The 141,406-nt window shown below is 46.2% G+C and overlaps 5 protein-coding genes across 13 annotated transcripts; 4 read left to right on the top strand and 1 right to left on the bottom strand.

The window, feature by feature from the left end:
- The first annotated feature begins 32,751 nt into the window (after positions 1-32,751).
- Positions 32,752-65,924, top strand: EIF4B (eukaryotic translation initiation factor 4B). Of its 6 annotated transcripts, none has more exons than XM_023556840.2 (15): positions 32,752-32,879; positions 42,177-42,314; positions 44,475-44,683; positions 46,825-46,941; positions 48,577-48,631; positions 49,497-49,631; positions 54,657-54,794; positions 54,899-55,072; positions 58,286-58,514; positions 60,049-60,161; positions 61,362-61,575; positions 62,158-62,213; positions 62,802-62,910; positions 63,191-63,293; positions 63,845-65,924. In XM_023556840.2, exons 1-15 carry the CDS (start codon positions 32,867-32,869, stop codon positions 63,923-63,925), a joined length of 1,884 nt encoding a protein of 627 aa, XP_023412608.1. In that variant the 5' UTR covers positions 32,752-32,866; the 3' UTR covers positions 63,926-65,924. The 6 variants fall into 6 exon arrangements, with proteins under 6 accessions (XP_023412608.1, XP_003405091.1, XP_023412618.1 ...); XM_003405043.4 differs by having other exon boundaries at positions 32,753-32,879; positions 60,049-60,146; positions 62,805-62,910; positions 63,191-63,263; XM_023556850.2 differs by having other exon boundaries at positions 32,753-32,879; positions 60,049-60,146.
- A 5,061-nt stretch (positions 65,925-70,985) lies between these two features.
- On the top strand, positions 70,986-87,247 carry TNS2 (tensin 2). Of its 3 annotated transcripts, none has more exons than XM_010596969.3 (29): positions 70,986-73,554; positions 75,185-75,293; positions 75,805-75,842; positions 76,739-76,777; positions 77,088-77,126; positions 77,271-77,320; positions 77,547-77,718; positions 78,639-78,689; positions 79,010-79,132; positions 79,220-79,284; positions 79,692-79,775; positions 80,316-80,428; positions 80,521-80,581; positions 80,858-80,933; positions 81,213-81,342; positions 81,459-81,524; positions 81,653-81,715; positions 81,924-83,135; positions 83,266-83,416; positions 83,545-84,134; positions 84,253-84,342; positions 84,702-84,827; positions 85,003-85,095; positions 85,226-85,303; positions 85,449-85,526; positions 85,945-86,113; positions 86,207-86,275; positions 86,419-86,448; positions 86,618-87,247. In XM_010596969.3, exons 1-29 carry the CDS (start codon positions 73,480-73,482, stop codon positions 86,754-86,756), a joined length of 4,179 nt encoding a protein of 1,392 aa, XP_010595271.2. In that variant the 5' UTR covers positions 70,986-73,479; the 3' UTR covers positions 86,757-87,247. The 3 variants fall into 3 exon arrangements, with proteins under 3 accessions (XP_010595271.2, XP_003405092.2, XP_064140247.1); XM_003405044.4 differs by having other exon boundaries at positions 81,602-81,715; XM_064284177.1 differs by lacking the exon at positions 78,639-78,689 and having other exon boundaries at positions 81,602-81,715.
- Positions 87,248-87,503: 256 nt separating this feature from the next.
- On the bottom strand, positions 87,504-103,759 carry SPRYD3 (SPRY domain containing 3). Of its 2 annotated transcripts, none has more exons than XM_003405045.4 (11): positions 103,649-103,759; positions 101,807-101,953; positions 100,711-100,786; positions 100,075-100,199; positions 99,619-99,754; positions 98,599-98,784; positions 90,840-90,989; positions 90,332-90,389; positions 89,522-89,641; positions 89,255-89,427; positions 87,504-88,895 (listed from the first exon to the last, which is right to left on the bottom strand). In XM_003405045.4, the coding sequence occupies exons 1-11, from the start codon at positions 103,669-103,671 to the stop codon at positions 88,761-88,763; spliced, it is 1,329 nt and encodes a 442-aa protein (XP_003405093.1). In that variant the 5' UTR covers positions 103,672-103,759; the 3' UTR covers positions 87,504-88,760. The 2 variants fall into 2 exon arrangements, with proteins under 2 accessions (XP_003405093.1, XP_064140248.1); XM_064284178.1 differs by lacking the exon at positions 103,649-103,759 and adding an exon at positions 101,085-101,179 and having other exon boundaries at positions 101,807-101,911.
- Positions 103,760-116,486: 12,727 nt separating this feature from the next.
- IGFBP6 (insulin like growth factor binding protein 6) lies at positions 116,487-120,695 on the top strand. Its single transcript, XM_003405046.4, has 4 exons — positions 116,487-117,121; positions 119,261-119,400; positions 119,626-119,745; positions 120,354-120,695. Exons 1-4 carry the CDS (start codon positions 116,800-116,802, stop codon positions 120,474-120,476), a joined length of 705 nt encoding a protein of 234 aa, XP_003405094.1. The 5' UTR covers positions 116,487-116,799; the 3' UTR covers positions 120,477-120,695.
- A 1,255-nt stretch (positions 120,696-121,950) lies between these two features.
- SOAT2 (sterol O-acyltransferase 2) lies at positions 121,951-131,561 on the top strand. The gene is made up of 15 exons (XM_064284176.1): positions 121,951-122,026; positions 122,518-122,573; positions 123,080-123,216; positions 123,590-123,649; positions 123,999-124,106; positions 126,113-126,389; positions 126,798-126,867; positions 127,457-127,541; positions 128,041-128,086; positions 128,300-128,429; positions 129,365-129,462; positions 129,897-129,995; positions 130,506-130,641; positions 131,156-131,301; positions 131,511-131,561. The coding sequence occupies exons 1-15, from the start codon at positions 121,951-121,953 to the stop codon at positions 131,559-131,561; spliced, it is 1,575 nt and encodes a 524-aa protein (XP_064140246.1).
- The last annotated feature ends 9,845 nt before the right edge of the window (positions 131,562-141,406 follow it).

The raw sequence follows: 141,406 nt of genomic DNA, 5'->3' as shown, positions 1-141,406 counted from the left end.
AACCTTCCTAAAGGAGATGAGAGAAAAGCCAGAGCAGGGGTCAAAACTCCCAGCCCGTAACTGAGGTCCCCTCCAAGTTCAGAAACATAGGCCCTGTATAAAATGAGGAAACCACAAAGGATCCAAAGAAAGACCCAAAGGTGGAGGCAAGGATTGAGGAAGGGGGGGATGGGAAGAATTTAGGAGTCAAAGGTTCATCCCCCCAAGGAAGAGGGCAAACTTCAGGGGCTAAAGAGAACAGAAACTAATTCATGGGAAAGAATGTGGTATTCATCCAAGAAGAAAGAGAATGGAAACTTCTTGGGGAGGAAGGGGAGGCCTGTCTTATCTCATGTTTACATTCCAAAGTGCCCGTCCTGTTTCTTCTCATCTTAATTAGAGAATACCTGAGAATTCTAGCACAGTGCTGGGAGAAAGGAATTCAGGCATCTTTCCCCACCGTTACCCGCCCACCAGTCCTGCTCCCCTCACCTCTGACCTCCTGCTGTGTGGGTGGACAGATACGAGCAGGGGTTCTGTCTCCATTTTATGTTTCTTCATCTACATCAGGTTATCCTTTAAGCTGGATTCCTTGGAGGACAATGTGAGAGGGTCAGGGATGTGGCAGGGCTCCACTCCTGCAGAAAAAGAAAAACGGCAGAAATAGCCACTGGAAGAATTCGCCAATTCTCTTAGTCAGTCTGCCAGCTGGGGTACAGGTACTTCTGTGGTGGTCTCTACCCTCAATAATACAGAATAAAAGCTATAATAGATCTGGAAACATGCTGTGAGGGGGCAGAGGCAAAGTTTTGTCTTGGAAGACTAAGCAAGGTCTCCGAGAAGCAGTGACATTTGAGCTAGTCCTTGAAGGATGAGCAGAAGGGGAGTGGGCAATGCAGAAAGGACAGGCATTGAAGGCAGAGGAAAAGCTGGGCATCCCTCCCTTGTACCATCAGTTGTTCGCTCACTCTCTGACATCACTTTCACTCCCTGTCTGCTAGATCCTTCCCATTGGCGTTCAGATGTGTTCCAGTACTAGTACCAGTGGCCACTGAGTTGATTCCAACTGGTGGCGACAACCCTGCATGTGTCAGAGTAGAACTGTGCTCCACAGGGTTTTCAATAGCTGATTTTTCAGAAGTAGATCACCAGGCTTTTCTTTCAAGGAACCTCTGGGTGGACTCAAACCTCCAACCTTTCGGTTAGCAGCCAAGCTGCTGATAATGCTTTGCAAAACCTAGGGACTCTGTTTTAATATTGTTGTTGGGTGCCATTGAGTCAGTTTCGACTCACAGCTCATATGACAGAGTAGAATTGCCCCAAAGGGTTTTCTTGGCTATAATCTTTATGGAAGCAGATTGCCAGGTCTTTTTCCCTTGAAGCTGCTGGGTGTGTTATAACTACCAACCTTTTGGTTAGCAGTCAAGTGCTTAACCATTTCACCACCATGGCTCCTTATTTTAGTATTACCCACCTGAAAACAAACTCCCTATACCACCATCCCCCTAAAACTCCTTTCCTTGCTCTGTTCCCCTTCATAGGTCACATTATTCTTGGAAGAGTTGTCTACACACAACCTGTCTACACATAGGCTCTGCCCTTCCTTACCCGCATTCACTCTCCAGCACACTCCACTGAAGCTGCACTTGCCAAGGTCCCCAGAGACTTCTGCACTGTGAAAATTAGTGACACTTTACATTCTTATATTCCTTGCCTCTTAGCTTTCAGCAGCTGAACAGTCTCTCCTTGAAACACTTTCTTTCCCTGGCTTCCTTGACACCTCACTCTCTTCAAGTTGTTCTCCAACTCCAGGTGTAGCTTCTCAATGTCTTTTTTCCAGCTCACTCTCCTTTACCTGATCTATAAATGTTGACGTTGCTGAGGGCTGGGTCCTAGACTCTCTTCCCTTACCACTATGTACTATTTTCTTGGGTCATCTCATCATTGCCATGGCTTTAACTGCATCTTCCATAAACCAAAGGCTTCCAAATGCAGATGCCCAACCCAGACCTTTCTTCTGAGCTCCAGAACAGTGTATGAGACTTTCTACTTAACACCTCCATTTGTACATCTCTTTGTCGTTGTAACCGTTGTTAGTTGCCGCAGGCTCCAACTCATAGAAACCTTACGTATAACAGAACCAAAGGTTGCCTGGCCCTGGGCCATCTTCTTGATCATTGGTATATTTGAGTTCATTATTGCAGCTACTATGCTCCAAACTAAGGGCTCATCTTCCAGCACCGTACCAGGAAATATTCTGTTGTGATCCATGGGGCTTTTACTGGGTAATTTTTGGAAGTAGATAACCAGGCCTTTCTTCGTAGTCTGTCTTTATTTGGAAGCTCTGTTGAAACCTGTCCACCATGGGCCACCCTGCTGGTATGTGAACTACCAGTGGCATAGCTTCCAGCATCACAGCAACATACAAGCCACCAGAGTACGGCAAACTGACAGACATGTGAGGCACGTCTCTTGGGCATCTCAAATATAACTGGTTCAAAACTGAATGGTTAATTATTGCTCATTTTAGTAAATGACACACCATCCATTCGAGTGTCTGAGCCAGAAACCTGGGAATTTTTGACAACTCCCTCTCGCACCCCTCCCCACATCTAGTGAATTACTGTCTACTTCCAAATATACCCATCTACAGCCCTGTGTCCAGACTGCAGCCATCTCTCATCTGTACTATTGCAACACCTTCCTGAGTGGTTTCCCATGGCCATTAGTGGCCCCCAGCCTTGCTCTACACACCAGCCACCCTGACTTCTTAAAATACAAACCTCATCATGTGCCTCCCCTCCTTAGAACCCTTCAATGGTCTAGGAAAATGTTCAATTTACATACATGGTCAGGTCCCTGATTCTCTCCAGCCTCATCACTTCCAATCTCTCTCGTTGCCCAGCCTTCAGCCACACTGGCCTTCTCTTGGTTCTTTTAACCAGTCACACTTTTGCAGTCCAAGGACCCTGGACTGCGGTCCTGTCTGCCAGTCACACTTCACACATTCACCACACACACACACACACTCCTCCTCACTTAGCTCCTTCCCACCTCATTCTCAGGGCTCTTTCCCTTGCCTTCCCAGGCTCTGGCTAAATGCTCGGCTCCTGGGGCAGTGCCTGGTACCCAGAAGGCTCTCAGTAAATGTGAAGAAGGGAGGATGGAGGACGAGAAGGACAAGACGTGGTAAGTGGGTGAGGCTTAGAACACAAAGAAGTATGGTAGGAATAGGGGAGGGCCAGAGGATGAGGTTGCACAGGTACGCTGAGCTGTCGCTTTAAGCATTTAACTCCAAGATCTGCACCTGTTTGAGTCGTTGTGTTTTGTTCCTAGCACTTCATCATTATAACGATCTGTTTTATTGAATGACAGCTGGTAGCACTGTTGACTGGCGACTCCAGCTGGCCCTGCAGAAGCACTGTGCCTCTAAACCTTCCTCTGTCCCCTGGTGGCTGCTAGGTGCAGAGAACGTTATTCCAGTCTAACAGGGCGCTACTATGCTGGGCTTTGATTTTCTGGCTTATAGCGCCACTGTGTGGCCGAATCTGCTAATAATTTATTCACCACGTCCTCCCCCCAAGACTGGGTTCATAAAATCAGGGTCTCTTGGAGGTCAAGCAACACCAATGGACGTTAAATCCCATTCAGAGCACCATCCATGCTTGAAGTCCATTCTGTAGGGTCACACTAGAGGTGTGGATCGAGTGACAAAATAACCGTGGTCTAGGAGTCAGGGAATTGACAATGTGAATGTCAAGCATGTGGCCCTCAAACGATCTTTGATCTCTGCCCATCTGACTCTCACAAAATTAAAAAAAATAAATTTCGTAGTTTTTCCTTATTCGTTGTAGAAAATACACATTAGCAGAAATCAGATCCTTTTTAAGCCTCCAGAGTATCACCACCTAGAGATAACCAAAACCAAACTCATTGCCATTAAGTCGATTCCAACTCATAGCAACCCTAGAGCACAGTAGTTGTAATCTTTACAGAAGCAGACTGCCGCATCTTTTTCCCGCACAGGGGCTGGTGAGTTCAAACCACAGACCTTTAGGTTAGCAGCTGGGCACTTAACCACGGTGCCACCAAGGCTCCTTCCACCTAGAGATAACCTTATTAATACCTCTGTGTTTTGGGTAGTTATCCTTTGGGGTCTTTTAATATATGCTTTTTTTGCTGTTGCACAAAAGTGAGATTTGAATTGTACACACTGTTTTGTAATCTCCTTTTTACACCTAATATAATGTATACATCCTTCCCTGTCAATAGTCGTCTACATAGATCCTATATTAATTTTTAGGATTGAATAGTATTTCCTTAAGGGATATAGCATAATTTATTTAATCAGTCCCCTAGTTTTGGATGTTCACATTGCTATTACTTTATTTTTTATAATTTTATTGTGATTCAAGTAAAAGTTTACAGCGCAAGTTAGTTTCTCATTCAAAAATTTATATACAAATTGTTCTCTGGTATTGGTTGCAATCCCCACAATGCGACAGCACTTTCCTTCTCTTCACCCCGGGTTCCCTGTGTCCATTTGTCCAGCTTTCCTGTGGCTTCCTGCCTTCTCATCTTGCTTTTGGGCAGGAGTTGCCCATTTGGTCTTGTATACTTGGTTGAAATAAGAAGCAGTTCCTCACGTCTACTATTGTTTTATAGGCCTGTCTAATCTTTGGCTGAAAAGTGGGCTTCCAGAGTGGCTTCAGCTCTAAGTTGGCAGGGCATCCAGGGGCCATAGTCTCAGGGGCTCCTCCAGACTCTGTCAGAGCAGTAAATCCGGTCTTTTTTTGTGAATTTGAATTTTGTTCTACATTTTCCTTCCACTCTGTCCAGGACCTTCTATTGTGATCCGCATCAGAGCAGTTGATGATGGTAGCCAGGCACCATCTAATTCTTCTGGGCTCAGGCTGGTGGAAGCTGTGGTTCATGGGGTCCTTTAGTCCCGTAGGCTAATATATTCCTCGTGTCTTTGGCTTTCTTCATTCCCCTTTACTCCAGACAGGATGAGACCAACAGATGTATCTTAAATGGCCACTCGCAAGCTTTTCAGACCCCAGATGCTATTAACTAAAGTAGGACATAGAACATTTTCTTTATGAACTATGTTATGCCAATTGACCTAAACGTCCTCCGAGACTATGGCCCCAAGCCTCAGCCCCGGCAACTCAGTCCCTCAAGGTGTTTGGATGAGTCTAGGAAGCTTCTACGACTTTTCCTTGGTCAAGTTGTGCTGACTTCCCCAGTATGTGTACTGACTTACCCTTCACCAAAGTTAACACTTGTCTACTACCTACTTAGTGATTACCCCCTCTCCCCCCGCCATCCCCATAACCATCAAAGATTGTTTTTTTCTGTGTGGAAACCTTTTCTTGAGGTTTTACAATAGTGGCCTCATACAATATTTATCCTTTTGTAATTGACTTATTTCACTCAACATAATGCCCTCCAGATTCACCCATGTTTGTAAGATGTTTCGAGGATTCATCATTGTTCTTTATAGTCACATACTACTTCATTGTGTGTATGTACCATAATTTGTTTACCATTCATCTGTTGATAAGACACTTTGGTTATTTCCATCTTTTTGCTATTGTGAATAATGCTTCAATGAACATAGGTGTGCATATATGTTTATTCATGTGACAACTCTTATTTCTCTAGAATATATTCGTAGGAGTGGGATTGCTGGATCGTATGGTGTTTCTAACTTTTTAAGGAGGCACCATATGGTTTTCCATAGTGGTGATACCATTTTACATGTCCACCAGCACTGCATGAGAGTTCCAGTCTCCCTGCAACCTCTCCAACATTTATTATTTTCTGTTTTTTTGATTAATGCCAGTATTGTTGGGGTGTTTACATTGCTTTTAGTTCTCTGCTATCATAAAGTGAACTGGTGAACTGCAACAATCATTTCTCTAGCCATTTTTCAAATGATTTTTCACAGTAAATGTTTCTGTGGTCAACATTCTTACTCCATGTCTCTCGCAGAGCCACACTTGCGGATTCCGTCACTACAGTCAGTGCCCTCCTCTGCCCCTTCCTTGCTCCCCTCCTTTTAAGTACAGGTGCTGGTGGACTTAGACTCACTTCTCATCTAAATCCCACTCATCTTAGCTCTCAACTTCTCCAGGGCTCCCTTGTTTTTTACTCTCTTATTACCTAGGACATAAATCAGTATGCATCTATGTATTAGTTTAAAAAAGTTAGGTGGCATTTTTAACCTGGTGTTCGTGTCCTTTAAAATAACACCTAATATTTGTATATGGATTGACACAGTGGCTGCAACAATGAACTCAAGCATAACACTGATTGTGAGGATGGCACAGGACCAGGCAGTGTTTCATTCCGTTGTGCATAGGGTCGCTATGGGTCAGAACTGACTTGATGGCACCTAATAACAACAACAAAAAATATTTGTACAATGCGTTGCAGTTTATCAGTTATTTTCATTCAGAACAGCCATTCTTGGAGAGCTAACTGTGTGTCAGGTACTGCCCCAGAAATTTGAAATAAATTATCCCTAATCTACCTGCCAAGATATTGTTGTTGTTAGCTGCTGTTGAGTCAACCCCCACTCACGGCGACCCCATGCACAACAGCATGAAACACTGTCCAGTCCTGTGCCATCCCCATGATCAGGTTTTGATTGGACCATTGTGATCCACAGGGTTTCCACTGGTTGATTTTCAGAAGTAGATCGCCAGGCCTTTTGTCCTAGTCCATCTTAGTCTGGAAGCGTCGCTGAAACCTGTTCAGCGTGACAACAACACTTAAGCCTCCACTGACAGACAGGTGGTACCTGCACCCTGAGGTTCACTGGCCGGGAGCTGACTAAAAGGCAAACTTTTTTATTATCACCAGGCGGAGCCAATTCTCAACAACGTCAGCAATGCAATCCTCCCTGAGAAAATCTTTTGTGGGTCTAAGCTCTAAACAATTTCTATGCTTACTGCTGAGTTTAATAATAAATTAACATACTTTTATTACTTATCTTTTAATGAACATTGAATCCTACAAGGAACAGCAGTGTTTTCACTATACCTGTTCATTTCGGGGGTAAGTTTATAACAGTCCAGAATTGTTCATGCACCCTTCTAGCCCTTGTGGTATACACATTTCTGTGTTTAAACAGCAGAAGGCAAATAAACAATGGCAGGACACACAGTGATTGTAAAGACAAAGAAGTAACACTTGAGTTGCTCCAATTCTGCCATTCTGTGTGAACATATAGAATTTTTGTGCTTAAAATTTAAAATTGTGGCACAAGTGTGAACTGCAAGGTTTAATATTTTGTTTGGTAACTGCAAATTTTGGTTCATATAAGAAATATTTCATTGGCTTTGAATAATGTCCTTAAAATTAAATAGTCTTTGCGAAGGACCATAGACCTGGGGGACATCTATGTTAATTGGCATAACATAGTGCATAAAAACAATGTTCTACATCCTACTTTGTTGAGTAGTATCTCGGATCTTAAAAGCTTGCAAGTGGCTGTCTAAGATACAACTATTGGTCTCTTCCCATTCAGAGCAAAGGAAAGTGAAGAAAACCGAAGACTCAAGGGAGCAACTAGTCCAGAGGTTCAACGGACCACATGCACCACAGTCTACACGACCCCAAAGCCAGAAGAACTGGATGGTGCCCAGCTACCACTACTGACTGCTCTGACTGGGATAACAATAGAGGGTCCCAGACAGAATGGGAGAAAAATGTAGAACAAAAAATCAAATTCATAAAAATAAGACCCTCTGTTACCAGACTTACTGGCCTGATAAGAGACTGGAGGAAGCCCTGAAACTATGGCCCTAACACACCCCTCTGACTTGGAACTGCAGCCATTCCTGGAAACAATCTTCCATCCAGCAAAGCAACAGACAGGCTTATAAAATAAACAGTGACACCCAAAAAGAAAATGCCCCATAGAACAGACAGTTATACGAGACCAAAAGGGCAACATTTGCTCAAAAGTAAAGATGAGAAGGCAGGAAGGGGTATGAAAACCCAACGAAAAGAAATGGGGAATCCAGGGCGGAAATGGGGAGAGTGTTGACAGAGTGAAGATTCCAACCAATATCATGGAACACTTTGTGTACAATTTGTTGAATGAGAAACTAATTTGCTTTGTAAACTTTCACCTAGACCACAGTAAAATATTTTTTTTAATTAAATAGTTCTTTAAAGTTGTTAATTGCTTTAAAACTAAAAAATAAATTAAGAAAATAATGATTATTTCTTAAAAATAATTTTGTCCTTTAGAGGAAGAGATATCAAATATTCTAGGTATGCCACTGAAGGAAGATAGTTTTTTTTAGATATGATATTTACTTATTGGTTGATTATAATTATTATCAATTTAAAATGTATTAATTAATCAGTATTATTGTTGAATAATATATGCCCTATAACTGTAAAATTGAATAGTACAAAGGCTATGCAGTGAAAAGTAAGTCTCCCTCCTACCTCAAATGCCCAGTCCCACACCTCACTCCAGTGGAACCATTATTTACAATTTTTTTATGTTAGGTGCTGTTGAGTCGCAACTCACATACACAAAGTAGAATTGTGCTCCAAAGGGTTTTCAAGGCTGTGACCTTTCCAAAGCAGGTTACCAGGCCTATCTTCCAAGGAACCTCTGGGTGGGTTCGAACCACCAATCTTTTGGTGAGTAGTTGAGCACTTAAACATTTGCACTACCCAAGGATTCCTTTTTTACGTGAAGGTAGATATAACTTTAATCTCATTTTACAAATGAGGAAACTGAGGCATAGAGAGGTTGAGTGACTTGCCCGAGATCACACAGGTCCTAGAGCTGACAAGCAGCACTGGTGGCACAGTGGTTAAGCAGTCCACTGCTAATCAGAAAGTCTGCAGTTTCAACCCGTCTGTTGCTCCACAGGACAAAGATGTGGCAGTTTGCATCCTTAAAAATTACAGCCTTGGAAACTCTATGGGGCAGTTCTACTCTGTCCTATAGGGTGGTTACAGGGTCACTATGAGTCGAAATCAACTCAAAGGCAACAGGTAGGGATCTAGAACTGATAGAACTAATCCTAGGTCTTTTCCCTGATACCACACTGCCTCCTTGACATCATCCTTCATTCATGTTGCATGTCCAAGGGGTACATCCTGGACTGAGTGTCCTCAGAGTGAAAAGGCCACACATGGAACCTACTCTGGACAGCACTGGGTCACTGGCTCCAGCTCCAAGATTAAGCTGCTGTGTGATGCTAGGCATATCTCTTAACCTCTCTGGTTAAGATTTACTCACTTGTCCTTACTCACTGGGCTATGGTGGGATTCAAAAACGTCAAGCAGAAAGATGTTTGGAAAGTAAAAGTGTCATAGGAATTCAAGGAAGAGAGGGAGCAGATATTGATGATAGAGTTAGCTTTGTGCTTTAATTGGGGCTCAAGTGTCTTTGTTCAGGTGTTAACTACCTACGAGAACACTGATTGCTCATTGCCTCTCTTCTTTTGAAGAAGGTTGACTTCTACTTTTCTATAAGGTGAACCCCAGGCCCGGTGCAGATAATGAGCCTGTCAAATGGACAGCAGGGACACCTAGAAGGTTTGAGGCCAAACCACATTCCCAAGTAGTGATGCTTCCCTCAGGGAGTAGTTCAGGAGTCCCAGCCAAACTGGGGTGCAGGACAGCAGGGCCAGGATATTCAGTCATGGGGAGTAGCTTTTCTCCCCAAGGAAGAAATGCTCATTCCCACCCAGAGCTGAAATTCTGTGACTGTACAAAATAATACTGTATCAGTTTAGCTATTGTTGCATAACAAACCACCCCAAAACTTAGAGGCTTAAAACAGTAACCATTTATCTGCTCATTACTCTGCAATTTTAGCTGAGTTCGGTTGAACAGTTCATCTGTTGGTCTCACCTGGAGTGGCTCATGTGCCTGTAGTCATCTGAAACGGATTGGCCTGAGATGGCCTTACTCATGTATCTGGCAGTTACCTGGGGCTGTCAGCCAGGGCTTCTCAGTTCTCCTCCAGCAGAATTTCTTACTGGGTTTTTTTACCAGTGTGGACAGGTTCTAAGAGCAAAAGTAGAATCTGCAAGACCTCTTGAGATCTAGGCTCTAGAAGCCACAATTCGTCACTTCTAGTAAACTTTGTTAGCCAAAACAAGTCACAAGGCCACTCCAGATTCAAGGAGTAGGAAAATAGACCCTACCTCTTGATGAAGGTGCTGCAAAAAAATGTTATTGTGTTTTTTAATCTACCATTGCCATCAAGTTGGTTCCAACTCACAGTAACCCTAAAGGACAGAGTAGAACTGCCCCACAGGGTTTCCAAGGAGCAGCTGGTAGATTCGAACTGCTGACCTTCTGGTCAGCAGCTGAGTTCTTAACCACTGTGCCACCAGGGCTCCCACTGACCAACTAGCAAGTACTTCTTAAACACCTAATATGCCCTAGCTATTGTGCTGGATGCCGAAGTATAAAAGATCCAAACTATGCCAGAAAAATTGTAAAAGACTTTGAAATAAGTAAAAGATTATTGGGTGTCTTTTCAATGGAATGCCAGGCTTTGTCTAGGAACCGTTCACAGTTATCCGATTCTGTAGGAGTCTGTGTCTTTGGCTGTTTTTACTAGGCTCTTTTATAGTTCTATGGGTTGGAAAAAACTAATAGTAATAGAAATTATTTTTGTCATAGAAATATAAATGACCTGACAGGGAACACAACAGAGTGTCCCGGACAGAGCAGGAGAAAAATGTAGGACAGAACCCAAATTCACATAGAAAGACCAGCCTTAATGGTCTGACAGAGACTGGAGGAACCCCCAAAACTATGGCCCCCTGATGCATTGTTAACCTAGAAGTGAAATCATTCCCGAACCTCATTCTTCACACAAACATTAGACAGAGCTATAAAACAAAAATAATACACGTGAGGAATGTGCTTCTTAGTTCAATCAGATATCAGTTGCCAAATGGGCAGCTCCAGTCCAAAAGTAGGATGAGAAGGCAGGAAGGGACAGAAAGTGGTCAAATGGACACAGGGAACCCATGGTGGAAAAGGGGAGTGTGCTGTCACATTGTGGCGATTATAGCTAATGTCACAAAACAATATGTGTATAAATTTTTGTATGAGAAATTAACTTCATCTGTAAACTTTCACCTAAAGCACAATAGAAATAAAATAAAGGATGTTACTTAATAGTTAAAAAAAAAAAAAAGGAAATATAAATGAATTTTGCCCAGTAAAGAGAAAATTGGTTTCTGCCCAGTAGGAAAGATAGCTCTAAAGATTACATTTTAGTATCTATGAGATACTAACCAATTTTGCACCCATTAGCAAATTCACTTCATTATTCCTGATTTCCTTTTAAATGTCTGTTCTTTAGATTCTTCTTCAAATTCATTTAACAAATTGGTGGTTTCCTCCTTGATTAACAAGTTAAGTAAAATCTTTGATGCGTATTCACTTTACATTTGTGTGGGAGTCATTATTTTAGCTTTCTGAAAAGTATGCTTTAATGTAGTTTTCTCATGTTCAAAATGGCAATAATAACAGTACCTCCTCATAGGGTTGTTAAGTGGATAAATTAATACAATATCTATAGTTATATTATCACAGTACCCAGTTCATTATAAGTGCTTAGTAAATATAAGCCATTATACTGTTGTTGTTGTTATTATTCAAAGGACTTAGAACTTAGTTAGGAAAACACATAAAACAGCAGCAAGGGATTTAAGAACTTCAATATGCTCTAACCTGTGCAGCAAAGGCTATTAATCCTGGTGTCCAAAACAGGTTAATGGAAGCTAGAGTCAACCAGGAAGTTTTCCTGGAGGAGGAGCGGCCTCAGTTAGGCCTTGAAAGATGAGCAGGGTTTAGATAAAGAAAGAAAATGAGGAGGAAGAGACCATCCCAGGCAAGGCAAGATCAAGGTGGGAAAGAGTATAACTTGACCAGGCTCTGTAATGATTTTTCCATTATTTCTCTTGTCATTCTTCACTTTGACCACAGCATTGTCTTTTTAACAGATGGTGCTGGCAAAACTGGATGCTCATCTGTAAAAAAATGAAAGAGGACCCATACCTCAAACCGTATACAAAAAGTAACTCAAAATGGATCAAAGACCTAAATATAAAATTTTAAATGATAAAGATTATAGAAGAAAAAATAGGAACAACACTAGGAGCCCTAATAAATGGCATAAATACAACACAAGCTGTAACTAACAATACGCGAACGCCAGAAGATAAACTCTGAGCTCCTAAAAATCAAACACTTATGCTCATCAAAAGACTTCACCAAAAGAGTAAAAAGAGAACCTACAGACTGGGAAAAAATTCTGGCCACAACATATCCAACAAGGGTCTAACCTGTAAAATCTATAGACTATTTCAATGCCTCAACAACAAAAAAACAAATAATCCAATTTCTAAAATGGGCAAAGGATATGAACAGACATTTCACCAAAGACATTCAGGAAGCTAAGAGATACATGAGGAAATGTTCATGATCATTAGCCATTAGAGAAATGCAAATCAAAACTACAATGAGATACCACCTCACCCCAACATTACTGACACTAATGAAAAAAAAAACCCAACAGAAAATAACAAACGTTAGAGAGGTTGCGGGGAGATTGGAACTTATGCACTGCTGGTAGAAATGTAAAATGGTACAACCACTATGGAAAATGATAGGCACCTCCTTAAAAACCTAGAAATAGAAATACCGTACAATCCAGCACTCTCACTGGCCTGACAGTAACTGGAGAAACCCCTGAGACTATGGCCTCCAGACATAATCTCAGAACTGAAGCCACTCCTGAAGTCCACCTTTCAACCAAAGATTAGACAGGGCTACGAAACAATAACACACATGATGAATGTGCTTCTTAGTTCAATCACGTACATGAGACCAAATAGGCAACACTTGCCCAAAAGCAAGATGAGAAGGCAGGAAGAGACAGGAAAACTGGATGAATGGACACTGAGAGCCCAGGGTGGAAAGAGAAAGAGGAAGAGTGCTGACACGTTGTGGGGATTGCAACTAACGTCACAAAACAATTTGTGTATAAAATTATTGAATGAAAAACTAATTTGCGCTGTAAACTTTCACCTAAAACACAATAAAATTTTTTAAAAGTAGGGTTTACAGGAATAAAGAAAAAAAGATTTTCTCCTTTAACCTACTTATTCAAAACTGAGAAATATTTGAAAACTAAGTTAAAAACAAAGAAAACAAGCAAATAATTCTAAGCTTGTATTTGGTTCCTGAAGCCTGAATTTCTAATCTAATTTGCTTAACTTAGAATTCGAGGGTCTTACAGCAACTTGACTGAAATTCTCCAAATTTTCATTTGAAAATTATGTTTTTAAAAACTTTTTTTTCTTTTTTACTTGCAAATAATTATACCTGCTAGTTTTTTAAAAAATGAAAATCTCATCTACATTGATTAATAAATTTTAGTTAAAGCATTTCCTTTTCTCTCTCTGGATCTTAGAATTATAATCTGTAAAATGAGGGCATCAAGCTAAATAATTTCAAAAATCTTTTTCAGTATTTTATAAATGTGTGATATTAATTGTGGGTATTATGATACCCCTCCTAGTAAAGCTGGCAAAGACACCCCTGAGATAACCAGGACTAAGATAACTCGTAATATAACAAAATATGGTTCACATACCAGTTCATCTATTTTGTTTAGCTTGGGTAGCTAAAATAATCAAATTATCATTGTTTTCTGCTTTCTCCTCACAACCTAAGCTTTAAAATCACTTTTATCACATTTTGAAAATGTGACCTATTCTCAAGGGACAAGACAATCAATAGATGTTATCCTTGGAATGAAAAATAACCCAGATGTTGAAATTATCAGACAAGGGGTTTAGTTCAGCTATTATAAGTACGCTCACTGAGGTGAAGTAAACTATACTTGCAATGAATGAAAGCAGACGATCTCAGTGGAGAAATAGAAAATATAAAAAGAGAAGCAAATAGAAATTTTACAAGCGAATAATACAGTATCTGAAATCTAAAAAAATTTTTTTGAGATGGCTTTAATAGCAGAATGGAGATGATAGAGGAAAGAGTCTGTGTACTTGAAGGTAGATCAATAGAAATTATCAGATATGAAGAAGAAAGGGGAAAAAAAAGTGAACAGAGCCTGGGACCCATGGGACAATATCAAAAGGTCTAACAGTTATTATTGAAGTCTTAAAAGGAGAGAAAAGAGAAAGAATGGGATAGAATAATATTTGAAGAAATAATGTCCTCCAAATTTCCTACATTAAAAAAAAAAAAATCCTGTATTTGGTTAAGATTCGAGAAGCTTAGCAAACCCCGAACATCCTAAACACGAAGAAAACCACACCGTGGTATATCATAGTCGATGATAATAAGAAAATCCTGAAAGCATTCGGAGAAAAGTGACACATCGCATACAGGAGAACGATAATTCAAATGGCTGTGGACTTCTTATCATAAACTATGGAGGCCAGAAGACAGAGAAGCAACATTTTTGAAGTGCCAGAAGAAAAAAAAAAGGCCTACTTAAAATTCTATACCCAGTGAAAATATCCTTCAAAAATGAAGGCAAAATCACTTCTAGGTAGATACTGAAGAGAAATGAAAACATCTGTCCACAGAAAAACTTGTACACAAATGTTCATGGTGGCCAAAAATGGAAACAATCTAAATGTCCACCAACTGGGCATTTGGTGAAGGAACAAAATGTATTCATACAATAAAATATTATTTTGCAATAAAAAGGAATGAGTACTGATATATGCTATATGAATGAACCTTGAAAACATTATGCTAAGTGAAAGTGAAAAGACCACATATTACCTGACACCATTCATACGAAATGTCCAGAATAGGCAAATCAATAGCAACAGAAAGTACACTAGTGGCTTCCTAGGGCTAGAGTGATGGGAAGTATGTAACAGGACTTCTAAAGGGTATAGGTTTTTTTCTTGGAGTGATAAAAACATTCTAAAATTCATTATGGTGATGGTTGCACAGCTCTGAACATATTAAAACCACTGAATTGTACATTTTAACTAGGTGAATTGTGTGGTATGTGAATTGTATCTCAATCAAGCTGTTAAAAAATGAAGGCAAAACAAACATTTTCACATAAAAGAAAACAGAATTCATCCACAGTTGACCTACATTACAGTAAAAGCTAGGGAAAATTCTTCAAGCTGAAGGGAAACTCAGATCTTGAGGAAGAAATAGAGTGCATCAGAAATAATAAATAGCAAAGTAAACTACAAAACACTATTGCAAGAAATCAAAAGAGACCTATATAAGTGGCAAAACATACCATGCTCATATATAGGAAGATTCAACATCGTAGAAATGTCAATTCTACCCAAAGCAGTCTATAAATACAATGCAATACCAATTCAAATACCAACAGCATTCTTTAATGAGATGGAAAAACTAATCAGTAACTTTATATGAAAAGGAAAGAGGCCCCGGATAACCAAAGCATTACTGAAGAAGAATAAAGTAGGAGACCTCACACTACCTGACCTCAAAACTTACTATACAGCTATGGTAGTCAAAACAGCCTGGTACTGGTATGACGAGACACACATTGACCAATGGAGCAGAATCAAGAACCGAGATGTAAATTCATCCACCTACTGTCACCTGATCTTTGCCAAAGGCCCAAAGTCCATTAAATGGGGAAAAGACATCTTTTTTAAAAAATGGTGCTGGCAAAACTGGATGTCTACCTGTAAAAAAAATGAAACAGGACCCATACCTCACATCATACACTAAAACTAATTCAAAATGGATCAAAGACCTAAATATAAAACCAAAAATTATAAAGATCATGGAAGAAAAAATAGGGGCAATACTAAAAAAAAAAACACTAGGAGCCCTAATATATGGCATAAATAGGATACAAACCATAACTAACAATACAACAATACACAAACACCGGAAGATAAGCTAGATAACTGGGATCCTCTAAAAATTAAATGCTTATGCTCATCAAAAGACTTCACCAAAAGAGTTAAAAGAGAACCTACAAACTGGGAAAAAAAAATTGGCTACGATATATCTAACGAAGATCTGATCTCTAAAATCTATAGGAAAATCCAACACCTCTACAACAAAAAGACAAACAAGCCAACTAAAAAATGGGCAAAGGATATGAACAGACACTTCACCAAAGAAGACATTCTGGCACATAACAGACACATGAAGAAATGCTTACGATCACTAGCCATTAGAGAGATGCATATCAAAACTACAAGGAGATACCATCTCATCCTGACATTACTGGCATGAGCTTTTGGTTAGCAGCTGAGCTCTTAACCACTGTGCCACCAGGGCTCCAGAAGCTTCACAGACACATCCAAACTCCTTGAGAGGCCAAATTACTGGGCTTGAGGGCTGGGTCCATGGTCTCAGGAAACATCTAGTTCAATTGGCATAACATAGTTTATAATGAAAATGTTCTACATCCTACTTTGGTGAGTAGTATCTGGGGTCTTAAAAGCTTGTAAGCAGCCATTACGATACGTCTGCTGGTCTCACCCCATTTGAAGAAATAGAGAATGAAGAACGAAGAAAATGCAAAAAAAAAGATCAGTCCAAAGGACTAATGGACCACCAGCTACCACCACCGACTGCTCTGGCAGGGATCATAATAGAGGGTGCTGGACAGAGTGGGAGAAAAATGTACAACAAAATTCAAACTAACAAAAAAAGACCAGACTTACAGAGAATCCCTGATGGAGCAGGAGAACAGTGGGATGCAGACCTCAAATTCTCATAAAAAGACCAGACTTAACGGTCTGACTGAGACTAGAGAGACGCCAGAGGTCACGGTCCCCAGACCTTCTGTTAGCCCAAAACTGGAACCATTCCCGATGCCAACTCCTCAGACAGGGATTGGGCTAGACCATAAGACAGAAAATGATACTGATGGAAAGTGAGCTTCTTGGCTCAAGAAGACACATGAGACTATGTGGGCCGCTCCTGTCTGGAGGTGAGATGAGAAGACAGAGGGGGACAGGAGCTGGTTGAATGGACATGGGGAATACAGAGTGGAGAGGAGGAGTGTGCTGTCTCATTAGGGGGAGAGCAGCTAGGAGTACATAGCAAGGTGTATGTAAGTTTTTGTACGAGAGACTGACTTGATTTGTAAACTTTCCCTTAAAGCACAATAAATAAAAAATAAATTATATATATATATATATAAAGACCGGATTTACTGCTCTGACAGAGACTGGAGAAACCCCAAGAGTATGGCCCATGGGCACCCTCTTAACTCAGTACTGAAGTCACCCCTGATGTTCACCCTTCAGCCAAAGATTAGACGGGCCTGTAAAACAAACAATAATACATGTAGTTCAACCATGCATATGAGACTAAATGGGCACTCCAGCCCAAAAAAGCAAAGATGAGAAGGCAGGAAGGGACAGGAAAGCTGGATGAATGGAAATGGGGAAGCTGAGGTTGAGAAGGGGAGAGTGTTGACATATCATGGGGTTGGCAACCAATGTCACAAAACAATATGTATTATTGTTCATCAAGAAACTAATCTGCTCTGTAAACTTTCACCTAAAGCATAATAAAGGAAAACAAAGAAAGAAAGAAATAGTAAATGGCTGGGTAAATGTAAGAGTAATATTTCTCCTTAATTTTTTAAAAATACATAAACAACTGTTAAAATATTACAACATTGTCTTGTGAGGCTTGTATTTAGACGTAGTGTATACATTACAACTATAGCCTAAAGGATGGTAGGGAGTAGCTGGTAAATGCACCTATGATAATTTCAAGGTTTGTATGTTCTATATGAAGAGGTACAATGTTAAGTCTAAGTATATTGTGAAAAGTTAAGGAAGTGTATTCTAATCCACAGAGCAACACCTAAAAATATAATAATGCAAAGAGGTACAGCTAAAATCCAGTAGATATATTAATGTGGGAGTCTAATAAAAATATTTAAATAGCCCAAAAAAAAGACAGAAAAAGAGGAACAGATTTTTAAAAAATGAAGAGGGGACAAATAAGATTACATAATGAGTACTTTTAAGGAAAACCACATAAATTGAGTCTTCCCAAATAACATTTGAAAGTAGAACCCAGGAGGTCCAGAGCCTAACTGCCCAGGTTCTCCTCACAGCTCCATTTCTAGTCAATTCTGCAGAGCAAGGCCAGTTAGAGGAAATACAACGTAGACAGAATATAGAAGAGTCTTCTCAACTCTGACGGATTTAAATATGCAAATAGTCACAATACAAGAACGTTCTGAATCTTCATCTCTGGAGAAGCAGGCATCTCCTCAGTGGTGTGACCAGGAGAGTGGGAAAGATAGTCAGGTCACCTCCCAGCTGTGAGTTCTATCACTTACAGCTGCTACCCTAAAGAGGAGAGGGAAAAGCAGGGAGACACCTGTCCAGTGGAGAGTTCTGTTGTGGTAACTACTCCCTGGTAGCCTTCCACAAGTTTCTCTCCTCAATTCTCTTCTCTTTCTGCCCCAAAAGCTACAAATGCAAGTGGTTCCTGGAGCCAGGCAGGTAAGATGAACGGTTAAAGCAGGCTGGTAGGTGCTGTGGCAAAGTGCAAAACACATGCTTCCTGTGGCAGAGACATTTACTGCTCACCCAGTATCCATGTGCTCCCCCACATTTCTCAGCCCCCTTGCAGCCAGGCAGGGCCACGTGACTAGTTCTGACAAATGGGCTGTAAGTGGAAGTAACATTGTCACTTCAGGTCTGAAGTACGTTAAAGACCTTTTAGCAGCCCTCCAGCTCTGTCTTCCCATCTGATATGATCATGGGCAGCTCAAGTTGAAATAGTACAGCCATAAGATATGGGCAGGAGTAGCACAAATGGTTAAGCTCTTGACTGTTGATCCGAAGCTTGGCAGTTCAAACCCACCCAGAGGTGCCTTGGAAGACAGGCCTAGAGACCCACTTCAGACAAGTCACAGCCTTGACTGAAAACCATATGCAGCATAGTTCTACTCTGTAACACATAGGGTTGCCGTGAGTCGAAACTGTATTGACTACGGCAACTAGATTTTTTTTTTAACATATAAGCAGCCTGGATCCCTGAGTCATTGCAAGGAAGAGGTGCGCTGACGAGTTACCTGATGGACACTGGACTTTGCTTGAATAAGAAATAAATCTTGGTGTGTTAAGCTCCTGATATGTTGTTATAGCCCAGCCAACCCTACACACTCTCCTTGAAGGAAGCAGTAACAACTCAGCCCCAGGCTCTCGTTATCAAGTGAAATGTGGGCCCAACATTGTGAGATCTTTCTCAAAATAAGCCAAAAATATGGATTTTTATGTGAAATATCCCAACATTTAAAAGTGGACAGTTAGAAAGAAAAAAATTAAACCCCGTATAGCTTAAGTAAAACACCAAAACAACAACAACAAAACCCAAACCCACTGCTGTTGAGGCGATTCTGACTCAGGGCAACTCACATGTGTTATAGACTAAAGCGCTGCCCCATTGGGTTTTCTTGGCTGTAATCTTTATGGAAGAAGATTGCCAGGCCTTTGTTCCATAGTCACTGGGTGGGTTCGAACCAACAACTTTTAGGTTAGTACTGCAAACCATTTCTGCCACCCAGGAACCTAAGTAAAACACACCTGGGGCCAACTCAGCACATGGGCCTCCAGTTGCAACCTGTGTTCTATATTTTTTCCTTAGTGGCTTATTGATTCCCAAAGATTCTGTTGTCACTGCTACTCGGATGGGGGTAAAGACCACATCTTTGTAACCCAGCTCCCAGGAAGCTCAGGAGATGCCTCCAAGTCTGGGTTTCTAGCTTTAGTCCAAATTCTGGAGTGCTGGTCCTGGCGGCTCCTGCCTGCTCTTGAAGCCATCGGTCCTACCTGGCCCCATACAGCCAGCATCGCATAAACGTAGACTGCTAGGAACCTACTAGTTCTTTCTCCTGGCCTTGACCCTGATCTCCTTTTCCTGATATATTTCATACTTGACCTAGTCATGTCTTTTAATTAGTTTCTGACCCAGTGATTTACTTTCCCCGTTATGGCCTTATATTACCCTTTGGACCTGACACTCACTCAGTCCTGCTCCTCTGGTTAAAATCTTCTTTTCCCTCCTTTTTTTTTTATTTTTTGAAGATTTGGATTCTTCCTTCCACTGCCCCATGGACTAGTCTTGGATTTTCTATTTACCTATTAGACATCTCAAATTCAACATGTCTAAAATTTAACAAACTCATCTTTCTGTCCCAACCTTCCTATTTCTGTTAATGGTACCATGATCTTCCAAGTTAGTCTCAAACATTTGGCATCATATTAATTTCCCTATTGAAAACCAATCCAATTATTCACTGAATCCCCACTATGTGCCCTGTTCTAGGCACCGGGAATACAATGATGAACCAAAAATGTCCGTACCCACACGGAGCTTATACTCTATTGGGTGTGGACAGACAATAAACAAGGAAATACATACTAGATCAGATGGTGACAAGTGCCCTGGGGAAAATTAAAGCAAGGAAAAAGGGATGGAGAGTGTCACAATGCAGGAAGGGTGCCACTGTATTTTATAGTTGTTGGCCAAGAGATGAAGGAAACGAGGGAGTGAGCCTCACAAATACCTAGGAAGAGTGTTGCAAAGGCAAAGACCCCAAGGCAGAGGAATGCCTAGCATGTCTGAGGTCCAATAAGGAGACTGCTGTGGCTAGAATTTGATGAGCAAGAGGGAGAGTAGTAGTTGCTGTTGTTGTGTGCCATAGAGTCGATTCCGACTCACAGAGAATCTATACGACAGAGTAGAGTTGTTCCATAGGGTTTCCTAGGCTATAATCCTTACAAGAGCAGATCCCCTGATCTTTTCTCCCACGGAGCCACTAGTGGGTTGGAACCCACCAACCTTTCCATTAGCAGCCAAGAGCTTAACCATTGTACCACCACAGCTCCTTAGCGTAGTAGTAGTTGTTGCCAAATCTCACCCATCCCTCCCTTCTCAACCGTCACCGCCTCTGCTCTTTTTTCCCCATATAGACTACATCTGGATTTGTCCCACTCCAGTGTATCACCATCCAGTCCACCCAGCACACAGCACCTGGATTAACCTTTCTAAACGGGTGTCTGCCTAGGGCATGTAGAGTCATGGAAGGTTTGTCAGCAGCAGAATGTGTTCAGAACTATGCTTTATGAAAATAAATCTGGCAGCCACATATTACCTAAACTGGAAGCATGGAAAGACTGTAGACAGGGAGACTCTTTAGGAGGCTAATGCTGTGGTCAAGGCGAAGAATGACAAGAAAATAATGGGGAAATGGAGAAAAGGAAATGATATGAGAGACACTGTAAATGTCAAGACTTGGCAAGTCATCTTTAGTAACCAATTTCTGGCCCACAAAAACTGAGATAAGAAATGTTGGTTGTTTTATGCCTCTAAGTTTTAGGATAATTTGTTATGCAGCAATAGGTAACAGTTTATTTCCTCAGGATTTCTTCAGAACAAAGTTACAAAATAGTTGTCATAGATTTATTTTGTGATTTTAACAGTTATCTTATTTTTAAGAAGTCTCTGGGAGACTGGAAAGAATGTGGACCTGATAGACAGCCCTGGGTCTCCAGCTCTGCCACCCGCTGGCTGCTTGTACTTGGACAAAGTACTCATTGTTTCTGAGTCTCAGGGTCACTACCTAAAAACAGAGGTAAATAAGTAATACCAACCTTGTGGGGCTGCTCTGAGGACAAAATGGGCTAGTTAGTGAACCATTTGGTACAGCCCCAGAGCATATCGGGCGCTCAGTAACTGAAGGTCTCCTCCTAATTCCATTCATCCCTATCTTGTTTGGCTGATAAGGCAACAAGGGAGCACATGATTTGACCTTGAGATATTTTTTACCCCCAGATATTTTTCTGATCTTAAGTAGGCACACATGCACCATTGCCTGAAACACACTAACACTGTGAAATATTCTCAAGTGAATCACCTGTCCCTGTTGCCGATTCTACAAAAAAGTTGAGGCAACCCAGAACCAAGTCTGACCTCTGCAGTGAGTTATTAGAGATCCCTCCTCTCATCCCTTTAGACTGACATCAATCCATTAAACAACATTCTGGGTTATTCAAGTCAACCCTGACCCTGATTAGACAGCTCCTTATCTATTTTCGGAACTTTGTAAAATCTACTGCCCCCAATGGTTAATACTTTCTTAATTCTCAGATATCATCCCATTTTTATGGCTGGAACCAGAAGACTGCAGGAAATCAATATCAAGTCTAGAATAAACATTTTTCTCTTTTTGGCTTCTTTCTGAAAACAGTAAGGCACATGTCTGTTCATAGTCTTTGCCCGTTGGCTGATGATTTTTATTTTCTTAAAGACCACCAGCAATGATTCTGAGAGCTCCTCTCCAAGTGTTCTTGAGCTTGGCTAGAAACTGAAAGTCACTCAAACCACTTAGATGATGGCTATTATACCTTTGGCTAGCCTAAAATCTTAACCATAATTGTTCTGATATTCATGATTTGAAGATCACTCTTCACGAGCAAATACAAAAATTGAGAGGTTAGGCTATTTTCCATGACTTTTCAAATCGTACCTTCTTCTCCAACCATTTCTTCTCCATGTTCCTCTTAATCTTAATATAACTAGTACAACCATGTTTGTAAACTTTAGCATATTTTACAAGCTTCTGTTCACTTGACACTTTAGGCCTTCAACACTATGCCTATTTGTTTCTTCCAGTCTTGTATTTATCATTCATTTTATAAAGTTGTTTCCATATTTTGTAACTGTTCTTTAAAAATTCATGTTCCTGGGCCCAAAGTCCATCAAATGGGGAAGAGTCAGTCTTTTTAAGCAATGGTGCTGGCCAAACTGGATGTCCATCCACAAAAAAATGAAACAGGACCCACACCTCACACCATACACAAAAACGAATTCAAAATGGATCAAAGACCTAAATATAAAACCAAAAACTATAAAGGTCATAGGAGAAAAAATAAGGTCAACACTAGAGGCCCTAATACATGGCATTAACAGGATAAAACCATAACTAACAACACACAAACTCCAGAAGATAAGCTAGATAACTGGGATCTTCTAAAAATTAAACACTCAAGCTCAACAAAAGACTTCACCAAAAGAGTAAAAAGAACCTACAGACTGGGAAAGAATCTTTGGCTATTACAAATCCGACAAAGGTCTAATCTCTAAAATCCACGGGAAAATTCAACACCTCTACAACAAAAAGACAATCCAATTAACAAATGGGCAAAGGAAATGAACAAACACTTCACCAAAGAAGACTTCAAGTAGCTAACAGACACAGGAGGAAATGCTTGCGATCACTAGCCATTAGAGAAACGCAAATCGAAAGCACAAAGACACATCTCACCCCAGTATTACTGGCACGAATAAAAAAAAACAGAAAATAGCCAATGTTGGAGAGGCTGTAGGGAGACTGGAACTCTTTTGCACTGCTGATGGGAATGCAAAATGGTACAACCATTTTGGAAAACAATATGGTGCTTCCTTAGAAAGCTAGAAATAGAATATGATCCAGCAATCCCACTCCTAGGAATATACCCTAGAGAAATAAGAGCCGTCACACAGACATATGCATACCCGTGTTCACTGCAGCATTGTTCACAATAACAAAAAGATGGAAACAACCTAGATGCCCATTAACAGATGAATGGATAAACAAACCATGATACATACACACAATAAAGAACAACGATGAATGCACAAAGCATCTCATAACATGGATGAATCTGGAGGGCATTATGCTGAGTGAAATAAGTCAATCACAAAAGGACAAATATTGCATGAGACCACTACTGTAAAAACTCATGAAAAGGTTTACATACAAAAAGAAACAATCTTTGATGGCTGTGAGGGTGGAAAGGGGTGAGGATGGAAAAACACTTAAGAAACAATAGATAAGCGGTACCTTTGGTGAAGGGTAAGACAGTACACAATACTGGGGAAGCCAGCACAACCTGTACAAGGCAGGGCCATGGGAGAGCCATAGACACAACCAAACTCCCTGAGGGACCGAACTGCTGGGCTGAGGGCTGTGGGGACCATGGTCTCAGGGAACATCTAGCTCAATTGGCATAACAGGGTTTATGGAGAAAATGTTCTACATTCTACTTTGGTGAGTAAAGTGTGGGGTCTTAAAAGCCTGTGAGCGGCCATCTAGTACACTCCATTGGTCTCATCCCTTAGGGAGCAAGGAAGAATAAAGAAAACTAAAGACACAAGGGAAAGATGAGTCCAAAGGACTAATAGACCACATTTACCATGGCCTCCACCAGACTGAGCCCAGTACAACAAGATGGTGCCCGGCCACCACCAATGACTGCTCTGACACGGATCACAATAGAGGGTCCTGGACAGAGCTGGAGAAAAATATAGAACAAAACCCTAACTCGAAAAGAAAGACCAGACTTGCTGCCCTGACAGAGACTGGAGAAACCCTGAGAGTATGGCCCTTGGACACCCTTTCAGCTCAGTAATGAGGCCACTCATGATGTTCACCCTTCAGCTAAAGATTGAACAGTCCCATGGAACAAAACAAGATTAAAGGGGTGTACCAGCCCTGGGGCAGGGACTGGAAAGTAGGAGAGAACAGGAAAGCTGGTAACAGGGAACCCAGGGTTGAGAAGGGAGAGTGCTGACATGTCATGGGGTTGTTAACCAATGTCATACAACAATGTGTGTACTAACTATTTGATGAGAAACTAGTTTGTTCTGTAAAGCATCTAAAGTTCACTAAAAAAAAAAGGTTTACACATAAAAAGAAAAAATCTTTGATGGTTACGAGGGAGGGGAAGGGCGGGGATGGAAAAACACTATATAATAGACAAGTGGTAACTTTGGTGAAGGGTAAGGCAGTACACAGTACTGGGGAAGCCAGCACAACCTGTACAAGACAAGGTCACGTAAGCTCTAAAAAAAAAAAAAAAAAAAAAGCTCTATAGACAAATCCAAACTCCCTGAGGGACCAAATTGCTGGGCTGAGGACTATGGGAACCATGGTCTCAGAACATCTAGCTCAATTGGCTTAACGAAGTTTATAAAGAAAATGTTCTACATTCTACTATGGTGAGTAGCATCTGGGGTATTAAAAGCTTGGGAATGGCCATCTAAGATACTCCACTGGTCTCACCCTCATGAGCAAGGGAGAATGAAGAAAACTAAAGACACAAGCAAAAGATTAGTCCAAAGGACTAATGGACTAATTACCACAGCCTCCACCAGGCTGAGTCCAGTACAACAAGATGGTGCCTGGTTACCACCATTGACTGCTCTGGCAGGGATCACAATAGAGGGTCCCAGACAGAGCTGGAGAAAAATGTAGAACAAAACTCTAACTCACAAAAAAAAAGACCAGACTCACTGGTCTGACAGAGACTGGAGAAACCCCAAGAGTATGGCCCCCAGACACACTTTTAGCTCAGAAATGAAGTCACTCCTGAGGTTCATCCTTCAGCCAAAGATTAGACAGGCTTATAAAACAAAACAAAGACTACAGGGGCGCACCAGTGCAGGGGCAAGGACAAGAAGGCATGAGGGGAACCGGAAAGCTGGTAATAAGGAACCCAAGGTTGAGAAGGGAGAGTGTTGACAAGTCATGGGGTTGGTAACCACTGTCACAAAACAATATGTGTACTAACTGTTCAATGAGAAGCTAGTTTGTTCTGTAAACCTTCATCTAAAGCACAATAATAAAAATTCAAGCGCCTACAGGGGTTCCTGCAATTTCTTTAGGTGTCTCCTACACTGCTGCTTTCCGGAGACTATTTGTAATTTTCACTCTCAGGATTTCATTTTTTAGAATCTTCCAACCCCCATGGGTCAACCTCTGCTCATTGCTCTCTCATGGTGATGTTACACTTGTCTTTCCATTAGGCTCTTGGAAATCTAGCTTTTAATGTTTCTGAATGACAACCATGACTATGCTCAGTCCATATCATTTGCTACTAAGTATCAAAGATATATGGTTATCTTCTTTCAAGATTCATATCACTCCAACATTCTGACAATTAGTCAACTTTTCCTTGCTAACAAAGGTAGTATTCCCATGAAGTTAATAAAGTTTAAGCCTCAGAGAGCCTCACTAGCATGGACCCCTTTTAATACCTATACTTGATTGTATATTTGCAATTTCACATTCTTTTCCTTAGAGTGCCCCAACATTGTCTAAGCTTCAGGCTCCACAAAACCTGGATCCACCCCTGCTTTTTGGTAAAGAATTAATTCTTAAGTAGCAGTTCCACTGCATTGTTTCCTCTATCAGTGTTTCTCAGGTAGGTACTACTGGCATTTTGGGAAGGACAAGTCGGCCTCGTGTAGGACTTTTCCTTTCATTACAGGAAATTTAGCATCCTTGGCTCTACCAATTAAACGTCAGTAGCAATCCTTAGTTATTGTAATTATCATGCACTGCCTTCCACATTTCCAAATGGTCCTCCCCTCCGATAGAGAGATGGTATCTTCTGAGAGATGAAACTACCAGCAATGCAAGCCCCAAATTTAGCAGGCACTCACTTTTTAATTGTATTTTAAAGATTCTGAGAAATACAAGAGGGATCTTTAAAAGAAGATTCCATTTTTTAGGACTAAGGCCAATAATTTTCCCTTCATGGATGCGGTTCAATTTCTTTCTTATATCCTCTACTTAGCAGTTGGTATTCTATGATCATGACAATCTTGTATTTGAAGTTGATTTCCTGTACAAAAAATCTTGCAAATACTAACAGGTGCATTATACACTCTATGTATTCAAGCATCTAATTTTTAATCTAACTGGCTCCTGAATGATGATTATAAACTGTTAGAGGGCAAACTCTCTTTCCTATACATGCAATGTTATGAGTTAGGGTTTTATTCCAGTTACTCTTATTAGTATGATTAAAAACTTGAAAGTCGATCATAAAAATATGCAAAAAGAACACAAATATGTACTTTTACCAACATTGTTCATTGTTAGCTGCCATCGAGTCGACTCCAATCATGGTGACCTTACATATATAGAACATTGCTCAGTCCTGCATCATCCTCACAATCACTAGCATGACTGAGTCCATGATTGTGCCTTTTGTGCCAATCCATCTCACTGAAGGTCTCCCACACCCTCATCGGCTGCAGTGCAGTGAATTCCTATTATATGGCCCTTCTAGTCATGGTCTTGTAAACCTGTTGCTGTTGAGTCAATTCCTACTCGTAGTGACCTTATAGAACAGAGTAGAACTGCCTCAAAGGGTTTTCAGGGCTGTAATCTTGCAGGGGTAAGAATGTGGGTGGGACTTGAGGTGCACGAAATCTTTATAGGGGATTGGTCAGTTTTGCAGCTAGGCTTAAAGGGAGCCAATCACAGAAGTTGGAAGGGGATCTCACTACCATCAGGAGCCTGAAGCATGGCATATTTTCTTGGACCGAGGTTCCCTGTGGTAAGAACCTCCTAGACCTGGGAGACAGAGAGAGCTGTAACACCGAAGATGGCACAAGACGGCAGCAGCACGGGACCAGAAGGCTAGGTATGCCGATCCCCAGGGTGAGAGCTGAGCACCTTTGGGTAGGAGACTTGCTGGTGAAGTGGGGTGCCCCTGGGCACTTCTCAGTGGAGCTAAAGGGGCTCACTGATCCATGGAGCAAGAGAGCTGAGAGCCCGGGGGCAGGAGGCTTTCTGGCAGAGTGTGGTGCCTCCAGGAACTTATCAGTAGAACTAAAGAGCTTTGTAACGATTGCCTGAGCAGGGCAGGGGCCCAGGCCGAGAGCATGGGACCAAGGCTGAGGGTGAGGGCCCAGCAGCAGAAGCCCAAAAGAAGCTGTCCTAATCAAAGATCTGTATTCTTAGTTGTTCCTATTACATCCAAGTTGATCCTGTTCCTAAATTGTAACCTGTTGTTGTTAAGTGCCATTGAGTCAGTTCCGATTCATAGTGACCTATGTACAACAAAATGAAACACTGTCTGGTCCTGTACCATCTTTGCAATCATTGCTACGTTTGAGCCCACTGTGCAGCCACTGTGTCAACCCATTTCACTGAGGATCTTCCTCTTTTTTGCTGACCCTCTACTTTACCAACCATGATGTCCTTTTCCAGGGACTGGTCCCTCCTGATAACATGTCCAAAGTATGTGAGACGAAGTCTCACTATCTTTGCTTCCAAGGAGTACTCTGGCTACATTCCCAAGACAGATTTGTTTGTTCTTCTGGCAGTCCATGGTTCTTCACCAACACTATAATTCAAAGGCATCAATTCTTTTTTGGTCTTCCTTATTCATTTTCCAGCTTTTGCATGCGTATGAAGTGATGAAAAATACCATGGCTTAGGTCAGGTGCACCTGAGTCCTCACTGTGACATCTTTGCTTTTCAATACTTTAGAGAGGTCTTTTGCAGCAGATTTCCCACTGCAATAGTCATTTGATTTCTTGACTGCTGCTTGTTGTTGTTGATTGTGGATCCAAGTAAAATGAAATTCTTGACAACTTCAATCTTTTCTCCATTTATCATGATGTTGCTTATTGGTCCAGTTGTGAGGGTTTTTGTTTTTATGTTGAGGTGTAATCCATACTGAAGGCTGTGGTCTTTGATCAAGATCAGTAAGTATTTCAAGTGCTCTTCATTTTCATAAAGCAAGGTTGTGTCATCTGCACATTGCAGGTTGTGAATGACTCTTCCACCAGCCCTAATGCTGCGTTCTTCACACAGTCCAGCTTCTCAAATTATTTTGTATAGGTTATATAGATTGCTTGAAATATCATGCCATTTATATGCTGATGACTCCTATTATGTGTCCTCCCAAAATATGTGTTGTAAATCCTAACCCCTATAGCTGTGGCTGAGGAGCCCTGGTTGAACAGTGGTTAAGCGCTCGGCTGCTAATCAAAAGGTCGGCGGTTTGAACCCACCAGCCCGTCCATGGGAGGAAAATGTGGCAGTCTGCATCCGTAAAGATTATAGTCTTGGACATCATATAGGGCAGTTCTACTCTGTCCTATAGTGTCCCTATGAGTTGGAGGACTAGAGAGCAACGGGTTTGGTTTCTTTTTTATATCTGTGATTATAAGGGGCTGTGTTTTCTTTGCTGTGTTAAGAGGGCATATCAGTTTAGGGTGTGTTTTAAGCCAATCACCTTTGAGATATAAAAAGAACAGATTAGGCACAGAGAAGCAAGCAGAGATGGGGGAAGATAGATGCCCTGCCACATAAAGATCACCACGGAGCCAAGAAACAGAAGTTGAAAAGAGACAAGGACCTTCCCCCATGATGCTCTGAATTCAGACTTCTAGCCTCCTAAACTGTGAGAGAATAAAATTTCTGTTCGTTAAAGTCACCGACTGTGGTATTTCTGTTATAGCAGGACTAGGTAACTGAGATCAAACCAAAATCGAACCCTTTGCCGCTGAGCCAATTCCGACTCATAGTGACTCTACAGGACAGAGCAGAACCGCCCCATTGGGTTTCCAAGGAGCAGCTGGTAGATTCGAACTGCCGACCTTTTGGTTAGCAGCTGAGCTCTTAACCAGTGCATCACCAGGGCTCCAGGTAACTAAGATGGCTCCCGAATTCCTATTTCCAGACTTGGTCTCTTTCAGGAACTCCAGATCACCTACTTGACATCACCACATGGTTGTCCCCAAACCAAAACCCTTTGCCGTCAAGTCTATTCCGACTCATAGCGACCTTATAGGATAGAGCAGAACTGCCCCATAGGGTTTCCAAGGAGCAACTGGTGGATTCAAATTGCCAATCTTTTGGTTAGCAGCCGAGCTTTTAACCACTGTGCCACCAGGGCCCCTACGGTTGTCCAGTACTCTGCTATTCAAACTGTGGTCCTCAGACTGGCACCATCTGCATCACCTGGAAGCTTGTTAGAAATATAGAATCTCAGGCCTCATCACCTCAGCCCTGCTGAATTGGAATGTGACTTTTAACACATTCCTCAGGTGATTTATAAGCACATTAAAGTTTGAGCAAACTAGTCGCTGTCCATACAGTTCCAACTTGTCACAACCCCATGTATGTCAGAGTAGAATTGTGCTCCATAGGGTTTTCAATGGCTGTGATGTTTTGGAAGTAGATCACCAGGCCTTTCTTGTGAGGCACTCCTGGGTGGATTTGAACTGCCAACCTTTAGGTTAGTAGCCAAGCACTTAACCATTTGTGCCACCTATTTCAAACTTCACATGGCCAAAATAGAGCCCACATACCCCCTCTAAACCTGCTCCACGCTAGGCTTCACCATGTGAGTAAACAGCATCACCCAGGTTGTTATGGATTGAATTATTTCCCCCCAAAATGTGTGTCAACTTAGCTAGGCTATGATTCCCAGAATAGTGTGATTGACCATAGTTTTGTCACCTGATGTCATTTTCCTATGTGTTGTAAACCTTATCTCTATGATGTTAATGAGGCAGGATTAGCGGCAGTTATGTTAAGGAGACAGGACTCAATCTACAAGATTAGGTTATGTCTTGTGTCAACTTCTTTTGAGATATAAAAGAGAGAATTGAGCAGAGAGAGTGGAGGACCTCAGGCCACCAATAATGAAGAACCAGGAGGGGACAGCATCCTTCAGACCTGGGGTCCCTGCACTGAGAAGCTCCTAGACCAGGGGAAGATTGATGACAAGGACCTTCGCCCAGAGCCGATGGAAAGAGAAAGCCTTTCCCTGGAGCTGGCACCCTGAATTTGGACTTCTAGCTTCACAGACTGTGAGAGAATAAATTTCTCTTTGTTAAAGCCTCCCACTTGTGGTATTTCTGTTAGAGCAGCACCAGATAACTAAGACAGAGTTCATGCCAAAAACTTGGAAGTTAACTTTGATAGCTCCCTCTCCCTTGACTCTCACATCTAATCAATCATCAAGTCTACTTCCGAAATATATCTGCATCCATCCTTTTCCATCTCCACATTCACATCTAAACCACCATCTTCTCTCACAGCAATTTATCCACTAAGGGCCAACTTATTCATTAGGCGTAATGCCTAAGACCCACAATACTTCTAGGGTCTTTCTCTTTCATTATTCCATCTGTCTAATCTACTCTCCATTCAGCAACCTCAGTATTCTCTTTTTTCTTTTTTTAATTAAAGTATGACTTCCATACACTAAGGTCCAAAAATCTTAAGTGTACAATCTGATGCATTTTTACAGTTATACATTCATATAACCGCTACCCATATGAAGGTACTAAATAATCTTTTTTAAAAAATTATTTCAAGTCGTGGCTTTCTCCTGCTTAAAATCATTCCGTGCTTGATAAACAAAACAAACAAAAAGGAATATTATTCAGTTATGAAGAAATGAAGTTCTGATATATGCTACGACATGGATGAATCTTGAAGATATTATGCTAAGTGAAATAAGCCAGGCACAAAAGGACAAATATAAAATAACTAGAATCGACAAATGCATAGAGACAGAAAGTAGATTAGTAGTTGCCAGGGACTGGGGAAGCTGAGGGGTGAAGGAGGAGTTATTGCTTAATGGATACAGAGTTTCTGTTTGGGATGATGAAAAAGCTTTGGAAATAGCAGTGATGGTTGCACAGCATTATGAATATAATTAATGCCACTGAATTGTACTTAAAAATGGTTAAAATGGCAAACTTTATGTTACATGTGTTTTACCTTAATTAAAAAAAAAAAAAATCATCCCATGCTTTCCCAACCACCTCCTGGTTTACAAAGCCTCACTTGACCCAACTCCTGCCTATCTCTCAAACTTCATCTCGTACCACTCTCTTACTGTTTTTGTTAGCTGCCTTCGAGTTGGCTCTGACTCATAACCTTACAGATATCAAAACAAATAGTTGCACGTCCATCTCCATGATCGTTGGGATGCTACTAGCCTTTAAATTCATCAAATTGGCAAGGTGTTCCTACCCTGGCCTTTGATGTAACTGCACATCCTCTCCTTCCCCTAAAACTCTCCCTGAATACGTTCGCAGGGCTAAGCTGCTTGTGATTCAGATCTCTGCTTAAATGTCGCTTCTCAGGAGGTCTTATCTAGCCACATTCTAGAGTTGCACCCACTCAGTCATTTTTATTACATCACTTATTTTAATTACCTCCAGAGTCCTTATCATTTCTAATACTTTATTTATTAATTTGCTTATTGTCTGTCTTTCCCTCTCTGGAATATAACCTACTTGAGGGTAGGGATCTGGTCAGTTTTGTTCTCTCTTGTACCTGCAAATGTCTTTAACAATGCCTGGCACAGAGTAGGTGCTCAACAAAAATTGTCATGGACTGAAATATTAATATATGACAAAATGGAGCATTAGCTAGCGAAAACATGGGTAGCACTCGGCTATGAAATCATAGAAAACCGGGTTTGACTAAACCTAATCAGAAAATTGTGAGGATTAAACAAGGTAAAAATCCATGGCAAATAATGTTCAGTATTTATTAACCTAATTTCTTTTAAGCACGTTTATTTACAGCATTTTTAGGCAGGATTGTGAACTTGTTTCGCTTTTACAAAAAGTATCCGTCCCAGAAAATCAATTACGGCACACCCATTCTAGGTTCTGGCCCGCCTTGATTCTATCCCTATTAGTGCAGCCACCAAATACGAACACGCCTGTTCCGCCTAACGCACCCGGAGGAAGTCTGCGGACCATGAGAACCCGCCTCTCGTCCGCGCGTAGTCCTACGTAAAGCGTAAGGAATTTCGCGACAGCCCAAGCCCCACCCCTCCGGCCTCATGTCGCGCAGGTCTTCCCGTCGGACGCAGCCCCACCTCCTCGCGCTGCTTTACGAACCTGGAGCAGCGCCGCCCCGCCTCCGGTCTCCCTCCTTACCTCCCCGCCCCCTCCCAGTTTCGCGTCTCCTAGGCCGACGCGCCCGCTATAATCACGTGATTGCCTCATCCGGGTCCTTTGCGTTCTCTCTCCCTCTCCCAACATGGCGGCCTCAGGTGAGTGAGCGGCCGAGCGCGGCGAAAGACCGGGCTCCTAAACCACTCTACCAACCTGATCCACTGACTACCTGGAATCGGGAGGTGGGCGGCACTGCTTCCCTTAGGATTTGGGGGCTGCGGCAGGCTGGTGGCTTGGCCATCTTACAGTATTGTCTCGGGATGTTTAGGGGGGAGGGGAAGGGCACCTTCCCCTCCCCCTCACAGCCTTTTCACCCGGTCTGCGCGAGGCTCGAGTCGGGGGTAAAGGTGGGCTCTGGCTTGAGTTGGAGCGAGGAGGCGCAGAAGGATCTGCGAGAGGCGCGAGATGTTTTCATGGACGTGATACACTGTGCCCGCTTGAAGGCGTGGAGGAAGGAAGGAGCGGTTGGCGCGCGGACCGGCGCACACTAGACTAGGTCTCCAAGGCGCGAGGCCGTTGCGGACTGGAGCGGGGGCAGGGGGATAAAGGGGGGGCAGTTAGAACGCGAGCGCGTGTCAGTGGAGGGGCGGGGGTGAGGCAGTGGTGCGCGTGCGCGGTGGGAGGGACGAGGGTAGTGGAGACAGGCGCGCCTCAAAAGCACGCGCGAGTGCCTAAATGGGAAGGCTTTACGCGCCTCTGTTGCCCCCTTTTATGTCCTTCCACTTTCTGCTCTTTTCCTCTAAGAGTGTGGCCCAGCTTTGTACTCTTAAAGGTACATGTGTCAGGTTGGAGGTTGAAGCTACTAAAGTTAGGTGGGGGTAGGGAACTCTGGTGTACCCACGTGTTGGAGCGGAACCAGGGCTAAGGACTTAGATTTTCTTCTGTGCCTTTTTTCTTGTCAAATTTTTACTGAGCGAAAACGTTGTGCAAGGCACCGTGGTAGGCACTGGAGATAGTGGTGAACGAGATTAGGTCCCTGCTCTTACGAAGCTTCTATTCGCGTTGAGTTTTTGATAGTTCCGGTGGTAGAGTTCAGTTTTTTTTTTTATAGATGTAGAACTACTAGGGATACAATTAAAATGAGTTGAGTTGTTTTTTGAGGGGGCGTTATCACTGTCATGCAGATCTTTCTGATAGACTTGGAAGTGCAGCAGTAAGCTGTGCAACATCTTGTAGCATTGATTTTAGTTTGACGAATATAATTTTTTCACCCTGGCATCACCCTGCATTCCACAAAACATTCATTGAGCCCCTGCTATCTCTGGACACTCACTTCTCACCAGGAATTTTACCTTCTTTATTATTTATAAACGAGGCTAAGGGTTATGCTTATCTTTAGAAAATGTCGAGGTAGTTGAGGTGCAGTTGAACATGATATCTTTCATTGCTGTTCATTGGTGTAGACTTGCCAATTGACCAAGCAGTTCTGTGTGTGTTGTCTCGTTTGGTCCTCTGTGAGATAGATGGTGGTATGCCTCAGCCGAGGACAATGAAATGATTTGTTCAAGGTCACACTGCTTGCAGGTGGCAGAGCAAGGCTGAAATCTAAGACTGTTGACTCATTACCATTACCTACTTGGGAGTACCAAGGTTGACTTCCTTTTTTGGTGTGCTGTCCAAAAGCTTCATCTGAAGTTTAAAAAATTGTACTTTTTTTTTTCTCTCTGAACTGGTACAGTCCTAAATTTATTTTAAGCTTATCATTGTGTCAAATACCGATTTGGCCTGGGTTTGCCATCTTGACAGTTAACTGTCTCATAATTTAGTGAAAAGCCAGTATTCTCCTTATCCATAACTTTTGTGAAATTATTACAGGTAGAAGACCTGTTAGCAATTATATAATCTGTGTCCTTCATTTTACACATGAGTTCAGTGAAATCCAGGCTGGTTAAAGGGGTATGCTGAGTGATGTCCCCTTATCCTGTTTTCCATGTTTAGTTTACCCCCTTGGAAACACTTCCTTAATTTAATGGATACTTATTTAGCTTGTTTAGTCTGTGCAAGGGGCACTATGCTGGAATCTGTGCTCAGGGATACATCTGACAGTCTGTCCTCAGGGAGTTTTAGGTTTATCAGATTTCTTTTCCCCTTTAATCTTTTACACTGTAATTGACTGTTGGGTAACCAGTAATACCAGATCTGGCTGTACTAAAGAGGCTGTAAAATTCTCAGTGTATTTTCAGTGTTTCCTGATGGTGACCAGTGTTTTGTTGGAAGTAGATCTTGTATTTCCTCTGTGGAAATACATGATACAACTTCATCAGCCTCTTTTGAGACTGAAAATTCTTCGCAGCAATACACATTTCCAGTGTGACCCGTCGTTGACTTCAAGAACTGGAAGTATTTCAGGGCTTACTATTAAATGGAGGTATCTTGGATTTTTAGGAAACTTGATACATTGAGACAGGCCACTTGATTCCTTGTTTGGCTTCTTAAGAATACTCCCCTGAAACTGAGGTTTTCATTTTGTTTTAACTTTTGTAAATTTGTTACAGACCATTTACCTCTTGGGTCCCAGTTTCCTCATCTATAAAATGAACATAGTTTATCTGCTCACTTTAGGTATAGAGAATCAAACATGTTTGATACATGTTAGCACTTTTTGAAACTAAAGTTGGCAAAAGTGTGTGCATACCTATGTGCAACCCTTTCATTTTGCATAACACTTAAATGCTATTGAATATGGCATTTTGTTTGATTTTTTTTTTTTATGGGGAGAGGATGGTATCCATTGTTTTCATATGGTGCTGACCCTCATAGTTATTTTCCCTTTGATTAACCTATGATATCCTTCATATGTGCATTATCCTGTGATTATCCAAAGAGAAATAGTTTCAGAGATTGCCATTGGATTATGTTTGCATTATTACCTGTTTTCAAATCCCATTCTCTACCATATATTTGTTATTCTGAGGCTAGGATACCTAGATTCAGAAGGCCAAAACTAAAAACGCCTTACGGAAATTCAAAGGCAAATACAGAGAGTAAAAAAAAAAATCTGACTCATAGAGAGTAGAAATGTCGCTTAGGGTTTCCAAGGAGTGGCTGGTGGATTCAAACTGCTGACCTTTTGGTTAGCATTCCAGCTCTTAACCACTGCACCACCAGGGCTCCGAACAGAGAGTGGAGTCAGTTGAAGTAAAACATTGTGTTTCTGAATAATACCATTGAAAAGTGTTTCTGTGTATCTTGAGATAAAATGCCATACTACTTATTATTAGTCTTAAAATATCCTAGAATTTAACTATTCTCTTTTCTTGATGGTGGAGGGAAAGAATTAACTTGTGAGTATTAAAAAACTCAAGTGCTTATTTGTAATTGAGTGTGTATATACATTTGTGAATACGCACACCAAGGTGAGTTTATTAGATTTTGTGGTTGATAGTGCTACAGTCCTTTGCTGTTGCATAGTAGTTAACAGGCTGTGCATTTAAGCATTTATTTTGTTTTATTATGTAAGCAGTCAAATTGAGTGTCTCTGGAAGGGTGAGGAAAAAGCAATATGACATTTTCTTCTGATTGTCAAGAGGAAAAATTTGGGCACAGACAAGAGGTCACGTAACTGAACACCGGGATTGAGATGCTAGAGCTTATAAATCTTGACCAAGTCTTTATTGTCTGCCATACTGAACTGTACAGTGCAGTAAAGGTGTGAGGTCATGATATTGTATGAAACATCTTCATGGCTGTGCTCTAAGCAGCAGTATAATCAGTATTTGGGTGGATTGATCACATTTTTACAATATTGTTTCAGAAAACATGTTGAGCATTGATTTCGTTTTTAATTGTGGAGAATTTGTCAGGTCTATTTTTTTTTTAGGTTTCACTTTTTAACAACAGCTTTATTGAAATAGAATTCACATACCATAAAATTTACTCTCTTAAAGTGTGCAGTTTAGTGGGTTTTTGTATGTTCCCCACAATGTCTAACTATCACCACTATCTAATATCAGAATATTTTCATCACCCCAAATAGATGGCTCATACATATCAGCAGTCACTTCCCATCCCATCACCCATCCCCGCCCCCCCCCACCCCCCGGCCTCTCTCAACCACTAATCTCCTTTCTGTCTCTAAGGATTTATCTGTTCTGGACATTTGTGACTGGCTTGGATAAAAGCTATGGCGAATCCACCAGGTGTTCCTTGGAAACCCTGTGGTGCAGTTGTACTCTGTCCTATGGGGGTCGCAGAGTCAGAATTGACACGACAGCAATGGGTTTTTTGTTTGGTTTGGTTTAGCATAATATTTTCAAGGGTAATCATATTGTAAGATGTATCAGTATACCTTTTTATGGTCAAATAATATTCCATTGTATGAATACACCACATTTTGTTCATCTGTTCATCGGCTGGTAGATATTTGGGCTCCCCCCCCCCCCCCTTGTTGTGGCCATTATGAATACTACTGCTATGGACATTTCTCTACAGATTTCGTGACTCAACCTATAGGTACTAAGACATTCAGAAAGGTTGATAACCTCATGAAATAGTGGTACTTAGCCTGGCTAGATTTAAAAATAAGAAAGTTATTTTTTAACAAACCTCATCAGAATGTTAAGAGCTAGGAGACTCTCCCTTCTAGCTTAGGAAAAATGCAGGTAAGGCTGCATTTTCTGACAAATAGGCTTTATTGCTTCCAGCGCTTTAGCATGTCCTGTTTGGTGGAAATAAAAGAACTAGCAGCCAGTCTATAGATTTTATCACCCAAGGTCTGTCAATTAGTGTTTTTACAACTAATATAAGAGAGTAATAGGAAAACATCCTGAGGAGGAAAATTGAGGAAGCATGTCTATATATGCTATAAACCAAAACCTGTTGCTGTTGCATCGATTCCAACTCATAGCGACCCTGTATATGCGGTATAGCCTAACAATCCTGAAGATTCAAGTGTTTAGTATGTTTATTGTTGTCAGTTTTCTGTTAGTGCATTTGATACATGCATTTCCTTTTGCTTGTCCTTTTATTTATTGAAGTGAAAATGTCACTTAGAACAGTGGTTCTCAGCTGGGGGCAATTTTGTCCCCTCTCCTCCAGGGGACATTTGGCAATGTCTGAAGACATGTTTCAGACAATGTCTGAAGGCATTTGTCACAAGGGGGGGGTTAGAGGCCAGAGATGCAGCTTTTATATCTATCATAACAAACCCTGTTTATTAAAAAGGCCATAAATGTCTATTGTTTAAGGACTTAACCTACTGCCAACCCATTGCCATCAAGTTGATTCTGACACATAGCGACCATATAGGACAGTACAACTGCCCCTTATGATTTCCAGGGAGAGCCTTTTGGATTTGAACCGCAGACCTTTTGGTTAGCAGCCATAGCTCTTAACCACTGTGCTACCAGGATTTCCCACTGATTGTCAGTCACATCAGTTCTGACTCACAGCAACCCTATAGGACAGAGTTGAAATGCCCTATAGGATTTCCAGGGAGCAGCTGGTGGATTCAAACTGCCGATCTTCTTGGTTAGCAGCTGAGCTCTTAACCACTGTGCCACCAGGGCTCCACCTAGTGTATAAGCATTCGATATTCCTTGAAAACCAGTTCTACTGTGCACACATAGGGTCACCATTAGTAGGAGTCAAAACGGCAACTAATCACAATTGTAATTGAGGTAGCAGGCAAATTAGTTAATTTCTGGGATGTGTGTGTGTGTAGTCCACGTGAATTTGGCCTTAAATAATCGGGACACCTTTTATTTATTTTGTGAGGTTTTTAGTTTGTTAGCTTTTTAACCAATTTACATAGGATTTTAAGGAAATTAAGATTTGGACCAGTTCAATCATTGTGGCAAGGAATTGAAACACTTGGAGCATTAAACACCTGTTTACTTACAAAGCAGAGGGAAACACTGTTGAAATCCTAAACTTTGCATTGGGCCTAGGTATTGAAGGTGCAAAGGGCACGAGAATCGTTATTTCTCAGCTATTGGAGTAAAGTGGACTGGGGGAAAAACATTGGCACCCACTCTGGGTTTATTTTGTTTTTTTAAGGATTATAGTTTCTTTTCAGTCTGCTGCTTATATTGTGACTGAGTCAGTGCTACTGCTAAATTTGAAGAAGTGTAAGTTAATTTTAGCTTGTTTTTAAGTGAAGACCACCCCTCACCCAACAATGATTTCTTAACCAGAGGTTGAGGGGTTGCGGGGATAACAGAATCAGAGGGAAAGGGGAAATTATAATTTTAAAAGACAATCTCAAATAGTATTATATTAATTTCAAAAGAGTCAAGGGGTAAAAGTTGTGAGAAACCCACATCTAGGAAGTTGATTTAAGCCAACATCAGACCAAAGTGCAGGTTAACTCCAGCTTCTGCTGTTTTGGTAATAGATTACAATGAGGAGGTAAGAGGTACCTTACTCAATTCATATTGTTCTTATGTTGAACTTGATCTCATTGTATGGGCTGACCAGCAGTTCTCTTTTTAGTCTCCCAGTGACAGGGTAGGTTAATAATTGGATATTAGCTGGTGATACTAGATTGCCCCACGAGGGTAAATGTTATGTGTTTTACCTTACCCCCAGTACTGGCTAGGCCCAGATGCTCTATTTTTGAATGAGAGGATATGAAAGAAACTAAAATAAGCAGTATGCTATAAGCTTCCTGGAAACCCTGGTGGGGTTATATTTTTATAAGCTTCCTACCTCAGAGATATGCTTTTTGTTCAAATTTGCATTATTTAGCTTGTTAAAATTACCCCTAGACTTCTGCATATGAGCTAGGGGCAATATCATTGCTATAGGGCCCAACTTCTGCATAGTTGTTTTCTTTCAAAGTGGGAGAACAAATTCAGTATGACCTGGTTGATCATAAATGATACTTCTGGACCAGAATTAATCTTAAGTCACTTGAAAGAAACATGGAAACTTCACGTTCGAGGCCATCTTTTCTCTGTATTATTGCAACAAAGTCATTTGCTTTGCACACTGAGATCATAGAACTTCAGATTATTTTGTCCCAAAGAGGGTGTATGTAACATTCATAGCAAACAGGTCACTTTTATCTTCTGAAGGCTGAATTTTAAAAGAGGAGGATGATACCAAGTTAGAAAACAACCTTTAGTTAGTCAAATGGTGCATCAAGTTACAGACTCTTAGTCCTATTGGATTGAAAATTAGATGAGAATTGGAACATAGAGGAGGAATTCATGATTTTAAAAGCCATGAAGCTGATTTTTGTTACAGCAAAGCTGCTTGCTTGTTATTAAATCATGTAGTGGCTCCTGTCAGGGGCCAGTTTTAGAACTTGGTCACTTCTCTTCTGAATTAGCTTCTCATTGGTGTCATCTCAGAGAAAGTTCTGAGGACTGAATAGACAGAGCCATTTGGTGAGTCCTAAAAATTACCAAGAAAAACATTTAAATGTGTTGATTGTTAAGGTTTTCTTCTTGTATTTCCCTTTTAGTATCATGTCTCATCTTTGTGTGTGGTATTAAGATAGGGAGGGAGACAGTCTTTTTTCTAGGTATATGAGTATTTTTTTTAAAAAATTGTCATTGACTCCAACTCATGGCAACCATATGTATGTATATGAGAGTAAACTGTGCCATGGGATTTAAACCAAACTCGCTGCTTCCGAGTTGATTACGACTCATAGCGACCCTATAGGACAGAGTAGAACTGCCCCATAGAGTTTCCAAGAAGCGCCTGGTGGATTCAAACTGCCGACCTTTTGGTTGGCACCCATAGCTCTTAACTGCTATGCCACCAGGGTTTCCAGCCTGTCACAGAACTAATACTAAGCTTCTTAGAGACTGAGGACCAGCCCTGGACTTTGTTGAAAAAACTTGGGTTTTAATTGTAGCTCTGCCATCTAATGTCTCTGTAATTTTAGGCTAGTCATTTAACCTCTCTGAGGCTTAGTTTCCTTTTCTGTAAATTGATAGTAATGATTCCTGTTTCACGTGGTTACTTTACAAGTATCATATCAAGCAATCCTTAAATGTGTTATACAGAATATGTGTTATTAAGGATAGGGGTTTTGTTTTATTTATCTTTGCGTCCCAGAAGCAACAAATATAATAACCTGTCTAGGGCTGGGGACCATGGTCTCGGGATGTGTAGCTCAATTGGTATAACATAGTCTATAAAGAAGATCGGAAACGCGGGTAGCGTAGTGGTTAAGTGCTAGGGCTGGTAACCAAAAGGTCAGCAGTTTGAATCCACCAGGCGCTCCTTGGAAACTCTATGGGGCAGTTCTACTCTGTCCAAGTAGGGTCGCTATGAGTCGGAATTGACTCGACGGCAACGGGTTTTTTTTTTTTTTTTAATAAAGAAAATGTTCTACATCCAACTGGTAAACAGCAACTTGGGTCTTAAAAGCCTTCAAGTGGCCATCTAAGATATATTTAATGGCCCCATCCCAGTGGAAGCAAAGAAGAATGAAGAAGACCAAAGACACAAGGGAAAGGTTAGTCCAAAGGACTAATGGACTATAACCTCCACCAGACTGAGCCCAGAGCAACTAGATGGTGCCCAGCTACTACCGCCGACTACTCTAACAGGGATCAGAATAGAGGATCCCGGACAGAATGGGAGAAAAATATAGAACAAAATTCAAACTCACACACACACACAAAAAAAAGACCAGGCTTGCTGGTCTGACAGACTGTAGAGACCCCAAGAGTATGGCCTCTGATGAATACCCTTTTAACTCAGTACTGAAGTCACTCCTGAGGTTCACCTTTTGGCCAAAGATTAGACAGGCCTATAGGGCCAGTGATACCACGTGAGGGATGTGCTTCATAGTTCAGTCATGTATACGAGATGAATGGGCACATCAGCCCAGCAGCAAAGGCAGGAAGGGAGGGACAGGTAAACTGGACAAGTGGAAACGGAACCTGGAGTAGAGAAGCAGATAGTGTTGACACATCACGGGGTTGGCAACCAGTATATTAACTGAGAAACTAATAGGCTCTGTAAACTTTCACCTAAGTCACAATTTTGAAAAATCATAATAAAAAAAAATTTTACACGTTAAAAAAAAGTAGTTGCTAAATCAAACATCTCAGAAGCTATACGAGTGGATATAGTAGGAGTATAAGATTGCTCTCCCCACTTTTACTGTCCAAAAGGGGACTATTGAACATCCTTCTAGACCCTTTTCCATGCATAAATGTATAATGTATGTTTAACCAAAACGGGCTCATGTGGTATGTATTATGCAACTTTTTTTAATTTTTTCATTAACTGTTGGGTTCTTCCTTGCCATTATATCGTGCCTTCTCCTTATTGATATCTGCATAGTATTTCTTCATATCGGTGTGGGATAACCTAATCCCTTATAGCCATTATGTTTTTCCCCTTAAAAATGTATTTAACAGTTTTCATTGTACAGTTCTGTAAATTCCTGAGTATTGGTGAATAATCTTTCTCTTGCTTTTTTAAAACAGCAAAAAAGAAGAATAAGAAGGGGAAGACTATCTCCCTAACAGATTTCCTGGCTGAGGATGGGGGGACTGGTGGAGGAAGCACCTATGTCCCCAAACCAGTCAGCTGGGCTGATGAAACAGATGACCTGGAAGGAGATGGTAATTTTTGTTTTGTTTTCCATCATGCTTGGAATTTTCTTTATCTTCTAGATAAAACTTATTCCATAATAACTTATGAATCACTAAAAATAAGTTTCTTTTCTTACAAGATTCACATTTGTTGTTAAACTGAGTTCTAGATAGTTAAAATGTCAATCATTGGACTTGCCAAAGATTTCAGTTTTTTATAGAACTATAGGCATAGCTTGTCTTAGAGGTATTCAGAAGTTTATAATTTACTCATAGAGCTCAATTCTTAGGTTTATGTTACAGGAATGCGGTAGAGCCTGAAGTGGGGATTCGGAAGAGTTTAGCGCTGATTCTGGCACTTGCATTAATAAGATGTTCCTTTTTTTAAGCTACTTTTCTTTTAGGCCTCATTTCCTTCGTTTGAAAAGTAAGGACTAGATTATCTTTTTTAAAATTCCTTCCAGGTCTAAAATTCTGTTATATCCTCATTTTTTTTTTAAAGCTACCTTGCAGTGTAACCTGTAAGTGGTGTGTACTCAGAGCCAAGGAGTAATTCTAGGAAGTATGTGACGTCACAGTGTCTCTGAGTAATGAACATGGTCTGAGGAAAAGAATGGGTGTACTAATTAAGGTGGGGAAATGTAAGAAGGGTCATTGGGGTGTTATTTGGACAAGCCCTGTGCCTTCAGGGAGTAGCCAGAGATAGGCAGGAACTGCTCTTTATAATTATCCTGTATGACATAAACCTGATTGGCATCGTGTTTTACTAAAAGCTTCTACTACATACTGGAACAATTCTTTTGTGACCTGTTTTCATAATGAAAATAAATATTTCTTACACACCAACTCCTCACTTAGCACCTATCATTATCCAACATTTTGCATTTGCAACAATAGTAAGAAATCTGCTATACAATTATTTTGTGCATTAACGAGGTGGCGAGCATGGTGGCAATGGCTGCAGAGCCTCTCCCTGGAGGAGGGTCTGAGGGAGGGTCTCCAGGATGCTGTGCCTCAGTGCCCTGCTCCCACCTGCCAGTGGCGGCGGTATGTCTGGCTGTTCCCTCTGTGCCCGTCTAACATAGGCAGCACCGAGCCAGGGCACCTGTGGATTCTTACCTCCTGTGCAGCCCGAGGCCCTGCAGCTCAAAATTGCTGTGGGTTGGGAAGGGAGGAAAGAAAGAGGCATTGTAAGAAATGCGTGTGAGTTTAATGGCATCCCAAAGTGAGCTGAACTGAGCTTGAAGCCTCTGTCTTAGTGGGAACGGGTGCGTGGCCAGACCTGGAGGGCAGAGCAGGCTTTGGGGATCATGGACTGGGAGTACAGAGCTTGCCAGGTGTAGGAGTGGAGCCCTGCAGGCATCTCCTCCCTCCACCCCACTCCACCCCACCCCCGTGGAAGCTCTGATGAGCACATCAGTAAATCTTAGCTGTTATTATTCCTGTGAGCATATCTTCCAAAGAAATGGACAAATGGATGGTCTGAAAATGGAGGGAAATCCTCCATTTTTGCATAACGACCTGGTCTTTGGAACCTAACTGTGGATAAGTGAGGAGTGGGTATAGATCTTACTTTCCATAAAGTAGTGAAATTGAAATTGATGAGCAGGGCTGTAGAAAAGGATTTATTTGAATTTTTTTTAAGAGGGAGGATGACAAAAAAATTTTTTTAATTTTCTCCAGCCTAAAGGTAGGAAAATGAGAATTGTCAGTAGTGGTTAAATATATTTGAATTACAGGTTGAATCTTAGCCCTACTGCTTTACCATCTGTGTGACTTTGGGCTAGTGAGTAAGCCTTTCTGAAATCGCAGTTTTTCTTTACTGTAGAGTGGAGAACAACCTCAGAAGATGTTCAAAAGATACGATAGAAAGTACCTGGCATATAGCGTTCCATAAGTTGTAGTGGTTATTACCCTCATTTTTTTGTTGTTGTTGCATAAGGAGTGAGAAGTATAATAATTCTGTTTACAAAAGCCTGAGCCTCTAAAGACCTTGAAATACTTTTGTCTTTTCAAATTGTTATTCTGATTCTACCATCATTTAAGAAGTATTTTCTCTTTGTAAAGTACCCTTATTCCATTTTCTGATAAAGCTTGTTTAATACTTGGCATTTAGCATTGATCCTCTTGTTCTGTGATGCTGGTAAAGGAGGTTTCTTCTAATATCTTCTATCTACTTCTCTGTCCTAGTTTCAACCACTTGGCACAGTAACGACGATGACGTGTATAGGGCACCTCCAATTGACCGTTCTATCCTGCCCACTGCTCCACGGGCTGCTCGGGAACCCAATATCGACCGGAGCCGTCTTCCCAAATCACCACCCTACACTGCTTTTCTAGGGAATCTGCCCTACGATGTGACAGAAGACTCCATCAAGGAATTCTTTAGAGGATTAAATGTAAGTTTTTGCAGTTAACTAGATGTGAGGGGTAGCATATTGATAGTGACTGCCACTGAATTGCTATGTTGAAAAAGATCCTGGGGTTGTGACTAGGTTTGAAAGAAAAGAAATGTGTATGCAGTTGATGAGGTGGTGTTTAGGGCCTTTGGGAATGTTGTGATCCTGCACCAATCAATCAGTCTTATCAGCAGAATTAATAATGCCTTATTGATACAGAGAGGATCTGAGAAACCTACGCCCTTTCTCATTAAGAAATTTAAAGGTGAAGATACCCGATTATGTCAAAACATGGAAAGAAAATTTATCTGAACTTAGCCATTCTGTTACTGACATTCAAGCTTATATCTAAATTACTTCTTGATTCTTTCTATGAGTATATTGAGCAGATGTGTAGTTAGTATTACAGAAGAATTTGCTGAGATGGTTACTAAAGGTTTTGTGAGCTTAGTGCCACATATAACGGTATTGGCAGTGTTCATAGGCTTGCTTTAAAAAGCTGAAGGCAGGATATGTGGAGACAGTAGTGTACGAGATTTCAGAGAGATTAAAAAAGCAAGTATAGAAATGCTCAGAAGTCCCTTTGCCCAGATTTCATTAAAAAGTACTTAGAAAATCAAAATAAAAGTATGAGTAACAAGCAAGCCTATGTCCAGTTCTGTTGGGGTTTTCTCCAGAGTCTTGACCAACGAGAAGACGTTTGAAAGTACCTTTCCCCTCTGAATCTGTTTCCTCCTTTACTCTTGCTGTGCTTTTTGATTCCCTAGATCTTGTTCTCTATAATGGGCCACCGATTTCTGTAGTTGGCTTTTCTGATTCAGTTTTTTGGCTGTTACCTACAAATCTTCTCTATATAATCATATAACTAAAAGGCTGGCCTGTTTTTTATTTCACTCTTGTGGCTTTTTTAATAAAATAGTGACTACCCTCTGGCCTGTTGAGGCTATTCACAGAATTGGTTTCTGTAGCCAGCTCCCCCTTTCATATTTTGCTCCTTTTCCTACTTGAGTCGTGAGTTGAGTTAAACTAGAATTTGAAAGAGTCTATACCAAAATCTATATCTCAGGAGCCAGAGTAAAGTATCAAATCAATAATGCATAAGATGAACTTGAATATATGCAAAATGCTGAAGAAATGAAGACGTAAAATAAAGGAAAAGAAACATGGAGAGTGTCAGAAAGATGGAAAGAATATAAATATAGTGAAAAGTATTTGAAAAACATCTGAAATTGGAAATGGAAAGTGTATACCATATTGTAAATAATAAAGATTAGTACCAGGAAATGTTATATGAAACTTAAGGCTAAGGAAAGACTCCTGCAAGTTGCAATTAGAAAACACAAGTTAGCCTCAAATTAAAACCAGGTTAGTATAAATTTCTTCCTGTACTTCAAAAAGGGTAAGGATTCAATGGTTTTCCATCTTAGAATTTAGCAGAGGGTAGGGGGAGGGGTTACAGCCCTGGTGGCCCAAGGGTTAAGCACGTGACTGCTAACAAAAGGTTGGTGGTTCAAATCCTCCCAGTGGCATCACAGAAGAAAGCCCTGGTGATCTGCTCCCATAAAGATTACAGCCTAGAAAACCCTATGGGGTGGTTGTGCTCCATCACATGGAGTCGCTATGAGTCTAAACAGGTGCCCAACAACAGTAACATTGTTAGTATATAAAGTTCATCAGATACGTAAGTTCTCCGGAAAATAAACTGCCCAGAAAACTTTGGCAAAAAATGGTTCTAATTTCTGAGAGATGAGAATTGGAAATATATACTGAAACCAACTAAAAACATAGATGCATGATGAAGAAGTAACTAAACTAATTCTGGAATGGGCAATTGCTCTTAGTTGGGGGGAGAGGACACAAAAAGCTAGAAGTTGGACTCAAGCAGAGTCAGAGGATACAAGGAGTACACTGAATTCATGTTCAATTTTTTTTCAAGGGTTAAATTAATATGGTTTGATATTCAAAAGGTATAACGGCGTGTACTGAAGTCTCTCTTCTATCCTTTTGTCAGTTTTTCCCTTGAAAACAACCAGGTTCTTATGTATTGAGGGAAATTTATTGTATATACAGCAAAAAAAAAAAAAAAGACAAATGAAAAAGACTATCAAACGGAAACATTTTCTGTTTCTTTACTCTTTCAGATCAGTGCAGTGCGCTTACCACGTGAACCCAGCAACCCAGAGAGATTAAAAGGTTTTGGTTACGCTGAGTTTGAGGACCTGGATTCCCTGCTCAGCGCCTTGAGCCTCAATGAAGAGGTACAGAAAGTAAAGGGAGGGAGGTGGGCGCTAGTGAGATTTCTAGTGTTTACTAATCAAACTGATATTTAGATTGGGTCAATAACTTCCTTTTAAAGATTTTTGTGATATCTACCCCAAAAAGCCTGGATTATTTAATAATGTATCACTAAACATTCAATCCCTAGCAAATTACACCTCACTTCAGCGGTTTCAGCATGCCCCGATAATTCATGGAGGTGCTTAGGTGAAAAATTGTAGAAGAAACTCACCATGCCAAGTCTTTAATAAAAGCTTCATGTTCGTTTATTCACAGCCTTGCTTTGGCTCTCATGGCTTTTATTAATCAGTTTAGTATTAAAAGGCACTGTCTCATTTTTGGAGAAATATTTTTTTATATTTCTCATTAGAGTATCATTTGTAATATATGCCCCTAGAAGTGTTTCACAGGAGAATGACAATGTAGACATGCAGTCTTCTGCTTTTCAGCACTACCCTTAACTGTTTTTCAATCCAGAGACAAGAGAGGTTCAAGAGGGAGAGGAGGTTTAGCTGTTAATACATGAGGCAAATGAGAACTAATTGAATTGTAATGGTTAAGTGATTGGTGTCATCTAGCGATTCTTAGATTGGCCCAAGCAACAAGTGGAAGCATTTAGTTATCTGTTAGTAATGGAAGTTCCTAATCCAGTAGCTGCTTTTTTACCTCTGGTCACTTTAGAAATCAAACTAATTATGTTGGAAAGGAAAAGGCTTTTTTTCCTCCTCTAACTCCGGGAACCCTTCTTTGTTGAGGAGACAGTTTCCTGTGCCATAATTCTGTAGTTGAAATCTGCCTTTTAACATGAAGATTGAAGTCAGTAGTCCTTATAAATATTTTTGCTGTCTCATAATTAAGTACCATCACAATAATTGAAGTAAATGTCAAATGGGTATGAAAAATTGTGTGAATAGTTAAATACATGCAAGGCTGTAGGGTTGTTCCAAGTTCTCAGATCATTTTTATATTTTATTCACATAGCTCATCTTTAACTTGACTTTCCTTAGTCCGGATAAGAAAAGGAATACCACACAATTGTTATTATTTGAAATTTGTTGGATTGACTATTACTTAAAATATTGCCATGGTCTAGATTTAATATAATCCTAGATGTTCGTAACTTAAGCTCATTGTTACCCTTCTTCAACTGGAGACTCTACTACGAAATGAGGAAAAATGAGTAGTAGAATAATGAGGTTCAAAGTATGTAAATAATGATGTGGGAAAGGGAAATCAGAGGGTATCCGTGGAGGAACTGATTTATCCGAAGGTAATAATGTCGAGTGAAAGAACCTGAGATTTTGGACAAGAGACCATGCTTTATGCAACTTCGCTAGTGCATAGTAATGGCTCTATAAATGTTAAGATGGTTAACCTTAAATTCATTTAAAACCAATTTAAACCTTAATCCTTAGGAATTACTAAGGGATTATTTCCATTTTCAAGCCTTTATAAAGGATTCTTTAGCTAACAGGTGGGAGTGTTAGCTAGATTACAGTGTTTTTCCTTTATCTTCCTTCCCCCAGTGCTTCTGCTATGCCCAGACGTTCAAGGTCACTCATGGGATTTGTGCATAATGGGGCAAAAGGTTGGTTAATATGGTCCTATGCTCTCAGTCTCTAGGTAACAGGAGAATTCGAGTGGATGTTGCTGATCAAGCACAGGATAAAGGTAAGAAAGCTGGTAGAAATTTTCCTGTTTTTGTCATGGTCCTAGGATGACAAAGCAGAGGTGTTCTTTCCCAGAAATTTTTAATAGAGATAGACAATGGTGGGCCTACTTGAATCTAGAGTAGTGGTTCTCAACGAGGGAGAGGTTTGCCCTATAGGAAACTGTTGGCAATGTTTGGAGACATTTTTGGTTGTCACGACAGAGGGACATGCTACTGGATCTAATAGGTAGAATCTGGGCATGCTGCTAAACATCTTACAGTGCACAGAATAGCTCCCCCCTAACAAAGAATTGTCCAGGCCAAATGACAAGATGGAGAAGCCCTGATCCGGGTGTTAATGTTATAAATGTGTTAGGTACGGAGCAGTACGCTGGGCACATGAAAGACATAATTCATGGATGTGTCGGGCTCCTGGCCTACACAGAGCATGGGATAGAAAAGGTCCAAACCAGTAGCAGTAAATGTGAGGAAGAGAATCATTCAGTTGAGTTGGGGGCTGGGCAACTTCGTGATGAGGCCGTGATATAAAAGAAACACAGTACAGTAAGGGAGTTTTTTTACACCTGTGAGAGGTATTAAGGAACCCTGGTGGTGCAGTGGTCAGGCGCTCAGCTGTTAATGGAGAGGTCGGCCGTTCAAACCCCCCAGCCACTCTGTGGGAGAAAGATGGGCCAGTCTGCTTCCATAAAGATTTGTACATTTGGAAACCCTATGGGGCAGTTCTACTCTGTCCTGTAGGGTCACTGTGAGTTGAAATTGACTTGACAGCAATGGGTTTTTGTTCTGTTTTGTTTTGTTTTTTGAGAGATATTTGGCAAAAATTTTGTGAGCTAATTTACGTTTTTTTGTTGTTTTAATATATAGACAGGGATGATCGTTCTTTTGGCCGAGATAGAAATCGGGATTCTGACAAAACAGATACAGACTGGAGGGCCCGTCCAACCACAGACAGCTTTGATGACTACCCCCCTAGAAGAGGTGATGATAGCTTTGGAGACAGTAAGTTCATTTTATAAAGTTCATTTCTTTCATGCTTGGGGGTTTAGCAATAGTACAAATGTGTTGATGTAAATGATCACATTAGCAGATAGAAGAGGTAAAAGCAATAGATACAGAAAACATATTGATAATTTGGTAATATCCAAAATAATTGATACAGGCACAGAAAAGAACTAGTAAATTCATAATTTAAAAAGTAAAAACCTTACCAAAGAATAGATGGGACATTTCTTAACTTGATGGTTGGTATATACAGTGAAACCTTAGAAACATTCCCTTTAAAATCAGGAATAAGACAAGGACATCTGCTATTCAACATTGTACTTAAGCTCCTCCTAGCCAGCATAATAAAAGAAAATGTGTAATTATCAGACATAATTGGGGGTGGGCAGGTTGAGACAGTTGTTTATAAAGAAATCCAGCAGATACTATGAAGCAAACTGTTTGAACCTAATAAGCATTGAGCAAAAATTGCCAGGGCAAGAGCAGTATACAAAAATTGGTTGGGATACTGTGTACTAGCAGCAAACAATTAAAATGTAACTTTTTTTAATTTTATTCTTGTCGAAAGTATACACAGCAAAACCTAGTCCCATTCCTCAGTTTCTAGACATAATAATTAATGGCATTGGTTACATTTTTCACGTTGTATCACCATTCTTGTTATTTGTGTTCTAGTTGTTTCACTTCCTTCTCCTTAATCTCCCTGCCCCCCAGTCTTCTCGTCTATTCTTTAAAATAGCCGCTGGCCCTTTGGTCTTACTGATTTTTTTCTTTTTTTAAAGAAACTCAGTACTCGAGGATGACAGTCTTTATTTTGGGGCTAAACTGTAGTTTAGTTTAAAGGTGACTCGAGGGGATAATTTGAATTCAAGGCTTGAAGAGTAACTCAGGGCCATAGTCTCAGGGACTTGTCCAATCTCAGTAGGTCCACTAAGTCTGGATTCGTTAAGAATTTGAAGTTCTGTTCCACGTGTTTTTCCCTTTTTATCAGGATTCATCCATTGTGTTCCTGATGAGGCACCATCTAGTTCTTCTGGTCTCAAAGTGTAGGAAGCAGTGGTTCACGTAGACAGTCCTGTAGTCCAGCCCTTCTCTGATTCTTTTCCTTATTTCTCTTTTGTTCCAGACAAATAAAGATCAATAGTTGTATCTTAGATGACTGCTCCTAAGCTTTTAAGACCCCAGATAGTACTTATCATACTGGAAGGTAGAATATAAACTTTTTAAAACCTGTCAGTTGATTGGATTGTACCACAAGACCATGGCCCTAAGCCTCCAGACTAAAAGAATTGATCCCATGAGATAATTTTTATGTCTGATGAGTATCAGCATCTGTAGGTTCCGCCCTTTTTTCTTGTTGTTTTCATTGTTAAAATATAATTTTTAAGATGTTTTAAAGTAACAGAAGATTCATTCACTTAAAAAGTACTAAATGTCAACCATGTGCCAGATACTGTTCTAGTCTAAGTATACAGCAGTGAACAAAACAGATCAAAAGTCCTACCTTAACTGGGCATACTTTGTAGGAGGGAGAGAGAGACAATGTATAAATGAATAAAATGTATGGTAGTTTGGACAGAGAAGGGGACTAGCAAGTGTCATGGGGAGGAGTTAGGGGTGAGTTACAACTTTTACATACACCACCTAAATCCAGGAAAAGGTTTGTAAAACCTTTATGTAGAAAATTATGCAACTTCGCTAAAATACATCAAAAAAGGCTCAACACTAAAAATAATTTAAAAAAAAAAAAAAAAAGAGAGAGACCTATATGGTGAAGAAAAGGGAGAGAAGTGATTTGTCCAAAAAACGCAGTAGGTTTTGGCATAAGATACATGTAACAAATAGGAATAAAATTAAAAGCCTGTTATGTTGGGGGGGGAGCACATATGTCAGTATTATTATATGCTGTTAATTAATATATAAGTTCTAAAAATTGGAAAGTATGCTTGGTAATATACCCCCCTCCATCATTTTTGCTGATGGGGGTAGTAGGAGTCCTTTAGCTGTATATATATAGCATTACTTTTAAATAACAAAACTGAGGTAAATATGGCAAGTATTGATATCCACTAAACCTGAGAGATGATTTCATAAATTTGTTATAATAACTTCTGTACTTTTCCATATGTTTGGAATATTAAGTAAAAAGAAATGGAAAGAACAACGTAAATTCACAAACATTTTAATTTTGTAAGACACCTAGCGAGTTCTGTACCAAATAATTGAGGAAGCAGTAAGAGATACAGTTCCTGGTTGAGAGTAGTGTTGACAGTCCTCTTTAGTAAGATGTGGGGGAAGAAAGAACGGGGCAGAGTTCAATCAGAGGGAAGCATAAATCCGTAAGTTTATATCTGACTTAAATCTTTGGGACCCAACAAAGCCCTGAGAACTATCTAGAGTACTTCGCTTCAGTACCTATACAAGAGGTGTTCTTTCGTTAACTGGTAGAAATAACTCTTGAAAGAAAAAGCAGACGATCAGAACAAGGGCCCTTTTTATAGTCAAGATGCGTGACCACATTCTCACTTGAAATGTTGAGTTTAGAGCAGGCAGGAGTAGCATCTTGCAGGATGGATAGCGAGAAAGAATGAAGGTGCTGTCATTACCCAAAGCTGCCAGGTATAAGGCCTTAGGTGATGGCCTCAAAGTCAAATTTCTCATAGCCCAACATGAGTTGGAGACCCCAGACTACAGTGAAACCTGTGAAAGCTGGAACTCACCTGGACTGCCTTGTTTTTCTGGGTCTTGCTAGTTTTCTGCCTTTCACAGGGTACAGTCTCCACTTTTCTATCACTGTCTAGTGGAAACTGTTTTAGTTGTCCCTCTCTGACAGGTTTCTGCCTTACACAGGTTCTGGCTTTCGCGGGTTCTTCTACTGTATACCAAGAGGTCGGTCATTCTTTATCAGAAGGATTCTATGGACATGATGTCAGAGACTCCTATCCTAAGTGTTAGGCCAAAAAAAAAAAACCCCTTTGGGAGGCTCTAAATATTACTGTAAAACCTCAGCAAATATTTGTGCCCTGGCTAACTGTCCAGTAACAGCATACTAAGGTGCTTCTTCACCGTGGGTCTGTGTTTTCTCTGTGATTGCAAGCCTGTTAGAATTTTAATATTATGTAAATAATCAAGTACAGAGTTCATTTTCTGCTCCAGAAATTTAAAATATTGTCAAAGGAAATGCATGGCTGTTTTTTGTTTTGTTTTTTGTAACCTATGTTAGATTTTCTTCTGTATATAATTATTTTACTAACAGCATGTCCTTTAATTTATGAAAATTAAAATATTAGGAAATGTTACATCTGGTGACATTGACAAAATGTCGTTTCCAAAATGAAATAAATCATTGTTTAAAAAAGGAAGTAGTCACAAAAATAAGATCCGTGTGTGGCTTGCACACACAAATTATTAGCCCTGAAAATGTTTTTAAGGTTGGGGTTTTTTTGTTAGTTGGTTTTGTTTTTAATTTAGTTGTCCTGTATTACAAACAGATTTTTCATATGAAAATCTGCATTTCCAGCTTCTCTTGGAAAATTGGAAGATCTGGGTGCCGTCAGTTGGAGCTAAATAACAGCTCTCCTTTCTATAACTGGCTTCTACTGCCCATTTTACCATCTGAGCTACTACACTCTTTTAAACAAATTTCTGGTATTTGGGGCATCTGATACTGATATGGAGCCCTGGTAGCGCAGTGGTTAAAAGCTTGGGTACTGACCAAAAGGTCGGCAGTTCGAATCCACCAGCCAACTCCAGGCTGTTCTACTCTGTCCTATAGGGTTGCCGTAAGTCAAAATCAACTTGATGGCAATGGGTTTGGTTTCACTGGTTTTGGATACTAATATACATCTCTGGCGTAAAATACAGAATATAACATGTTTCAAATAATGTGTCATGAACACATTAAATATACCTCTCAATTTTTAATGGCTGCTCTGCATGGTTGCCTCATAATTTAAACTATACCTTGTTAGGTGCTCCACAGTTTTACTATTATAAACAGCATTGCAATGAACATTTTTATACACCTATTCTTTGTTCAGCGTCCAGTTATTTCCTTGGGATAAATTCCTAGAAATTGAATTACTGGCCCAGAGGGAAGGTGTGCCTGATCTGAATTTTTTTTATTAAGCTTTTTAATGCATATTTCTAGGGATCACTGGTAGCTCAGCAGTTAAGCACTTGGCTGCTAATTGAAGGTTTGGTGGTTAGAGCCCACTCAGCAGCTCCATGGGAGAAAGACATGGCAGTCTGTTCCCATAAAATTAAAGCTTTGAAAGCTGTATAGGGGAAGATGTGCTTTGTTACATGGGGTCGCTATGAGTCGAAATCAACTAAACGGCACACAACAATAACTGCATATTTCTAAAACAACTTTCAGAGTGGCTGTACTGTTTTAAGCTCTCATTGACAGTACAGTAATCGACATATTCCCCTAAATTTTGCCAACACTGGGGTACAAAGATTTGTATTAATCTTTGCCCTTTTAGGAATAGGAAAACAATGTCCTATTTTTGTTTCTGTTACTTAAGTAATTAGACAATATATTTCACATACTTTTTTCCCTTTTTTTTCCAGATTTGTGCTATGAGTATTTTCCTGTGCTGAACTTTTTAAAGTGGTCTTTGGTTCTTTGTTATCAAGCATACAAAATTCCGACTATACTTTATTCTAGTATTCTGTGCTTACATTTTTATATTTAAACCTTCGATCCTTCTGGAAATTCATCATGGGATTATATAGAGATTATACTTTTTCCTCCCTTCTGAATTGTTAGTCCAGCAACATTTATTGAATTACGGGGGAAATTTTTCAAAGAGATCAGATAAATTCAAGAAGAGCTTGATTTGATATACATTCTTTCACTTTGGATATAATGTGATTTATTTTAATGAAAACTGAGGCATAGCAGTGAATACAAATTCATGACATCAAATTGACCTAATGGGCTGTCATGTTTCTTTCTGATGATGACACCGAAGAAACAAAGGGGATATTATTACCTGTCATTTTTGTTCTCTCTAGAGTACCGTGATCGTTACGATTCAGACCGGTATCGTGACGGCTATCGTGATGGCTATCGTGACGGCCCACGCCGGGATATGGATCGCTATGGGGGCCGGGATCGATATGATGACCGGGGCAGCAGAGACTATGATAGAGGTAATTATAAAGCACAGTTAGGTTAAATGGCTTTCTTTCAAGAACTCCTTTTTTGCCATTTCTTTGTTCCAGGGTGATGAATGTAATTTGGAACCTATTTACAGGCTATGACTCCAGGATAGGCAGTGGCAGAAGAGCGTTTGGTAGTGGGTACCGAAGGGATGATGACTACAGAGGAGGTGGGGACCGCTATGAAGACCGATACGACAGAAGGGACGATCGGTCGTGGGGCTCCAGAGATGATTACTCTCGGGATGATTATAGGCGTGATGATAGAGGTAATCATTTTCTTTTGCTTACTTATGGAGCAGACCACTGAGAAGACAGATTGGAATGCTCGTTATGTTTCAGATCCCACAAGTAGGCACAAATCTGTTTCATACATTATAAAGGAGGCAGCAGAGTATAGTGGAAAGAGCATTGAATAAGGATGTCATCATGGGAATAAAGCAAAGTCCAGTTCTTTCCGTCTTACATGCCTCAACATATAGGTTTTTCATTTAAAATTGTATTGAATAAACTAAGAAGAAAAGCGAAAAAACATTTGGCAAACATTCTTAAATTGGGTGATCTCATTTAACATGTAAAATCGGTGGTGGTGTTAGCCTCATTTTTCAAGTGAAGAAAATGAGACTCTGATTAAACACACAGTCTTGTAGCCAGTAATAATCAGCAGTTCCAATCCGCCAGCAGCTCCTTGTAAACCCTGTAGGGCAGTTTTGCTCTGTCCTGTAGGGTCACTATGAGTCAGAAGCAACTCAGTGGCAACGGGTTTGGGTTGTTCTAGGGGGTGGTTTTTTTTTTTTGGCTGATTTCAGTACCATTACACCACAGTAATTGATGTTCCATAATTAGTGGTAAGATGGCAGTATATGCATTCTAAAATTAGGCTGCTAATGCTATACTGTTTATATAAAACATATACTGTTACAAATCTGACTTATCAAAAATTATTAATAAATGATCACCACTTGTGTTCTGACTTTAACGATGTCATCAAAAAAGTAAGGTATGTAGCCCAGAGTTTTTCTAACCATAACTTATTCTTAGACCGTAGACATGGCCTTTTAACATCCCTATATTAGTCCTGACCTTTGTGCTAAGTGTTTTATGTACATCATCATCATTTAATTTTCAGTAATGAGCCAGGTGCTCATACAAGGATTATTCAGTCCTAAGAAGTTCTGTGGTATATGTATAATTAGCATTTCTGTTTTACAAGTGAGAAAAGTGGAAGCTTAGGTGTGGGCCTCCCTGACTCCTGACCTTTTCCTCTTTCACCATTCCTTACCTCCCCCCATTAACTGCACACCTATTTTTTCCTGTTGATCTTACCCCCTCACTCCCTCTAAAATCTGCTCCCTCTTCTCCAGAGTTGCGCTGCTACCTTTGTTCAGGTCTCATTGCTGCACCACATTACTGGCAGTTGCTTCCTAAGAGATTTCCCTACCTCGCTCCATTCTCCAGATTGAGCTCAGTTGTCTTGAGAAACAAGATCTAATTAAAGTATTCTTTTCCTTTTAAAAACCTTAGTCTCCCTGTGGCCTGAAAGATACCCCTTTGTCTGTGTCTGTTTGACGTACAAGCACCGTCACCGTTTTGCCTGCCATTCACCTCTTTAGCGTTGTCCCCTACCCCTCTTCCTCTTAGGTGCATGTTCTTTGCTCAAGACTGTGCTCAGGTGTCACCATTTTGAAGCCTGCACAGGCTCCCCCAAACATAATCCCACTCTTGTGTCTTTCATATGTATAAATCTGTTTTGTAGAATTTAGCACACTATATTATTCCTTTTTACACTGACTCTCCCACTAAGTTGGGCTCCTTTGTAGGCAGGAACTAAACTACATAACAGTTATTCCTGGAATAGAATCTAGCCATATAGGTGTTAAATAAATTGTTTATCAAGTTCTCAAAGGAAAAAGAAAGCAACATTGTGTACCATAGTGGAAGGAGCATTTGAGTTGCTTTGATTAATAGGATTTCATTCCCTGGTCCATTAAATATTAGCTGTATGACCTTAAGTGAGTTGTCATGTAAAAGTGAAGGTAATGGCCACTTCCCAAAGTTACACAGCTTTCAAAGGTGTCTCAGAAGCTATATAAACTGCCAACTTAAAACCCTTACAGAAAATTGAAAACTTGAACAGTATACTCTTTTTCTTTTTTTTTTAATTTTTATTGTGCTTTAAGTGAAAGTTTACAAATGTAGTCAGGCTCTCATACAGAAATTCACATACACTTTGCTATATGCTCCTAATTGCTCTCCCCGTAATGAGACAGAAAGCACGCACTTTCCCTCCACTCTCTCTCTTCGTGTCCATTCAGCCAGCTTCTGACCCCCTCTGCCGTCTCATCTCCCCTCCAGACAGGAGATGCCAACATAGTCTGAAGTGTCTACTTGATCCAGGAAGCTCATTCTTCGCCAGTATCATCTTCTATCCCATTGTCCAGTCCAGTCCAGTCCTTGTCTGAAGAGTTGGTTTTGGGAATGGCTCCTGTCTTGGGCTAACAGAAGGTCTGGGGACCATGACCACCGGGGTCCTTCTAGTCTCAGACCATTAAGTCTGGTCTTTTTACCAGAATTTGGGGTCTGCATAAATAGTATGCCCTTTTTTCTTGGAAGCACATAGGTAAGTAGTGAAAGTATGAAGACATTCATGGGAATGATAACATCAAATTCAGTCTGGTTATGGGAAGACAGCTCAGTGAGGCATGTATGATTGGGGAGGAATACTCAGGAGGCTTCAGCTGCTTTTGGGTGTCTGAAATATTTAGGATAAACAGTGATTTTAAGAAACATGATTTCCTTGAAACACTTAAGTATTTAAGTATTCTTGAAGTATTCTGACAACTTGAACTAAGGAAGAAGTCAGACTACCTTAGAATTTAAATTCATATGTTCAGCATTGCATGCTTTGCCCTGTGAATCACCCATCAAATGTATGTTAAAAAGAAGAATGTAAGAACTTTCCTATCGTTGATACTATCGTCTTAAACTGCTGAAGGCACCCATCTTCTAGACCAGATTTTTGAACAAGGTGCTTTCGCCCAGTAGTTTGATCATAGTAGAAAATTTCTACTTAAGTAATAGTAACCATGGTAAATGTTATTTTACCATTTACATTTTTACCATTTTTTAAATCTTTGCCATGGCCTGATATTTCATCACAGATATGGTAGAGGAAAGGTTAGATTCTATTCCAAAAAAAACCCCACTGCTGTCGAGTCGATTCCGATTCATAGCGACCCTGTAGGACAGAGTAGAAGTGCCCCATAGAGTTTCCAAGGAGCGCCTGGCGGATTCCATTAGACTTGGTTATTTAAGTTGCCTGTTTCCTAATGATCTCCCATCTTACCTTTTATGCTGAATTGGCTAGGCCACTAACCTGAAGCCTGGATGGCACCTCACAGTGCTGTATCTGGGAATCTGGCTTTCAGGCATCAGCTTTTGATGATTTGAAAAACTATTACTTAGAGTTTCATTTAACTTAGGTCCCCCCCAAAGACCCAAACTGAATCTAAAGCCTCGGAGTGCTCCTAAGGAAGATGATTCCTCTGCTAGCACCTCCCAGTCCAGTCGAGCGGCATCCATCTTTGGAGGGGCAAAGCCTGTTGACACAGCTGCTAGAGAACGAGAAGTAGAAGAGCGGCTACAGAAGGAACAGGAGAAATTACAGCGTCAGCTGGATGAGCCAAAACTAGAACGACGGCCTCGAGAGAGGTAAAGTTATTTTCAATTACGGTTTCTCGTCGGTCGGTTCAGTCATTCTTAATGGGAGCAGGACACTGTCAGCATTTGGGAAATTTGTGTTGGTCTTGTTGGGTGCAGATGACAGGCATTTAGTGGGCCGGGAATGGAATGCTAGGCTATCTGCTGTATGTGAGACAGTGTCACACGAGGAAGAGTTGTTCCACGCCTCGTGATTTCCAGACGTCCTACCAGACTAGAAAAAAATAAATAAGCCTGCCACAAATGCAAGTTGCTGCCACTTTAATACAGGAGTCGGCAGATATGGCCTGTTGCCTGTGTTTGTAAATAATGTTTTGTATTGGATCACAGCCTTGCCCATTGACGTATGTATATCTGTGGCTGCTTTTGCCTTACAACAACAGGGTTGAGTAGTTGGGACAGAGGTTGTCCAGTCTACAAGCCTGAAATACTTAGTTTCTGGCTTTTTAAGAAAAAGTTTGCCATCCACTGCTTCAACTGTAAAAACCACAACCAGCTCCACTGCTGTTGATTCTGACTCATGGCGAGCCCAGGTGTTAGCAGAATTGCTCCATGGGGCTTTCCTGGCTGTGATCTTTACTGAAGCAGATCGTTCGGCCTTTTTTCTGTGGTGCAGCTGGGTGGGTTTGAACCACCAGCATTTAGGCTAGCAGCGAATCACAGACCACTTGTGTCACCCAGGGACTTTACATCCACCACAGGGTTTTTGTTATTAAGAAGAGGTTGATAAAAATTGTATTTACCTTTCAAGTTACTAGGGGTAGAATAAAGTGTCTTCACTTATTTTATATTAAGTGTGGATGGAGGCTTTGGGTGGTGCAAACAGTTGATGGACTTGGCTGCTAACCAAAAGATTAGAGGTTTGAGTCCACCCAAAGAGTTCCAAAAAATAAGGGTTCGAAAATCTTGTGGAGCAAGTTCTACTCTGACATACATGGGGTCTCCATGAGTTCGAATCAACTCAGTGGCAACTATTTGTTTTTGTTGTTGTTTATTTTAATTGTGTATTTGTTGATAGATTATCTGAGTGTTATTTCAGAATAAAGAAGACATTACAAAAGTTTATTATAAAAGGTGTATCTAATAGGATAGAGCAGTCACCTATAATAAATTAATGTTCTGAAAAACCGGGCCTAGTTTTGAATGACTTGCCAAATTGTGTTACCAATAAGGGAGGGCAGTATTGTAGAAGTATTGGACTAATGGGTATAATCAGAATCATCTGGGGGTTTTCCGGAGAAAAAGGTTATAGTAGTCATAAAATTACCGTTCTTATAGAGAGCCTAAAACTAAATGCAGTGCTTGAAACTTGATTAGATCTGTTCAGACATAAGTGCACACACATACAGGGTCACTGTGAGTCAGAATCAACTCAACGGCATTGGGTTTGGTTTTATACACACATACCCATAGATAAAGCAAGTATGATAAAATATTGATAAGTAATGGTTCTTAAAAGGTCAGCATGCGTCCAAGGTGGCATTCGTTGAACCAGAGATATGTTTCGTTAATCTCTTCGTCACAGACACCCAAGCTGGCGTAGTGAAGAAACTCAGGAGCGGGAACGGTCAAGGACAGGAAGTGAGTCATCGCAGACTGGGACCTCAGCCACATCTGGCAGAAGTAAGTCAGACCAGGGTGGGTATCATATTATTGACATTTTCCATAAGCTATCTGGGGGATATGTGGAGCAAATTATGTAGAGGCTTGGGGTATTAAATTCCGTCAGCTCCACGAACTCTTTATTTGGGTTAACATGGACTGAGTTTCCCATCGCCTGCTCTGAGAAATGGGCACCAGAAGAGACTTAGATGATCTGTTTAATAAATAATCTGCCACTAAAGAGTGTGCTTGACTATCAGATTTGCCTCTTCATTTTATGTCTTGACATCTTAGTGTTTTGTTTATCCAGAGCAGTATAGACCTGGAGTCTCAACCTATGATATTCTAGTCTTGATTCTTCCTCACTTACTTTACTGATTGGTCACAGGCATTTTCGGTGTTTCGGAAACCTAAACTGGTCAGTTATAATACTTCTTCCCTTATCATGATTCAGTGTTTTTAAGGTCTCTCCTCTCACCTCTAAATTGGTATGTACTTGAGCATATCAAAACATGGCTCAAGGCTGAAGTAATTTGGAAATTGATCCAAGTGTTACAGGAGTTTTCTAGAAATTATTCATACTAGGGTAGCCTCTTCGTAGCAGGATGTAATACCTGCTTTTGTAGAGCTTGCTCTTTAAATGTAGAAAGAATCTGACAAAACAAGCTCCTAGTTTTAAGACATTTGGTGTCCTTTAAAAAAAAAAATACATGTGTATATTCTTTTTCATAAAAGTATAAATGTGATTGTAAGTAATCACACCTTGTTTAGTATATTTCACATGTGTGTGTGGTGTTGTGTTTCTCTGAATTGAAATTGAGCAGTGGTTCCTAGAGTTTGGGGTTTCATGATAGGTCTCCTGCACATACACACATACGCATGCCATTCAGTCTCCAAGTCAGAGCATTTTAATACTGAAAATGTAGAAAGGCTAACATTCTGAAATAAAAGATACTCCCTTACACCCAAGAAAGGTAGAACCTTTGAGGTGTATACACAGTCATTATTTTTCTGTGTATCAGTAAAACATTTTTTCTCAAAAATGACATTTGAAAACCACTGGCTTGGGGTTAATTCTATTAGGAGCCAAATTAGAGTCTGTTTAAGAATAACAGTGGAAAAAGGTAAACTTGCATGTGCGGACCATTTTCTTCTCTGTTGAGATCCCATGAAGATGGCTTGTAAAATAAACTTTTTTTTTTCCCTGATAACTTGACCCTCCCACTCTGACTTCAGATGCACGAAGGAGAGAGAGTGAAAAGTCTCTGGAAAATGAAATATTCAGTAAGGAGGAAGATTGTCACTCTCCAACTTCTAAGCCTCCCAAACCTGATCAACCTCTAAAGGTAATGCCAGCCCCTCCACCAAAGGAGAATGCTTGGGTGAAGCGAAGCTCTAATCCTCCTGCTCGATCTCAGAGCTCAGACACAGAGCAGCAATCCCCTACAAGGTGAGTCAGCCTGGAAACGTAGCAGATGATTAGCCAGAATCTTACATGTTGTGGTATCAGATAGAAAATGCCCTATGGGATGTTGACCTTCTGTACCATTTAATTATAAGTTATGCTATCTTTGTTCCCTTAGTTCAGAGTCAGTCAAGTGCTGGAACCGGCTCATGAAAGCCATTGTTCAGTTTTTTGGAGTTTCGATAGATGGTTAACATCACTTAGTAGCTTGAAATCAGCCATGGTAGGAGTATTTATACGACAGAAATCTGCAACTGCTATAAACTAAAGCAAATTCCGTTTCCCCCACTGCCTCATACCTGGCAGTATGGCCTTGAGTCACTTCATATCTCTGAGTTTTAGGAATTCTCATTTGTAAAATAGAGAAGAATAATACCAGCCTTGCATGTGACAACATTTACTGAGTGTTCAAATTACTGCTTTTATTGTCTAAAGTTTTAGTGTTCAAAAAAAGTATATGTATTCTGGGGTCTCTGTAAAGCTTACTGCACTTGGAGAGTGGTTGTTCCTTATCTCTTCCTTCTGTGAGACAACTGATGTGTAGGATTACATGTGTTTTCCTTCTAGTGTTGGGGGGAAAGTAGCTGCAGCTCAACCATCTGAAGAAGGACCATCAAGGAAAGGTGAGACAATACAGAGGGAAATGAGTATTTCACCTAGAATGTGATGTCGCCTGAATAAAATGGCTACAGAGGAGTTAAGAAATTTTGAATTTCAGTATATTTTGAACCTGTTTTTGTGTTAAAGGTTCTTTGGTTGTCTACCTTTCCCTGCCAGTAGAGGGCGGGAGTGGTCTCTTTGGAGAAAGCAGGGAGCCCTGCCCTTTCCTGCTAGAGCATTTCTTTAAAAGGGAAAGAAAAAAAAAAAAAAGAAACAAACAAAAGGGAAGGAAATTAACATGCTTAGTCCAGATTAGAAATGTCACCTCTGGCAAGGCCAAGGTCACTGCAGAGCATCGTAGTTCTTATTTCCAGCTTGCTTTTCACGATGGTATAACAGTGCAGTGGAACTTTTTAGTGAGGTCCTGTTTGGTTGTTTGTGCGTGTGACACAGAGGACATGGGAAGAAAGCCTTAGGAAGGAAGTCTGGGTTTGGGTGAGGCTGAATTTCCTTCACTACATAGGGACACACATTTCTTCAGCTTAAGGGAAACCTAGGAGAAGGGAGAGTATGTCTTTTACCTGCCCTCAATTTATGTTTTCTCTCTCAAGCAGATGAAAATAAAGTAGATGGGTTAAGTGTCCCAAAAGGCCAAAGTGGGAACTCCAGCCGTGGTCCAGGAGATGGAGGGAACAGAGACCACTGGAAGGAGTCTGATAGGTATGTTCTCTTTCTTGTCATTCGTGAATCTTTCATCCCGTGCTAGATACAAGTGTCTTTGTAATTAAGAAGTTCTTGGTTCTCTAATTAACTGCCAGATCTCTCACTGTGGACAAACTAAAGTCAGCCAATAAAGATAGGTACAATTCTGAGAATCTAGAAATAGTAAAATGTCCAGATAGCAAGGACTGGTGATTGGAGGTATCTGTTCAGTGCCTCAGAGTTGCGGGGTCAGGGGGGTCCTCTCCTAAAGATGGGGTTTTATGCTTAATCTCTGCAGGAAAGATGGCAAAAAGGATCAAGACTCTAGATCTGCACCTGAGCCAAAGAAACCTGAAGAAAATCCAGCCTCTGTACGTGTTAAAGGCTTCAATTTCTCTCAGGTCACACTTATTCTGAAATGCCACTTTTAAAGGATCTTGATATTTTCACTTTTGCCATTGGACTCCTTAACATTTGGGACTACAAGTAGAGTGGTTGGAAATGAGACTTTGGTGTTTGTTTGAAATAGTAAATGAAGCCACATGCCTGATTTTAGGCATTTTGTATCTCGGCCACTGGGAGCTGTCAAATGAGGAATTGCTGTTCTTCTAGAGCAGATGGGCTCCTTGATGTCTTTACTCTGACTCCTTCCAAACAGCCATGCCTGTTGCTGTTTCTTTGACCCCTTTTATAGGTCAGAAAACTCTAGAATGAATGGTCTTGGGTGGCGACTGATCGTAGATAAATTGGTTTTCCCCTTTTGTACCTTTGACTGCACTCGCTCCTTCACGGAATGAAGGTAAAAGATGCTGTGTGACTACAGTTATGCCAGTGAGCAAGTGGCTGTAATCTGGGCATTCATTCTCCGTTTGCCAAAGTATCTGTGTTCTTTTTCTTGAGTTTTGATGTGAGAGTTCAAGGCCTTTGTTATTTTCACTCTAATCTGTTACAGAAATTCAGTTCTGCAAGCAAGTATGCTGCTCTCTCAGTTGATGGTGAAGATGAAAACGAGGGAGAAGATTACGCCGAATAGACCTCTATGTCCTGTGCTTTCTCCTAGTCTCTCTCCACCCTGGAACATTCAAGAGCAAATCAAACCTCTGTCCAGACACGACAAAATAAAACTCACCATCTCCTGGAGACCTTTCTTAACTTTTTTTTTTTTTTTTTAATGAAATTCTTTTGCATGCTGCTGCAGCCTTTAAAGTATTGAACTAACTGGAGAATCACCAATGTCGCCAGAGAGAAAAAGACGCAGCTTCCAGAGGAAAAGCTGTGCATTTTATGACACCATGCAGTTGTCTGTGTGATTAGTGTCTAGAGGCCTCCATTTAGCAGAAGTGGTAATGACAGTGATTCAGTGTCTGGAAGCTGGCTGGGCAGTACCCAAACCCAGTGCCGTGGTAGGGCAGGTATAAGGGAGAGCGCGAGAGTTCTACCTTTTAATTCTTATTATTCTATTGTGGCATATATGAATTCTGAAACATTATCTCAATAAATTGTCCATCCTTGGAAGGTAGGTTAAATAGTCTCTGAGGTTGTTTTAGTCTCTGGGAGGCTGCTAGTCCCTGGGGCCAGCCTAGGGGGAATTCTTCCATTTTTACCCCCCAGGGGGGTAGTAGGGAGTGAGTCTACAGGCCTTTGTGAAAGAATAGGACTGCTTGGTGACCAAAAATATGGGAAAATCAAGAAGCTTTGGCAAGTATTTCTTTTGCACCAGGTAATAGGGAAATGGTATGACCTCCGATAAATACATGAATGGTTTTTTTTCCTGGAGAGTAGGAAGCACTTAGGTGTTGTGGGAATTCCTGGGTCATATGTGTCCTGGTTTTGCCCTTTCTAAACACTCTTTTCTGAAACTTCAAGTATATCCACGTTCTGTCAGCCTTGAAGCTTATAAAGGTCTAGACTTGTCATTATCTTAGTGTTCCTTACACTGTTCTTTATTGTTACATCCCAGAAAATCAGCTTCTATGTAAGTCACATACCTGATTTTAGGCATTTTGTATCTCAGCCTCTGGAAGCTGTCAGATGAGGAATCACAGTTTTTCTCAAGCGAATGGGCTCCTTGATGTCTTTATTCTCTCACTCCTTCTCATCAGCCGGGCCTGCTCCTGTTACTTTGACCCCTTTTACAGATCAGAAAACTCAGAATTAATGGTCTTTGGTGGTGAATGAGAGTAGATAAATAGGGACAGTTAAATTGAGAGCCTTAACAACCTTGATTTTTTTTTTTTTTTAACACATTTCCTTCTCTCCACTGATAATCCCACACGAGTGTTTTATAATGTGGCCTAGACACGTGTGTGTGTGTGTGCGTGTGCATGTATGCCTGCGTGTTTAGCTTCACTTGAGAGAATAAATGATGACAGAACTGTTTAACAAGGTCCTGGTTTCTCTTACAACACAGTAGCTTAACTTGCCTGCTTTTATATGCGCCTTTGTACGGGTCACCTTGGTAGATGGTGTCCTTCGAGTGGTACCTGCAGAGAAATGACACCTTGGTCTCTTGTTTGCAAGCCCTTCTGCCATCGGGCCCTAGGTTGGCCACGCAGGGGTGTTGGTTGGTTCGCCGTGGCAGTAAGCATAATGAATCATCTACCCAGTGGGCAGGAAAGCTCTACCAAGTAAATTAACTTTAAGTAATGAGCATGGATTGGTCAGAAACTAGGAAATGGGCTTTTAGAGAGAGAGACACAAGGTTGAAATTTTTTATTTTTAAAACCATTTGCTGTAGATAATGAGAAGTAGGGTTTACCCTCTTCATGCCTACTCTCCTTCCAAATAGTTGTGTCCAAAAGAGCTGTTCTTTCCCGTTCCCTTGCTCTGCCCTCCTGTTAAAGCAGAAACTGATTGATTTATGTCCAGCTCCTGAATACATGTAAAATTTGTACAAAAATATCTTCTATGAAAATGATTTGTAATCTGTAGACTTAATACCTGGGAGATGTAAAATCCCCATCCTTTGGGTTGTGGGTTTTTTTGTTTTCTCCAAATAAATCTGATCTTTAAAGTTCATTTTAATGCAGAAATTCTTTGACATATGCTCCCCACTCCCACTGCTTTTTACTGAACTCACATTGACACCCCAGCCTGCTCCATCCCCACCATCTCTAAAGTTCTCCTTCAGCACTAGATCTGTTTTGTGCAAAACCAGAGGGTAGATTTACAAGAGAAATCTATTTTGATGCTTACTGAAGCCCTAAGACAACTCTCACACCAGCTCCCCTCCAGGTTAACCTTTACTGTATCAGCTGAGCTTGCCTGTAGTATACCTTTCAGGCATGAGATGTCCCGAGGGTAAATCTTCACATGCATGGGTCAGTTCCTCTGCAAACGCTTGCCCTTACTTCAGTCCAGAGGTGTTACTTTGCTGGGTTACCCCGCTCTGGTGGGATGAAGTTCTGGGTGACAGGCTGGCCTGGGCTACCACAACTGAGGCCGCTTAAGATCATCCCTCAGACCTAGCAGGAATTTTCCAAAGAACAGACTGGTCATTGTTGCAAAGCAGAAAAGGGGTTAGGACAGTGGCAGAGAGTCCTTAAGGTCATGAGGGGTGGAGCATAGAAGACCCAGGAAGCTTCAGTCAATTTGGGGGACTTGGAGCCAAGGGATGTGAAGAAGGGGCACACAGTTAAACTGCCTCACAGGGCCAGCTGGAGCAGCTGCTCTTCATGCGCTGATCTTGGTTCTCCAAAGTCAGCAAGTTGAGGGATAAGGCTCAGTGTGCTGTGATGATACAGAAGCCATTCAGTGTGGGTGTAGGTAGGGAGGAAAAGGTGCCCCTGCTCAGGCTGCCTGTGGTGCCTATAAAACAGTGCTTGTTTGCCCAGCTGCGGCACAGGAAGTGGCCTTGGTCACCTTCATTCTCCAAGCCTCCAGTTTAAGTCCCTCCCCTCCTGTGAAATAGTGAGGTCTGGGTAAATAATGATGAAAAGGCAGACAAAAGCAGAAAGGCTGACTTAAAGAGGCTTATGTGGGTTGTGCACAGAAAAGGTACGGAATGAGGCACTCCAAAACTAGTACCACCAGTTGCTGTTGAGTCAATTCATGGCAGCCCGTATGGTTCAGGGTAGAGCTTTGCTCCATGATTTTGATGGCTGTGATCCTTTTGAAGCAGACCATCAGGCCTTCCGAGGTGCCTCTGGGTGGGTGTAAACCACAAGCCTTTCAGGTAACCATTTGTGCTACCCAGGGACTCCTAAGTTCCAGGAAAAGCTATAGGCTTTGCTGTGCCCCACATCCTCAGTTATATCAGGGTGTGTGGGTCCTCTTAGAAGCCCAGCAGCAGAAATGGATCCCAGGACTGGCCAGCTTGCACTCTCAGTTTACTGTAAATCATGAGCAAACAGGAAGGTGGGTGAAGGGTATATGGGTGCAGCATCTCAGCTGTAGGCTGGGCGAGTTCCCTGTGTATTCCAGTCCCCTAAACAATCCAACGCTAACAACTGTGTTCTGCGTTACAAGGCAATGAGGGTCTGGGTGAGTGCTGAGGGCGTCGCCTCAAGTGCTACTCAAGCTCACAGCATCTGGTTTCTCAGGAAATGGAAGAGCTGCACTGCTGCTCCTGGGAAGCTGTATTTGTCACATATCCTTGTTTCTCAGCAACCACTGTAGCCCCTAGGGCCACAAGTGAAGAAGGGGGAACTTGCCTTTCATCACCCACCCCACTCCTCAAAAAGGAGTTTGGAAGGGTCGGGCTGTGCTGCTCCCCGCCCAGCTGCAGCAACCTCCCGGTTGGACAATACACCCTCTGTCCTCAGGGCCAGGAGATCCGCCTCTGGAGTCAGTTCATCCCCTTCCCCCGCTCTTCCTGGTTCCCAGCGCCTAAATCCTCCACCGAAGTTCCCCTGACCCAGTGCTTTTCCAGCCAGGACACCCCCACACCCTCAATGTCCCTCTTCTGTAGCACCCCTACCACTGCAAGGATCTGAGCACACGCAGTCACAGGCATGGGATCACCCCAGACTATGGAAGAAGGGGTTCAGCCTTTGGTGCCAGGATGGGCTGCCTTCTGCATAGTCAAGGTAAGAAAACCTACATGGAGGGAGGGTCAGAGGGTATCCCTAAAATTGTTTCACCCTCATTAACATCCTCCTGGCTTTCCCTTTCCTCTCCCCCTCACTTCTGAAGTTCCCACTGTTCTGAGCTGCTAATCAGAGTGCCTGGCTGGGCTTCATTTACCACCCATTTTTATTTCACTCCCACCAAGCCACCTCCTATAAGATTTTTCACTCCCAACCTTCTCATCAGCTTCTTTCCTGCAGCCTCCTTCCCCCAACCCTTAGTCTCCATGTTGAGAGCAGGATTCAAGTTTGAGTTGGGAGTTCAGCTACCTGTCTTGTGGCCCTCCCCCAACTTCTCAGGACCTCAGAAGTTCCTCTTGTGGGCCCATCAGTCAAGGCAGCAATACCGGCATGTGTGAGGTCCTAGCTCTACCCACCTCTCTGGGATCCAATCCTCTTCTCCGAGTCCCAATCTCTCCCTCAATACCCACATGAAATGCATCCTGGTCTCCAGCCAAAGACGCTAATGAACATTGGGAAGGGCAAGATGTTAAGAGCCAGCTGTAGGTTCCAAAGACATAAGGAAATCATATCATCTGTATCTTGCTTATGTAATCAAATCTTGGCAAAATACACAGCATGACCTTCAGTCCTGCCCTTTCCCCAGTAGCCTCCAATCTCTGCCACTCTTCTCTGTCTTAACTCTGCCTCTCGCCTCCTCCCTGTGTCTCTACCCCTTCCCTCCAAGACCCCACCACATCACCACCCCTAACCCCCAGCCCTTCCTCCAGACCCTGGTGACTCTCACTGATCTAACCTCTGAAACTGCTTACTGGACACCAACTCAGCCAAGAGTGGTAAAATAAAAGCTTCCCAGTCCCAGCCATACCAACCCCATACCAACCCCACCCCACCCCACCCCCCCCCCCAAAAAAAACACTGCTGTCAAGTCGATTCTGACTCATAGAGACCCTACAGGACAAAGTAGAACTGTCCCGTAGGGTTTCCAAGGAGTGGCTGGTGGATTCACACTGCTGACTTTTTGGTTAACAGCTGAGCCACTCCACCACCAGGGCTCCATCCCAGCCACACCAGCCCCCGCCAAAGGCTGGTTTCAGAGGGACCCACATTGTCACCATGCTCTGCTTCAGTCTCCTCCCTGCCGCCAACTTGGACTCAGGTGCTCCACCCCCTTCTAATAGGAACCATATTTCCCAGCCTCTGCCAGAGGCAAGATGAGGACAGAAAGAGACCCAGCTGAAAGATGGGACAGGGAGGGAAAGAGGGTCTTAGCGCTGGGGGCACTGGCTGCTTTGAGCAGGCACTGGGCATTGAGCCCTGGGCACTGAATTCTCAGAATCCAGAATCCACCTTCCCCCCTCCCTGAGCCCCCCCTTACCAGTTTTCATCATGGAAATTCTAGTGGGGAGGGTGAGGGAGAGAGGAAGTTTCAGGAAGTGCTCACTGCTAAAGAACGTTAGGGAATCTGGGCATGGCAGTAGGCTCAGAGCTTTTAGGAAGACATCCCCTCTTTCATCCCTCCCCTCCCACTTCCCCTCCAGGGTGGCACAATTCAAACCACCCTCAGCACCCATTTAGCTCAATTTCAGGAAGCTCCTATTCAATACTAGATCCAGAAACTGCAAAAGAAGGGAATGAGGTTAGATTATAGAAGGAACTTTAATCATCATTGGGGAAGCCTGGGACTTGAGTTAAATATAAGCAAGACTTTCTTGAACAGATGTCTCCTAAGGAGTGGGAATGACCATCCAGCTCCGAAGTAGGGCAATGGTTGGGATGACTGGAGCTGCATGTGGGGAGGCACTGGTTGAGCACAATGTGGGGTCCTCTGGTGTGAGTCCTTTTGCAGGCATAGGTGACATCAAAGTCTCCCGTGAGGCAGAGGACCAGGAAAGGGTGTCAGGCAACTTGGCACACAAGTAACACCAGGTGTCTTCACCTGATTCTGGCGCCCCGTGGGCAGATGGGAGGCCAGGCCGCGGGTGGGTCCCGACTGGGGCTTTGGGGTCAAGCCCAGTGCCAAACAAGCTCCTGTGAAGGGGGCAGGCTGCGAGAGACCGGGCAGTTCTCGGCACTTTTGATTCTACTCCCTACGGGGCCAATGTCCACCTTTCCTTCGGCGTCTGTCTGGCTCGGGTGTTTCTTTTTGCCTGTGTCCCTCCAGGTCAGCCTCTCCTCGACTGTCTGTTGCCATCTCTGGGTTTCTCCCTGTCTCTGAAATTTTCCTGTCCCTGTGTTCTCCATGCCTTTCTCAAAATCTTTTTCCCGATCTCTTAGTCTCTTCCTGTCAGAGTCTCTCCCTGACTCTTCCTCTGACCGTCTCTGCGTTCCTCTTGCTTCTTGTCTCTTTGTGAGTCTGCGTTCGCGGGAGAAGGTGGAGAGAAGACGGAGAAAGGAGAGAGGCCGAGGGGGCGGGGAGCGGGCGGAACGTGGGGATTGGAGCCGGGGCGAAGGAGGGAGGGAGGAAAGGGGCGAGGGAGAGGGCGGCCGTGGCCGCGGGGAGCGGCGGGGTGGGAGGGAGCCCGGCCGGCCGAGCGCGGCGCGCCCGCTCCCCTCCTCCTGCTGGTCCCGCTCGGCAAGGGCCCCGGCGGGATGGGCTGGCCCGGGGGCAACCCCTGCTGCTGCCCCGCCCCGGTGCGCCCCCGCCCCGCCGGGCGCCCCCCGCAGGTGAGTGGCCGAGCCGCGCTAGGCCGGAGGGCGGTGGCCTCTGCGTCACGGCTGAGCGGGCAGTGCCGGGGGCGGGCGCCAGGGGGCGCGCGGAGTGGGGTGGGCTCCCCAGGTTTGGGGGTCCGGGCGGGCCTTGGTGACCCGGGGGTAGTTAGAGGCCAGGAAGGTGACCAGGGTGCAGGACACGGCCCGCGGTCGCACTCTGTCCGAGCCGTCGGGCCGTCAAGCCTTCTCGTCCCGGGAGCACACACTGCCCGGGCCGGCGCAGCATTCTCCCGCCACCATTCGTGCGCGCGCGCCCTCCTCACGAGGCGCGGCTTCTCCAGCGCGCTGGCGCATGTTGCCTCTACACTCACAGGCCCGGAACATGCGCTCGAGCTGGAAACAGCAGTTGGGCCGGGGCCTAGGAGAGAGTGTATGAGTCTTTTCCTCTTCTACTTTACATTTTGGGAAACTGGGGCAAAAAGGCACAAATGGAGCCGGTCCGACTTTCCAGACCCACTTCACTAATGTGCCCGCTTCTGCTTCTCCCTTCAATTCTCCAGCTCCCTCTGGGCACACCCATATACCCTGCCTTCCCTCACCCTCTCCTGGGCCTCACCCCTCCTCCTCGGCTGGGCCTGGGCTCCCAGCCTCTCATCCAACCACAGCTATTTCCAGGAAGTGGGGTGTGTGAGTGGAGGGGGTTTCTCCAAACAAATCCAAGACTTCTGAGTGAGAGGGGGCCAGGCTGGGGGAGCTGCTGACAGGCTCTGGAATGTTCCAGGCTGGAGGAAAGTGAGGGTCCTAGGGGTCTGGCCCTACCTTCCCAATCCTCTCCCAGTGACCTTACTTTCCCCTCAGATACACATTAAGAGACCAGCACTTTTCTGTCCCCATCTTCTTCCCTCAGATGCTCCACAGGGTGGGGAGGCACTCAAAGCCATGCCAGTCCTGGCCCTGGCCCTGGCCAACCAACACAGGGGTTAGTGAGCCTCAGTCACTGCTTGGACACCTTGCTGTGCCTGGGTGGGGAGTGTCTGAGACCAGTGAGGGTCAGAGGATATTTGGGGACCTGTCCCAGGTGAGGGGGCCTGCCACGAGGGAACTGTCCAGCCCATCTGGAGGCAGTAGGAATAGAAAGAAATATGCTAAAGTGGTCCTAGTCAGGAGGGAACTAGGCAGAGGAAAACCCCCCACCACAGTGCTCCTCCTCCCTGAAGCAGGGCTGGGTGCTGGACCCAGCCAGGCCCAGTTGCCCACACTGGCCAGGGGCCTGGAATGTCCTGGGACGCATGCAGCCAGGGCTGGGAGGTTGGGAGTGGGTTGCAGAGCCAGTGCCCATCTTCAGTTACAGGCTGGGGGTCCATGCCTTGCTACACAGATGCCACCCACTGGCCAAGGTACCCCGGGGACAGACTTCCTGGCCTGGAAAACTGGAGCTTCGAGGGAAAGGCCTCAGGCTAGGCCCAGCCCAGGCAGACCCAGGGAAATGTCCTGGGTGGGCCCCCAGCCAGGGGCTCATTCCAGAGACCACAGGATTGGACCAGTCCAGATGGGCATGAGGGAGGGGGAGGTTAGTCAGAAGGGACCCAGTGGGAGAAGCCAGAGCTGGGGGAGTTGGGAGTTGCCTGAGCTGGGACATTCAGTAAATACCATGCAAATGAGGGAGGGGGCATATTTGCACATTCTTGCAAATGACAGCTCCTGCCAGTTTGAGAGGCTGCTGTCCAAGGCTTGGGGCTGTTGACTCCCAGGCCATTAACCCCTTGTGTATTTGGAGATTACTCCCTCCTTCCCAAGGCCTTATCCACCCCCTGCCCTGACTCCCAGGACAGGAAGTTGGCCATGTTCCCAGGAGGGAGGCGGGAGGCCCATTGAGGGGGATGAGTATGTGTTGGGAGGGGGGCCGCCTGTCATCCTTAGGCCCTGGAACAGCAGCTAAGGAAAGAGAACAGAGCTAGGAGAGCCACGAAGGTAGTACTCAGGCTTTGGGGGCATGGTGGAGAGAGAGCCCAGCACTGAGGGCCTGGAACCTGGGGTGGAAGGCCTAAGATGCAGGGTTCGAAGGACAGGTTAGAGTTCTGTGAGGTAGGCCTGAAACAGAGCCATAGGTGAGTGGGGGATGGTGTCCCAAGCAGAGCAGCTAGGGGCTGTCAGGAGAAGGGGCTCAAATGCCTGGGATTGTGACAGGAAAATGGATCATTACTGTGGGCAAAGTGGTCTTTAGGCTGGAACTTGGCCTGGCAGTGGGTATGGCGGGTGGATGGTGCATGTCTTCCTTTTCCTACTTCACAACCAGGGAAACTGAGGCAGGAAGCTGGCCTGCAACTACATTTTCCCTGACCCTAAGAAGCCTCAGGATGCACTCTAGATCCTGGGCGGGCGGGGACAGTGGTTCCCAGCCCCTCCTCCCCACCGGAAGTCCTGAGAGGGCCTGAGAGTTCAGGCTGGGAGGCTGGCGGGGACACAGTGTTCCCCACTGGCCCTTGAGCCCTGCCCTGAGACCTAAATTCCCACCCTGCACCCGTCCCACCCCACAGGGGCTGGATCTCAGGACTCGGGATCCCTGCAGATCCCTGGACAGGGTGGATCCCTGCAACACCTTACGCGAAGACCAGTAGCTCCAAAGCCAGGGGGACCAAAGCATCCTGGGCTGACACTCCCAGCAGGGTAGATCCTGGGAATCTGATCTCCTGGCCTCCCCCACATCCTCCCCCCCCCCACTTCCTGGAGCAGCGACCTGCCCCCTTCCCGCCTGCACTCCCCTCCACTTCCAGGGCCAGGCTTCTCCTCTCACCAGCCAGACAGCCTCCCCTCCGCCCAGGGGAAGCAGCTGCCTCAGCCAGGCCGCTTCCAGGAAGCCCCAGCATTGTTCAGGCCTCTCGGCCAGCACCCAGGCCAGCCAGACACCATGAAGTCCAGCGGCCCCGTGGAGAGGCTGCTCAGAGCCCTGGGGAGGAGGGACAGCAGCCGGGCAGCCAGCAGGGTAGGAGTGCCCCCAGCTGGGCAGAGGAGGGGCAGGGATGGAGGTGTGGGCAGTGGGGGAGGGGGACAGGGCTCAGGCCAGACCCTCTTCCAATTTCAGTTTCCTCAGGCCTCTCTGCTTGGCCTGCATTCCCTCCCTCCTTACTCTGCCCTTTTGGGGTCCTGGGGCCACAGCATGACCAGCAGGGTTAGAGCAGATCCTGATGTCCGATTTGTCTCCTCTGTCACCTCCCTGCCCTAGCCTGGGCCAACTCTGGGGGTCCTGACCCACCAAATTTGCACCCCAGGTACTTCATTGCAGGACCTTGCCTGGTGCCATCCTGGAGCCCTAAAGCAAGGCCAAGAGATCAGGCCCCTTTCCTGACCTGGAATGTTTAGGGGAAATGCGGTGGGGTGATGGCCGAGGAGAAAGAGGCCAGGTCTTAGGGGTGCTTTAGAAACTGGAGGCTTGCTTTCCACTGACATTGTCCGCATACTGTGAATACAAAAATGCACCCATGTTTCCTACTGAGTCCAGCAAGATTGGTCCAGCCCAGAAGGGTTCCAGGTTGGGTTTAATCCAGTTGCTCCAGGGAATGCCAAGAGACCAAAGATGCTGCCTGGGTCCCCGGGCTGGGGGGCCTGGAGACCCCTTCACTCCCTTTCTCCACTTCTCAGCCTTACCCCAAAAGAACCTCAGGGCAGCATGAGACAACTGGAGTAGAGGGCAGAGGGAAAGAGGGGTGGGAGCTTGAACTCCAGAAGAGAAAAATGGGTGGAAGAAAGAGGAAGTAAATTGTCCCCAGAGGATGGGAAGAATGAACCCATTAATGGAAAAGGATGGGACTGAGATAGACCTGGGCAATGGGTGGGGGGGCATCCCAGCCTCCTGTCCACTGCCTTTCTGGGTGAGGAAGGGCTGAAAAGGACAGCTGGTCTACCCTCTCCCCCACTGGCTGCCTGAATCCCACTTGAACCTCCTCAAGAGGCTGTATCCATTGGCAGCAAAGCAGTGAAACACTTCTCCCCTATGTCAGGCTTCTATCAGCCTCTCCTCCCAGCATTACCCTGCTTACACAATTGCTGCTTGCCTGCTTGCCGCCTCAATGCACAGAGAGTAAACATGTTGTTCTGATAGGGAAGTGGTGGGGGGCATGTCAGCTGCCAGGAGCGTGGGGACAACGGGAGCTGACTCCTGCTGGGTCAGTCTGGCTGTTTTGTGACATGTTACACATGACATGTCTGGACCCCCTCCCCGCCCATTCTCCACACAGGCCGCCATCTGGAGATGGCAATATAGTGGAGAAATAGGGAGCCCTCATTGAGGAAAGTCAGAGAGCATACCACTAAGGGCATCACACACCAAAGCCACATATGGGGCCTAAGTGACCGACCCCTTGGGGAGGACTTGACCCAGCTTAGGGTGATGCAAGGGGTCAGATTCCATGCACTGTGTAGGACAGGCTCCATCCCTCCCCTGGAGCAGCTGTGGCCAAGTGAGTCTTCCGTGGAATGGGGGAGGTAGACCATGAGTCTCTGGGGCCTTTATTGGGATGGAGGAAGGAAGAAACCAGTGTGGTGTTAAGGCCCCTGCCTGGTCCTGGAGATGAGCCCCCTGGGAACCAACACTTCTGTCTGTCCCTCCACCCCAGCCTAGGAAAGCTGAGCCACATAGCTTCCGGGAGAAGGTTTTCCGGAAGAAACCACCAGTCTGTGCAGTATGTAAGGTGACCATCGATGGGACAGGTGTCTCGTGCAGAGGTGAGGGGCCCTGTCCCGTGACTCTGAGACCCTCTACCCAGTGCCACTGTACTGCACAACTCCAGGGGGCAGATTCACACCACATAAAATGTACGGTGAATTGACGCCTCTGGATCAGGCAACAAGGTAGCCAGGAAACAGCTGTATCCCCTTTCAGATGGCCCTTGCTCCCCATGACGAACACCTCAGCAAGCCAGGAGACTCGACACTCTTCACCTTCCCACCCTAACCTATGACTGGGGGGCTTTCCTCCCTCTCTTCCTCCTTACCCCAACCCAACTAATTACAGAACATTACTCCTGGCTCCCTCCCTCCCTAGCCTGGCAGGTACCCCACTGCCACCCTCTTCCCTCAGACTCTGCCTCTGCTGCCCACCCAGCCAGCTCAGTACGGCTGGAGTCCTGAAGTTTCAGGGGCTGTTCTGGGGCCTGGGGAGATGGGGGAGGCCCAGCCCTCCTACTGCCCCGACAAGCTCCTAGTAACACCTCTTTCTTCTCCCATCCCACTCCAGTCTGCAAGGTGGCGACACACAGAAAATGTGAAGCAAAGGTGGGTACCTGGTTCTACCTGATGGGGGAGGGGGACGAGATCCCTTCCTTCCTCCCAAGGGGCTTCTCCAGTCACACTGGCATTGACCCTCCACCTCTACCTCTCTCATCAGTGGGGAACCCCTGCTGGATGGGAGGGGATGCTGTAATGGGCCCTTTAAGAATCACCCTATTCCACCCCCTGGCGGGCTGGCCCCTGGCACGGGTGGACAGCGAGACAGCGTTTGTCTTGGTGCTGTGCCCAGGCTGCAGCTGGTGAAAGGATGGGGGGCGGGGAGGAGGAGGAGTAGGAGTAGGAGGAAGGGTGGGGTGGCTGGGGTGGGGGAGCAGCATTTCAGAGACTGGGCAGCCGGATGGGCTGTGCCTTCCCTCTGGGGAAGGGTCCTAAGGATGCCTGGGTGGGTCTTGTCCTGTGCCCTGCAAAGGCTGGGCAGAAGGTACAAGCCGTGGAAAGCACCCCTGCCCATGGGGAACCCGAGACAGGCCCTCTCTGAGGAGGTTCCCTGGTCCTTCTGTAGTATGAGTGGTCCCAGGGCCTTGGAACTGGCTTGAGGGAGTGCTATGCCCAGGGGCGGCGCCTCCCGGTGAAAGAGGCTAGTGTCCCTCCCTGGCCACGGCCTGCATGCATGGCTCTATATATAACTTCCGCCCTGCCCCTGGATGAATGGGGGTCTGTGTGGGCAGGGGGCTGGGAGCCAAGAGCAACAAGTGGGGGGCCTGGGGGTGGGGGACCGAGAGGCCAGAGGGGAGGCTCCCTTAAAAAGAAGAACCTCAGTTGGAGCCCATCCGCTGGCAGCCCCTCCACCTTCTTGCTGAAGCTGAAGGGTGGCACAATCCTCAAGCCCAAGAGAGCCCATTTCACCAGGAGCTCAGCCCCTCACTCAGGTCTCCCTCCAGGTGACTTCATCCTGTCAGGCCTTGCCTCCGGCAGAGCTGGTGAGTGTGCTCTGGGATGGGGTGAGGGAGGCAAGGGACCTGGCTGAGGTGTTCAGAGGTCTGGTGGCCCTGGAGAGGGCCCCCAGGAGGTCACCTTGAACTGACTGCAGTAGGTATTGCGCATCCTGAAGGGGAGGAAAAAAGGTGTCCTCTCCTCTTCCTGTTCTCTGGGGTCTGGTGGGGCTTAGGACGCTCCTCCCCCCCCTCAACTTAGCCCTCACAGGGATGCTGACATGCCCCCCCCCGCCCCACCCTACTATCCCCAGGGCCTTGCCCTAACCACTCCATTTCCTCCCATGTCTCCCTCTAGCGGCGGAACACGGCCCCAGTCAGGCGCATAGAGCACCTGGTAAGGTGATGTAGGAGTGGGCGGGGGCGGAAGCAGATAGCTCTGGGAGTAAGGACCTAGGTTTCTTCTGGGGACAAAAGGGCATGGGATTCTGAAGTGGAGTGCACCCGAAGAGATGTCCAGGCAGGGTTTCTCATCCACCAGGGATCCACCAAGTCTCTGAACCACTCAAGGCAGCGCAGCACTCTGCCCAGGTAAGTAGGGACACCTGGGGTAGTGCCACAGGATCCCTTCCGCCAGCCTCCCAACAGAGCTCCCCGGGACGGCCCCCCTCCCAAGCGGAATTCTCCCTCTGGCCCCACCCACCCTCAGGACCTCTCGGGCCTCACCTGGAGTCTGCCTGACACCCCTCCATCACACTAGCCACCTTCGGGTGCCCACCCCCTCCGTCCCTTTACCTAGGCTCTGCCCCCTCCCCAGGAGCTTCAGTCTGGACCCGCTTATGGAGCGGCGCTGGGACTTGGACCTCACCTACGTGACGGAGCGGATCCTGGCCGCCGCCTTCCCGGCGCGGCCAGACGAGCAGCGACACCGGGGCCACCTGCGCGAGCTAGCCCACGTGCTGCAATCCAAGCACCGCGACAAGTACCTGGTGAGGGGTGGGGCCTACCAGAATCAACCAATGAGAGAGCTGAGATTTCCAGATGGGTGAGGCTACTCACTGACGTCAAACCTGTGGAGGCGAGGCCCCCAGGGGCGGAGCCCGAGTGGTAGGGGCGGGGCCGGGGCCGGGGCCGGGGCCGGGGCGGGGCGCCAGAGCCGCTGTAGACCAGAGAGTCCTGGAACGCAGGCTGCTGGGCCGCCGGAGTTAGATCAGGTCTTAGCAATCTCCGCATTTTAGAGGCTCACTCTTACTTAGGGTCACAGCCAGTGATACCACTTCCACCCGCCAGTGTGCCTCGCTGCCTGAGGTCTCTTTCGTCTAAAACCAAACCCGTTGCCATGGAGTCAACTCATAGTGACCCTATAGCACAGGGTAGAACTGTCCCATAGGGTTTCCAAGGACCGGCTGGTGGATTCGAACTGCTGGCCTTTTAGTTAGCAGCCAGGCGCTTAACCACTGCTCCACCAGGGCTCCCTTCCATCTAAAACCAAAATCCCGGTGCAGTCGAGTCGATTCCGACTCATAGCGACCCTATAGGACAGAGTGGAACTGCCCGATAGTTTCCAAGGCGCACCGGGCGGATTCGAACAGCCGACCTCTTGGTTATCAGGAGTAGCACTTAACCACTACGCCACCAGGGATCTAAGAGCAATTTTCTGAAGATCTCTCCAACTTTGAGCAATATTATGGTATGGAATCTTTCTACTTGTCCTTGTAGTTTTAGGGGAAACCCTGGTGGCGTAGTGGTTAAGTGCTACAGCTGCTAACTAAAGGGTCGGCCGTTCGAATCCGCCAGGCGCTCCTTGGAAACTCTATGGGGCAGCTCTACTCTGTCCTATAGGGTGGCTATGAGTCGGAATCGACTCGACGGCAGTAGGTTTCCCTCTAAAGCCCCCCTTTATTTGCAGCTCTTCAACCTTTCAGAGAAAAGACATGACCTAACCCGCCTAAATCCCAAGGTAGGAGGGCAATGGCCTGCCTAGCCATTAAGCCCAACCATGCCTGCCCCCAAAACCTCCCAGCCTCATCATTATTAATAATTGCAAGTCGCATTTACTTCACTCTTAAGCACTTTCCCATACAACCTATTACTTGAGACACCCCAAAACGTTCATGGTGCAGCAGGTGTCAGCTTATTTTTTGGGTAAGGGAAGTGCTGAGGCTGACAAGGACAGCTATGGTAAAGAGAAGCATCAGGCTCTTGCACCCCATCCCTTTTCCATCCCCACCCATCTCTTTTCTTCCGTGGCCCCCACCCTCATCCATCCTCTTACCCCAGGTCCAGGACTTCGGCTGGCCAGAGCTGCACGCCCCGCCCCTGGACAAGCTGTGCTCAATTTGCAAGGCCATGGAGACATGGCTCAGTGCTGACCCGCAGCATGTGGTAGTACTGTACTGCAAGGTAGGCTGGGTCCTCGGGGTGCAAAGGGCTGGGGTGGCTTCAGCCTGTACCCCAGCAGGCCCTCCACCCTGTCTCTCTGTCCCTCAGGGGAGCAAGGGCAAGCTTGGGGTCATCGTCTCTGCATACATGCACTACAGCAAGATCTCCGCGGGGTGAGGCTCCACTACCACCTGAGTGGCCCCTTCCTCCAGGGTCCTTCCTCCAGCTGGCCCCTAGGAGACCATCTCCCCAGAAGCCCCCTGTTTGTTCTGAGCCCTTGAATGTAAACTTGACATTTCCATCTCCATTTTCTCACTTGCATTTTACCCCAGTCCTGAGCAGATGGTCTTATTGCCCCTTCTTGTAGATGAGGCAACTAAAGCTCAGGGAACAATTGCTGGAGGTCCAACAACTAGTAAAGTGATTATATGTGGGGCTTTTAGTTCGCTTTACCACCACTCTGAGCGTTTTCTAAGACTTGGGGGCATCACACCTCTCCTTCCTCCTCTGGGGCTTAGGGATGGGAGGCCAGAATGGAGACCAGCCCCTAACCCCCCCACAACCACCCTGGTTTCCCCAGGGCAGACCAGGCGCTAGCTACACTTACCATGCGGAAGTTCTGTGAGGACAAGGTGGCTGCGGAACTGCAGCCCTCCCAGCGCAGGTGAGCAGCCTGGGGTTGAGATGGGTGGGAGAAGCAGCTCACTCCACGACTACCAAAGCCACGATTCTCCCATTCATGCAACATGCTTTCACTGAGCACTTCCTGTGTGCCAGGCACTGTGCCAACTGCTAAGAATATAGAACGAACAAGTTCCCTGCACTCATGGAGCTTACGTTCTAGTGGAGTAAAAGGCAATAAACCTGTGAATAAATAGAGAAGATCATTTTGGACAATAAGTACAATGAAGAAAATAAAGCCAAACCGTGTGATACAGTGGGGTTCATGAAACAGTCAGGCAGAGATCTGGGGCAAGAGCATTCTAGGCAGAGGGAGCGGCAAGTACAAAACCTTGAGGCAGCAAGAGGGATTCGAGTTAGGTGCAAGGAAGAACTTTCTGGCAAGCTGGAACATGGAAGGGAAGTTCTGAGAAGGGCAGATCTTCCCATGATGAGTGGAGGTTGTGCATAACTGAAATGATACAAGTGGACTTTCAGGAAAAAGGCTTATGTTCTCTCGTTGACACTTCTTCCCAACCCCCAGATACATCAGCTACTTCAGTGGTCTGCTGTCTGGCTCCATCAGAATGAACAGCAGCCCTCTCTTCCTACACTATGTGCTTGTGCCCATGCTGCCAGCCTTTGAACCCAGCATAGGTGAATCTACCTGAGATGTGCTCCTGGGGAGGGATAACCCCACCCTACTCCACTCAGCACCCCTCATGCACCTTCTCTTCCCTACCCTCCAGGCTTCCAGCCCTTCCTCAAGATTTACCAGTCTATGCAGCTTGTCTACACATCTGGAGTCTAGTGAGTGCCCTGTTCCCAGGGCCCTACACTTTCATGGCCAGGCCAGCTCCCCTGTGCCACCACTTCCTAGATTCCTGCTTCTCCAGCCTCCCTAGACACCTGGGCCTCTAGCTCCAGCCACTGCACCTGAAAATGGAACCCATTTTACCGATGGGGAAGCTGAGGCTCAGCCAAAGCCTCTCACTTGAGACTCTGACTCAGATATCCTGACTGTGCATAGGCCCACCCCTGAGCCCAGGTGCCTCCGATTCAGCCGTGCCTTCTTTCTTCCCACAGCTGCATCGCAGGCCCTGGTCCCCAGCAGCTTTGCATCAGCCTGGAGCCAGCCCTCCTCCTCAAAGGCGACGTCATGGTGTGTGTGTCGGGGGGGGGGGTGGTCCTAGCAACAAGGAGGGCCCAGGGAATGGGATGAGGTTGGGGGGGGTTGTCCTCCCAGCTGCACAGACTTCTGGTGAGTTATCAATTCAAGGCAGATTAGAGAGAACAAAGGGAGTACCCTAGATGGAATAGGGAGTCACCTTGAGGTTGAGGTGGGGCAGAAGCTGTGGTCAGGTTGTCCCCAGGGTAGAGGTACAGAGGAGGCATTAGTAAGCATGAGAGCCTGACTTCTGGCCTCCCTCCCCTCAACCAGGTGACATGCTATCACAAGAGTGGCCGGGGCACTGACCGAACCCTTGTGTTCCGAGTCCAGTTCCACACATGCACCATCCATGGACCACTTCTCACCTTCAGTAAGGACCAACTGGATGAGGCCTGGACTGGTGAGTCAGTGATGAGTGGAGGAGGCTGGAGACCAGCGAGGGGCAGGCAGGTGGAGGCAGGCAGGAGAGGATAGGGGAGGCCAGGTGCCTGGCTCCTCACTGTCCACTCTCCACAGACGAGAGGTTCCCCTTCCAAGCCTCAGTGGAGTTTGTCTTCTCCTCTAGCCCCGAGAAGATCAAAGGTAAGAACAGGGCCTTGGGTCAGTAGCTGAAAGTTGTATATCCCTTGCTCCTCATCACCTGGGTGGCCCTTTCACAGGCAGCACCCCACGGAATGACCCCTCTGTCTCTGTTGACTACAACACTGCAGAGCCCGCCGTCCGTTGGGACTCTTACGAGAACTTCAACCAGCACCACGAGGACAGTGTGGACGGTGTGTGGGGCAGGCCCTAGGGTGGGAGGAGGTGCCAGTTTGATGGAGGGGAAGGGAGCACACGCCTTCTTCCCCAGGCAAATCCCCCTCCCAGGAGTCCCCCTGAGCCCCTCTTAACTGGAGTCCCCAGAGCCGTCTCCTCACATTAACCATCTCTTTCTTCCTCTTCCCTGCTTGTCCTCCCTCCCCAACCCTGTTCCTCACTCAGGCTCCCTGACCCACACCCGGGGTCCCCTGGATGGCAGCCCCTATGCTCAGGTGCAGCGGGCCCCCCGGCAGACCCCACCTGCACCCTCTCCAGAGCCACCTCCACCCCCCATGCTCTCTGTCAGCAGTGACTCTGGCCATTCATCCACACTGACCACAGAACCTGCTGCTGAGTCCCCAGGCCGGCCACCCCCAACGGCTGCTGAGCGGCAGGAGCTGGATCGTCTTTTGGGAGGCTGTGGATTGGCTAGTGGAGGCCGGGGAGCTGGGCGTGAGACAGCCATCCTAGATGACGAGGAGCAGGCCCCCTCGGGCGGAGGCCCCCATCTCGGGATGTTTTCAGGCCACAGGCCTGGCCTCAGCCGCCACTGCTCCTGCCGCCAGGGGTACCGGGAACCCTGTGGGACTTCCAATGGGGGCTACTACCGGCCGGAGGGAACCCTGGAGAGGCGGCGACTGGCCTTTGGGGGCTATGAGGGGCCCCCCCAGGGCTATGCCGAGGCCTCTGTGGAGAAGAGGCGCCTCTGCCGGTCGCTGTCTGAGGGTCCATACCCGTACCAGCCTGAGCTGGGCAAACCAGCCAATTCGGACTTTGGCTACCGTACCCCAGGCTACCGGGAGGTGGTGATCCTGGAGGACCCTGGACTGCCTGTCTTATGCCCATGCCCAGCCTGTGAGGAGAAGCTGGCATTGCCCACAACAGCACTGTATGGGCTGCGGCTGGAGAGGGAAGCTGGAGAGGGGTGGGCGGGTGAGGCTGGCAAGCCTCTCATGCACCCAGTGCGGCCAGGGCACCCCCTGCCCCTGCTAGTGCCTGCCTGTGGGCATCACCATGCCCCAATGCCCGACTACAGCTGCCTGAAGCCTCCCAAGGCAGGTGAAGAGGGGCATGAGAGCTGCTCCTACACCCTGTGCCCAGAAGGCAGGTATGCACATCCAGGGTACCCTGCGCTGGTGGCATATGGCTATGGAGGAGCAGTTCCCAGTTACTGCCCAGCATATGGCCGGGTGCCTCGCAGCTGTGGGTCTCCAGATGAGGGCAGAGGGTATCCCACCCCTGGTGCCCACTCCCCACGGGCTGGCTCCATTTCCCCGGGAAGCCCATCCTACCCACAGTCCAGGAAGCTGAGCTACGAGATCCCTGCAGAGGAGGGAGGGGACAGGTATCCCCTGCCCGGACACCTGGCCCCAGCTGGCCCTTTGGCATCTGCAGGTGAGGGGCTCTAGGTGGGGGGGCCTCGGGGGAGGGGAGGGCTCTGGGAGATGGTGGGGAGTCCAGGGGACATAGGGCATAGGAAAGTTGAGGGTCTACTCCTGGCTCACAGCCTGTGTCCCCACTGCAGAGTCCCCTGAGCCAGTCTCCTGGAGAGACAGCCCGAGTGGGCAGAGCATGCTACCTCGGTCTCCCCGAGATGCCCAGTGCAGTGCCCCCTCAGAGTTGTCTGCTCCCTCCACGCCGCTGCACACCAGCAGCCCAGTCCAGGGCAAGGAAAGGTATGCAGAAGGGTGGCAGTGCTCAAGTACTTGTTTGTCCAATCAGGCACCGAAGGCCTAGGGGTGGGTGGCCAGCTCACAACAGGGGCTCTACAGTCCTGCTGACCATGTGTCCTCTCACCCTGCAGCACTCAATGCCAGGACACCAGGTCCCCCACTTTGGCGCCCACTCAGAGACTGAGTCCTGGTGAGGCCTTACCCCCTGCATCCCAGGAAGGCACTGAAAAGCCTCCTGACCTGCCAGCAAGAAGTGGGCCTGAGCCTCCAGCCCCTGGCCCCTTCTCCCCAACCTCTCCTCCCAGCTCACCCAGTGACTGGCCTCAGGAAAGGAGCCCAGGGGTCCGTACAGACAGTGCCAGTCCACGGGGCCCGGTGCCCACCACACTGCCCGGCCTCCGCCACGCACCCTGGCAGGGTCCTCGAGGCCCCCCAGACAGCCCAGATGGGTCCCCCCTCACCCCTGTGCCTGCCCAGATGCCCTGGCTTATGGCCAGCCCAGAACCGCCTCAGAGTTCACCCACACCTGCCTTCCCCTTGGCTGCAACCTATGACACCAATGGCCCTGCCCAGCCCCCACTTCCTGAGAAACGCCACCTGCTGGGGCCTGGGCAGCAGCCAGGGCCCTGGGGCCCAGAGCGGGCCTCACCACCAGCCAGAGGCACCAGTCACCATGTCACCTTCGCACCTCTGCTCCCGGATAACACCCCCCACCTCACAGGTATAAAGGACTTGAGAGGGGGTAGGGCCACTTTGGGAGAACCCTCTTTCTCCCAGGGAGGGGTAAGGCATGGGCACTGAGGTACTCTGGGCCTGAGTTCAGTCCCTCCCTGTCCTAGAGTCCTCTGCACAAGAGAACCAAAGCAATGTCAAGTTTGTCCAGGATACATCCAAGTTCTGGTACAAACCACACCTCTCCCGCGACCAAGGTGAGAACCCAGCCTTCCCCTATCCCTCCCCACCCTCCAGGGCTTCTGTCTTGGCTTTTGAGTCTCATCCTTTGAGTTGAAGCCCTTGGCTCTCCTGCCTGCCTCCTCCAAGTTTAGCCTTGGCTGAGCCTCACACTAACAGGTGATTCTGGGCTTTGGGCCTGAGGAGGTTAGACTCGATAACTCCAAAGGCCTTGTTAACTCTAAGGTTCCATCCCCAAATTCCCAATATCACCACAGCTGTCAGGGCAAGAGAGGCCTGAGGAGATTGGTTAACAGAAAAGTGGGGCATGGTGGATGTGAGTTGGGATGGGGCTTATTCAGCCACTGCGAAAACTTGTCCTCCCCTCCATCTGCAGCCATCACCCTGCTGAAGGACAAGGAGCCTGGGGCCTTTCTGATCAGGGACAGTCATTCATTCCAAGGGGCTTATGGACTGGCCCTCAAGGTGGCTACACCTCCACCCAGTGCACAGCCTTGGAAAGGTACAGAATACCCCAAAGCCTGAAGAACAGCAGGGAGGAGGCGAGCGGATGCCACTCCACGATGGGGTGGGGAGAGGCAGGAAATGGCCTCCCTCACTCGGGAAAGAAACCTGTCGGGGAGAAGGTAGGGAACTTGGAATCTAATAAAGCTTACTCTTCTCTCCCCTCCTCTCAGGGGACCCCTTGGAACAGCTGGTCCGCCATTTCCTCATTGAGACTGGGCCTAAAGGGGTGAAGATCAAGGGCTGTCCCAGTGAACCCCACTTTGGTGAGGAGAAGGGGCTGGGGGAAGGCTACAATTGGGTTGGTTTCGGGAGAGGCCAAGGAATCTCAAGATGATGGGTGAGAAAACTAGGGGATCTATGGACATCTGAGAACTTTTCTCACTTCCCCTGCAGGTAGCCTGTCCGCCCTGGTCTCCCAACACTCCATCTCCCCCATCTCCCTGCCCTGCTGCCTGCGCATTCCCAGTAAAGGTGGGTGCTTATAATCTGTACTCCAGCCAAAGGCAGAATTAGGGGGTCCTGGCTCCCAGCCTTCCCTGGAGATAGCAAAAGGAGTGCTTCAGCTTCTAGGGAATGGTACTTCCTTCTGACCTTCCCTGGCTCTCACTTCCCCCAGATCCTCTGGAAGAGACAACTGAGGCTCCAGTGCCCACCAATATGAGCACGGCAGCAGACCTCCTGCGTCAGGGCGCTGGTAGGGACCTCTCTCTCCCTCTTTCCCCTTGGGTATCAAGGGAGACACTGCAGATACAGGGCATGGGGCAGTGAAAGGCCTCGAGGTGGGTGGGCCCTAAAGGAAGTATTTGAGCCATTAAGACAGGGGAGCCGGTATGTGGAGCGGGCTGTTGAAGGGGATCCTCAGTCAAGTTCTCAAAGTGTTAGAACATGAGAATCATGGAGAGCTTGTTGAAATGCAGGTATTCAGGCCCCCTCCAGTGTTTCTTGCTCTAGACTGGTAGAGTCATGAAGTCCCCTTTTTACAGGTTACCTGTGTGATTCTAATGCACTTTGAGCAGGACTAGCTGGGGAAAGTGCAAGAGCTGGTGGGTTTGGGAAGTAGAGAGATATGAATCTGTTTCCCCCCGCCCCCACCCCACTTCCTGCCCCTGCAGCCTGCAGTGTGCTTTACCTGACTTCAGTGGAGACGGAGTCACTGACAGGCCCCCAAGCCGTGGCCCGGGCCAGCTCTGCAGCTCTGAGCTGCAGCCCCCGCCCTACGCCAGCCGTTGTCCACTTCAAGGTCTCAGCCCAGGGCATTACGCTGACAGACAACCAAAGGAAGTGAGTCGGTGGGCTAGACCCATAGAGCCCAAAGTTTAGCCCCCTAAGGGCCCTGATTTCTGAGCGTGACCTCCTCCACCCTCCTCCTTGCAGGCTCTTCTTTCGCCGTCATTATCCAGTGAACAGCATCACCTTCTCCAGCACTGACCCTCAGGACCGGAGGTGAACCTCCCTCCAAGCCCTTTCCTCTCACAGCCCCCGCGGTTCCATCAGGCTCCACAGACCGATTAGTCCCCAGCCCCAGGTCCTCCTTTCAGTAGCTGCTAGTCAGGGTATACTCCTTCATAGTTCTTCTCCTTCTGCAGATGGACCAACCCAGATGGGACCACCTCCAGGTAAGCCTCCTCCATGAATCCAGTCTCTTCTCTCTTAGGGATCCAGACATCCCCATCCTGCCCAACCCTGGCATTTCAAACTCTTCCTGAGGCAGCCCACCCAAAGCCAGCTGCATTCCCTTGTGAAAGTGCTGAGGCCACTCCCCACTCTGACTCCTTGTTCCCCTAGGATCTTTGGTTTCGTGGCCAAGAAGCCGGGGAGCCCCTGGGAGAATGTGTGTCACCTCTTCACAGAGCTTGACCCAGATCAGCCTGCAGGCGCCATTGTCACCTTCATCACCAAAGTTCTACTTGGCCAGAGAAAGTGAAGGGAGGCCACAAGCTCAGAGCCCACATCAACACTACATCCCCTTCTGGCACCCCACAGCCCTCACTTCCTCCTGGGTCCCCAGGAGACCCAACAGCCAGCCCCCTCCCTTAGGAATGGGGAGTGGGCATCAGCCTGGCACACTGCTCTCCTTCCCAACCCCAGCCTGCTAAGCTAAGTGACGGGCCCATGAGATGACCTTGCAGGTGAGCAGATGGCAGAGGTGTGCGTGTGAGGGTGAGGAAGCATCAGAAGTTGACCGCTGGCGGAGATCAGGACAGCCAAGAACATCAGCCTTGGAGGGGAAACAGACCCTGCTAGCTCCACACAGCTGCAGGTCCCAGCATGGCAGGGATAGGGGAGAGGGGTAGGGAGAAGTCGCTCCCTCCTCGGCCTCCCCCTCTGAGCAGAGAGACCAGAGTGGGATCACATGAAGAGGGGGGAAAAAAGAGTCTATTTTTGTCTAATAATAAAGAATTTCTATCAATTTTAGTCAGAATTGGAGTCATGCCTTGGTGTTCATGGGAAGGTCAAAGACTCAGGTCTCCTGGGAACATGCCTGTGCTTCTTGGGGGCACCCCAGGGCCCAGGCCCACAGCCAGGCCCATGGTACATATGTGATCCCCATCCCTAGCCTAACATTTGTCTACATCTCTCCCCTGTGAGCAAGTACCCTTGGCTGCCCCTACCCTCCAGCCCTGTCCCTCACCCTCCATCCTGGAAAGGAGTGCCCTCTCACAGCAGTTCTGATAAATATGGAAACTCCATCTTTATTGGCTGTATAAACATCTCTGGTCTGTACATACATTTCATACATCATAGTGCAGGGCCTGAAGGGAGGGCCAAGGGGTGGCCCCAGCAGCACAACAGCTCACCTACTTGCCCCAAAGCCCTACCCACTCTGTGCAAACCAAGGCCAACAGCTCCTGCTCCCTCTTCCTCCCACAGAAGTCATTGTATGGGGTGGGGGCCAGGGGTCAAGGGGGTAGGAAGAAATATGAGGGCTCGGTGGGGGAGGATACATGTAAGTGCTAGAATCAAACACTGAAGCAACATGGGCAACTGGCACAAGCAGCAAGCTGGGGAGGGGGCGGGGGGTGGCAGGTAAGGGACTAAAGGGACCAACCTGTCCCTCTGGGCTCACTTGGCTAAGGCTCTGGCGTCTTGCCTTCACCACGGCAGGAGAGACATGCTCCAAGGCCTCAGCCTGCATCCCAGGGAGCTAGGGACAAGGGTGCCACGGGTGAGCAGAGTATGGGAAGGGGGTGATAGGACCAAAGGTCCCAGTCCCCTCACATCCACAGCCCCTGTTTTAACATTCACTGGGAACCCAACTACTTGTGTAGAGGTTGGGGGGCAGGAGACTTAGGCTTCTCTGTGGGAGTACAGTGCCTGAGCAGGTAACAGGGAGAAAGCCAGCTCTCAGGAGAGAATGGAGATCCCAGAGGAGTCTTCTCAGGACAGCAGCCAGTGAAAGGAGAGAGATGGGCCCAAGAGAGCCCCCCTAGCCCAGCTAGTGGGGGAAGACAGCAGCAACTGGTTTACATGGCGAGGTCGGGGAGGTTTAAAAAAAGAGAAGAATGCAGGGAGAAATACTATGGGAAGTAGGGGAGAGCGATGTCTCTACTTTACCCTGGGGCTTTGCAAAGCTTCATGCCCAAATAGCAGCTAAAAATGGGGTGCTCACTCCTCTCCACTCACAGGGGGCCAGTGAGGAATGGGGGTCTGGGAGCTCACTGGCCCACCAATATATCAATACCATTCCCCTTGGGTCTGTTCCTGTCCACCTAGGACTCAGGCCTAGGGACCAAATATAGGGGCAGCACCAGGTCAGAGATGTGGGCACAGAAGAGCTTGGCAGGGGCCTGACCTTGCAGGGGTCGGAGTGCCTATGCACCCCCTGGGGCCTGCTAGGTAAGCAAATCCTTGGGCATGTCAGGAACTGGGCACCTGGTCCTGCAAAGAGTGAGTACAGGGAGAAGGGGCAGGTCCAGGGGAGAAGCCCCTAGCCACTCAAGGGGTGTAGGTCTACTTTGACTTTCTCTCCACAGCTCAGCATTCCAATAGTTGGGAAGAAGCCGCCGGAAGGTACAACAGCATCCTTCTTCCCAATGATCTTGCCATTGCGGGTAAAGAAAACCTGGAGGTAGAGGTGGGGAGAAGAATAGAGCAGGCAGGCTCTGGCCTCTTCTCTGGTGATCCTGGAACTACAGAGGCCTGAACACCAACCACTCCCAACTCCTATCAAGGACTTGGGAGGGACAGACTTAGGGTGATACACGAAGTGACCACAAGAGGGAATCCTGAGGCTGGAAAAAGGCCTCCTTCCAGCCTAACAGTCTCCCTGCGTCAGCAGCTCTGGTTACCGCAGAACAGCCCCCTAAGCTGTGCCAGACCTCCCTCTCTGTCCTACCCCTGCTCAGATTTCTATTCCCACTAACACCCAGCCCTGACCCAGGCCCAAGAACCCCAGTCCAACCCCAAACTCTCCCTACTCACCACCACCTTCTTGCCCTGGTGCTCCTGCTCTATCTCTTCCCCATCTTCTTCTTCTTCCTCCTCCTCCTCTTCCTCTTCTCCCTCCTGGTGCAGGTACATGACATTCCGGACATTCCGGACAGCCCGAGCAGTTGGGGACAGGATCACTGTGTCACAACTGTCATCACTGTCACCTAGGAGACCAGGAAACCTAAGCTCCTGTGGTACTTCCCCCAACCCAGCACCCCTACCCTGACCACCCTGGCTGGCCACTCCCACCCCACTCACCCTCACTGTCCAGAATGTAGTCCCGGGGAAACATGATTCCACAGCCCATAATGTCCCCTTTGTAACAGCGGGGCCCAAAGGGGTCCCCCACACCACTGCCATGGAAGATCTTGCCGTCATCTATTGGAGGGAGGGGAGAGGACACACACTTGAAGGGGGGACTGACATCCTACAACCCCAAGAGTGGCCCTGCTTGAAGCTGAACACCTCCCTACCTCCCCCTCTGGCCCAGAGGAGGTGAGGGGACAAGCCAACCAAAGATGGAGAGACAGGAGTGGGCAGAGGACACCAGAAAGAAAATACAGCTATAATGTCTGCCAGCTCAAGGGACTGAGAGGAAACTCCCTCGGGGAACTGGCCTGAAGAAAGAAGAAGGTGGGGAGACACAGTGAGCATGGGAGGGGGGTGGAAGAGGGCATCAGGAGCTCGAGGCTCAGTTCTTTTCTAAGGAGAGCCCTAAGGAAACTATGCAAACCAAAAACAGAAAATGAAGACTCTGCAGGATCCGCAGGAAAGGCGCAGGGGGAACTAACTCAGAGCCTGGAATGTCCATGTGTGGGCCCAGCCTCCTGCCCTGTCCTGCTCCCCTGGCCTTCAGGGCTGGGAGGAAAAACACAGAAGAGGAGAAAGCAACAGTAGCCTGGGCAGGGGAAATCAGACAGCAGCAGGGGAAAGTCTCTCCTGCCAGATGCTGCAGGAGAGAGGCCATATATGAGGGGATCAGGAAAATGGATATCCTTATGCTTCCACCTCCCCCACCAGCCCAGCTTCCCCAGGGCAGCCTGTGAAGGAAAGATGCCCTCTACTCACCAGCGTGATAAGCCACAGACCCTCTACTCCATCCAGGGTGTCTGTTCTTGGGATAATCCTGCACCAAGAAAGAAGAAATAAAGTCTATGGTACACATACCAAAAAAGAGGACATGGGGGAGTGGCATCTGAATCTCCAGCCTCTGGAGTAGACCGCAACCCAGGAAGGCTGTTCACACTACCTCTGGGACCCCTGCAGCCCCTCATATCCTGCAGGTACGTGGGGTTAAAGGGAAGGTGAGAAAGGCACCTGGCTTCCAAGGCCGGGGTGCAGGCTGCCCCCACCCCAGCCAGGCCTCAGTGTGTGTGGTGCAGTCACAACACACTCTCAGGTCCTAGGTCACGTGGGTCTGTACTCTTACAGCAGACATGTACAACTGTGTTCTGTCTCAGGTTGAAATCCTCTCCCTACAGCCTGGGCCCCCCAGCTCCCCAGACCTTCCCAGCCACATCCCAACAGCCCCAGAATGAGCAGTTCCATAGGCAAAAAGCCCAGCACTAGTCCCCACCTTCCGGGCCAGCCCCAAGGCGATGTAGCATTTCTCTCCAGGGTCCACAATCTCCACCTCGAAGTAGTGGCTGCGGGTGCTCAGTGGGTGCCGGGCCTGGGCCAGCCCCACATCAACGATGCTCTTGCCTTTGCCCAAGTACTCCAGCAGCTGTGGGGAAGAGTCAGGTGGGGACAGGGGGCAGGCTGACACCCACCCCGAAAACCTGGTCCCAAGGCTGTCTGGGTACCAGTTTGCCAGGTTGGACAAAAACCAGAGTGAAAGAGAAAGGATCTAGAGGCACAATGCAGCCCTTGATGTTCTAGACAGGCAGGGGAGAAGAAGGAAGGGGCAGCGAAGGTGACACAGGTAGGCAAGAGGAAGGCTGTGTCAAATGATACACCTGCCTTCCTCCGGACTCAATCCCAACCAGAACCAAAGACCCTCCCCTTGCTTTTGGGAGATGGGAAGAACAGCACATGGGGGTGGGTGGGGGGGATCTCAAGGCGAAGTCATCACTTTCCCTGAAAAAGCCTGCTGTCTTTTTCTGTTGAGAAAGGTCTGCCCCAGGGGTCCATAATACAGGGAAAAGAAGGGCAGACTAGGCTGAGGACAGTGGAGGACTTTCTTAGGAGCCTGCGTGGGGCTGGGGAGGATGCAGAGCTTAGGCTTAGGTGCTAGCCCCAGATGTTTGGTTTGGGGGAGACGAGCTCAGAAGCCAATTCTATCTGGGATGGGACAATTTCTCAAGACCCTCGCTCTATCTGGCTTTGAAAAGAGGTGTTCATAGCTGGGAAGAGAGGTGCTGAGGGGAGCCAAGGAACCCAGAATGACCGGCTCTACTTCATTTAATGTGAGGGAGGGGAGAGGTCAAAATGAAGACAGGAAGTCAGGCGTTCCTGTTCCCTGCTCCTCATTTCTATTTCAGGCTGGAGGAGGGGTGTGGGGTGGGAGGAAAGGGGAGATGATAGACGGATGGGTTCTTGGGGCTCTTTAGTTCCACAACAGTCCTGCCTGGGCATGATGGGGCGGCAACCCCCAATCTGGGAGGATTTATTTATCAGTTGTCATGGAAGCAGTGGGGTTATAACTCAAGCCCATCCCCTCTCCCCCACCCTCAGCATCACCTGGGATTCCTTAATCCCCTTTTAATTAGCCAAACTGTCCCTCAAGACTTTCTCCTACCCTCCCACCCCTCCAGCCCTGAAGAAAATACACTCCCTGGGGACCTCCTCCACTTATCCCTGGCAAGCCCGGGGATGCTGGCCTCTCACCCCCAAGGATTCCTGCCTCAACAGGAAAAGAGCTGTGCTCGCTTGCACCAGCGAGGAAGCCGTATGTGTCTCTAGCACAGGCTGTTCCTGCATCCACCACCCCCTCCAAAGTGTGGAATAAGGGGCCTTGGTGTCCCTCTCAACCTTGATCCCCAAGGACCTGCTACCTCAAGTCTATCCTCCCCTCCTCTCCAAAGAGAACTGGGGGCAGGGTGGGGGTTAGGAGTGGGGCCAGGGATGTATGAAAGGCCACTTAAATCCACACTCAGGCTTTCTTTCTCCAATTCCTACACATTTTGGTTATATTGTATCTTTTGTATTTGTACCCTAGCCCAAGTATTTCTCTATTATATCGCAGGTCGTCTGACTTATTGGGTACTAATTAAGGTCGCTATGAGTCGACTCGACAGCAATGGGTTTGGTTTTCGGTTTTGGTAATTAAGGCCTGGGGCCCTGGTGGCGCAGCCATTAAGCATTTGGCTGCTAACCAAAGGGTTGGCAGTTCGAATCCACCAGCGGCTACTTGGAAACCCTATGGGGCAGTTCTACTCTGTCATATAGGGTCGCTATGAGTCAGAATCGACTCGACAGCAATGGTTTTGTTTTTTTTTTTTTAATTAAGGGCACATAAGGAGCCCTGGTGGTGCAATGGTTAAGCACACAGCTGCTAACTGAAAGGTCAGCAGCTCTGTGAGAGAAAAGACCTAGCGATCTGCTTCCATAAAAATTACTGCCTAATTAATGGTCTGACTGAGACTAGAAGAATCCCGGCGGTCATGCTCCCCAAACCTTCTGTTGGCCCAGGACAGGAACCATTCCCGAAGACTACTCATCAGACATGGAAGGGACTGGACAATGGGCTGGAGAGAGATGCTGATGAAGAGTGAGCTACTTGTATCAGGTGGGCACTTGAGAATGTATTGGCATCTCCCGTCTGGAGGGGAGACGGGAGGGTAGAGAGGGTTAGAAACTGGCAAAAGGGTCACGAAAGGAGAGACTGGAAGAAGGGAGCGGGCTAACTCATTAAAAAATTTTTAGGGGGAGAGTAAATGGGAGTATGTAGTAAGGTGTATATAAGCTTATATGTGACAGACTGACTTGATTTGTAAACTTTCACTTAAAGCACAATAAAAATTATTAAAAATAAATAAATATAATCAGCAAAAAAAAATTACTGCCTAAGAAACCATCTGGGGCAATCCTACTGTCATATGGGGTCACTATGAGTTGGAATCAACTCGACGGCACGCAACAAAAACAATTACAGCTCATAGGTTCCTGAGTGGCACAAGTGGTTTGTGCTCAACTGCTAATCTAAAGGATGGCGGTTTGAACCCCCCCAGTGGCACCACAAAAGAAAGTCCTGGCAATCTGCTTCCATTAAGCTTACAGCCAAGAAAACCCTACGTAACCGTTCTACTCTGCACACATGGTCAGAATTGACTCAACTCCAACTAAAAACAGTAATTAAGGTCCATGCTGTTTCAACTCTATTCTTTTCTTCATCCCAGTCCTCTGTGTGTTCTTTGCTCAGTCTGGGTTTCTCCTCTGCATCTCTCCCCAGCAGGCTAGGAGGGGTGTGGTCTGATCCACATTAACTAGTTTACACTCCACCCACTCAGCGCAGCCCCCAGCCCACCCTCTCCTCCCATCATTGTAGAACCGGGTGGGGGACCCCACAGCTGCCCTTGATCCATTCCATCCAACTGGCCTCGCAGTAGGAAACACAGTGTTCTCCAGTTCCAGAGCCAAAAGACAGCCTATCCAGATCCCATTCCTTGGGAAAAACCCGCCCAGCCATTCCCACTGCCTCAGCTGTGTGTGTGTTGTGGGGGGCGGGGGGAAGCTGCTGCAGTTTTGTCTGTGGACAGGGTAGGGATGCTTCCCTAAACTTAAAGGCCAGGAGGAAGCAATGCACTAACGTGGTACTCTCCACTCTTCCGCCCCACAGAGCAGTACAGAGGCTGTTGACACCCTCGATGACTAGGTCCCTGTACAATGTGCCCCCTTCCGAGAAAGGAACCCCCCACTCCACAGGGTGGAAGCGATTGGAATTCATCTGATCCACTATCCTGCTTCTGGGCAAAGTCCTCCCAAGGCCTCAGGGGCCATCTTTGGGGTGGAGGAGATGGGCTGGAAGAGGGAAGGAAAGTTCAGTCTCCCTGACAGATCTTCTCTTGAGTTCACTCCTCCCTCCTCAGACCACAGCTGCTGGGAACGTAGAGGAGATGGAAGGTGTAGGCGGTTTAGCCCCTAAAGTCTGCATTCCTAGATTCTTGATGCTGGCCCCTCAGTCTGTGCCTCAGAGGCCTCTTAGTTTGAAAGAGACTCAAAAAGACTTGGGTTCAAATCCTAGCTCCTGCTACTTACTAGCCCTACCTAACCTTGGAAAAGTTACTTCTGTCTCTAACTGACACAATAGCCACAGCAATAGACTCAAATATGAAGATGGCACAGACTGGGCAACGTCTCCTCTGTTATATATAAGGTCACCATGAGTCAAAGCCAACTCAACAGCAACTAACAAAAACAATAAGCCTGTGTCTTCGCCAGTAAAACAGACATAAGAGGACCTGCCTCTCCAAAAACATATGTGAAGACTAAATGAAGACATTGTTGAATGTCAAGCATGGAGCCTGGCACCCCGTAGGTGACTGATACACACTTCTGCTTCTCCCTAAACCAGGATTTGGGGTTATACTGGAACACGATGATATATTGTTGCTGTTGTTGTTGTGTGCCATCAAGTTAATTCCAACTCACAGTGACACTACAGGACACAAGAGAACTGCCCTACAGGGTTTCCTAGGCTGTAATCTTTATGGGAGCAGAGCAGCTAATGGGTTTGAACTGCAGACCTTTGGGTTAGCAGCCGAGTGCTTAACCACTGCGTTTCCAGGACTCCCTGACAATATATTAATGCTCCCTAAATGTTAACCACTGCCCCAGAGCTAGAATCAACTGGTACTGCCAATTACAAAGAAGGGAATGATCCTTTATCTTGGCCCTTACCTCCAACTAGAATGGCCCCTTAGGCTCCCTGCACTGGTTACTGTGTCTCTAGAACAGACGACCACTCAACAGGTTACTTTATCCCAAATGACCAATTGTCCTCCCCCAGTGTTTCTCTTCAAACAATGCCCAATCAACAGGGATATTCTTCTACATCACTGGTGTAGAGGAAACCCTCTCCTTGGGCCTCCAGAACCTCCTCAGGGGCTCTCAAATCCTCCTCCCTCCGCTCCCTCCTCCTCACCACCAGACAGGTGGACTTGATGCCACAGAGTCTAGGCTGCAGATCAGAGTGCAGAGAGCCTCCAGCACCCCACACCCTCCCTCAAACCGGCAGGACCTTCTCAGCCTCTTCTCCCCTGCTGGTACCTGCCCTCCTCGCCTTGCCAGCAGAGACCCTAATCCCTCTTGACAGGAGCAAGGGAGGGCTCAGTGCCCCGAGGGCCCAGCAGCAGCTGAAACAGGAACCATGTACATGCTCCCCACTGGCCAGCTCAGGCCCCAACACGGTCTCCTCCTGGGTTGGGTCTGGAGAGGACCCCTGGGAGGGTGGGGCCTCCTCATTCACCCCCTTTGTGTACCAAAGCTGTTGCCCCGTCGCTAAGGAGTTGTCAGAAGGAGCTATGGTGAGGAAACAAAGAATGAGTCTAATCCCCCACCCTCCACACATTACCTCACTTTGTGAGGCCCGGGGGCAGGGATGAGGCAGAGGGGCAACACCCCCAGCCCTCAGCAAATGCAGCAGCCACTCTTCAACACTCATGTGCTCTGGGGAGGGGGCACTCTTTAGGAGGGAAAACTGAGGCCACAGGAAGCAAGGGAATAATGCTACTCAAGAAAGAGCTGGGTCTGTCTATATGCAGATACTTAGATAAAACAAATACAACTAAACATTAACAATTATGGAATCTAGGTAGTGGCTATACGGGTCTTCGCTGTACCATTTTTTCAACTTTTAGGTTTATGTTTGAAATTTTTCATAATGAAATGTTGGAGGGAGAAAAAGAGAACCAGGAAACGAATTCCCTCTTCTTTATGGGAAGAACTAATGAGAAAGGAGAAGACAGGATAACTGATCCCACAACTGAGAGGAAGGGCTAGAAGTAAAGACATTCCCAGGCAGCCAAGTAAACCCAGCTAGAAGGGCCTTGGCTGAAGAAACTAGACAAGGGTTCCCAGGGGAAGAGGGGACTTAAACCCAGGAACTCTGATTCATCTCATCAGGAAAAGGCGCAGAGGGAGAGGAGGTGACTGGCTATGGAACAGCAGGCTTGGGAAGAAGGTAATACACATGTTTTAGACAGTGGAAGACAGACAAGGTAAGGATCAAAGAATGAATTTCTGGGCCTAGTTTTGATACTAATTTGCTGTTTGACACTTGAACAAGTCTCTTCACTTTTCTCTGAAACTGTTGTCATCAACAGCAAAACCAGGGGCTGTCAGGAACTGTGGGGGCATATTTTGGGCTGTCACAATGACTAGGGGAGGGGGTTACCAGCATTTTGTATCCGGCTGCCAGGAACACTAATGTCCTGCACATCAAAGAACTGTTCCACCTAAAATGCCAACAGTCTCCCAACTGAGAAACCTTGGTCTAGATGACATCCAAGGCTTTTCCAAACCCTGTGGTTCTAAAAGGCACTCTACTGAGAGCACAGACCAATTACTCCCATCACCCAGGGCAGGAGAAATGAAAGCAAGGGCTTCAGGTCCCAAGAAAGAGCTCTCTAACAGAGGGGGATGTAAATGGCAGGAATGGGCTAACAGGAAAAACAGCTGTGCTAGAGGTCTTTAGAAACAAGAGGCAAGGGCATGGCCCAAATGATCTCTTTCAGACTCTTCCAGGCTGACACAACTACAATCGCTGGGTCAGAAATACAGTGGATAGTGAGAAGGGACAGGAAGGAGGAGGCCAGGAGACAAGTGGGGATGGGAGGCCCAAGGGGATGGAAGAAACTGGGCAAGTCATCCTTGTTTGAAAGATGGAATGGTTGGCAAGACTAGAGAGGCACATGTCCCTCAAGAGGCTCATGCCCAAGTCTGCCCAGAGGAGCAAGTGCTCAGAAGGCAGTGCCCTACTCTGCCAGCCATCCCAGGCTGGGGTGGGAGCCTGCGACAAGAGCCAAACTCCACAGATATGTCTGAGAAAAGGTTCTTAAGTAAGGGCCCCGAAGGTATCGGGGGAAGAGTGAGGAGGAAGGAAGGCTATTTATAAACGTCTACAGGATTGTGCATCGATTAGAAAAGACTGCCTTGGAGGAGCTGGGAGCAAAGTGGGGACAGGTCCAGGCAGGGAAAGGATGCCAGGAAAAAACTCTTGAGGAGAGGTCAGGGGTGAGAGCTGGAACATTGCCCTGGCTCAGTCCCAAGTTCAACTTTGCAGATGTTGTCAAAATGATGGTAGAAGGAGAAAAGAAAGAAAAGAGATGAGGGTCAAGAAGTGGGCATCTGAGGACTCCTGGCTCATAGCTGCTGCAGTACTTGGTCCTTAGCACTGGGACGGGGTGCAGGGTGTCCAAAGCAGCAGGAGGGCACGCTTTCTATTTTCCCTGAGTTCGACTCACCTTGAACTCCAGAAGGGGGGCCTTGCTCTTGCTCATAACCTACCCCCACCTCCCACTGCTTCTGTTTTGCTATCAAAGGCTGACTTGAAAATAGCCTTGGCTGGGGTGAGAAAGCTAGAGGGTGGAGAAAAAGGCCATCACCTGGGGGGCCGGGAGCAAGGGGTGACAGAGGGACAACTCAAAGTGGGAGGCCTGAGCAGTCTACTAGAGGTCAGCGCCAGACTCCTGACTCAGTGTCCGTTCACTCCCAACCCAGCAGGAGGCTCTGAGGGTAGGTATGAAGAAATTCCCTCTTTCAAGGGCCATGTGTTTCCCAAGAATGTTTAGAATCTAGGAACAGATTAAAGCAGATATGATGAGAAGATGTATAAAACAAGCCTTAGAGGGTCAAGGATTCTCACTGAATCCTTGTCTGCCTCGGTTCTCATCATCTATGGGAAGGTAAAAGAGGCTGGATTGAAGCTTACCCCCAAAAGATCTCAGAGAACCTTCCCGCATATTTGTGGGACTGTGACCACACCTGCCCCACAGCACTGTGCAGGAAAAGCCTGGGCCAAGGGACCTGGGATCAAGCCAAGAGGGGATGCAGGCCTTCTGCCTCCAAATCAGGCCCCAGTCCCTCAAAGGATGGTGTGCAGGGCAGTAGAGGGCATCAGGTGCTGAAGGAACCAAAAAGCCAAGGAGAACTGCCGCTCTCAAATGAAGGGGAAGGAAGAAAGGGGAACCAGCACTAAAGAGAGCACAGACCTAGTTTCTAAGACTCGTGTCAAGACCCCAGGCTATCCTGCCAAAACTCCCGTTTCCCAAAACCCCACCAAATACACTAACCCCACTTTCCATTCTTACAAATCAGACACATTTATGAGGCCCGCAGGTACTCTGCCCTGCCCTCCCAGCCGAGCCCCCTACTGTCCCACTGCCCTTACTTACAGTCCCGCAGACTCTGACATCATGCAGCCGGCCCCACTCATCCTCGTAACTGTCCACCATCATGACACTGTCATCCTCACGGCCCAGCTCAGCATTGAGGTGCAGCCGCACCTCCTCACCCAGGGAGTGCATGCCCACTGCTGGAAACAGCCCATCCGGGGACATGGGCATGATGGTGGAGCCCACCTGCAGTGGAGGGAGGAAGGAAGGGAGGGAGCTGTGGCCTGGCTCATTTTTTCCAGAGCTCACCTAATTCTCACAAGGGTACCTTTGAGATGATGCAACAAATAATTATCACCCACACTGACAGATTAAAAAATATCAAAGCAGAGGTATAGGAAAGTTTAAAAGTTTGCTAAGTACTCCTGGTCAAGCAAGATATCCAGAGAGCTAGAAAGCAAACTCAAGTCTCTTGACTTCCTGCCAAATACTTCTGGTACGTGTAAATGTGTGCTGGAGCAGAAAAGTGCTGAGGAATGGATGCTAAGAGAAGAGGACCTCTCACCCAAGGCCTGAGAAAGCAATTTTCCCAGGGTGAGAGATGGAGCTGGGCAGGAGAAGGAAAAAAGCTGGTGTCTCTCTCTTCTGTTTGCTCTTGTCCCATTTTTTCACCTCTGAAGAGGGCAGGAAGGAGAAGTGAAACAAGGGAAATAAACACAGAAAAAGGACATATTCCCAAAAGTATTCAAGTCAAAGCCCAAAGAGGACCTCCAGTGTACATAGCCAGGCCATAATCTCTCCCTTTTTGTCTACTCAAAACCTTCCCCCAAATCACTCAATTCTGTTCTCCACAATTTTTATTCATCCTCTGCCCATCCTTGTCTCTGTACATCTATCATCTGGGGAATGCCCCAGCTCCCCTAGGCAGGGGACTTCAGGAGAAACTGAGGATGGACTGAAGAAGATAGGGAACTGTGGGACCCTGGGTAAGCCCCAGCGACCAGACTCTTTCTAATCACTGCCCACAAATCCCTGGGGGGCTTCGGGCTTCTTAAATCCCACCCAGTATTCCCCACTCACCCGCTTTCCGTTTTTGGTAAAGAAGATCTGGGCAGTCTGCACATCAAAGGACACAGGCTCAATGCCACAGCCAATCCGGTCTCCGGAGTTACACTTCGACCCGAACTGACGGCCCTTGGCTCGGCCATTGTACAGCCTGTGGGCAGAGGAGCACAGACACAGGGCCCAAGCCTGGCTTCCTAGCCTCTCTCAGGCACTGAAAGCTGAAGGCTCTTCTTGCTGCTCCTAATCACCCTGGGATGGTATCTACCTAGGTCCTGGGTGTCAGCTTCACTCTCCCTTCTAAGTCTGCAAACTTCTAAGGGTAGCCATCAGGCCACCTCCCTGCCCTAGTCTAGTCAAAAAAGTTTATGAAAACATTCCGAGACAGGTGAAGGAATGGGAAAAGCCATCCTTCATAAATAAGATTACCAAATCCATAGGAAAGGGGTCAGGTTCCACAAGGATGCAACTCACTTGCCATCATCAGCGTGGTAGGCTACAGAGTCAGGCAACCAGCCAGGCTGGTGATCTAGGCTATAGTACTGAGGGACCAGCCCCACAGCAATGGTGCCCCGAACGCCACTGTCCACTATAGACACCTGGAATGAGGAGAGAAGAGCACAGTTAGCAGGGATGGAAGGAATTGAAAAGCGATGAATGGCTTCTGGCAGGCAGGGGAATTAGAGACCAAAGGGGGTTGAGGCTCAGCGATAAACACTGGAATCAGAGAAAATTCAGGGGAAGAACGGGGGAGAGTGAGGGCCTACCTTCCCATAATTACTTACAAAATTATTTCCAAGCTCTGGAAAAAGATAGGAGATAGGGTAAATGCTGGACTTGGGTTAGGGGGTTGGGAAGGATATGGGTCAAAGTCCAGGATATGGGTCAAAATCTACCCAGGTGAGGGGCAGGGGAGCAGAAGAGACAAGGGGACAGGACTACAGAGCACCTATCTCTCAGATTAGGGACCATGCTTTCCTGTACCCTTTTCCCAGCCAAGAGAACAGCCCTGATGGAAAATTAAAAGGACAAGGTTATGGATCTAGTAAAGGAGCTCCCTGGAGCCAAATAATTTCCCTCTCTGCTCTACCCACCCACTGCCTTGATCACCTCAAAATAATTGCTGTCCTTGGTCAAGGGTCGAGAAGCCACGTAGCAGCCAACTTCACCAGAGTTTCCATGGTAACTGCAGGAGGAATAGGGAGGAGTTTCATTAGCAGCCTAGCCCAGGACCTAGGGGGAGGGCCTCAGCATCCCCAAGCCCCACCCTGTGAGAAGCAGCACAGAGGAGAATCCAGAAGGCCTCGGTTCAGCAGACACCATAACAAGATGCTTCAGAGGTCACCCCACCCCTCCCGCTGCCTCCAGCCAGAGTCCAGCCCACACCAAATCAATGCAAGCCTGGTTTCTCCTTCATTTCCAGAGGGAAAAGTACGCAGAGCTTCCCTTAGGTACCTATTAGGGGTCTCACAACCCTGTCTAACCTCAATCCCTCACGCTGCAGCTTCGGCCCTTTTCCTCTGGCTCTGTCCTCAGTGGAGCTGGAGAACGGCTGGTCTCTATCCTCTGTACCAAAGCCCTTCATAGATTGGAAGACAGTTATTCACTCCCCACTCCTCAGCTTTCTTGTCTCCAGGCTAAGTAACACTACTTTCTTCCCCTCTCAGTGGCAATTTTGTGGGAGAACTAAGGCTCAGAAAGCGTCAGGGGAGAGGTTTGACCCAGAAAGAGAGATGAAACAAACACAAACGAAAGGGCTGGGAAACATGGCAGGCAGTGAGTAGAATGCATCACAGCACTGTCCGTCCCAAAACAGGAAACCCACTGCCTTCACAATGGCCACTCTTCACCAAATCTAACCCAAGACATAGGCAAAAGGAGACTGAAACACCTCACAGACCCATGGAGTCCACTCAACAAGGCACTTGGGGGAACTCCTACCTCAGACCCCAACAGCCTCCTAATTCTGACAGGATAGCTTCCACTGCACAATGACAGACCTTTGCCAAACCAGGACAGAGGTGGACCCAGGTAGAGGAAAGTTCAGGGTAAAGCAGAACACGCTGCTCCACTCAGAAAGGCCTCTGGAGTCAACAGCATTCTCTCTCCCAGTGTAGTGTAGACAGTCCCCTCCCTCTGAAAGAGCCTTAGCATCTCTCAGATGTGGCACAGAAAGAAAAACGTGGACACATTCCCCTAAACTCACCTCAAAGTGTCTCCATCTACAAGGATGTGCTTGAACCTCTCCTGATATCGGAAAGCCCGGACCTCCCGAATCTCCCGGATCCGGCGGCGCCAATTCAGAAACCGGTAGTGCAGGTTGAGGTCATCCATCTTGTTCATGAGAACAAACCTGCCAGAGGGGTAAGCGGATTGAGGAGGAAGCAGGGCTCTGAGCTAAGCACCTCAGCCTGCTCAACCCAGAATGTGGGGAGAGCACTGGGCTTGGAGCCAGTTCCACAGACTGAGCACCTCAACAATCCCCACCCTCATCCTTTCATTCAACAAACATTTACTAAGTTCTTACTCTATGCACTGCTCTAGGTACTGGTAGCACAGTGCTTAAGTACTTGGCTGCAGGGGTTCGAACTCACCAGCCACACCTCGGGAGAATGATGTGGCAGTCTGCTTCTGTAAAGACTATAGCCTTGGAAACCCTATGGGGCAGCTCTACTCTGTCCTACAGGGTCACTATGAATCAGAATCGACTCAACAGCAATCCGTGTAGGTACTGAGGCTACAGCTCCGAACAAGATGGATGGGATCCTGTACTCTCAGGGCTTCCATTCTAGGGGGTAGGGAGTGAGGAGGGAAGTATGACAGACAGTAAACAGACATGACAATTTTAAACAGTGGAGAAAAAACCAAGGTGATGTGATCGAGAATAACAGGGAGCTACTTTGGATAGCGTAGAGACAGAAAGCCTCTTTGAGAGGTGACACTGGAGTTGAGATAAAAAAGAACCAGGCATGTAACAAGCCTGAGCAAGAGTATTCCAGGCAGAGAGACAGCCAGAGCACCGATGTTGGGGTGGGAGGGCATGTTAGAAAAACAGAAGTCCAGAGTCACTGGTGCACAGGGAATATGGGACAAGAGGTCTAAGAAGAAGACTGGGGGCATATCATTGCCCTACAGATCCATAAGGAGTTTGGATTTTACTCCAAGTGTGATGGGAAAACCTTCGGAGGGTTTTGAGTGATGACATAATATAATCTTGTTCATGTTTTTAAAAAGCTCATTCATGCCAGTGCTTGGAGAGCTGACCATAAGGCGAACAAGAGCAGAAGTGGGTGAGCAATTAGGAGGTCCTTGCGGCAGCTCAGAGGAGGGATGGCATCCACTAAGATGTCGGCAATGAAGACAGAGAGAAGTGGTATTTAAATGGGGTATTAAACAACCAGCAGTGCCAACACGTGAGTGAATGAATAAATCTTCTCCGGGAGTCAAAAGTTAGAGAAAGATGAGGTAATTTTTTTCTTCCCATCCCAAAACTCCTGGAGCGAGGGTCCCATCAAGGTTTGACAGTGCCATCCACACAGAAGGTGCTTGGTAAGCATCGGGTGAGCTGAACTGAATCCCAGTGTGGACGTTACCACCCTTCTGTTGCAGCTACAACCCACACCCACCACGTAGCCCTGAAGGGCGGGCACCAGTGAGGCAGCCCCAGGACTCCCCTCCAGGGCGCTCGGCCAGGGCTTGACCTCTGGTAGACGCTGGCGCCCCAGACCTAGAAGCATATGGTTGCCCAGAACCCCACAGTCTTGGCACCAGCGAGCGACGGCCGCACTGGGCCCTGCCTCCACCCCGAAACAGCTTGGTCATTCACACAAGACTCGGGGGCCACGGGGCTCCGATTCGTCAATGTGACTACGCCCAGTCTCCCCAGGCCCTGCATGGGGCCGGGAGTGCCGGAGGGAGGAAGCCCAGAAACCAGATCGCAACACCCCGCCCCTGCCCCCGGAGCCCCCGCCCAGGACCCCCTCCTCCTGCTTGGGGCTCCTGGGAGACCCGAGGCCGCCGGGACCCCGCCCCCCCGATCCCCGCCTACCGGGGCCTCCGCGTCCTCCTCATCCATAGGCCTCTCAGCTCCGCACACCAGCTCTTCGGCCGCCGCCACCACACACATCCGGGTTCCCGCCCTTCCTGAGCTTCCGAGACCCGCCCCCTCCCACCCGCGCCAATCGTAAGCGGCCTATGACGACAAGCATCTGAAGAAACCAATCGGAGCACCCAGGCAGGTCTGGGGCGCGGCCCGGTGAACCCGGGTACTTCGCCGGGTAGGGTCTAGTAAAGCCGGGTGTAGAGAGGGTAGTAGGTGGCGACGTGGCAGTGTGGATGCTGCGTTGGGTGCCCTGGGGCCAAGGGGGCGGCCAAGGGGCGGCTCCTGCACTGGGCGGGGCAGGTGGAGAAGGTCGCTACGCACGTAAAAATATTGCGAATGTTTCTTAAGTGCTCATTCCGTGCCAGGCGTGATGCTAAAAGCCATAGGAGTGTCCTTTTAATCCACTCAGAAACCTTATGAAATAAACTTTATTATTATCTCGTTTTTAAGATGAGGAGCCTGAGGCTCAGAGGAATTAAGTTTCCACAGCCTGTGCCTTTAGATATTACCATATGTTTTATATTCTTCCTAGCTCTCTGAAGTCCATTTCATGTCACAGGTCAACAGTTCACTCCGGGAAGGACATTGTATTCCAAGAGGAGGGAACATCTCAAGCAAAAGCACAGTGGCATGAAGTAGCGCGTTCAGGAACGGGTTTAGGTGAGGCTAAAGGAAAGCTAGACTGAGTCAGGCTGCAGGAGGAAGGATGCTAGCATTTATTGAGCACCTACTAAAGTGTATTTATTGCCATTCTGGGGAGTTTGGACTCCTGGAATGAGGAGGTCCCTGATTTTCCTGATCACTGAATCTCTTTTCTGGGTAGAAAGAATATCCCTTCCTCTGTAGTCCCATACCATGTCATATGCACTTCATTTATAGCACTTATTACAGTCTTTTATTACTAAAGTCACCTGTGTATGTAGACCTGTTTCTCTGCTGGGCTATGAACTCCTTCAGACTCCGGGGCCTGTTCTATACCTAGTACTGTAAAAACATTGAATGAAAGGGAAGCCATCATCTCCTGTACATGAACTGCTTGGCCTAATGGAAGTGAGTGTAGAGGAAATAGGGAAACCTGGATTAGAGCCCCAATTCTGTGTGACAGAAAGTTCACGGTCTTGGTGTTCTCATCTATAAAGAAGAATTATTGAAGTATGTGTTCTTTTGACTCCTTTCCAGCCCTTCGATTACATAGTTCTGAATAGTTACCCTTTTCAACTCATCTCCAGCTTCTTCTGGTTCCATTCCTTTATTGTTTCTCTCTTCCACCTCTTCTTCCTGAGCAATGAAAATACACTGAGCCTCAACCTGGCTCCTCCCAATCGCAGCCGGAGAGGAACTGACCAGGGTGGCTCCCAGAGTTATGTCCATTCTACAACGGATCTTCTGAGTCCTTCCAGAAGCTAGTGAGCTGGCTACCAGCTGAGACAGAGAGAGACACCAAAGTGTTATTGATAGCTGGTGATTCCACTTGAGATTTCCTCATCCTCAAGTTCCAGGTGTATTGGGGCAGGCCTTCTGGTGAACCCTTGATCCATTGGCATTCTCAGGACCGTAACTGTAATTTGTACTTAGCATCTACATGTATTTGATTAAACAGCTTTGTTGAAATATAATTGACATAAAATAGACTGTACATATTTAAGGTATAAAATTTAATGTTATGTACGCACCCATGAAAACGTCTCCACAATCAAGATAGTGAATATACCATCGCTCCCAAAAGTTTCCTCATTTTCCTCGTACCCTCCCACCCTCAGGAAACCACTAATTTGCTTTCTCCCTCTAGTGCAGTTTGTATTTTCTATGATCTTATATAAATGGACTCAAGTAGTATGTACTTAGTGTTTTCTGGTGGGGGGAGTCTTCTGGCTTCTGTTACTTGCATAATTATTTTGAAATTCATCCATGTTGTTGTTTGTTTCAATAGTTCATTGAAACAATAGTATGCCACTGTTTGAATATACCACAGTTTATCTATTCACCTGTCAATGGACAGTTGGCTGTTTCCAATTTTTGGCTATGAATATTAATGTACAAGTCTTTGCATAGACATATATTTCATTTTCTCTTGGGTACATACCTAGGAGTGAAATGGCTGGGTCACATGGTAAATATACGCCTACTTTGGTTACGCCTTATGCCTGTAAGAGTTAAGATCGTGTATCAATTTGGCTGGGCCATGATTTTCATTTAGCAATTATGTAATAATGCAGTTTGGCAGTTGTGTAATGATGTACCTTGGCAGTTATGTAATGATGCATCTGGGAGTTATGTAATGATGTAGTTATCCTCCATTCTGTGATATAATGTAATCACCTCTAGGATGTGATCTGATGTGATCAGCCAATCAGTTGTAGGGGGAGTTTCCGCAGGGGTGTGGCCTGCATCCAATATATATGGACATTCCGGCAAGGCTCGCCAGCTTTTCCTTGCTTTGGATCCTGTAACCAGTTTATTATCATCTGATCTCTGGTTCTTGGGACTTGAGCCAGTGGCCTGCTGTAATGCCTACTGATCTTGAGATTTACAGCCTGTGAGCCAGCAGCCTGCCACCTGAACTGCTGATCTTGGGTTTGTCAGCCCCTGCAGCTATGTGAGTCAGAAGCCTCCAGCCTGATACCTGATCCACAGACTTGGGACTTGCCAGCTTCTGCAACTATGTCAGCCATTTTCTTGAGAAAAATCTCTTTTTCTCTCTCTCTATGTTGTTGTTATGTGCCGTTGAGTCCGTTCCGACTCCTAGCAACACTATAGGACAGAGTAGAATTGCCCCATAGGGTTTCCAAGGAGCAGCTAGTGGATTCAAACTGCCAACATTTTGGTTGGCAACCATGCTCTTAACCACTGTGCCACCAGGACGCCAATATATATATGTGTATATGTATATATGCATATATACATATACACATACATATATGCTTCACTGGTTTTGATTCCCTAGAGAATCCAGCCTAAGACACTGTTCTCTGAAGTGGTGTATCTGAAGTGGTATATCATTTTGCATTCCCATCAGCAGTGTATGAAAGTTGCAGTTGTTTTACATCCTAACCAACACTTGGTATGGTCACTCTTTTTAATTTTAGCCATTTTTAATAGTCATGTAGTGGTGTTTCATTGAGGTTTTAATTTGTCCTTCCCTGGTGACTAATGATGTTGAGCATCTTTTCACATGCTCGTTTGCCATCCATCTATCTTCTTTGGTGAAGTGTCTGTCTTAGTCATCTAGTGCTGCTGTAACAGAAATACCACAAGTGAATGACTTTAACAAAGACAAGTTTATGCTCTCACAGTCCAGTAGGCTAGAAGTCCGAATTCAGGGCACCGGCTCCAGAGGAAGGCTTTTTCTCCCTTTCTGTCTGCTCTGGAGTTAGGTCCTTGTCATCAGTCTTCCCTTGGTCTGGGAGCATCTCAGCACAGGAACCTCAGGTCCAAAGGATGCGCTGTGCTCCCCGTGCTGTTTTCTTGGTGGTATGAAGTCACAAACTCTGCTTGCTTCTTTCTCCTTATTATCTCTTGAGAGATAAAAGGTGGTGCAGGCCACACCCCAGGGAAACTCTCTTTACATTGGGTCAGGGATGTGACCTGGGTAAAGGTGGTGTTACAATCCCACCCTAATCCTCTTTAACATAAAATTACAGTCACAAAATGGAGGACAACCACAGAGTACTGGGAATCATGACCTAACCAAGTTGATACACACATTTTTGGGGGGACATAATCCAAGACAGTGTCTGTCCAAATTGTTTGCCCATTTAGAATTGGGTTGTTTCTTAATATTGAATTTTGAGACTTCTTTATGTTTTCTAGATTCAAGTCCTTTATCAGATATGTGATTTACAAATGTTTTCTTCCAGTCTGTGGCTTGTCTTTGCATTTTCTTAAGTGTCTTTCAAAGAAAGTTCTTAATCGTGAAGATGTTTAATTTGTTGATTTTTGATATTGTATCTTATTTGGTAATGTATTTAAGAAATCTTTGCCTCACCTGTGATCTCAAAGATTTTCTGCTGTGTTCTCTTCTAGAAGTTTTATGGTTTTACATTTAGGTCTGTGATTCCTTTTTTTTCTTTTTAGCTTTTATTTTTAAATAATTTTTGACTTGCAATAATAGTACATGAGTTCTGTGATCATTAAGCTTATGTGTCTGGGCCATGATTCTCAGTGGTTTGGCAGTTATGATGTAGTTTGGCAGTCATATGATGATGTGATCACTTCCATGATGAGATTTCATATAATCTGATTACCTCCATGATGGGATCTGCTATAAGTAGCCAATCAGTTGAAATGGAATTTCCTTGGGGATGTGGCCTGCATTGAATATATAATAGACTTTCTGGCAAGACTTGTGGGCTTTTGCTTGCTCTGGATCCTACAGCTGGCTCTTGCTTGCTCATCTGACCTCCAGTTCTTAGGACTTGAACTAGCAGCTTACCTGCTGTCTTGCCTGCTGATCTTGGGATTCTTGGATCTTCATAGCCTGTGATCAAGAGCCCTGCTGTTTGACCAGCCGATCTTGGGTTTGCCAGCCCCTGCAGCTATGTGAATCAGGAGAATCCTCTATCCTGACCCATAGACTTGGGACATTCTAGCCTCTACAATTGCATGAGCCATTTCCTTGGTATAAATCCCTCTCTATATATTTATACACTTTACTGGTTTTACTTCTCTAGACAACCCAGCCTAAGACAAGTTCTATATGCCCTCCACCCAGTTTCTCCTAATCTTAACATCTTACACAGTCAGTACAATTATTGAAAATAGGAGATTAACATTGGCACAATACTGTTAAGTAGTCTACAGACCTTATTAAAATTTCACCAATTGTTCTGCTAATGTTCTTTTTCTTGTCCAGGATTCAATCCAGGATAACACATTACATTTACTAGCCATAGCTTCTTAATCTTCAATCTGGGACAGTTTTTTGTTTTTTTTTTTTTTGAGAATATAGGCCAGTTGTTTTGTATAATGTCCCTCAATTTTGGTTTATGTGATGTGTGCTCATGATTAGATTGAGATTATGCAATTAAAAAAATCTTTATTGAGATCTATAGTTCATTTTGATTTAATTTTTTAATATGGTGTTAGGTATGGGTCAAAGTCCTTTTTTTTTTTTTTTAACATATGGATATCCAATTGTTCCATCAGCATTTGTTGAAAAGATTATCCTTTCTCACTGAATTTCCTTTGCACATTTGTCAAAAATCAGTTGACAACATATGTGTAGGTCTATTTCTGGACTCCAATCTGTTCTATTTATCTATTCATCCATCTTTATGTTTTGATTACAGTAGTTTGATTACTGTACTTTGTAATAAGTTTTGAGATCAGGTAGTGTAAGTCCTCCCACTTGGCTTGGGCTATTCCAGGTCCTTTGCATTTCCATATGAGAAAATCAATTTGACAATTTCTACAAAAAAGCCTGCTGAGATTTTAGCTGGGATTATACTGAATCTATTGATTAATTTAAGGGGGAATTGATCTTTTAACAATACGGAGTTTTTCTGATCCATTAACATGGTATATCACTCCATTTATAAAGGTCTTCTTTAATTTCTCAGGAACATCTTGTAGTTTTCAGTGTGCAAGTCTTTTGTCAGATTTATCCCCAAGAAATGCATTTTTTAATGTTATTGTAAACATTATTTTTTAATTTCAATTTCCAATTGTTTGTGGCTGGTGTATAGAAATACAATTGATTTTTGTATATTGATTGTGCATATATTTGATTTTGATGTGTTAAATTTCATTGCTATCTCCCTAAACTTCCTCTGGTTGTTTGACATTAAATTCTAGGCTTTCAGGCTATAACTTAGGGAGAAAAAAGTAATACTTACTGTATCAACTGATGTTTTATCCACAGCCCAGGATGCTGTCCTTAACAGCTGTATCAGGGATAGACTATGGAAGGGCACAGCTGGCCTGCCCAGAAGTGTAGGAACCCAGCGCCAGGTTGCCTGTGGGAAGAGCTCAGGCTTTAAGGCTTAGGGTATTTTCATAGCTCAGGAAGAAGTGAAAGTCTAGTCTTTCCATGACTTGCAAGGGATCTTTTATCTGTAATTTCATTAACTCTTTTGTAATTTCTTTCCTTTTACATTTTGTACTATTTATCATAATAATATATTTCTTGTGTTTGTTCCTTACCCTGCTCCCAACATAAAGCAACACTTCCTTTTACTTGCCTTAAAACAACCTCTCTTGGGCTCTAGAAATTACGGCCAGTTCGAACAGCTAGGAAATTTAGTAAACAAGTGTGTATTTAACTTATTTAAACCCTTAATATTTTTCTACACCATGAAAGTTTCTGTGTTACAGTAAAAAAAAAAAGCATGGAACTTGGAATTCAGCAGATCTCACCATCTAGCTCTGTGGCCTTTGGCAAGTTATTTAGCATCTCTGAATATGCCTTCTTATCTACTTATCTACTCTGTAAGTTAGGGATTATATTGGAACATTGTGAGAAAAATAAATAAGCATTCAGTGAACTGGAGTTGAATCTGAATGTCTCTGCCTGCTGTTCAGATTAGAGCACCTTCATCTGTTTGGTTAGCTCTCACAGGCTGGTACTTCCACCACACTGAAACATTGACTTTCGCTGGATCTTTTCCAGTACAATGAGGCGTTCCAAAGCACAGAGTTCCTACTGTAAATACAACAGCCTTGAACCAGAATAGGATAATTCATTTGATAAATATTGAGATAGAAGGTAATGAGAATGATGTTAACACCTCACTGTGAGCCAGGAACTTTGCTAGGCACTTCATTCATTCATTAGAGAAACATTGAGTGCCTACCATATACATCAGCTGAATTATCCCTAACACTCATAAAAGTCCTGCAAAGCAGGTATTGCTACCCCCACTTTGCAGAGGGAACATAGAGGACATGGCCCCTGTCCTAAACAAGGTCATAAACCAGTTAAAAGTAGATAAGACACAGCATATGAAAAGCTGCTAGGAAAAGACAAACATGCAATGTTAAGAAAAGATGTATGATGAGCAGCATTACATGATTATTAGACACTACCTGGAACTCTTTCCATCATTCTGCTCCCTCACAAACACCTACTCCTCCAAGAATCAACCAAAGTATCACCTCTGTGAAACCTTCTCTGATTCTTCCAGGCAAACTTAAGTTCTCCTTCCTCTGTGTTCATTTGGCTCTTTATCCCTCTTATCCTTATATAGTGTCATTGTCTGTATGCCTGCCTGTTTTCCCCATAGACTGTGAGCTTCTTGGAATCAGGATAAATAGTCTCACTCAGTTTCACCCACAGCTTAAAATTTTGAATAAATATTACAGAATAAATGGTTGGAGAAGAAGGGGAAGACTAAGTGTGTGGTCATGAGTAAAAGTTTAGAGTTGTGAATTCAAAGAGCATATTTGATCAAGGGAGGGTAGTTTTTATAAGGTAATAATAGGGGTTATAAAACTAGCAAGTTAAAATCTAAGGATTTGGACTTGATACTGAAGATAACAGGGAGTCATTGAAGGTTTCTGAGCAGGGGAGACATATGCTTTATTTTCATTTCAGAAAGAATAGTCTAAGTACAGAGTAAAAATCAAAACCAAATCTGTTGCTGTCGAGTCATTTCCGACTCATAGCAACCCTATAGGACAGAGTAGAACTGCCCCATAGGGTTTCCAAGGCTGTAAATCTTTACGGGAGCAGACTGCCACATCTTTCTCCCTCGGAGTGACTGATGGATTCAAATGGTCAACCTTCCAGTTAGCAGCTGAGTGCTTAACCACTGCACTGCCAGGGCTCCTTAAGTAAGGAGCAGTGTCTGAAAACTGGGCAGGCAGTACGTAGGAAGCTATCATTATGGTCCAGATGAAAAACAGTGAGAACTGGGACCATCAGGATAGATTTAGAAATGAAAAACTGAAAGGCCAGATGGGGAAACCTTTAAGAGGGATTGACCAACAGGAATAGGTGATTTTGTGAGGAAAGAAGAAAGAGTTAAGGATGACTGGGAAACTGATGAGACCACTGGCCAAAACAGGGAAGCAGAGGAATGGTTTGTGGGGAAGATGATGAGTACGGTTTTAGATCAGTGGCAATACTGGGGTGTGTGTCACCCAGTGTGGTAACTCATGGTATCACCACCCCTCATGGTTCTCCTCCCCATACCAGACCATACAGAATCCTTTTAAATGTTTTTTGTACTAGTGTTACTCATAAATTGTAATTCCCGTATATCACTCCTTCTTTGCCTTTAATTACTACCTCATTCTCAAAAATGTTATTCATATAGGTTCACAAATGCTAATTACCACAATATTGTAGCTAAAATACCAGAAAATTTGACAGAATCAGTGACTATAAAAACACAGGCAGCAATGAAAACAACAGTGTGTGTTTGTAGCTCCCGAAAGACGAAACTACATGGTTGGAAGCCTCATTGTAATTGGGTAATAATGACAGCTCTGACTAGAGTGCATTAGAAGATTCAAAGAGTAAATTAGCATAGAGTTTTAGTCTTGTAGGTATATTGATACACGTAAGCTGGGTTTATGAAAAATGTTTTTGTTGTATTGTAACTAACTACAGGGATTTTTAATAGTCATTTTGGTGTCACTCTATCTGACAGCGTCACCAAGTGCAGTCCCCACCCCCAGCACCCCTCCAGTGATGCCACTGCTTTAGATGTGTTGAATTTGACATAATGGCAGGCTCAACTAGGACCTTAAGAAAGGTGTTCTGGTTTATTTCCCATATTTGTCTTTCTGAAGCCCAGTATTCCATTAGCCATTTTGGCCATGACCATACATTACGGGCTCAGAATTTAACCGTAGATTCCACGTGGAATGGCCCTTTTCCAAGTCTGAGTAAACACGTTTAAAATCCCTTGAGAGTGACAACCCACGTCCAGGAAGAGGCAGATACAGACCTTTTGGAGATGGATTTGCCTAGATATTCAAGCAGATGCTTCTAAACAGAGACCTCCAACAACATTTCCAAAGATGATTAGGAGGCTGTGAAGTAAAGAAGATGACAGAGAGACAGGAGAGAGGGACACAGAGGGCTCAAGTTAGACCTGAGTTTACATCCCTGCTCCACAACTTACTAGCTATATGATCTCTTTCGAAGCCTCAGTGCTCTGATATATAGAAATGGAAATAAAAATAGCACCCACCTTGTAAACTGATAGCCCCCCCAAAAAAACCATTGCCATCTAGTTGATTCTGCCTCATAGTGACCCTACAGGACAAAGCAGAACTTCCCTATTGGGTTTCCAAGGCTGTAATCTTTATTTGGAAACCCTGGGGGCGTAGTGGTTAAGTGCTAGGGCTGCTAACCAAAGGGTCAGCAGTTTAAATCAGCCAGGTGCTCCTCGGAAACTCTATGGGGCAGTTCTACTCTGACCTATAGGGTCACTATGAGTCGGAATCGACTCGACGGCACTGGGTTTGGTTTTGGTTTTTTTAATCTTCACTTATTGTACTTTAGATGAAGGTTTACAGAGCAAACTAGTTTCTCATTAAACTATTAATACACATATTGTTTTTTTGACATTGGTTACCAACCCCACAACATGTTAACACTCTCCCCTTCTCGACCTTGGGTTCCCCATTACCAGCTTTCCTATCCCCTCCTGCCTTCTAGTCCTTGCCTCTGGGCTGGTGTGTCCATTTAGTCTCATTTTGTTTTATTGGCCTGTCTAATCTTTGGCTTAAGGGTAAACCTCTGGAATGACTTCTTTACTGAGCTATAAGGGGGTCCAGGGGCCGTACTCTCAGGGTTTCTCCAGTCTCTGTCAGATCAGCAAGTCTGGTCTTTTTGTGTGTATGTGATTTAGAATTTTGTTCTACATTTTCCCCAAGCTCTGCCTGGGACCTGCTATTGTGATCCCTGTCAGAGCAGCTGGTGGTGTTAACCAGCCACCACCTAGTTGTGCTGGACTCAGTCTGGTGGCGGCTGTGATAATTGTGGTCCATTTGTCTTTTGGACTAATCTTTCCCTTGTGTCTTTGGTTTTCTTCATCCTCCCTTATTCCAAATGGGCTGATGAGACCAATGGAGTATCCTAGATAGCCGCTCACAGGCTTTTAAGACCCCATACACTACTCACCAGAGGAGAATGTAGAACGTTTTCTTTATAAACCATGTGCCAGTTGAGCTAGATGTTTCCTAAGACCATGGTCCTCACAGCCCTCAGCCCAGTAATTTGGTCCCTCAGGGAGTGAAGTTTGGATGTGTCTACGGAGCTTGCATGACCTTGTCCAAGATTTAATCTTTAAGAAAGTAGAGCAGCTTTGCGGAGCAGCTGGTGGGTTCAAACCCCTAACCTTTCAGTTAGCAGCTGAGTTCTTAACCACTGCTCTACCAGGGCTCTTTTGCAAAACTGATAGTGAAGATTAAATGTAAAGTATTTAGCCCAGTTCTTGACATATAGAAAGTATTCAATAATGTAAGCTGTTATTATTATCAGATTACAGAAACCAAAGGCTGGAGAGACCAGCTGAGATTATCACAACAGTTCCCACAGAGTCCACAGCAGACTAAAATGCTTTAGGATGTGATCATTGATCCTCCACTCTTGGTCTTTCTGTTTGTGGGCTGCACTACCAACTTGTCTCTTCTGAGACTCAGAGCTCAAATGGGCCAACGAAGGCCCTCTCCTCCACTGCTGGCTCTCAAAAGAAAATCAGCACCTGGGGTGCCACGGATTTGGAGGGGTGGGCTGGGGGTGAGGGATGCAGAGCACAAGGGATCGGTAGAACAGAGTGTAACTTGCGAGAGGAGGAGGAAGTCCTGGCAGAGGCCTGTTCTCAGCCCTGGCAGAAGCTTCTCAGCCAATTCTGCTCTCAGGAAGAGGCCAGACAGTCTTAGAGGCATGTGGACCACGGCCCACACTCTGTCCTGAGTACTTACTATGTGCTTCAGTTCCCTGTCCTGGATACTGACACGGAGGGCATCCCAAAGGGAGGAAAAACAGAGTTCAAGAGTCTCAGTCTGTAAGGAGAGTGATGTTCAGCACTGATGGACACCTAACTGGACATCTATGCTGGGTGGGGGGGCAGGAAAAAGGGAAGCGCAATGCTGGGTGGTGGGTGGTACTGGGCTGTGCAGCCCAGCTTAGACTGCAGGGAGGGGTGGGACTGGGCAGGTGGGAGCAGTGAGGAGAGGGAATTTGTATGATTTCTGGTGATGTGTTGATAGGGGGAGAGGAAGCAGTGGTGGGTGTTTGAGACAAGCGGAGTACTGAGCTTTCTCTGCAGTGTAGCCCACAAAGGAAGAGGACAAATAAATTAAAAAAGCCAAACTGGCATCCTGCAGGGAACTCTCCCATCTCCTCCCCATCTTAACTTCAACTTCCCACAGACCTTTCCATCTCATTGGAGCAACAAACTGAAACACTGAGAAAGGTCCTAGTCAGAACCATGCTCAGGGCAAAACAAACAGTGATAAGGGATTGGGGACGGGAACTGGACTCTCCATCATGGAGTCAGAGCTTGGGGCAGGAGGTCGAAGAGCCTTGGCACAGGAGAGCCTGCCCCGGCGACTTGCCTCCTCCTGCCTGGTCCAATCTTCAGCAGTATTTCAGGGCTATGGGAAGACACAGCTTCCCAAACACTGGTCCTAGGGTCCCAGGATACTCCCCCTGGGGGCAGGGAAGGTGCTGGAAGTGAGGTTCTTTTTATTTTGTATTTATCTAAAAGTTCAGGGAGCCCTTGCTGACATTCTTGCTTGGGGGCCCAGAATTTAAACTTAGTCACTGCCCAGAGCCCTTGTTTTAGGAAAGAATGAGATGGCCGTTGCATAACCCAGAGCTGGGAGGGTGTGGGTTGCTGAAGAAAATGGTCCTCTTCCGAGGAGGCTCCATTAGGAGTGCTGGGGATGGGCGGGGCACTGCCTGGGGAAGGGCCATCTGGAGCGGGGGAGGCAGACCAGTGACGCCAAGGCAGGCGAGCCAGCAGACAGAAACGCCCGGACCAGCTCTCCTTCTGGAGGAGGCTCCCCTCAGCTGTCCCCTGCCCCTGCCCCTGCCCCTGCCCCTGGGGCTGGAGGAGGAAAGTGGTCGCTTTAAGGGCAGCACAGACTGATGAATCCAGAAAACCCAATAGATAATTGAGGATGGGAGACGACATGTGGAGGAGAGGAATGGAGGGGAGGGCTGACCTGGATGGAGGGCCCGGTGAGGTCTGTTCTCAGCCACTATTCCCAAGGGCCCTCCGAGTACGGGCTCCTCTAACTAACCTTTTGCGCCTCCCGCATAATTTCAGCTGGTCAACTCCCCCCTTTCCTCAGCTCCCAGGTGCTCAGCCAGCTCTCACGTTGCATGGTCACCCTCCCCAATCCTTGCAGACTCAAAATGCCAGGGTTTCCTACAGTTCATCCAAGGTGTATTCCTCCCCAGCCTCTTCCCCTTTCATCGCTTACTCCCCCAGCCCCTTCTATTATCTTATCCGAGACTCATGCCGTTTTCCGCAGACTCCCTTCTCAGGGATCCTTTCTCTTGCCCCTTCCCCAGTTTTGCCCCTCTTTTTTTTTTTTTCTCCTTGGTATACTTTCTCCCATCAGAAGTAGTTTCTCCCAAGACCCCCAGCCCCATTACCCCTCATCCGGTCTTTTCTCTCTGCCTTCCTATTGGCCCACTCCCTCTCATGATTCCCACACACCATCCCTTCTCAATTCACTTTTAGCCCCCATCTCCGCCCTCCCCACCGGAGTGCTGCAATCCTTTCACCTTCCTTCACAAACACGCTGACTGGATTCCAGGTTTTCCTCTTCATCCAACTCCCGGCCTCCCCTTCCTACACCCCTCCCCACCCACAGTCTCTCCAGCCAGCTGTCCAGCTCCCAAATTCCGGGAGAGATTCCCAGGAACAAAGCAAGAAAAATCAGAGCCATTTGGAAAGTAAACAGAAACTGAGAAGCGAGGGGGGAGAAAAGAGCTGGGAGGACCCAGGTGGAGGGGGGGCCTCTCCAGTCCCACCCAGTTTAGCGAATGCCCCTGATTCCCCCTCCCCCTTCACCTGGCTCTTAAAGGGCCCGGCCCCTGACCGGCTGCTACTTAAGGCAGAGGGGCGGCGGCGGGCAGCAGCTGCGCTTCGCCTGCTCTGGGAGGAGTGGACTGGGCAAAAAACCTGGCCATGACCCCCCATAGGCTGCTGCCACTACTGCTAACTCTGCTGCTTGCTGCCCGCCCAGGAGGCGCCTTGGCACGGTGCCCAGGCTGCGGGCAGGGGGCGCAGGCGGGCTGTCCAGGGGGCTGCATGGAGGAGGATGGGGAGCTGCCAGCGGAAGAGTGTGCGGAAGCTGGGGGCTGCCTTCGGAGGGAGGGGGAGCAGTGCGGGGTCTATACTCCTAACTGCGCCCCAGGACTGCAATGCCAGCCGCCCGAGGAAGAAGAAGCACCTCTTCGGGCGCTGCTGTTGGGCCGGGGCCGCTGCCGCCGGGCCCGCGCGCCCTCGGGTGAGTCCGCGTCCTGCCCCGCCCACGTAAGACCCGCATCTCTTCCGGCCGGGTACCGGAGAGAGATGGAGGCGAATAGCGCTGCAGACGTCTGGGTCCTGGGCGTTGACACCTCCTTCCCGACCCCGGGATAGGAGAGCCTTTGGGGATAGGAGAGCACTTGGCAAGGGCGCCAAGTGCAGAGAGCAGCTAGGAGGCTGGGGTACAGCCGAGAAAGCTGGGGATAAAGCAGGAAGATGTCTAAGCGCTCCGGTTCTTTTATGCCCCTTATGTAAAGGGCAGATGGGATGGAGGGTTTCAGGACCAGCCCAGATGCCCCAGCAGGCCCAGCTCCTTCAGCTCTAGACCCCCACTTTGGAAAAGACCCAGATGTTGTTCCCATCTTCTTGAAAAGGGAATGAAGGGGGCCCCAGAACCCAAATCCAGCACAATTGGGAAATGTCTTCTCCTCTCAATACCAGGGTGTCCAAAGCACCTGGACATCGGTCTGGTCTAGAACAGAAGATGCCCCAAGCCCAGAGTTGTTCCAAACTGGACTAGAGACAGAGGGCAGGTCCTGGAAACCCTGGGGGAGGGGACTAGAGGTGGGGAAAGAGGGCATCTGCCCCCTCAGGGTTATGAGTTTAACCTGATCAGAACCCTCTACTCCACCCACCCCATCCATCTCACCCTACCCCAGGGAGGAGAATAGAAGGCTGAGTCACTGGGTGGGTGGGACAGAAGTGAGTCAGCACCCAAAAGATGGGGGGCGTCAGGGAGATGGGGAGGGTAGGAATGCAAACTGCACCCATCCTAAAGGCACTTGAGCTCCTGGCTATTCAGTGGACCAAAAACCCACTGGCGTGGAGTCAATTCCGACTCATAGCGACCCTATAGAACAGAGTAGAACTGCCCCATAGAGCCTCCAAGGAGCGCCTGTCGGATTGAAACTGCCGACCTTTTGGTTAGCAGCCGTAGCACTTAACCACTATGCCACCAGGGTTTCCATTCAATGGAAGGAATGGGAAATTCGCTTGGAGTTTCTTTCAATCCCAAATGCCTGGGTACAGGCTGCTGGGGGTCCTCCTAGAAGGCATGGTCTGGGTGGGACAGAGAAGGGAGGCATGGTTGGGTGCTGAAAGGACAGAATGAGAGGCAAGGTCTGAGGAGTGTGGGGTGCCAGGATTGCAGAGGAAATGGCTCTTCAGATGGGAGCAACTGTCTAGATTTGAGGGCTGCGGACCTGAGCAGAGCTTGTGTTTGGGCACAGAGAAGGAGAGAAGATCTCTCCAGGAGTCATAAGGATCTAATTTTACAGCTGAGGCAAATTTCAAGCATGTACCTGCTCCCCTCACTGCCATTCCAAGCCCTCACTTCCTTACCCCACACCCAGCCCTGAGTTCTCTCAGGCCCCCTCAACTCCAGGTCTGAAACTTTCTCCAAAGCCAGGAACAGCCTGTAGGTTGGAAGCGCCTCACTCCTTGCATCTTTGCAACCTACCCCTTCAGCCCACCCTGGTTAAGGGCTGAATCCCACATGTTCCTGGGACTACTGGGCTTGAAGTGGGCTGAGCCACAGGGGACCTGAAGGGAGAGGCCCCACTACAATGCCCCAGAAGTAACCACATCTCAGGCCTGGGAGGGGTGAGCTGAGTCATAACAGGGTCACATCGGGGACACACATTCCACTTAGGTCCCTGCTGACCCCCTCCCACATCTGTTGCTCTTCTGCCCCATCTCCCTGGCTTGGCGCACCCCCTGCTGGTCCCTGTTGGAACAGCTAGGTCTTCTCACCAGAAACCCAAGGCCTCCCAATAACCAATATTTGTTATTGGTTTTTCAATTTTTGCTTCGCAAAATGTTTTGTTATTCTTCAATTTTTGCTTTCCAAAATGTGTCTTCCTTATACACCTTAAAACTACTCTTTGGATATTTCCAAGAAGCGTAACATCACCATTTGTGAGAAAATGAAACCGAGGCCAGGATAAGCTAGCAGCGGAGCCAAGTGCTAACCCCTCACTTTTTCTACTACTCCACAAGGCACTCTCTTTATCCCACTTCAGCAGGCAGGGGTGGGTAAGGCTCTTCTCCACTTGGCTCTGTTCTCAGCATCTGGCCTCATTTCTAGCCTCTTCTTTCCCCATTCCTCATGTGGCTGTAGGGGAGAATCATAAGGACAGCAAACCCCAAGCAGGGGCCACCCGCTCACAGGACGTGAACCGCAGAGACCAAGAGAGGAATCTGGGGACTTCTACCACTCCGTCTCGGCCTAATCCTGGGGGTGTACAAGATACAGAGATGGTGCGTTGGAGGCGGCCAGGGAGCAGGAGAGGTGGGGGGCCCTGGGGACTCCCATCTGAGACTGTTCCCTTGGGCAGAGGCAATGCTGGTGTACATTGCCCAGAAGCACAGCTGTCTGTCCTTTCTGTCCATTGTCTGTCCTGGTAGCCTGGCCGGTGGGGCCAATGGGCTGTGCAGTGGTGTTAGGCTGGGGTGGGTCTGAGCTGCCTGCCCTCCCTTTCTAAGGGCCCGTGCCGAAGACATCTGGACTCAGTGCTGCAGCAACTCCAGACTGAGGTCTTCCGAGGGTCTCACACCCTCTATGTGCCTAATTGTGACCATCGAGGCTTCTATCGGAAGCGGCAGGTGAGGCCACTCTTCTGCTGCCCTTGCTCCACCAGTGCAAGGCTTCTGCGGGGAGGGGGGGAGCTGGCAGAGGGGACATGGTTACAAAGTTGCCTAAATAAGACACTGCCCCTGCCTTTAAGGATCTGACAACTTTAAGACCCATAGAAACTGTAAAGAATAACCAACTATACAGTGCAGTAGAGGAGTTAAACTGCATAAGGACTGGCCTGCCTCACTGGTTCTCCAGTTTGAGATGCATCGGAATCACCTGGAGAGCTTGTTCATGCCAGATTGCTGGACCCCGTTGCAGAGTTTCTGATTGTATCAGTCTGGAGCGGAGCTGAGAATCTGCATTTCTAGCAAGTTCCCTGAGGATGCTGAGGCTATTGGTTTGGGGACCACACTTGGAGAACTACTGTTCTGGCCTAGAAGAATGGGTATAATTTAGCGAGTGGAGAAGAGGGGAACCAAGGGATGAGAATCCAATGGGCTTCACTGTCCTGAGGGAACTCTCAGAAGTTCCTCAGACCCAAGGGCCCATGGCTTGTGCCCAACTCAGGGGTCCCATTTTACCTCTTCTGCTGGAAGCTTCAGGCCTCATCTGATCTGTGTGCTTCTCTCCCCAGTGCCGCTCCTCCCAGGGCCAGCGCAGAGGTCCCTGCTGGTGTGTGGATCGGATGGGCCAACCCCTGCCGGGGCCAAAGGACAGCAACGGAAGCACCCCCTGTGCCAACGGGAGCAGCGGCTGAGGCAGGGTGGAGGGCTGCAGGGCCATGGGCAGAATCATGGAGGTATCATCTTGGGTTATTTATTGAGTGATGAGTAACTCAGGGGCCCTGAGCCCCACATCCCACCTTAGGCCCTGTCCCATTGTCCCTGTCACCCCGGGACCTCACACAGTCACTGGTGGAAAGATTGTTGGTATTGGCTTGGGTGTTAATAAAGCTGTGTTGGGAGTCTCTGGCCTATGTCTCTGTGTTCACCTCTCATATTTCTGGAGTCTCTGGCCTTCTCTTTAACCCCATTCCAACTGCTTCCACCCACAGCATCTCTCCTTTCCTGTGGACCACCTTCATTCCTTACTGCTGAGCTTGAACCCAGGAGACAGCCATTGGTAGAGGCTTCAAGCCATCAAACCTCACTTATCCACTAGGGAGTGGGGGGCAGTAGGTGGAGGGAGGGGAGACCCTGAGGTCGTGGCCTCGAGCTTAATGTTGTGACCTGGTCTCTAACACTGATCTTTGAACACAGAGGGAGGGGAAGGATTAATAGTTAATCTCCAGCACAAACCCAGCAAAGAGGAACTCTGAAATCCCTTACCCTTCTGCTATTTCCTACTAAAAAGGGAGAAATTATTTATTGAACTCCTCCCTTGGACCAGGCCCTGGACCATGTGCTTTTACCTGTGCTCACAGTAACCTTTTGAGGTAGGAATTCTTGCACCCATTTTTCAGAGGAGTAAACTGTGGCTCAGAAAGTTTGGGCTGCTTCCCAAAATGACACAGCCAGTAAATGGTAGAGGGAGGATTTGAATTTGAATCTGGTTTTTCCATACACGACAATACTTAGCATTCCCAAGGTGCTGAATAAGTGTTTGTTTTGTCTCCTTTCTGCCTACATGCTAACCCAAGCAGGTGTAGGAAAGAACTAACATTCAGAGGCCCTGACACCCAATAATTCCTGGAGAGGCCGGAGCACCACAGCTGTCCTGGGTGGCAACTCCATCAGAACACTGATCACATATATCTAATGCCTGTGAGTTGGCAAGGTTCTTCCACACACTTTATCTCAAGGGCTAAGGGAGCCAAGTGCACTGATACCTGAAGATGGTCCTGACTCCTCCCCAACCTTCAGCCTGCATCCAGAAAGGCCGGAAGCGGAAGGAGAGCTGTGCTGTGTGATAAGCCTCAGAGAGGCCAAGTCCCCAGATGTGCACAGCTACCATTCCTGTGGGAGGGAGAGCTCACTTGGAGCTGGGCCTCTGGGAGGTGGTGCCGTGTCAGGGGGATGCATCGGTCCTTGTGACAGCCATCAGACAGGGCCTGTAGCTGAGTGCTGCCCTCCAGATCAGATAACCTGTTGTGTTTCTGGAGGCCCCCTCCTCCTAAAAGGACTTTAGTCTTTGGAGCTGTCAGCTGAGTCGAGTGGGGCAGGTACTCAGCAGGCAGTGAAGAGAAGGAGGGAACAGGGGCAACAGCCGCCTGCTGCCCACTCAAGACTCACATGGAGCCAAGTTGGGCTCATCTGCGGAGGAGAGAAGGGCTGGGAGAACAGCAGGAGCACCAACCTTCTGGAGAAGGTGAGCCACCCTCTGGAGAAGGTGAGCCACCCTCTGGGGGTATAGAAAGCTCAGGTTGGCCTGGAGGTGAGGATGCATGGTTGAGAGGAGGCTCCCACTGCCTAACTTCAATCTTTCCTGCTGTCCTGGGAGTCCTGGGAAGGCAGACCCTGGCCTCTGCCCCAAATCGCCCAGTAGGGAGAGGGAGGCAGCAAGGGATATTCAGAGCTGTAGCCTTGCCTTATCTTTCTGACCCTTTAACCCCAGAGGGTACATGGAACAGCTTCCTGTTCCCTAGATGCCCTATTTTCAGTAATGGTCCCCTCAACCCCTGCAAAAAGGACTTCCCCTTCTGATTGCCCCACCCATGATACTAGATATCAACTGGTTGGGTCTGGGGGCTGCTGAGCAAACAGATTGCATTTCCTGGACAGAAGATGCCTCTGGGTCTGCAGGACACCCCCAAACCCTAACTTTTCTCCCTTGAGTGTGCACTTTGACCCTCCTCCTAGGAAGCACTGAGACGCATAGAGCCCCAGATTTGGTACAATGGACTCGGCATATGGAGGTGAGAGGCGTCACACGTCAGAGGTCAAGATGGACAGGTCCTGGAGGGGCGGGAGGCAGGGGTGAGGACCAGTTTGGGGATAAAGGAAATTTGTTCTTGAGTTCAAAGATCATATTAGAGTTAAAGGTTAAGATGGAGGGGTTTGAAACCCAGGCCTTAAGGCTGGGACCAAAAGTCAGCCAGTGAAGAGAGAATCTTCCTGTAAGTGGGATCAGAGGTCAGGAGAGAGAAGGCTGTGGGTCAATACTAGGAGAATAAGGGCTCAGAGATGCGAAGGTGGTTGGGTTGCAGGCCCAGGGAATGGAAGCATTGCTCCCATGTCATTCCTGGGTCCTCACTGCGGCCCTGGGGGCTAGAAGTAGAGAAATTTCTGGGAAACCTCCAGCAGGAACTTCAAATCCTAGCACTTAGCACTGTCCTTAGCCAAGCTCAGTAAATGTTTGGGGATCCAGAGGATGGCTGACTGAACGAGAGGTGGTGGGCCCTTCCCTGGCCTTGTCCCATAGGCTATGAAGACTCAGTTGCTGCAGCAAGCTCAGGGACAGCTGATGGAGCTGCTGGATCGTGCTGTGTGGGAGGCCGTACAATCCTATCTGCCACAAGGCGGACCCCTGCCCACTACTCCCCCAGACTCCTTGAGCAAGTAAGGGTCTGAGGAATATGGGAGTTGGGGAATGGCTGGAGAGGCCCCTCCACCGTAAGGATCACCAGCCATAAAGACCATCTTATGAGCCCTTTGTCAGCCTTGGCAGTGACCCTGACTTTGATCTTCCCTATTCCCCCCTTACGGCCCCATCCTCCTGATCCTGACTTCTACCTTCTGAGCCTTTTTCTGTCAGTGGTCACTTGCTCTGCCCTGGCCCTGACCTTCTTCCTGGTCTTGCCCTCTGGCCTTGGCCCTGACTTTCCTCTATTACTACCTTTGACTTCCAAGTATTGACCTTCCCCATGACCCTGCCCTCTGCCCACTGCCTTCGTCCTTTGGGTCTTGACCCAGAACAACCATCTCAATTCAGGACCCGGGAGTCAACCCTTGGGAAACGGAAAGTTTTCATCATCCGCAAGTCCCTGCTTGAGTAAGTTAGGGGTGAGGACAGGGGATGAGAAGAAAAGGAAGGGCTTCAGCTGGGGTCCAGAATACCTCATTTCTCATCCCCAGGTGCTAGGTGGTTTGGGAGAGGACTTGGAGGTCTCTAAGGTTCAGTTTCCCCGTCTGCCCTGGGTGTGGCTATGGAAGAAACGCCACCAGGAAGAGAAGTGTCTGGGCTAGGAAGAACTTTGGACAGAAGCCCCAGCCACATCCTAGCCCTTGGCTGGAAGTTCCTAATTACTAGGCCCCATGCCCTCATGTGTACAGTACCTGAACTAGTCCAGACAACCTTGAGGACCCTGCCCACACTGATATTTGGGCCCCTGTCCCTCCAGTGAGCTGATGGAGGTGCAGCATTTCCGCACCATCTACCACATGTTCATCGCCGGCCTGTGTGTCTTCATCATCAGCACCCTGGCCATCGACTTCATTGATGAGGGCAGGTAGGCTCCACTAGCGCCCGGAAGAAGCACACAGATCAGACCCTGTGGGTCACCAGTGCTCTACCTGCCACTGGTCCATGAGGGCACAGGTCTCCCTTTGATTATTGGACACATGTCAGTATCATTCAACTTTCTAATAACATCCCCACCTAAAACCCACCTTGAGGTCCTTCCCTTTATACCTTGAATGGCCCTTGGTCTCTCCTCCCAAAGTCAGCCATTCTGAGGATACCCTGCCCCTCTCAAATTCTTCTCAATAGGGACCTTGCCCTGAGGCAGATATGTACATAGCGTGTGTGTCTCAGAGCTATGCCCCAATCACCACTGCTTACACAAATCAATTCTATTAATCCAAGTAATCTCCATTGAGCACCTACTAAATGCCAGTCCGAGGGGCCAGAAAGATGAGCCAGGCTGACACCACCCCCGTCTATGAGGCATTCCCAGTCTTGTGGGGAAGACAGACATGCAGACAAGTGCCTTGGTGGGTAGGTTCCCCCATGAAGCAGCCCCTACTCAAGGGATGAGCCTCAGAGGGCCTATTCACGATATGAGAGCAGTTCATAGGCTGTATACCCCTGGGGGCTATATTTGCGTGTCTCCCACATGCTCCGTAGGATTTCCTAAGATGAAAACTTTACAGGAGCAGATTACCTGCAAAGCAGCTGGTGGGTTCGAACCACGGACCTTTCGGTTAGCAGCCAAGTACTTTAACCGTTTCGCCACCAGGGCTCCTTATAAACCTGAAAAACACATTGCCATGGAGTGGATTCCAACTCATAGCAGCCCCATAGGGCACAGTAGAACTGCCCCACAGGGTTTCCAAGGGGCGTCTGGTGGATTCGAACTCCCGACCTTTTGGTTAACAGCCAAAGCTCTTAACCACTACACCACCAGGGCCCCAATTATATGAGTACTACAAGGAAAAAATCTCATAGCAAAAAGTCCAAGTACACATAAAGCGGCAGTCCTTATTGTTCACCCTCCTCAAGCCCAGACTGCTCCCCAGAGGTATGTATTTTAAGCAGTTTTGAGAGTTTCCGTCCAGACCATTTTCCATGCATTCACATTCATGTGTACATAAGAACCAAAGATATGTATTTTGTGAGGTTTTTACAAAAATAAGATAGTGTACCTCTTGTTTTGCAATTTGTTTTTACCCCCTAACGAAATATCTTGGACATCTTCCCATGTCAACACACAGAACTCTACTTCCATTATTTTTAATGCCTGCAGAGTATGGAGGCACAGGATTTTGTATATCTGTTCTTTGTTGTTAACTGCCACGGAGTTAGCCCTGACTCATGGCAACCCTGACGGTTGTGCATCGGACAGTTTTATCCATTGGCTGATTTTCAGAAGCAGATAGTCAGGTCTTTCTACCCAGTTTGTTTTAATCTGGAAGCCCCTCTGAAGCCTGTGCAGCATCATAGCAATACACAGACTTCCACTGATGGATGAGTGGTGTCTGTGCATGAGGTACATTGGCCGGGAATGAGTCTAGGTCTCCCACATGGAAGCTGAGAATCCTACCACTGAACCATCCATCACTGCCCCCTTTGTTCACCTGTTTCCAGTTTTGCACCATTACACACCATATACTCTTAACCTAAGCAAACAAAAAACTGGACAACCTGAATGAACTCCATTAGCTATAGTCTACAACTACAGATACTCCAAAGGCACAAAGGTAACAAAATCAAAATTAAAAGCTAAATAACTCATATCCTAACACCCGTGCTATACAGAGTACTGAACCCTTCTGCAACATCACAAAATTCACAAAGGACTCTAAAGAATCAAACCCCCTTCTGTGACTAAATCTCCTGGGGCCACGTCAGAGGTCCTGGGTAACAGAGAAGCCATTCTTCAACACCTTCAGGGATGAGGAGCTCACAGCCTCCTCAAGATACCTCAGTTTATCGTTGAAGGGCTCTGACTAAAGCGCTTGCGACAAGGACGGACTACACTTTTGTCTGCTTTGTCTCACCTTCTCCCACTCCAAGGCTGCTGCTGGAGTTTGACCTACTCATCTTCACCTTCGGACAGCTGCCCTTGGCGCTGGTGACGTGGGTACCCATGTTCCTGTCCACCCTACTGGTGCCCTACCAGGCCCTGCAGCTATGGGCGAGGCCCCGAGATGGAGGCGACTGGACCCTGGGGGCGGGCCTGGGCTGCGTGCTGCTGGCTGCCCACATCGCGCTCCTCGGAGTGCTTCCCCTGCACGTGGCCGTGGAGCATGAGCTCCCGCCTGCCTCGCGCAGTATTCTAGTCTTTGAACAGGTGAGGGGTGAGAGAAGACGAATGGGACGGGTTATTTCTACAGGGGGTGTGCCCCAAAGAGGGGGCGGAGTCCATTTGAAAGAGGGCACTTGATGCAGTCTTGACAGAGGCGGAGCTAGTTACTAGGGGCAGAGTCCGTTGCGAGGGACTTGAAGGAACCTGCCAGCCCGCTGAAAGGAAATGCAAGCGAACTGGGTGGTGTGTACTTCCGACCGTCTTTACCGTCGGCTCACTCCAGCAGCGGTCTATGTTGGGCTGTAAGGCGATCCGACAAAAATATAAATCATGAGCTCTGGGCATACAGATCTTAAAATTTGCCTGCCTCTCTCCTGAAACGAGAGCACAGGGAGATTAAGTGATTTGCTCAAAGTTACACAGCAACTTGGCCTCCCTTCCACTCCATATCAGGTCCGGTTCCTGATGAAAAGCTACTCCTTCCTGAGAGAGGCTGTGCCTGGAACCCTTCATGCCAGAGGAGGTGAGGCCTTCATCTGGCCCCTCTGTGTCCTCAGTCCTCTTGGCTGGTTGAATAAAGCCAGTGGTTTCAGAATCCTCATAAAAGCTCTGCATTCCTAAGCTTGTCTTGCCCGTTGGGCGCAGTTCTGGCCTCCATCTGGGCTCTGTAGGCCTCAGTCATTAGACATTCTCAGGGCCCACCCTGTGAATGTTGCCCAGGATTCTAGTGCTTCCCCTATTACCCTTGCCTGGAAAGACTCAGGGCATGAGAACCTTCTATTAGGGGGTCAAGATAGAAGGCGAAGGAGAATGCATGGTGGAATTTGTGGGGGCCAAATGAAACCCTAGCCACAGCAGGCCCTGCACCAGAACATGGGGCCCCTGGAATGGAGGCAAAAGAGGGGGTGTTAAAGAGCAGATTCAGCTCCTGCCCAGTTTTACTTCCCTCAACCCACACCCAGACCCTATATCCAGCCCTTCACCCATCTCCCTCTACACCTCTGTCCTAACCTGCTCTCCATTCACCAGTCCCACTGCCCTTCCCCAACAGCCCTCTTACCCTCTCTCCCTACCCCCTTCACTGACCCACCCCTCTCACTCTCCCTCTCCAGGAGAGGTGATCCGAGCTCCCAGTTTCTCCAGCTATCTCTACTTCCTCTTCTGCCCCACACTCATCTACAGGGAGGCTTACCCCAGGTAAGACCCTCCACCCCTTCCCCAAATGCCCAGGCCCATCAGGGACCTTTTCCTTTTCTTTCTCTGCCCTCCTTCCTGAGGTCTTTAGTCTCCTCCAGGCACTATCTCACAAAACATCTCATATTAAGGATGGGAAATAAGTGGCAGGTAGACTACCCTTCCTCCTTGCTCAGCCCATGGTGACACTGGGGTGACCAACTGTCTGGTTTACCCAAGACTGTCCCAGTTATAGCACTGAATATCCCACGTCCCTGGAAGCTCCTCATTCCAGAGCAAACTGGATGGTTTGTCACTCTAGCTGACACCCAAGGTACAGATCCATTTGTTATCTCTGTTATGGAAGGTCTAAAGTGTCCTAGACCCCCACCTTCCCAGGTAATCCTCCCAGGCCCGAGCAGTTGAGGGAGCTGCAGAGAGATGACCCCAGAACCCACGTCCAGGCCTGAGTAGCGGACAAGATAAAAGGATGAGAAACATATTATCCCCATTTCTGCTGCAGGACACCCCACGTCAGGTGGAATTATGTGGCCAAGAACTTTGCCCAGGTCAGAAGATGGAGTAGAAGAGTGGACCACCTTGTGACTCATGGTGGCTGAGGGGGCATTTGTGGGAGTGAGGTGGGAAGACCTGGGAAGCGGGAGGGAGGGTAGTGCTAAGGGAAAAGGAGGCAGATGCTGGGCCATAGGCCTAATTATAGGGTGAGGGGCAGCTGCCTGTGCCCCCTCACAAAGTTGTGTGTTCCTCCACTCCCTCTCCAGGCCCTGGGCTGCATACTCTACGCCTGCTTTATCCTTTGCCGTCTCTGTGTTCCTGTCTTTGCCAACATGAGCCAGGAGCCCTTCAGCACCCGTGCCCTGGTGCTCTCTGTCCTGCATGCCACATTGCCAGGTAAGCCCACTAAAAACAGGACTGGAGAAGGCTCATCAAGGAACTTCTCACTCCTCTCACTCTTCCCCTTCGGTCAGTTTCAACACCATCTCCCTCAGCTATCAACCCTCATTGCCTGCCATGGTCTCAGTTCAGATTACCACCTCCTCCCTCTTTCCACATCAGCCCCCTCACCTGTCTCCTTGTCATCGCCATCTTTCCTCTCCCATCTTTCTTGACCCCACTGCCTGGGTGAATTTTCCAACTCCTAATTAATCATTCCTTATCTTTTTTTTTTTTTTATCTGCTTCAAAAACCCCAGTGACTCTCCACTGCTGGCACATACAGATAAGATTTGAATCCTTGGTCTGGCACTCAAAGTTCCTTTCATGCAAGCCCAGCCTATCTTCTCAGACTAGTAAACTCATCTCACCATAAGCTTACCCGTTCTCAGAAAGACATGCGCTTCCTTGTCTCCAGGCGTTTGCCCATACTGGTCCCTCAGCTTGGAATTCCCTTTCCCTATTTTCCAGCCATGGAATCTAGTTCCCTCCTGGAGGCTCATGGCCGAGATGCCCCCTCCTCTAGGAAGCCTTGCTTTAGTCCTCAACCATCATGACCCATTCCTTGTTCTGCAATCCTAAATGCATCAGGGGCTACCATGTTTAGCTCTATTACATTTGAGCTTGTTGTGTGATTGGGCATTTTTCTCTCCCTCCCCACGACCACTGCCTGACCTCCCAATGTCCAGGAGCTTTGAGATTCATCTGTGTAACTGCAGTATCTGCCAAATAAATGTTAACAAGCAAGTGGAAGAATTAATGAATTCATGAGTTAGTGGTTGATATGAAATTGGGCTCTGGTTGCTGGGTGGGGGCTCCTCAGAGCCCAGACCAGAACTGCTTGGGCAGCCCAGTGAGCCAATCTGACCTGAAGCCCCTTGCCCCACCTGCCAGGCATCCTCATGCTGCTGCTCATCTTCTTCGCCTTCCTCCACAGCTGGCTCAACGCCTTCGCGGAGATGCTGCGATTTGGAGATAGGATGTTCTACCGGGTAGGGCCTGGGCCTAGGCCTGGGCCAGATGGGAGCTGGAGGCAGGGGGGCCTGGGCAGGGATTTGGGGAGGATGGCGGCTATGTTGTGTGTCACTTCAGTTGTCAGTCAATTTCCCACAATGAGAAATGCGCTTGTCTGGGTGTGGTAATACTACTTCACATCTCTTGGCCAGCCAGAGTCAACTGCTTTTGTGTGAATGGTACTAGGAGTCGTCTTCTCCTGAGAGGTGGACTAGGAGGGAGTGCAGGGACCCCAGATCCTGAGGAGGGAGCTGGGAGGGTGCCTGCTCTCTGTTCTGCCCGGAGTGGGCCCTTCTTGGAGAACACTGTGACAGGGTGCAGGCAGAGGGAGCAAGGGCAAGAAGGTATGCCTGGGAAGAAACACGCCTCGATGCCCATCTCCCACCCCCACCCCGCCCCACTCCTTCCCCAGGACTGGTGGAACTCAACGTCCTTCTCCAACTACTACCGCACTTGGAACGTGGTGGTCCACGACTGGTTGTACAGCTACGTATATCAGGACGGGCTGTGGGTACGAGCTCCACACACCCCCTCAGCTCCCAGTTAATGGAGCCTCTCAGGGACACCCTTCCACCCGTCTGCACCTCCTACCTTTTCCAGACGAAAGGCCCCATTGACCTCCACCTGCCCCTGTTCTACCCAACCCAATAGACAGAAAGTCCTTATTATCTTTTTTCCTTCCTTGTCCTTAATTCTACTCCTTCCTCAGGGCATTTCTCCCCTCCTTAATCTTCTAGGGAACATGCATATAGTAATTTTCAGTAACCAAGGGTTTTCACATACATTAATCTGCACAGTAACCCTGAGAAGTAAGTATATTATAATAATCCCCATTTGAAAATTGCAAATAAGGCCCAAAGGGTTGATAAAATGCTCTTAAATAAGACTAACTCCAGCCCTTCTCATTCCAGATCCCATATTCTTTCCATTGCGCACATTGCTTCCTGGCTTCCTTAAGGAAGGGGCTCTTTGAAGAAGGGTGTCAAGAAGACTCACTTCCCCCTTCTCTCACCCCTGCCAGCTCTTTGGTGGCCAGGCACGAGGGGCAGCCATGTTCAGTGTGTTCCTGGTCTCTGCAGTAGTTCATGAGTATATCTTCTGCTTCGTCCTCGGATTCTTCTACCCTGTCATGCTGATGCTCTTCCTCGTCTTTGGAGGTGAGCTTGGCCTCTGAGTGGCACTAACGAGAGAGACATCTGGAGGAGGAGGCCTGAGCCCTGTTTCTAGAGAGAGATTCCAGACTGATAGGGAAGGCCACATACCCAGGACAGGAGGGGAGGCTGCTGAGTATGAGAGCTGGAGCATGGAAGGACTTGGGAATGAGGTGGGGGGCAGCATTGAGAGGCAGCAAGGGGAATCCTGGAGGACATGGGAGAAGGTTTTCTGTTTGGAGTGGAGTATGTAGCTATATCCTCTATGTGGAACACTCATATAGGGAGACAAAGGGGAGAAAATCTGGAGGTACAGTATGAGATATAGAGGTGTAAACTGAAGAATCCTGATTTTACACGAATCACTTGAGACTCCATGGGGTTACAGAGCTGAGTTCAAGACCTTCCCCTACAGGGCCTTCCTGCTCTATCTCTTCCTGGTGCTCTGGGATGGGAGGGAAGCCAGGGAGATAAGCACAGTTTCTGGAAGCTGAGGTGACCACCTGTTCCCTTGCGGCAGGGCTGCTGAACTTCACCATGCATGACCAGCACACGGCCCCAGCGTGGAATGTACTAATGTGGACCCTGCTTTTTCTGGGCCAGGGCATCCAGGTCAGCCTTTACTGCCAGGAGTGGTACGCCAGGCGGCACTGCCCCCTGCCCCAGGTGAGAGACCACGATGATGCCAGGCCCCTGCAGCTTTCCACCCAAGAGGCTATACTCCCCTTCCCAACATCAGCACCCTACTGCTCCCCAACTCAATAACCATGGTCAGGCACCAGGGCCTAGATTGGGGGTGATGGGCTCCCATATCTTGGATGTATAGGAGGGCATCGGGAGGGACCTCATTCACAACTTTCACCCCTCTGGCACAGACAACCTTCTGGGGACTGGTGACACCTCGATCTTGGTCCTGCCACACCTAGAGGTCAGGGCAACCTTACTGTTCATATGACACCACCAAGTTCTTCTCTGCCTGCAAAGCCTGGGACCGGGGCTTCTCTGTCTGCACTTCCAGACCTGGCTCTGCTTCAAGGGGGCCTGGCATGCATGATCCCAACCAAAGGATTCCAGGGATTGAGGTCTGTGTATCTGTGAGCACAGACTCAGGATGGGGGTAACTCTTGAGCCCCCATCCGCATGGACTGGGCACAGAGCCCTCACACCTCATAGCTGTCCAGATTTGGAGAGATTTGAGAGGCCTAACGGTCTTGGTGAATATGGGGGTACTCAGAGGGATTTGGGCCACCAAGGTTCTAGAAGGTTTTGCTTCTTGATTTTGTATTCCCTTTTTTCAATACAATAAACTGTCTGTCTCCCTTTGTATTCATTAATTTGTTCATTCATTCATCATCAGTTGAAGGCCCCTTTGTGACAGGCAGTACTGAGGAGTTATATCTACCGAGGCAAGATTTTCTGGTGAAAGGGGGTAAGGGTCTTGGGTGACAGCCTACTTTGCCTTCTCTATGCTGCCCCCATCTCCCAGACACCCGATCTCACCCTCTCTTCCACCTCTGTTGTTGTAGTGTGCCATTGAGTCCACTCACTCACAGCAACCCTACAGGACAGAATAGAGCTGCCCCATAGGGTTTCCAAGGCTGTGATCTTTATGGAAGAAGACTGCCACATCTTTCTCCCAAAGAGCTGCTGGTGGGTTCGAATTCTCAACCTTTTGGTTACCAGCTGAGTGCTTAACCACTGCACCACCAGGACGCCTTCTTCCACCCCTACCCTACTCCTTTTCCAGCTCACATTCCAAACCCCTTTAATTCTTTGCTCCTGGCAACCTCTAGCACGTTTTGAGAATGCACAGAGCAGGCCTCCTTTCCGTCAGCATTGGAACCTCCTGCAGCAGACCTTAGGCAAATCTTTTAATTTCCTGAGCCTCAGTTTCCACAGCTATAAAGTAGACATTAAAATCAGAAGCCTCCTGTCTATATGAGGACAGATGGTTAAAATATTTATGTTCAGAACTGTTCCAGAAACCATATTCTACAGTCACTATAAGCAAAGGGTCATCTCCGTCCTCTCTACACAGATTGCCTCTCTAACCTGGTGCTGGAGAAATACCTGGCTCAGGAGAGGGGCAATATTAAACCCAGGGGAACTTAGAACCAAATGAGTCAGGGTCCCTAAGAAAGAAATTGGGGGCACCTGCCATTAGAGCTTTGCCCAGAGGGATCATCAGGAAGGCTGCTTGATCAAAGTTCAGCAGCAAACACTTCCAGGTGTAAAATCAATTTAGGAACGAGCCAAGGGGGAGGAGCAAGAAGAGGACCTTGAGGACAAAGTACCAGGTTTCCCTGGGACCCTTTGACCCCTGATCCTAAAAACCTGAGCTGTAATCCCCCCTCCTTTCATCTTCTGGGTCTGGGCTGTCATTCAAGGCCTCGATCCTCCATTCATTCTTGTTTACTTCTGAGGGCATTTTCTGCGGGATCTTGAACCCAAATGCTCCCTGGCTCTCCCAGCTGCTCCCCTTTCTACCTCTGGGGGAACAGAGGTTGCTCATGCCTGCATACACAGTTTGTCCCGTCCCCAACCTGAACCAGGCCCAGGTGGGTGGTCAGAGAATCTGTGGAAGTTAATGAGGGGCAAGTGCAGAGTGCCCAGAACTGCAATGTGACAGCCCGAGGAGCATTACGTGGGGAGGGACAGCCATCTAGGATCTGAGCTGTTCCAACAGCTCTCAGCCCTACTACAGCTCAGGGTTGCTCAGGGAGGTGGGTGTGTGTGGCATGAACACAAAAGTACCTGTCTAAAAACCAGGATCATGTTTTTCAAAATGAAAACAACTTGATTAATTTTTACTTAATATGTGTTTATAGAAACAACAGAGAAAAGATTAAGAAAACAATACTCCCTCCCCCCTCCCCTGCCAGAAAAAAATCTCACTACTAGAGATAACCATTTGTTAACATTTTGGTGTTAATTCTTCTAGGCATATCTGTATTACGTTCATAGTATTAGTTACTATTAGGTGCAGCTGCAAGTAATGGTAAACCTAAAGGAGAAGTGTCCTTCCTTCACAGATTAAAATCCAGATGTAGGCAGTCCAGGGATGCTAAAGTGTCTCGGGTCTACCTAGGGAACTAAGCCCCTTCTACCTTGTTGATTTATTGTGCCTGGCCTCCATTCTCAAAGCTTCATCATGGTCCAAATGGCTGTTCCACTTTCCTTCCAGGTTGCAGGAAGGAGGAAGGAGAAAAAGAATGGCATGCCTCCTTTCTTGGAAATTGAAAATACTACTTTCTATTAAACCGCATTGACTGGAACTTGGTTGCATGACAACATCTAGCTGCAAGGGAGACTGGGAAACACAGTCTTTGTTCTGAGAGGCCATGAGCTCCGCTAAAACCCTGAGGGTAGGAGGCTACATGGGTTCATACTAAAAGGAGGGGAACAACTGGCAGCCTCTGTACAGTTTATAAGAGTTCCAGTTGCTCCAAATCCTTGCCAAAACTTGGTATGAACAGTCTTTTTAATTTTAGCCATTCAAATTGGTGTGTAGTAGTATTTCATCGTGGTTTTCGTTTGCATTTCTGTATTGACTAATGAGATTGATCATTTTTTCATGTGCTTATTTGCCATCAAATCTTCTTTGGTGAAGTGTCTGTTCAAACCTTTTGCTCTTTTTAAAACTGGGTTGTTTGTCAAAAAAAGGTTTAAACACAGAAGAAAACATTCTTTGATGGTTATGAGGGTGGAGAGGGAGGGAGAGGGGATTCAGTCATTAGATAGTAGACAAGGATTATTTTAGGTCAAGGGAAGGACAACACACAATACAGGGGAAGTCAGCACAACTGGACTAAACCAAAAGCTAAGAGGTTTCTTGAATACGACCAAACACACCAAGGGACAAAGTAGCAGGGGCAGGGGTCTGGGGACCATGGTTTCAGGGACATCTAGGTCAAGTGGCATAACAAAGTGTATTAAGAAAACCTTCTGCATCCCACTTTGATGAGTAGTGTCTGGGGTCTTAAAAGCAAGCAAGTGGCCATCTAAGATGCATCAACCTACTTGGAGCAAAGGAGAATGAAGAACACCAAAGACACAAGGAAAATATGAGCCCAAGAAACTGAAAGGGCAACATAAGCCAGAGACTCTATCAGCCTGAGACCTGAAGAACTAGATGGTGCTCGGTTACCACCAATGACTTCCCTGACAGGGAACACGACAGAGAATTCCTCATGGAGCAGGAGAAAAGTAGGATGCAGACCTTAAATTCTAGTAAAAAGACCAGACTTAATGGTCTGACTGAGACTGGAGAGACCCCACAGGTCGTGGTAACCGGATTCTCTGTTAGCCCAAAACTAAAATCATTCTTGAAACCAACTCCTCAGACAAAGATTAGACTGGACTATAAGACATAAAGTGATACTGGTGAGGAGTGTGCTTCTTAGCTCAAGTAGACACATGAGACTATGTGGGTAGCTCCTGTCAGGAGGCGAGATGAGGAGGCAGAGGGGGACAGGAGTTGGTTGAATGGACATGGGAAATACAGGGTGGAGAGAAGTGTGCTGTTACATTGTAGGGAGAGCAACTAGGGTCACATAACAATGTGTGTATAAGTTTTTGTATGAGAAACTTAACATGAATTGTAAACTTTTACTTAAAACACAATAAAAAAATTGGATTGTTTTCTTATTTTTGCATTTTGACTGTTCTTTATATATTCTGAATACTAGCCCTGTAACAGATAGGTGATTAGCAAATATTTTCTACCAGTCTGTGACTTGTCTTTTTATTTGCTTGGCAGTGTCTTTCATAGAGCAGAAGTTTTTAATTTTGATTAAATCCAATTTATCAATTTTTTTTCTTTTATGAATCATGGTTTTAGCATCATATCTTAAAAAAAAATCTTTACCTAACATAAGGTCACAAAGATTTTCTCCTATGTTTTATTCTAGAAGTTTTTACAGATTTTGCTTTTACATTTAGGTATATGATTTAAGCTTTGTGTATCACATAAAGTATGTATTAAGTTCTATTTGTGTGTGTGTGTATCTCCAATTATTACAGCACTATTTGTGGAAAGGAGTCATGGTGGTGCAGTAGTTAAGAGCTATGGCTGCTAACCAAAAGGTCAGCAGCTAGAATCCACCAGCAGGTCCTTGGAAACCCTGTGGAGCAGTTCTACTCTGTCCTACCAGGTTGCTGTGAGTTGGAATCAATTCGAGGGCAATGGGTTTGGAGCGGTTTTTTTTTTTTTTTTTGGTGCTTGTTGAAAGGACTGTCCTTCCTGTACTGAACTGCCTTTGCAGTTGTAGGTCTACTTCTAGAAATTTTATTCTGTTCCACTGATTTATTTGACTTTCTTTACACCAATACTACACTATCTTGAATACTGTAGATTTACATAAGTCTTGAAAGCAAATAGTATAAGTCATCCAACTATGTTCTGTTTTTTCAAAGTTGTTTTGACTATTTGAGGTCCCTTGAATTTCTACAGGAATTTTAAGACCAGCTTGCTAATTTCTTAAAAAAACCAGCCTTCTGAGATTTTAATTAGGATTGCATTTGGGCAGAATTGACATCTTAACAATATTGAGTCTTCCCATTCACAATGAATAAGATGACTGAAGAAGAATTGACACCTTTGAATTATGGTGTTAGTGAAGAATATTGAATATACCGTGGACTGCCAAAAGAATAAACAAATCTGTTTGGAAGAAGTATGGCTGGAACGTTCCTTAGAAGCAAGAATGGTGAGACTTCTCACATATTTTGGACATGTTATCAGGAGGGATCAGTCCCTAGGGAAGGACATCATGTTGGTAGAGCGCCAGCAAAAAAAGAGGAAGACTCTCAATGAGATGGGTTGACACAGTGACTGCAACAAGGAGCTTAAATATAGCAATGATTATAAGGATGGCGCAGGACAGTGTTTCATTCTGTTGTACATAGGGTCACTACGAGTCAGAGCCAACTGGACGGCACCTACCAACAACAACAACATCCATAAACACAATATATCTCTCCAGTTATTTAAGTCTTCTGTAATTTATCTCAGCAAAGGTTTGTAGTTTTCAGTACGCAGGATTTGTGCATTTTTTGTCAGATTTGACCCTAAGTATTTGATATTTTTGATGCTATTGTAATTTTTTTTAATTTCAGTTTCTGGTTTTTCATTGCTAGCATATTGAAATACAACAGATTTTTGTATTTTGACCTTCTATCCTGCAACCTTGTGGTATTAGTTTCCTAGGGCTGTTGTAACAAAGTACCACAACATGGGTGGCTTAAAACCAAAGAAATGTATTCTACTATTGTTCTGGAAGTCAGAAGTCCAAACTCAAGATGTTAGCACAGCCATGCTCCTTTTGAAGGCTGTAGGGAAGAATTCTCCCTTGCATCCTCCTAGCTTCTGTTGGCTCCCAGCAATCCTTGGCATTCCTTGGCTTGTAGTTGCATCACTCCAATCTCTGTCTTCTTCATCACATGGCCCTCTTCCCTGTGTGTGTTTGTGTCTCTGTGTGTCCTCTCTTCTTATAAGAACATCAGTCATTGGATTTAGGGTCCACCTAAACCCTGGTGGCGTAGTGGTTAAATGCTATGGCTGCTAACCAAAAGGTCAGCAGTTCAAATCCACCAGGCATTCCTTGGAAACCCTATTGGGCAGTTCTACTCCGTCCTATAGGGTCACTATGAGTCGGAATTGACTCAACAGCAACGGGTTTGGCTTTTGTTTTTTTTTTAGCCCACTATAACCTCATCTTAACTAATTACACCTGCAAAGACTCTATTTCCAAATAAGGTCACATTTAGAGGTTCCAGGTAGACATGGATTTTGAAGGAACACTATTCAATCCATTGTTGTCGTTGTTAAATTCACTTATTTGTCTTAGGAGCTATTCATTTGTTTGTTTTTGAAGTTTTCGTAAGATTTTCTACATAGATGTTCAAGTCGTCTGTGAATAAAGACAGTTTTATTTCTTCTTTCCTGATTTTGATGCTTTTTTATTTCTTTTTCTTGCTTTATCAGACTAGCTAGAACCTTCAAAAGAAGTAGTGAGAACAGACATCCTTGCCTTGTTCTTGATCTTCAGGAGAAAGCATTCAGACTTTCACATTAAGTATGATGTTAGCTGTAGATTTTTCATGGATGTGCTTTATCAGGTTGAGAAAGTTCCTTTCTACTTCTAGTTTTTAATCAGGAAGGGATGTTTAATTTTGTCAAATACTTTTTATGCATCTTTTGAGATGATCATATAGTTTTTTAATATGTGAATTACACTGATTTCTTTTTTATTGTGCTTCAGGTGAAAGTTTACAGAACAAATTAGATTCTCATTCGATAGTTTGTACATAGAGTGTTTCATGGCCTTGGCTTCATTCCCCACAATGTGACAGCACTCTCTAAATTTCTGTCCTGGGTTCCCCATTTCATTTCATCTTGATTTTCTACTGCTTCCTGTATTCTTGGAAGCTGTGATGGCATAGTGGTTAAAAGCTACAGCTGCTAACCAAAAGGTCAGCAGTTCAAATCCACCAGGTGCTCCTTATAAACCCTATGGGGCAGTTCTACTCTGTCCTATAAGGTCGCTGTGAGTCGGAATCGATTCGACGGCAACGGGTTTGGTTTTTTTTCTTCCCCCTGTCTTCCCATCTTTGCTTTTGGGCAAATGTTGCTCTCTTGATCTTGTACAACTGATTGTTCTAAGAAGCACGTTCCTCTCGGGTGTCCTTGTCTATTTCATAGGTTTGTCTGTTGTTTGGCCAAGTTGGTCTCCGGGAATAACTTCAGTTCCAGGTCAGAAGGGTCTCTTAGGGCCATAGTCTCAAGGGTTCCTCCAGTCTCTGTCAGACCAGTAAGTCTGGTCTTTTTTGTGAATTTGATTTTTTGTTTTACATTTTTCTCCCTCTCTGTCTGGGACCCTCTGTTGTGATCAGTCAGAGCAGTTGGTAGTGGTAGCCAGGCACCTTCTAGTTCTTCTGGTCTCGGGGTCATGTAAGCAGTGGTTTATGTGTCCATCAGTCCTTTGGACTAATTGCTTTTTTGAGTCTTTGGTTTTTTTCCAGACTGGAAGAGACCATTAGTTGTACCTTAGATGGCCACTTGCAAGTTTTTAAGACCCCAGACACTACCCACCAAAGTAGGATGTAGAACACTGTCTTTATGAACTAAGTTGTGCCAATTGATGTAGATGTCCCCCAAGTCTGTGATCCTATTCCTTTGAGCCTAGGAAATTCATCCTATGAGGTGTCTGGCTATATCTAAGAGGTTTCCTGACAATGCCACTTGTGTGCTATATTGTCTATATTAATACATGAGAAGCACCTACAGTCATGTATTTATCCGCCACTAAATCTGTATCTGGTGGTGGGTGTGCTCCCTTACACCCTCCCATACCTCTTGGCATATCTATCTATATATCTATTCATATATTATTATTTGTTAATGCTATCGTTGCAGGATTATCTATGCTTTAGTAGTAATTATGATTGTTCTTTATTCCTGCATTCCTCTTAGTGTCCACTTTTGCTTTGGTACTGACTTCTCCCATATTGTGTATTGCCATTCCCTTCACCAGTATTAACACATGTCTACTATCTATTTGGTAATTTTCTCTCCCTCTCTGTCCCATCGCTGGTTACCATCAAAGAAATTTTTTTCCTGTGTGTAAACCTTTTGTTGTTACTGTATAATAGTGATCTCATACAATATTTGTCCTTTTGTGATTGACTTATTTCACTCAACATAATGTCCTCCAGATTTATCCATGTCGTGAGATGTTTCCCAGATGCATCATTACTCTTTATTGTTGCCTAGTATTCCATTGTGTATGTGTACCACAATTTAATCTATTCGTCTGTTGATGGGCACTTAGATTGTTTCTACCTTTTTGCTATTGTGAATAATCCTGCAATGAACATGGGTGTGCATATACCTATTTGTGTCATGGCTCTTATTTCTTCAGGGTGTGTACCTAGGAGTGGAATTGGTAGATCATATGATATTTCTATTTCTAGCTTTTTGAGGAAGTGCCATACTGTTTTCCGAAGTGGTTGTACCATTTTATGTTCCTACCAACAGTGTATAAGAGTTCCAGTCTCTGCACAACCTTGACAACATTTGTTACTTTCTGCTCTTTTAATTAGTGCCAGTAATGTCGGGTGAGGTGGTATCTCACTGTAGTTTTGATTTGCATCTCTCTAATTGCTAATGATATTTAGCATTTCTTCATATGTTTGTTTGCAGCCTGAATGTCTTCTTTGGTGAAGTGTCTGTTCATGTCCTTTGCCCATTTTTTAATTGGTTTGTTTTCCTTTTTTTGTTGTTCTTCAGTTGTTGAAGTTTTCTATATGTTTTAGAGATTAGGCCCTTGTCAGATATGTCATAGCCAAAATTTTTTTCTCAATCTGTGGGTTCTCTTTTTACTCTTTTGAGGAAGTCTTTTGTGTGCATAAGTGTTTAATTTCTAGGAGGTCTGATTTACCTGATTCATCTTCTTCTGTGTATGCATTTTTTAGTTGTTTGGTCTTCTATTTATGTCATATATTAGGGTCCTTAGTGTTGTACCTATTTTTTCTTCATGATTTTTATAGTTTTGTAGTTGTTGTTAGCTGCCATCGAGTCGATACCAACTCATAGCGACCCTATGTACAACAGATGAAACATTGCCTGGTCCTGCACCATCCTCACATTCATTGTTATACTTGAGCCCATTGTTGCAGCCCCTGTGTCAATCCATCTTTCTGAGGGTCTTCCTCTTTTTCAACGACCCTCCACTTTACCAAGCATGATGTCCTTCTCCAGGGACTGGTCCCTTCTGATAACATTTCCAAAGTATGTGAGACGAAGTCTTGCCATCCTTGCTTTTAAGGAGCACTCTGGCTGTACTTCTTCCAAGACAAATTTGTTTGTTCTTCTGGCAGTCCATGTTATATTCAATATTCTTCACCAATACCATAATTCAAAGGCATCAATTCTTTTTTGGTCTTTCTTGTTCGTTGTCCAGCTTTCACATGCATATGAGGCAACTGAAAGCACCATGGCTTGAGTCAGGCTCACTTTAGTCCTCCAAGTGACATCTTTGCTTTTGGATACTTGAAAGAAGTCTTTTGCAGCAGATTTGCCCAATGCAGTGCATCATTTGATTTCTTGACTGCTGCATCTATGGGCATTAATTATGGATACAAGTAAAATGAAACCCTTGACAACTTCAATTTTTTCTCCATTTATCATAATGTTGCTTGTTGGTCAAGTTGTAGGGATTTTTGTTTTCTTTATGTTGAGATGAAGTCCATACTGAAGGCTGTAGTCTTTGGTATTCATCAGTAAGCTTCAAGTCCTCTTCATTTTCAGCATGCAAGGTTGAGTTATCTGCATAACACAGGTTGTTAATGAGTCTTCCTCCAATCCTGATGCCCCATTCTTCTTCATATAGTCCAGTTTCTCAGATTAGCTGCTCAGCATACAGATTGAATAAGTATGGTAAAAGGATACAACCCAGACACACAACTTTCCTGACTTTAAACCACACATTATCCCCTTGCTCTGTTTGACTGACTGCCTCTTGGTCTGTGTTCAGGTTCCTCTTGAGCACAATTAAGTGTTCTGGAATTCCCATTCTTCCCAACATTATCCATAATTTATTATGATCCACACAGTCGAATCCCCTTGCATAGTCAATAAAACACAGGTAAACATCTTTCTGGTATTCTCGGCGTTCAGCCAAGATCCATCTGACATGAGCAATGATGTCCGTCATTCCATGTCTTCTTCTGAATCCAACTTGAATTTCTGGCAGTTCCCTGTCAATGTACA

The sequence above is a fragment of the Loxodonta africana genome, chromosome 4, assembly GCF_030014295.1.
Source record: "Loxodonta africana isolate mLoxAfr1 chromosome 4, mLoxAfr1.hap2, whole genome shotgun sequence".
Taxonomy (NCBI): domain Eukaryota; kingdom Metazoa; phylum Chordata; class Mammalia; order Proboscidea; family Elephantidae; genus Loxodonta; species Loxodonta africana.
Note: the sequence above shows the minus strand (reverse complement) of the source record. Positions and strands in the feature narration are given on the sequence as shown.

Coding starts and splice junctions, on each gene's coding strand:
- EIF4B (XM_023556840.2), top strand. Junction 44,684..46,824: donor AATTCTTTAGAGGATTAAAT/GTAAGTTTTTGC, acceptor TTACTCTTTCAG/ATCAGTGCAGTGCGCTTACC. Junction 46,942..48,576: donor CCTTGAGCCTCAATGAAGAG/GTACAGAAAGTA, acceptor CTATGCTCTCAG/TCTCTAGGTAACAGGAGAAT.
- TNS2 (XM_003405044.4), top strand. CDS start 73,480: ATGAAGTCCAGCGGCCCCGTGGAGAGGCTGCTCAGAGCCCTGGGGAGG. Junction 77,719..78,638: donor AGCACCGCGACAAGTACCTG/GTGAGGGGTGGG, acceptor CTTTATTTGCAG/CTCTTCAACCTTTCAGAGAA. Junction 79,133..79,219: donor TGGTAGTACTGTACTGCAAG/GTAGGCTGGGTC, acceptor TCTGTCCCTCAG/GGGAGCAAGGGCAAGCTTGG.
- SPRYD3 (XM_003405045.4), bottom strand. CDS start 103,671: ATGAGGAGGACGCGGAGGCCCCG. Junction 101,954..103,648: donor AGGAGGACGCGGAGGCCCCG/GTAGGCGGGGAT, acceptor CCCCTCTGGCAG/GTTTGTTCTCATGAACAAGA. Junction 90,990..98,598: donor ATGTCAGAGTCTGCGGGACT/GTAAGTAAGGGC, acceptor TCTTCCCCACAG/CTGCTGGAGTACTTGGGCAA.
- IGFBP6 (XM_003405046.4), top strand. CDS start 116,800: ATGACCCCCCATAGGCTGCTGCCACTACTGCTAACTCTGCTGCTTGCT. Junction 119,401..119,625: donor GTGTACAAGATACAGAGATG/GTGCGTTGGAGG, acceptor TCCCTTTCTAAG/GGCCCGTGCCGAAGACATCT. Junction 119,746..120,353: donor GCTTCTATCGGAAGCGGCAG/GTGAGGCCACTC, acceptor TTCTCTCCCCAG/TGCCGCTCCTCCCAGGGCCA.
- SOAT2 (XM_064284176.1), top strand. CDS start 121,951: ATGGAGCCAAGTTGGGCTCATCTGCGGAGGAGAGAAGGGCTGGGAGAA. Junction 127,542..128,040: donor TACAGGGAGGCTTACCCCAG/GTAAGACCCTCC, acceptor TTTCTGCTGCAG/GACACCCCACGTCAGGTGGA. Junction 128,087..128,299: donor TGGCCAAGAACTTTGCCCAG/GTCAGAAGATGG, acceptor CTCCCTCTCCAG/GCCCTGGGCTGCATACTCTA.